Source organism: Stegodyphus dumicola, chromosome 8 (assembly GCF_044657685.1).
Source record: "Stegodyphus dumicola isolate Sdum_Otavi_A_Nest chromosome 8, ASM4465768v1".
In the NCBI taxonomy this organism is placed as follows: domain Eukaryota; kingdom Metazoa; phylum Arthropoda; class Arachnida; order Araneae; family Eresidae; genus Stegodyphus; species Stegodyphus dumicola.
This window is the reverse complement of record NC_140775.1, coordinates 14,402,300-14,546,478: the sequence shown is the minus strand read 5'-3', so window position 1 is coordinate 14,546,478 and position 144,179 is coordinate 14,402,300. Positions and strand designations below refer to the sequence as shown.

Genomic DNA, 144,179 nt, shown 5'->3' with positions numbered 1-144,179 from the left:
GTTTCCGAGTTAGCTGACCAAATGGTTTGTTCTGTTAAGCGGATCAAGATGCGTAAGGAAGGTCAGTTGATCGACACAAAACACGTGATCCGGACCTTCAAATCGCCTGATCTGCCAAAGAATATAAAGGCTGCGTATCTGAACTGTCCCGTAAGACCATATATTACCAACCCAATGCGACGCTTCCAATGCCAGCGGTTTGGTCATTCTAAAACATCCTGTCGTGGCAACCTGACGTGTGCTCGATGCGCGTCGGTTGGTCACGATAGTGAAAATTGCACTGCTGCAGCATTGTGTGTAAATTGCAAGGGCGAGTATCCAGCATCTTTATATATTCCACATGCTTGTCTAACTCTTTCCAAACCCGCTTACTAAGCGTAGACCGATACCACTGCATCATCGATCTGCACATGTTTTACCATTTCCTCTGTGAGCTCTGCAACGGATGAGAAGAGTTCCCAGTCAGCTCTATCCAGCATAAACCGAGGGGATCTCGACATGGGTTTTGCTCCTCCTCGTACGAGATATACAGAAATTGGTTTATGATCGCAGTTATAAAGATCATTCTGCACACTGAAAGTGCAAAATGGCAACAGAGATTGTGAACAGATGACCAGATCGACGGCGTGAGATGTCCTTGTAAGTTCATGGAAGTATGTGCCCTGCCCATTATTGAGCAGACAAAGGAAATGATCTTGGATCATCTGCTCAATTTGGGAGGTCCAATTCCCTGTTTGGCAAGCTTTAGATTTACTGAGAGCAGGTTGTACCTTGATTTCAGCACATCTAGACTGCTATTAAGTATTGTTTTTCTGAATTCAAATGATGGGCATACCTAATGAGGATTATGGATAGGATTATGCGAACATGGCACTCTAAGATTTCTTAAGGCAAGAGGATTTCATTGAAAATCTCATTACTTAACTTTCTTAAGCCGGCGGTACAACTGCAGTACCACAAAATTTACTTGCCCTTAAGCCGGCTATGGTACAACTGCTGTACCAAGCTTTCCGTTCCCCCTTTTAGAGTAATTGTCATCTTTAGATTCTCTGGGTGGTCTAGTTTTCTCTTCAGAGCAGCCTCTGGCTATGTAATGTTTCCCACTTCTTATCTCTTTGGCTAGGTTTTGGCGAAGACCGTAGGTTTTGGCGTAGACCGTCTCGCGCCAGTGTGCTTGAGAAAAAAACAGATGCTATCTCTCTTTCAAACATTAGAGCTTTTTCTCGTGAATTCTGTGTAACTCGCGCTCTTATTCACTTCTTTATAATGGCACCTCGTTTCAAAGTCTCAGTCAGGACGAAATTAATAAGTTGCTAAGAGATTTAGAAGAGGAAACTTTTGCTGATACAGATTCGGACTGTTCAGATACAGAAGAAATATGTTTTAATCAATCTTTTAATGAAGATAAAGTTGCCGATAACTTCAAAAGCAACGCTAATAATTTATTTGAATGGAGACAGCCAAGTGAGCATGACAAAGCAAACATATTGACCTTTACTGGTAAACATGGCATAAAAACTGAATTTTCGGAAATTCATCTTGCTGTTGATTTTTTTAAGTTATACTTTTCAGATGAATTTTTAAAAATGCTAACCATAGAAACTAATCGATATGCTTCTCAAATCTTAGAGTTGCGGCCAGATATAAGCGGAAAAAGAAAACATGAAACCGACTGGACGCCAATTACATCTGATGAGCTTCAGAAATTTTTTGGATTAGTCTTACTGATGGGACATGTTGAAAAGGACAGCATTCGAGATTATTGGTCCACGGATGATTTAATTGACACATCAATTTTTCGTAAAGTAATGTCAAGAGGCAGATTTTTAATGATTTTAAAATTTTTGCATTTTGAAAACAATAAGGAAAAACCCGATAAAATTATGAATTATGACAGATTGTGGAAAATTCGAAAAGTTTTTGATAATTTAAAAGCAGCGTATAAACAGATTTACAGCCCCGCAGAAGAACTCGCGATAGACGAAATTATTGTCAAATTTAAAGGGCGAGTAATATTTAGACAATATATCCCAAAGAAACGCAAGCAGTGGGGTATAAAATTATACAAGATCGCTGATAAGGAAGGGTGCACCTACGATATGGAAGTTTACCTTCGGAAAGATAAATCTAAGGATCCCAACTTCTCAGCGTCTTATAATGTCGTTAAAGAAATGAGTGGGACTATTAGAGACAAAGGCCATAAATTATTTATGGACAATTTTTTTTTCCTCGCCAGAACTTTTCGTTTATTTATTAAATGAAAATAAAATAAATTCATGTGGAACTATTCGTCCGAATAGGAAGCATTTCCCAAAAGATGTAAGCAAATGAAAATTAAATAGAGTAGAAACCACTGTGCGTTTCACAAATGGGATGACAGCTCTACGCTGGAAAGATAAGCGTGACGTTTTCATGCTGTCAAATATGCACAATCCAATGATTATAGCCCAGGGCTTCTTAAACTTTTGTCATTCACGACCCCATTTATGATTGCGAGTTTCTTTACGACCCCATACAAATATAAAAGAAAAATAAATTAATATTTTTTGATGATTTATTTATTAGGTAACAATATACATATACATATGAAAATATATAAGTTTAGAATTTGTTTTGAAACATACAAAAATCTAAAATTAAAAACTGCACAAAAAATTATAAAATTGTATTTATTATAGTTTCAAAAATAAAAGTGGATTCTGACCGTTTAATTCTCTCGAATATATTCAAGTAGTTGCGTGGTAAGTATTAAATTAAAGTAAACGTAAAAAATTTAATGAGATGGATGTGCCTGTTTTTTATTGCATAACAAATCAAATCTTGGTGGAATGTTTGAAACTGCTGGATGTAAGACCTCTTCAACATTTTTTAACGCTGAACGATATTGGGATTTAATATGTGTTAAAGCTGAGAAAGTAACTTCACATAAATATGTGGTGTTGAATGGCAGAAGGACATTTAACGCCATATCAGCGATTGTGGGAAATTCAGTTCTAGTTCCGATCCAGAATTCAGTCAAGGGCTTTTTTTGAAATTGTAGTTTTAAGTTTGAGTCACTCGAAAGCTCAGCAAATTCCTTTTGAGCTTTAAGTGGCAGGTGATCAATCTCACTTAAGCCAATCCAAAACGGCTTTTAAATCCAAACTATTTTTTGGAAATCAATATTTAATTTAAAATATGTCCGGAACTGTATTTCTAGCGCTTTTAAGTGATCTAGAATAATTTTTGCAATAAAAGTTTTACAATGAATTTTCTCGATTACAAAATTGTCAACACTGGAAAACATTTCGAACGAATTTTTTTTTACCCTACTTTTCCAAATGTTGATCTTTTTAAAACTTTCAATTTTATCATTTGAAGTAAATATATCGCAATATTTTCCTTGAAGAGACAAGTTGAGATCGTTTAACTTCTCAAAAATATCTGACAAATAACACAGCTTGGATAGCCATAAGTCATTTTGAAAAAAATCAGCAAGTTCACATTTTCGTTCGGTTAAAAATATTTCGATCTCGTCCTTTAATAACAATAATCTTCTTAAACTTTGACCTCTTGACAACCATCTTACTTCTGCATGTAATAACAAAGTTGTGTAGTTGGAATCCGTATCCTTAGAGATTTGAAAATAAGCGACTGTTAAGGGCGTGGCTCTTAATAAAATTTATGATCTTAACAGCATCCTGAAGCACATCGTTCAATTCTGGTGCTAATTTTTTTGCTGCAAGAGCCTCTCGGTGAATAAGGCAGTGAGTAAAAGTAATATGATCATAATGAGCAGCTTGAAAAAATGATTTAAAACCAATATTTTTGCCCGTTATCGCTCTTGCACCATCTGTGCATATTCCACAGCAATTTTTCCATTCTAAACCTTCTGCTTTTAAAAATTCGTCAACTTTACAATATATGTCTTTCCCTGTAGTATGGTCTTCCATAGGACGACAAAATAACAATTCTTCCTCCACGCTTTCTTTATAAACGTACCTGACATATACTAACAACTGAGCCAATTTAGTAATATCAGTTGTTTCGTCCAACTGAATTGAAAATTTTGGGCTTTCTTTAATTCTTGTAATAAGTGGTATTAATTGATCCTTGTTAATATCAGAAATTCTATTCGAGACAGTGTCGTTCGACAAAGGAATTTTTCGAATATCATCGCCATATTTTCTTCCATGTAGTATTTCTACCATTTTAATAGCAGCAGGTAACACAAGATCTTCTCCAATGGTGAACGGCTTTTTATTTTTAGCAATACAGTATGAAACTTCATATGACGCTAGTAAATATTTTTCATTAACAGTTATAAGTTTTTCAAAGATTTTCTTTTCTTTATTTAAAGATTTCAACAGTCTTTCAAAATATTCTTTTGGTTTATTGACATACGAAACATGCTTTGATTCAAGATGTCTTTTTAATTTTGATGGTTTCATACTCTCCGAAGCCAATAATTCATTGCAGATCAAAGAGGTTGTTCATTACCCTCACAATTTTGAAATGTAAAGCCAAATTGAAGAAAAGACTCATCATATTTTCTTTTTCGCACATTAGATGCCTGTTTTCCAATACTTTGTCCTGCCTGAGAAGAGTTTGTAGCATTATCATCTGCGTCATTACCATTCTTCTTTAAGTTCAGCCATTTATCCATGGCTAAAAATTATTTTGATCCTAAAATAAAATATATATATAAAAATAACATATTGCAGATAATAATTGATTTATTAATTACCGAATAAATAAAAAGAAAAACTAAAATCTTGATACGGGGGACACTGACAATTGACCACACTAGAAGAGCGTCAACACTCCACTAATTCACATTACAGTCAGTGTAGGCTAGTTTACACAAGCGTTTTAGTCAATGCGAGTTACGGAATGTTATGAAAATTTGCTTAAAAAGCATAAAATTCACAAATTTTTCAACGGGTTTTACAAGTATTTATGCGCGCTTTTTTATAAGAGCCCCACAGACCAGTTTGGTTAATGCGTATTTGCCAGCGCGTGTATTGAATCATTGTTTAGCTGCAGGTTCCACGTGTGTACGCGCGCGCATTCCTCCCTTGTGGGAAGTCAGCGGCGCGCGGTTTATTCAACATGTATGATACCGACAAACGCACTAACAATATATAGCCACAGTATAACAATAGCGATCATCGATCGTTTACTGCTGTCGGTGGAGATAGCTCAAAACCTTCAACAAATGCGCGTGTCTAAGCGCTGCAAGTCCACTGTATTCCGCCAACTCTAGTGATGTTATAAAATGGTATATATATATTATATATAAATATTTGACATTAAAATCTCTCGCGACCCCAAATGAGGTCGCGACCCATAGTTTAAGAAGCCCTGTTATAGCCGATGAGCAGACAAAGCCCGAGATCATAACATGTTACAACAAAAATATGGGCTATGTTGATTTAAGCGATCGCACGGCCAATAGTTATACTTTTGGCAGAAGAACTTTGAAGTGGACGAAAAAACTATTTTTTCATCTACTTGACCTAACAGTGCTAATCGCGTACATTCTAAGCAAAATAAGTAATATCCAAAAGAATCACAAAGTTTTTCGCATGAATTTGATTAGAGAGCTGATTCACTATTCTGATCTACAAGCTCATACGCTGTCTCCATCAAGTCGAAAAAAACAATGCAAGTATCTATGCTCCCATTTCCCTTTTGATACAAAGAAAAGACGAAGATGTGCTGTTTGTTCTGCAAAAGGTTTACAGCGGAGATCAACTGTCATATGTAAAGCATGTGATGTAGCACTCTGCATAAACTGTTTTGAAGCTTATCACACGTCATTTCAGAAAAACAGTTAAAAAAAACAGCAATAGTTAATTAAATGAAAGCACCTTCCTATAACAGCAAAACAAAACAAAAAATTATTAATCTTACATCAGAAAACAAAATCAGAATTTAATAGAGCATGTCTCTATTAAAGGCCTTTTTATAAAGGCCAAAAATTGGAAAAAAAAAAAAAAAGAAATTACACTCAGATGATCACAACGAACGTAACATTGAATATATAACTCTGAATTTTTCATGTGAAAACAACTCGGTTTAGATACCGGTGAATGAGCTATCTGTATGATCCTTTTCGTAGTTTTCCCGTTAAAAACGTGAACGTGAGCCAGTTCTGTCAGTCTTTCACGAAACATCACTTTTCAGCAAATTGTACTATTATACTTAATTAAATAATCCGTTTGACGTTTAAGCTTCTTCCCTTACGACAGTAAATATGGGATTTAGTTACATCGCTACACTCAGTTGTTATGTAGATAAAACTATTGACGATTTCGTTTGGTAACAGATAGTTCAATATAGGTTCAACACAAGCGAATAAACAGGCTCCATAGGATTCGCCCCCCCCCCATGTGTAACGTGTTTATAAACCGCTTTCTCTCCAAATGTTTTCGACTAAGGTTATATTAATTAATTCAGAAAAGCAACTCGAGGGCTATCTCTCTATGGGTAGAGATGTTATCGTGGAAGACTTTCTAAGGGAAACTCTCTCGCATTCAAATTATACATTAAGAAAGAATCTCTCTTGTTCGTCTGGATTTTAATCAAGGTTGAACTACCAGTGTTTAGTGATTTTACTGCTCTTTCATCTGGTGGATTCCTCCACGAAGGCATTCATATTTTGAGGCAACTTATAAGATATTTTCTCCCTCCTTTCTGCATGCCTTCGTGGTGTAACGGTTAGCAGACTTTTCGAGTATTTCGAGAGATCCAGATTCCTGTCCCGACGAAAGCATTGCACATTTTTTCATGTCTTCTGCTTCAAAAAATAACCTAATGACTCTATAGTGATGTACGAACTAAAAGGTGATGGATGGTGATTCCTCACCACCGCGATTTAGCTATTGGGTCTCCTAATCACCTGTCGCCCTTTAAAAGGCAAGTATATAAGGTATTTTCTAACTCCTTCCAGTATGCCTTCGCGGTGTAATGGTTAGCACACTCGGCGCATATTTCGAGAGGTCCGGGTTCGAGTCCCGAGGAGGGCATTGCTCATTTTTCACGTCTCCAGTATCAAAATAACCTAATGACTCTAAAAATTAATCTTAGCTTGCTTTAACAATCTCGAGTAAGCAATAAGCATTTCTTTGTTATAATAAACTCCATAAAATAAATAAAAAGGTTTTTCACTTGGCTAATAACATTTGCTAAAAATGCATATATTTTTATATTATGCTTCAAATATCAGCGATCTTGCACTCTGTTCGAGATTTAATGTTTTTAAAGCTCCTTTTACAAAGTAGGCAAAACTACTTTTTTAGTGCCTGCTTTACACTTGAGGCTTAAATCTAATAAGATGTTACTTTGGCCTTTCTTGCTGCCGAGGTCATAAAACTGTTCAGTAACGTTAACTCCGTTCGAACTTCTACTATTATGCATGCAACTTTCTCTCATTTATCCTTTTGTGATTTTCATTCATTCTTAAGTAAATAAAATGGAAAAATCCACATGTAACCAACCTGTTCTCTGGGATTTGATTTGCATTATTTGGTTCGTTCACTGGATTACACCGAAGCACTCGACAGCTATCTGCTATAGCTCAGTAACGCTGGCTTATACCGACGTTACGACAAAAACCATGAAAGCGCCCATGAAGCCTGTGATTCTCGCTGTGATTCGAACCCGAGAAAACTACCAGTGTTCAGCCACTTTAGCGCTCTCCGCAGGTGGGCCCGTAAAAAATAGACCAAGAAAAATCATTGAAATAACAGATTTAATGTTCTAACCTATGTTTATCATTCGGCAATACATAAATTAAAAATTTTAGGTGATTGTGAATAAACTATATTGCAGTTTTCTCCAATGTTTCATATTACAGTTTTACATAAATTTTTCAATGTTTCATTTTACGATTTTACATGGAATTGCAGCACTATGGAATTATTTCTCGTGCATTTATTTCGCTCCGTTCATCATTCTGATTCTTTATTCTGCCAAAGAGAAGATTTCACACTTAAAAAAAAAAAAAAAAAAAAAAAAAAGAAGAAGACACATAAGGGGATATTTGTCGGAAACAATTTTCTTAATTTTGCTTTGAAAATATTCCTGGGTAATCGTTTTGATCACTGAAAGAAATATGAAAAACATATTTCCTACACTGTAAATGTCAATACCCTGCATGCCCTTATTCTTTTGAAAGTATGAAAGATTAATCTTTTTAAATTAAATTAGAAAATTTATTATGTTTATTTATTTTGTATTTATTATTTTATTATGTATATGTATATCCATTTCATTTAAAATCAAGGAAAAATCAAGCTTTGGATATAACGATGGTTTTGAACGAAATCCTCCTACTAAAGAAAATTGACGTAGAATTCTTTATACACATTTAAAACTGTTCCGAAAAATATTTTTGATAAATTTATATTTTCTAAAATTTTAAATCATACATTAAAATTCTACTCAACACATATTAAAAAGAAGTCTAAAAGTGCTTTCTCTCTCTCTCTTTCTACGGATACCACGAAAATGCAAAGATTTAAGAAATTATCTCTTCAGACTTCACTTCACATTGCAGCTATAAAATGGATTGCATATATGGGTATTCGGAGAATTTTTTAACTGCTAACATAAACAAAATCCAGTTTTATAAAGAAAATTCTCTCTACAGATATACCTCCTTTGCCCGATAGTCCGAAGTAATATTTGTTAAAATTATATAATCAAACGCAACTAATATATCTCTGATTATCTTTTTTATACTACAGTAACGTAATTATGAAAAAAAAGTTTTAAAGCTTTATTGGTATAAGTTAATCTCAAAATCTAGTAATGAATCATATTCTAAACATCTAACAGTAATGAATATTATTAATAAATTCATTATTATTATCTCATTAAATTATTCATTACTGTTATTTTATTAATGAAAATAAATTATCAAATATCGCATTTCGACCTGCAGACATACAAAGCTAGTTCATATTTGTTTTATTTTGTCATATTCTGTTCTCTTTTCCTAATTTCTCGTAAAAACAAAGAATTCACATAAAATTCACAAATTATTACCGAGATTGATCAGAATTAGTAAATGTTATATAAACATTGTATACATTTTGCTCTTAATAAATAAATGCAGTTTAGTTTAAATTAAATCAAAATAAACCTCGAAAAAGTCGCAAATATGGTAAACTATTCCAAACTATTGTCCAGCGTGCGACAAACATGTAAATTTTACTGCTTCTATGGAGGGGACAAATGACCACCCTAATGACTTTTCTCATTAGGGAACAGTAAAGGAGGGGGAAACAGTTTTCTGGATCGCGTCGTCCTAAAGGTTATATTATGAGAATTTAAGGCCGGTTTTAGAAGGTTAAAGGCACTCGTGAGGAGTTAGATGTACAAATTAATATTCTTTCAATTGAACGAAATATGATTTTAAATAGGGAAGTTCAGGTCGCAAACGAAATATGATTCTAAATACGGAAGTTCAGGTTCCTCAATTTACGATGAGCTTGATGCATTTCTTGCAAGACTCACAGCAAAGAAAGTTTTCTTAGAAGCGAAATACTCCGTAACAATAATGCCTTGGTCCTTGGCACGGAGCGTCCCGCCCTCCACAGCCTCAAATCCCGGCTATTCATATGAGAAGCAGTAAGAACTGGAAGACCCAGGTGTCTTTTGTAAGAGAGATTGTCGCGAATCTCAAGAGCACTCTCACTAGACCTTATTTAAAAATTTTTGTACAGACAAAACTGGAGTTCATTCGCTGGATGAAGCAAGCCGGCATCCAGTTCAAAACTTTTGATCTTAAGCAGGACCGGCCAGTCAAAATTGTCAACAGAGGCCTCCCTGTTGAAATGGACGTCAAGGACGTAAGGGAGGAAATCGTATTTGTAAATATTACTATATTTGTAAATTGTACTTATGTTGAAATTAAAACAATATATATTACAATACTATTTTTGCGTTCTATGAAAATTTGTGTTGCTCCATATAGACCAAATTTTTAATCAAGAATCTCCCCCCCCCCGGATTAATGGTGCCCCCTTTACCAGTGTTAAAATCTGGTCACCTTAATATATGCATAACAAAATTTTAGAACCTCTTGAAAATTGACAGTACAAAATATTTTCAACATCACATCCATTGTTTAACGCTCCTGATCGATATCTGAAACAACTGGATTTAATTCATTAGCGACAAAATTTTAAACACTTACTTTGCACCGGCAATGAAAATAACATAGTCATTCTCTTCATGCCGTGGCAGCCAAAGAATGCAGCTTGCAAACATTTCATTCCAAAAGGTAACTGTATCTTCTATAATCGAACGCATCTGCTTCGCTGAGGACATTTCATTATTGCAAGAAAATTAAATTAAAAGTACACTTATTCGCTATTTCCATTAACGGACAGCAGTCATTGCTAAACATAATTACATCATGAAGTATAACATTAAAAAGAAACGACAACCTTAATGACACATACAAAAATCAGTATTTCATGAAAATATAACTGAACAAGAATTTAAGAAAAATATTACAAACTATTGTTAAGTGAACTAATTTCATCGAAATAATTTTGAATTTACTGCACTTTCTTCTCACTGTATAACAGTTGACTGTAGCGCAAATTCGACATTTTGTTACTATTAAAATGTAACTTGTAATTTGAAGAAACTCTTTCAGTATAGATAATTCCTTTACCCGAGAAAGGCCTAAATAGTAGCTTCTTTATCATTTAGCAATAGCAAAATCGCAACAGCCATTTTTCGTCAGAAAGCCAGCAATGGATCAAACTCCCACACGAAAGAAAAAATGACAGCCCACATTATTTGTCGCGTTTACAATATAATGTCGTTACCAATATCATGTTTATGCACACTTTTGCTGCTGTCCCGTTAATGAAATAAATATCCTTTTGCAAGTAATATAAACAGGTAAAAATAGCTCAAAAAGGTACACAAAAAAAAGTACATCGAAATTCTTTTAATGACAAAAGAACATCGCAGATAGCTCAAACGCAAACCATGACTTTCTAATAATTGAAACAGTAATAAATTTTATGGATTGGTGGACTACTGCTTACAAGAAAATAAGCAATTGAATAATTAAGGATGATAAGGAGATATTTACTGTATATAAGCACGGAATGTACGTATACGATAGTGCAGTGCCGGGTTATGTTAAGAAATAGGATTTCATCGACTAGGTTTAAAACTAGAACATTCAAAATGGTCAAAAATAAAGTGAACCAAATTTTACGGTGAACCAAGTTCACAGAGAGCCTGTTGCAATAACGCAAAAAAATTCAAGATGTCAAGTTGATGAAGTACGCGCCTGACAAAGCATTTGCATTCTACAATGGAATATCCACTTGGAAAACTACCGAGGAAAATAAAGACGTCTAATTTTGTAACATTTTGTGTTTATCGAATTTTTGAAGTTTTTTACTTGTCTCAGTGCCCCGATATCGATTTTCTCACTAAGTAATTTTTCTATAGTTTTGCTTAATATCAAAGATGTTTAATGTATTTTCATAAATATAGTTTCTATATTGTTAGGTTGGTTTCTTATCGTTAACCGTGAAAAGGGAGCGAACGTTAGTGGAAAAATAGTACACGCCCAGCAATAATTAATATTTAAAAATTTTGACAAATGTGAAAAAACAATTAGGCAAATAAGGACATTCTTATCAGTCAGGCGAATAATTTAAAAAAGATTACATTATCATAATGTCGACTGTATTTGTTATATTTGAAAACAAAAGTGTTTTACAAATATCTTCGAATGAGTTTTTTTAGAGTAGTACTGTCTTTCCAATCACCGATTCAATTGTTCACTTCTTTCCCGATTATACGGGAAGAGGCAAGTAACAATAGCTAAAATGCTTAAATCTAAGTTTCTTAAAATATAGGTTCTCTAACTCCCCCCCCGAAAAAAAAAGAGAGAGAGAACAGCAAAAAATAAATATATAAAAAAAAAATCTGAAAGCTTTCAGATTTTACATTACGCCCAAGTGGCCGATTTTTCTAACGTTTTCAGTGTTACCTTCATTTATTAAATATCAAGTTCTTCGCATTTAAAACCCTAAAATTCAATGCAACAGCAATATCGCAAAATAATTTTAAAATGGGCATATCTTTAGAATTTCCGACACACAGTCTGGCACGCTGGAGAAACATTTTTTAACAGTGTTGCCATTCCTCGCTTTGAAATCGTTAAGAATTTTAATCAAAAATTCGTTAATTTTACAAAATCTGAAATAGCTAATAAAAAAAATTCCATATTCCAAATTGGGCTACCAGATGCCCATATTCGAGTGGAAACGTCAAAATTTGATGGCTCTAGGTACCGTCGTTTTATCACAATGCGAGAAACATACATACATTTATGCAGATGCTTCATTGTTTAATTTCTTTAAATTACCTACAGGAGTGTAATATTTAGTGGCAACAGTTTGTAAAGTGAACCGACATTTAAAGTTTTCAACACAAAATGCCAGAACGAAATTAATAGCCCTTCTGGGCTAATGTACTTTGGGCTAAAAAAAGCGCACTGACAGAAACGAATTACACTTGTAACAAACAGGGTCAACAACCGCCTTTAGAGAGCAATTATGAGTGATCGATTCTAGGGCGGGCTAAGAGGACTTCCGAATTCCTAGCAGCCTCCAAATATTTCACACTTCTTCTACATTCCAGAATTACTGTTGCTTTTTTAAGATTTTTTGTGTTTGATGAACCTGCTGGCACGCCAAAAGGAATAAGCTGACTAGACAAATAAATTGTAGAGTTTGTAATGTTGGCCAACTTCTTACTTTTCATACCTGCATGTCCGGGTATCCAGCAATAAAAGATGTCGTCGCACTTCTTAATTTCACACCTAGACTTAAATGTCAATTATAGCAGGACTTTCGATAACAGGAAAAGTATAAAGCTTTTAATGCCCTAGACCAGTCAGTATATATTATAAACTTTCTCCTGCAAAGCATGTATATGAATGAATTAGCTGAATAATGTACAGCAATTAACTCACGCGAAGTCTGAGCAAGTATCATGCAGTTGTCTGCATCATGCAGTTTTCCAATCATAAATGAGTCTTGCAATCCAATAATAAATGTCCACTTGCTTTCGACCCATCTCTAAATAAGGGAGTGCATGTATTGTATTTGTGACGTTTGTATAAGTGTATGTATACTGTAAGTATTTGTATGTTGTAAGTGTTGTATTTTTGTTTACGTTAAGCATTGTATTTATGTCTGTGCTCAAGGTAAAGCTGCTAATATATGAACTGGTTAGCATGTCAGTCGCCAAGATTTGTAACACGTCAAGAGGGAAAACTAAGCATTCTTCTCAAGGTGATATTTCGAAATGCTTTACTACTTAGTTGCTCAAATATGTCATCTGATATTCTTCAATGAACGAAAGACCCAAAAAAATAAGGTACACAAAAATATTGTGCTACAAATAAACGTTTAAACATATCATGAAACAAAACCCAAAACTGCTAAAAATCAATCTGTGATAATACATTGACAAAGAGCTCTTAAATGAAGTGATGGTTCGCAATAATCAGAATACAGACTATGGAGTGCAAGATTTTCTGAAAGCTTATAAACTTTCTCCTGCATAGCCTCCAAATCCGAGAGGCAAACTATGCATGACGATAAGCAAAATCCACTTCAACAACGAGGAAGTCCACGCAAAAACTTGAAACAACTAAGTTGTTATCTATAAATAGAAAGCAAATATGAGCTCCAGAAGGAGTTAAGACAGCCAGAAGTAGCATTAACTGCTGCCATTAGTTATTACCTGACCTGAACTATTTTTAGCACTGCTCAAAGAGGAAAGAATACACTACCAAAAATCCTCCATGTGCCCTCCAGCAGCACAGACAGATGATTTGCTTAACCGTTGAAATGCCGCATATATAACGAGAAGTGGTGGTGGTGGTAGTAGAAATATGACGCAAAGCTCTACAGGCCATATGCGCCAAAAAAAGAATTCGTTTTTAAACATATTAAACTATAGATTTTTTATATAAAGAAATTAAGTCTAAAGACAACAGCACACTTTTAAAATACAGGCAAGTAAAAGGATAATAAAATGATGGGATGAAAATGCTGATTATGATTCAGATAATGAGATATAGATATAAAATCCTAAAACATTTGATTCATTAAAATTCTAACATAAAATCTCAAGACAAAAATCAAATTAAATAATAGAAACCTGTTTCTCTCAGGTAGTGAAACAAATTGATATTGAACTCTCTTCCGATTAAACGGACGAGAGGCTGGTCACAGCTATTAAAATACTTCTCACGAAGACTATTAAAATATGGATATTCAATAAAAATGTGATGCACTGAAAGACAACCATCACAATTTGCAAAAACAGGCTCGTTCTCAGCTTTTAGAAGGTAGTTATGAGTCACTCTAGTGTGACCAATTCTAAGACGAGTCAAAAGAACTTCCTCCCTGCGATTGCTAGTAGTATCCCAATGCTCTATTTTAGGCTTCACCCTTCTCAACTTGTTATGAAGTTGAATGTCCCAAAGTTGCTGCCATTTCTTTCTGATCTTCTCTTTGATGACACAACGGATATCTCTAAAAGGGATGAGGCGGCCGGAGATTTCAACAGCAGATTTCGCTGCGATGTCCGCCAGCTCATTGCCCTTTATTCCTGTATGTCCGAGGACCCAGCAGTACAGAATTTCATATCCACAACTTGTCAATTTAATACTCAACTTGAGAAAATCAACTATCACACGATTCTCAGTGCTAGATGTCGTGGTGGTAGTAGATGTATGGCGCAAAGCTCTACAGGCCATATGTGCCAAACACAGCATTTGTGTTTAAACATATCAACTAAAGTATAGGCTTTATATAAAGAAAAAAGTCTAAAGGCAACAGCACACTTAAAATCGAGGCGAGTAAAATCTCAGTGCTAGAAAAGAATTCTAAAGCTTTCAGTGCACTGTAGGATTCTGTATATACAATGAATTTTCCATGGTGCAGCGTTGAGACGTACAAAAGCGCATGATATACGGCACTCAGTTCGGAGGTTAAGTCAGAGGAAGCGTCGTGTAAACGTCTGCCTTCCATGTGGTAACCAATTATAAATGACATGGCATGCTGACTTAGATCCATCCGTATATATGGAAAAATAACTCCTGTAAGTATGCCTGTGCTCAGCAAAAATTTGTCTGTACATGATGTCATTAGTGGCTGTTTTTCCGTAACTGTGGAAAATGTCAAGAAGCTGGATTTGTGCATTTTCCCAAGGTGGGATCTCAAAATGCTGTACTGCTTGTGGGGACATATCAGACAAGGAGAATTTTTCAATAAGAGGACGAACCCTTATAGGAAAATAAGGCACACAGGATGGAAGTGCTTCAAATAAATGGTCACAGCTATCATCAAATAAACACAGTTTGTAAGGATGGTAAGGTTCAGACAATATATTAAAATACTGTAAAAGAGACAACTCCTCACGCCTCAAACGAAGTGATGGTTCGTGACAGTCAACATAAAGGCTCTGCACTGGAGATGTCCTAAAGGCTCCAGAACAAATCCGCAGAGCCTCATGATGAACATGATATAGTTTCAACAACACTGAAGACCGAGCAAATCCAAAAACAGCTGAGCCGTAGTCCAGTCTAGAGCGAATTAGAGCTCTGTAAATGCGAAGCATAGAGCAACGCTCTGCACCCCAGGTGTTCGCAGGACTTTTAAAATATTTAAAACTTTAGTACCCTTTCTTCTCAAGTTTAGGACATGAGGAAGGAAAGTCAATTTTCGGTCGAACATCACCTTTAAAACTTTTACTTCAGATGCAACTGGAATCACAGACCCATTAAGGTATAAATTAGGCTCAGGATGGAGACCTCGCTTTCTACAAAAATGCACGCACAGTCTTCTGTTTTGAAAACGCAAATTCCTTGTCTTTTTGCCCATTCCTGGATCCTGTTCAAAGCGATCTGGAGCTGCCTCTCTGCATGTCTCACATCCGCACCTCGACAGCTAATTTGTAGGTCATCAACATATAAAGAACCTGTGAAATGGTGGGAGGAAGTTGTTTTAATACAGAATGTATTTTTAGGCTGAACAGAGTTACACTAAGCACACCGCCTTGAGGCACACCCTCTTCCTCTTTCAAAACATCCGACAAAACAGAGCAAATCCATATTTGAAATGTTCTAGTGTTCAAGACATTCTGTATGAAAATTGGTAGGTTGCCGAGCAAGCTACTCTCGTGAAGATCCCGAAGTATACCGTATCTCCGTGCCTTATAAGCTTTTCGAATGAGAGAGCTATTGCCGGAACTTCTCTTTTTATTTGATACTTTTTGTTTGCCAGTTTTGGGTTTGCCTTGAATGACTGTGTTTTTTTTTTTTTTTTTTTTTTTTTTTTTTTTTTTTTTTTTTTTTACTGTATGGGTTGGGTTTTCTTTCTTCCTGTTGTTTGTAGTCTGTAGACTTTTGTTTGGTGGAGTCTCATACCAACTGAGGTTTGGGTGGCCACTGTACGAGAACTTTTAAGAGCATTGGCGTAAGATGTATTTGGTCAAGGCTGTGTATTTGGAATAATTTTCTGGCTACGGCGTATGAGATGATCCTGGTAACTTTTACAGTCGGCACTTCTTTTTCTGATTTCCATTTTGGGCACAGGCGTAAAAATGCTGGGTGCTCACCCTTGCAATTTATACACAAAGGCGCAGCGGTACAATTTTCAGAATAGTGGCCAATTTGTGAGCATCGGGCGTATGTGAGGCTGCCACGACAAGAACGTCTTAGAATGGCCGAAACGCTGCATTGGAAGCATCGCATAGGGTTTGGACTATAAGGTCTTACAGGACAATTTAAATATCCGGCCTTAATATTCTTAGGCAGATCAGGCGTGTTGTAGATAAGGATCACGTGTTTTGTATCGATCAATTTACCTTCCTTACGCATCTTGATCCGCCTAACATCACAGACATTTTGGTCAGACAGCTCGGATGCGATCTCTTCAGAAGCATACAGAAGGTCGAATTCAGAGATTACACCGCGACAATAATTCAGTGTCTTATGTGCTGTTACTGTGACATTCGCTGGTCTAAGTTTGGTTATTGTAAGTAAAGATGCAGACTGAGTTGCCCAAACGGTATTCAATAAACAGGTCTCCACAGCGGAGACGCTTTATATTTTTCGGTTCACCAATACAAGACTGGATGTTTTTATTTATTAGGAAAGGAGACATCTTATGCAGTCCGCCAGAAGGTCTAGTGATAACCAGAAAACGGGGAGTGTTGTTTAGATTTTTTTTCATATGCACCTGTACGTAATTTTTAGCAGATTTTCCAGAGCTAGTGCTTTGACCGACTTGACTAACTTCGAAGTCCTTAGTTAGAAATATTTGAGAGTTTGCCATATTGAAGAAAGAAAAAATTCGGTTCCGACGGCCCCGCCCACCACGAAGCCCAACAAGGGAACAGATTCCTGTTTTTGGGCTAGCAGGGGTGAGTGAGTGAGTGAGTGAGTGATTATGGCGCAAAAACCAGAGATGATTATGACGCGCCAAACAAAAGATGGGATGATTACAACTGATGACATTAAAATTCAATAAATAAAAACAAGTAGACAAATGTGTCAAATCCAGAGGATGAAGTCATATAAACACAAGTTAAAAGCACACATTAAAATTCAAGACACAGTCTTCAAAACAAATTACATTTCGTAATAAAAGCCAGTCTCCTTTAAATAATAAAATTAATTACAATTGACCTCTCTTCCGATTAAACAGTCGAGAGGTAAGTCACAGCCATTAAAACATTTCTGACGAAGATTATTAAAATATGGACACTCAATAAAAATATGACGGACAAATAGACAAACATTACAATTTGAACAAACAGGCTCATTCTCAGCTTTTAAAAGGTAGTTATGTGTCACTCTAGTGTGACCAATTCTGAGGCGAGTCAAAAGAACTTCCTCTTTACAATTTTTGGTAGATTCCCAATGCTCAATTCTAGGTTTTACTTGTCTTAACTTGTTTTGAAGCTGAACATCCCAAATTTGTTGCCATTTTTTTCGGACCTTTCCCTTGATGACACAGCAGATATCTCTAAAAGGGATAAGGCGACTAGACAGTTGAACAGTAGATTTGGCTGCGATAACTGCAAGCTCATTTCCCTTTATTCCAGCATGTCCAGGAACCCAGCAGTACAGGACTTCATATCCTCGAATCGTTAAGTTTATATGAATTTTGAGAACATCGAATACCACAGGATTCTGAGTGTTGGGAAAAGCTTCCAAAGATTTAAGAGCACTATACGAGTCTGTATAAACTATGAACTTTTTGTGGCAGAGCTTCGAGATGTACAAAAGACCATAATATATTGCAGTTAATTCAGATGTTATTACTGAGCAAGCATGGTGCAGGCATCTGCCCTCAATGTAATCTTCAAATACAAAAGCCATCCCGACATGATCATTTGACTTTGATACATCTGTGTAAATCGGATAATAACTGCTATATTTCTGCCTGTGCTCAGCAAAGAGTTGTCTGTAAACGATCTCGTTAGTGCTCGCCTTCACGTGATGTTTGAAAACATCAAGAAGCTGAATCCATGAATTTTCCCAAGGTGGAATTTCGAAATTCTGTACTGCTTGGGGGCCCATATCAGAGAGGGAATGTTCCTCAATGACAGGGCGAACTCTTAAAGGAAAGGTAGGAACGCAGAATGGAGGCGTTTCAAATAAAACGTTACACGCATCATCAAGTAAGCACAGCTTATTGGGATGTTCAGGTTGGGATAGAATATTAAAATATTGCAAGAGGGACATTTGCTCACGCCTCAGATAAAGTGACGGTTCGTTACAATCAACGTACAGGCTCTGGACGGGAGAGGTCCTGAAAGCTCCTGAACAAATGCGCAGAGCTTGATGGTGAACATGATCGAGTTTTAACAATACTGATGGCCGATCGGATCCATAAACAACTGAGCCATAGTTCAGTCTAGAGCGGACGAGCGCTCTGTAAATGCGAAGCATGGAGCAACGCTCTGCACCCCAGGAGGTGTTCGCCAACACTTTTAAAATATTTACTGTTTTTAGACACTTCTTTCGCAGGTTTAAAAGATGAGGAAGGAAAGTCAATTTTCGGTCGAACGTCACTCCTAGAAATTTTACTTCGGGCGTAACTGGAATAATTGTACCATTCAGATACAACTCAGGCTCAGGATGTAGACCTCGCTTCCTACAAAAGTGAACACACACAGTTTTCTGTTTGGAAAAAGTAAGTTTGTTTGACCATTCTTGGATCTTATTAAGAGCCATCTGCAATTGCCTCTATACGTATCTCATGTCTGCTCCTCGACAGCTAATCAACATATAGAGATCCCAAGATAATGGGAGGAAGTTCGTTTAGAACAGAGTTTATTTTTAAACTAAACAGGGTTACACTGAGCACACAGCCTTGTGGCACACCCTCTTCCTGTTCAAAAACATCCGAAAAAACGGAGCCAATTCTTAGTTGAAAAGTTCTAGTGTTCAAGAAAATTTGAATGAAAATTGGTAGGTTGCCGCGCAAGCCACTCTCGTGAAGATCCCGGAGTATACCGTATCTCCATGCCTTATCATAAGCTTTTTCAATGTCGAAGAATATCGAGACAAGGTGGCTTCTTCTTACAAATGCTTTTCGAATAGATGTCTCTAAGAGGAGCATGTTATCTACAGTTGTTCTTACCTTTCGAAAACCGCTCTGATACGGCGATATATCATTCGTTTCCAAGAAGTAGACTAGGCGGCTCTTTACCATCTTTTCAAACAGTTTGCATACGCAACTCGTAAGGGCAATTGGCCGATAGTTCGATGGATTCCTTGGATCTTTCCCTGGCTTAGCAATAGGAATTACAACAGCTCTCCTCCACGCACTCGGAAAAATACGCTCCTTCCACACTCTATTGTAAAGAGTGAGGAGGGCAGTCAGTTACTTATAGGACAGATGTTTTAGTATTTCGTAATTCACGCCATCAACACCCGGAGAAGACCTATGTGTCTGCAATAAAGCTCTCTTTAATTCCAGCATAGTAAATGATCTATTGTAAGGCTCAGATTTGGACGAGTTGAATGCAATGGGATTTATTTCAGAGTGCTGCTTAATAGAGAGAAATGCAGGTGAATAGTTTCTGCTGGAAGAAACGGCAGCAAATGTCTCACCGATAGTATTCGCAATTTCTTCTATGGAGCTAATCACTCGGCCATCTTTTTCCAAAAAGGAAAGTGAGTGTCTTTATATATTCCGCATGCTTTTCGAACTCTTTCCCAAACCCGCTTACTAGGCGTAGAGGATGTAATTGATGACACATAGGAAATCCAAGAATTCCTTTGGCTCTGCCTCCTTACTTTTCGTGCGTTTGCTTTGGCTCTTTTAAATGCATTGAGGTTTCGCAGAGTAGGATATCTACGAAAAATACCCCATGCTTTTTTCTGTTTTTTCAGTGCTTCATGACAATCGCGATTCCACCACGGTTTCGAATATTTCAGTATTTTTCCTGATGTTCTAGGAATGGAAAGCATAGCTGCCTCAATAATAGTATTTGTAACAGCTTCAACAGCATCATCGATATGCGCATCTTCTACCATTTCATCTGTGAGCTCTGCAATGGAAGAGAAGAGTTCCCAGTCTGCCCTGTCCAGTATAAACGGAGGGAGTCTCGACATGGGGTTTGCTCCTCTTCGTGCAAGACACAAAAATGGGATAATGATCGCTGTTGTAAAGATCATTACCGACACTAAAGGTGCAAAATGGCAACAGAGATGGTGAACAGATGGCAAGGTCGAGAGCGTGGAATGTCCTTGAAGGCTCATGGAAGTAAGTATCCTGCCCATTATTCAGGACACAAAGGCTATGATCTTCGATCATTCGCTCAATTTGTCTTCCTTGGCAATTTGAATCTTTACTACCCCAGAGCGGATTATGGCCGTTAAAATCTCCTATTATGATGAAAGGCTCAGGCAGCTGCTCTATAAGACAATTTAAATCTTCCTGATCAATGTGCTCATTAGGAGGCAAATAAAGAGAAACAACTGAAACTACAATACGAAAATTTACTTGTATAGCGACAACTTGGAGGGATGTCGTCAAAGGAAGGAAACTTGAGGGATAGTCGAGTGAGGTGAGAAGACCTACACCTCCACATGCACGTTCACCTGCAAGGTTATCTTTCCTGACGAAAGAAAACCTCCGAAGTTTTGCTGGTTGATCTGGTTTCAGATTTGTTTCATGTACAGCCAATCACACAGGGTGATGAACCTTGACTATAGTTTTGATGTCGAGAAAATTTTGGTGGAATCCGCGACAGTTCCAAGAGATCAGGGTAGCCATTATATTTCATGTTTGTTTTTTCTGTGCTGCTTTTTTGTTTTTCGTGGAAGTAAATGCTCGGGAAGATCTAGCGCCTCTTCTACTTCCATACCAGATACCATATCCTCAAATGAACTATTATTATTGCTTCTGTATTTTGTTTCTATTTTTGAAGGCTCATTTTTGGATTTGCTCTGGATTGCTATTTCTTGTTTTTGTACTACATGAGTCGGAGTTTCCTTTTTCTGGCTTGCATGCTTCTGGGTTTTATTTGGAGGAATCTGTGCATTTATCAATGTTTGAGTTGCAACAGTCCGTGTTGTTTTAACGGCACTAGTTTATGATCTATTTGGTTGAAGCTGTATGCTTTGAACCAGCCTTCTGGCTTCTGCGTAGGAGATGTTTCTAGGGACTTTTGTCGTCTGTACTTCCTTTTCTGTTTTCCATTTTGGACAAGAACGAGAAAATGCCAGATGATCGCCTTTGCAATTTACACGCAATGCCGCAGAAGTGCAATTTTCACTATCGTGACCAACCGACGAGCATCGAGCACACGTCAGGCTGCCACGACAGGATGTTTTAGAGTGACCAAACCGCTGGCATTGGAAGCATCGCATTGGGTTGGGAATATACGGTCTTACGGGGTAGTTTAGATACCCAGCCTTTATATTCTTTGGCAGATCAGGCGATTTGAAGGTCAGGATCACGTGTTTTGTGTCGATCAACTGACCTTCATTACGCATCTTGATCCGCTTAGCAGCACAAACCTTTTGGTCAGCCAACTCAGAAACCAACTCTTCTTCTGAAACAAGCATAAGGTCGATTTCCGAGATCACACCTTTACAGAAGTTAAGTGTTTTGTGTGCTGACACAGTTATAGGTACTTGTACAAAATTGGTTTGACTCAAAAGTGAAGCAGACTGGGTGGCCGAAACGGTATCTATAAGCAGGTCTCCAGAACGGAGACGCTTAATGTTCTTTGGCTCACCTATGCATGATTTAATGTATTTGCTTACTAGAAAAGGAGACATCTTTTGCAGTTCACCAGAAGGGCTAGAGACAACTAGGAAGCGCGGATTTTCAGTAGTTTCCTTTGCATTTGCATTTGCATCGGTACGGATCTTTCTGTTAATGGATTTGTCAATAATTTCTATTTCTTGTTTAGTTTCGTTTGTATCAGTTTTTTTTAATATAAAAAGTGAAGCCATGTTTGAAAGACATAAGATTCGAGTCCGACGGCCCCGCCCACCACGGAGCCCAACAAGGAAACACAGATTCCTGTGTTAGGGCTAGCCGGACCTATACGCAAACTGAAGCCCCACAGTCGGCTTTCCCGAAAGCAGGTACTCCCGAGAGCTTGACCCCAAGCCACTGACACAAAGACTAGTGACCAGCCGATTGACACCCGTAAGGACGACTAAGGTGCCTCCCGTTTAGCTGAAGCAGAGGCCAAAGTATGTTGGGGACAGTACCTCGCCCCTCAACTACCAGGACCCTCCTTTCCAGCGACACGGGTCTCCACGCACGGCAAACACTTGGGCAGTTTTCTTGCCACTCGAAAACTAGAAACAAGATCTGTTCCAGCCTCTCGTGACGAGCCCCAAACTCCGTAGAGAGAAACCACAAGGGAGAAGGGAAGGGAAAAAGTTCCAGCCAAGAGGAGACGACACGGAAAAGAGGAAAGATCACTGGGGCTGCAGGATCGTGACACCCGTCTCACCAAGAAGATGATCCCTTGAAGGGCTAGGGTACCTCGGGATTGCCACACCCGTACTCACAAAAGTGAGGCCCCTGAGGGGTTGGGCTAGTAGGACCTATACGCAAACTGAAGTCGGCTTTCCCGAAAGCAGGTACACCCGTGAGTTTCTCCCCATGCCACTGACACAAGGACTAGTGACCAGCCGATTGACACCCGTGAGGACGACTAAGGTGCCTCCCGTTTAGCTGAAGCAGAGACCAAAACAGTGTGTTGGGGACAGTACCTCGGCCCTCAACTACCAGGACCCTCCTTTTCAGCGACACGGGTGTCCACGCACGGGAAAAACGTGGGCAGTTTTCTCGCCACTCGGGAACAAGAGACAAGGGCTGTTCCAGTTTCTCGTGACGAGCCCCAACTCCGAAGAGAGAATACAGAAGAGAGAAGGGAAGTTGAAAAGTTTCAGCTAAGAGTACAGGAGACGGAAAAGAGGATAGATCACTGGGGCTCCAAGATCGTGACACCCATCTCACCAAGATGATCCTCTGAAGGGCTAGGGTACCTCGGAATTGCCACACCCGTACTCACAAAAGTGAGCCCCCCTAAGGGGTATATAACGAGAAGAAGCCATGCTTTCTGAAAAATTAGCTGATTCCGAAATCTAAGTTGTTTATGGGATCCTTCCCAAAAGCTCGCTTTTAGGGCTTCGAATAAAGACCTTCAAAAATGTTCAAGAAAATATAAGGAGGATTTCCGGCCATAATTCCGGTTTCGCATGACCTCTTCTTATAATTCACTTGATTTGAAAATAAAACCCTTATAATGCACCAGTTAGGTTTATACAAACACAATGAGTGGTTACACATTCCAGATTATAAAAAATAAATATATGATTATTACACGAAATGCACTAAATATATAAAGAAATAAAACACCAGTTCTAGGATATATAAAATACAAATAAACAAATACAAATATTTACAAAAATTATATGCCTCTGTAATTAAATTTTAGTAGAAATTATCATTAGGAACAGAACATCCATTGCACCAGTTTATTATCAGAACAGTGTGACATGTTTCGGTACAGTTATTTATACGATTTACACACCATTACAAAATTTTACTAAAACGTTAAAATTTCATAGAAGTTAATTTCTTTTAAAAAATTCACCTTTATCATTATAAATTTAATCACACAAAGCATGACTTTCTTCAGAAGTCAGAAAAATTTAAAGGGGATGCTGAAAATTGCTTACACATGTTCTCATCAATTACATATGGTACTCGACCTTTCTTCCATTTCCAATACTTCTGGAAAATTGAAAGTCCTTCTTCATTCATCTGATGTGAGGAGGAAAAGTTGAATAATTATTAAAACGTTTGGATTTCTAAATACATATCATACAAATACAAATCTAATTTTGTAACTTTAAAAATATAAACTCATACTTTTGCACACATTCGCCTTCATTCACCACATACTTCTTTGTATTTCTATTCTGTACGGAATTCAAATTACTTAAAGTTTAATTACCTTCACTGGCCTGTTTAATTACCATCACTGGCCTATAAGATCGACAGATGTGACAGCGCGCGATTCTTTTATGAGGCCATCCTGCGTTCGCTATTCATCATCACATATCGGATGAACTCAAAGCTGCGATTTACGAAGAGATTTGACCCCTTGCTGTGGACGTACTGCAGAAAGCAAGGAGAAATGTCCACTGACGAATGCAGGAATGTTATATTAGTAAGCGAGGCTATTTAGAAGTTATTTTTAAAAAGTTTACTGTTTTTGCTTGTATGTGAACGGCATACTTGTACCTCTTCATATACAGAATTACATAAAACTCCATGTAATATTACTTCGCATTTTTAAAAGTCAGTCAATCCCGCTCTGCAACCTTTGTACCTTATTTGGAAAGGCCTACAGAAAGGCAAAGGTTCATTAGAAATTTTATATTCGACTTTGCTGATCAAATTCAAAAGAGGTTTTTGAATTATAATTTCTAGACCAAGAAGTCAATTGTTGGAATATTCCTTGTGTTCCGAAAAAGTTACTGCTGGCAGATCTTAGAATAACTTTTAATTATTCGACTTTGTAAGAGCTGGTCCCACAAAAATCGAGCAATTAATAGGAAGTTATGCGCATGACAGACTTTAGACAGGAAAAATTAAACAGTTGAAGAGAGATCTTACGCAGTAGACACTAGCTTCGATTGATTGTGGTCTGGGGAAGAGATCCGGCCAAGGAGCCTTGCCAGTGCACATAGACCTTTATAAGCCACTTGGCTACTGAGGAAATGAAAATGCAAGAAAGTTTGGAAGTTGAAACTTCTGGATGGGTCCACTACAGACATTATCCAAAAAAAAAAGAGAGAGAGAGCGGGAGAATTAACTTATGAGATGTTTCTCAAAGAATTAAATCGAAAGCGGTTATAAAAGAGTAAACCTTCCTTGGATTAATAATAATAGACGGGATATTCCGTCTAATCGGCATACTGCTGAGTACTACTAAGAAACTGAAACCTTTGAACTTGCTGCATGACTAAAATAAGGTTTTTACAGAATGGGTAGAAAAGGTGTGAAATATAATGAACCAAGAGAAAGAATAGAAAAGGGCATTTACTTCCCCGTCACCTGGCAATCAAAGTAGATAGTTGTACTGATTAAAATTACACTCGTTTTTGAAGCATCTTGCAAAATAGATTAAAAACCAGTCTCTCAATATTTGTCTTTAGAGTCCACGCGTCTTAGAACACACTATCTATGCTGCTAATGTTTAGAGGAAACACTACTGAAGTTGTTTGAGATATAAGACTTTTCTGCAAACAGAACTGTAACAAGTTGACTGCTGCGCGCATTTTACGTGGTTTGCCCATGGTGCTCACATGATTTTTTTTTTACTCAATGTATATTATGTTGAAAGATAAGGTGATTTATGTAATCAGTTCTTTGAGACTTAGACTTCAAACCGATAGCGGTTCAAACTTCAAAACGATAGAGGAGGTAGTTGTTGCAATTATCAGTTGCTTCACTTCAGTTGCTTAAGGGGACCGTGGACTTTGAAAAAGCTAAAAATCGAACAAAATATTGATTTTTTTTTTCCTCTCGTTATATTCCATATACTTAAAACTGCATCGTATGTAAAAAAACCGAGTTCAAATATTCTCATTTTTAAGGAAGTTACAAGCATTTAAAATGTGTAAACAACATAAACTTTGCAATTTAATTTTTTGCAAAAATGTAAACAAATATGTTTCAACAGTTATTTGCTGATATTATAATTTAGATATTTAATATTCTTTATAAACCTGGCAACATTACGTCTTAACTGTAACTGCCATTTCACTGTTTACAGTTTAAGAGTGCTTTTTAACGCTGACTTTCTTTCGTTTTTTTTTTTTTTTTTTTTGGGGGGGGGGGGTAAAAATCTTTTGCTGTGTTTTATAACCACTACATTTTGCAGGGCTGTTTAAAACTGAGTTTTATGGACTGGAAGAAATGCAGATTAATTTATAACTTTTTCCGTAAAAGTATATATATTTTTATTGTACATTATGCATGCGATAAGTCGTCGTTACCGTAAGAATAAAGCGCGACCATCGAAGAAAAAAATTGCAGCTGTCAGCAAAATTGAAAAACCATGGGCAGCTCATTCGAAAAATGATGTGACATTGAACAGTGAAGAAGTTTCTTGCAAAAATAAACAAACAATTTTTCTGAAAGTTCTACAGTTGAAGCGAGTACTTCAGTAAGTGCCAGTGTAAAGAAACTGAATGAAAGTTTATTAGGAACGTCTGACTGTGATAACCGAAATGATGATTCATATATTTTGATGAATCGTAAAATGTGGAATCCACTGCTATGTGATATAAAGTGTGACGAGTGTTTAACTAACTCTTTAGATATTGAATATATGGATATTCTACAAAACTTGAATTAGTTTGTAAAAACTGCGATAAAATATTTAGTTCAACATTTACAAGTGAGCGGATGAAACGGAATACGAAACTTGTCGAAGCATTTTTTAAATAGGCAAAGGCCACGCCTTAGAAGTGTTTTCCATGCTTATGGGAATTCATGCTATGGACAAAAAGACAATTGCTAAATGTTTACAAAGTTTGTCTCAAGAAAATGAATCGTAAAATGTGGAATCCACTGCTATGTGATATAAAGTGGGTATTCTACAAAACTTGAATTAGTTTGCAAAAACTGCGATAAAATATTTAGTTCAACTTTTTCAAGTGAGCGGATGAAACGGAATACGAAACTTGTCGAAGCATTTTTTTAAATAGGCAAAGGCCACGCCTTAGAAGTGTTTTCCATGCTTATGGGAATTCATGCTATGGACAGAAAGACAATTGCTAAATGTTTACAAAGTTGGTCTCAAGAAAAGGGGAAACTAAAAGGTGATTTCCTTCAATTTGTTCGAAACAAGCATAAAAAGTTGAGTAACATAAATAATGATGAGTGTATACATGTCACAGTGTCGTATGATGGCACATGGCAAAAACGTCGGCATACATCACTTTACGGAATAGGTATCGTTGTAGATGTCTTGACTGGGTTAGTTATCGACTACGAAATTCTGTCAAAATATTGTCCTGAATGTGTATGCTCGAAAAGAGATATGGGTGCTAATAGAGCGGAATTTCATATATGGTTTGAAAGCCACAAATTCAGAGTGTTCCAGAAATTTTTCTGAATCGTCTAATGCTATGGAAATGAAAGCCGCAGAAATTTTATGGAAACGGTCCATCAGTACATGCAATAACCGATATGTTGGTATAATTTCTGATGAGGATGCGAAAACACAGCAACATTTATCAACTCTGAATATTTATGATAATGAAGTAAAAATTAGTAAAGAAGAATGCATCAACCATGTGGCAAAACGTTTAGGGACAGGATTGCGCAATAAAATTAAAGAGCTGCGTTCCAGAGGTATATGTATCGGTGGACGAATAGAAGGTAATCTGAAGGAAGCTACAATTTTAAAGTTAACAAACTATTATAGAAAAGCCATTAAAGATAACATACCTGATACAGAAAAAATGAAATCTGCAATTTATGCAAGCTTACTACACTGTTCATCTACTGATGTCTCACCAAAACATTCGAAATGTCTTACTGGTACTTTGTCATGGTGTTTTTATCAACGTGCACTAGCAAATGAAGAGCAGCCCAAAGCACATAAAGCCATGAAAGCTAATGTATCTGAAAGTGTTCTCAAATATTACCAATTTATCAAAGGCTAGTTAACACAGAATTGCTGTCCAGATGCATTTCTGGTAAAACACAAAATGCTAATGAAAGTATCCATAGTTTAATTTGGAACAAATGCCCTAAAGAAGTGTTTAATTTCTTAAAAAAAAAAAAGAAAGAAAAAAAGAAAGAAAGAAAGCTAGAAATGCCAGTATTATCAACTATTAATGAATTTTACTTTGGTTGTGTAAATGCTATAAGCGTAGAACAGGAAGAAGCAAACTCGTTTTCCCTACTCATAGCAAAAAAGCGTGATCAGCCTCGCTTGAAAAAAAGCAAAAAAAGAAGTGTACCTGCTTTGAAAAATAAAACAGAAATAGTAAAAAATATTGTAAAGCACTGAACGATAATGCAATTGTAGCACATGAAGGTAAGACATATGGTGCGGGTGATTTTTAAAAGTTTCATTGGATATACTGCATAATTTTTTTTTACCTATGACTTCGAATCACATAGCAATTTGTGATATATTTATTTTTGTCATACTTAATATTATGAGATTAAAAATAGTTAAATGATACAAAAATGTTATAGAATGTTTACAAATTTATATTTAAAGTTAATTTGCTGTTTCTCATGACCATGTATTAAAGAGGTAAGTTTGAAGAAAAACTTTAAATTCATTTTTCTCAAAAGAAATTATTTCGCAATTTGTGTTTTTTGAAAGTGCTCCATGCGTCACATTTTTAGTTAAAAATGGGTGATATTTGGAAGAAACTATATTGTTATATGTTACAGTAGATCTATGTATGCATTTTCGGATATGAGGTTATTAAGAAGTCTAAACTTGTGAAAACATTTAACAAAAGGTGAAATTTTTTCGAAAATTGGTTTAATTTTACAAAAATAGCCTTTAAAAATTTCTTATCCATCATATTCAATAACGGATACACAAATACTTTTGGCAAGCCTTTATAAGTAACAGAAAGCAAACATTAGGGAAAAATATTAAAAATAATTAATTAACTGTTTTAAAATTTTTTAACTTAAAATAAATTGAAATTTTGAACATATATTTTGCCCACTGATGCTATAATATGTACATGTATAAAATTACTTATTGAAAAAATGAAAACTTTGAAAAAATAATTTTTAAAGTCCACCGTCCCCTTAAGTAAATACTCTGATTTCTTACTCTTAATCAGTGCGTCCTACAAGCAGGTAAGTACGCTTGTTATATTCTGCCACTTTATTTAAGTTCTTCATATCATTCATTTTTTTAATTAGCCCTTACAAATATGGCTTCAACCGAAGATTACTGGTCAAGTTTTTCATCCGACAATGCAGTTTTACAAAGACCTTCCAAACAATGTTAATTGCTATCAAGATAGTGAGAAAGGTTTATCGAGTAGTCTGACAGACATGAGGCCGGCGCCGAAATGAGTCGGAAAGGGAAACTGAAGATGACAATAACAGTGAAAATCACATAATACAAGATTCGGCTCGAACCCGAATCAATACGTACCAATCGAAGATTTTTGCTTGTACAGAATTGCATCGTATTTATTTTAGTTAAGTCATGGATGAAGTGATCGAAATTCAAATGAACATATACGCTTGGCATAAAAAAAATTAGACCGGCGATCTTTTCGTCTAAATCAGTGGCATAAAAGAAATTCTAATGAAATAAAACGTTTTATAATCTCACTATATGGATGAGATAAAGGGGATTGCCAAAAACTGAGCTATATTGGAGTAATAATGAAGGATGTAATCTGTAATTTACACGTACAGTCATTTCAAGAAATCATTCGAATTACTTTTGTGATTCTTATTTGAATAATAATGACCAAAATAATTTTAATAAGACGTTATCTAAAATTGTTCATATTATCAATCGTCTAGAGAATAATTTTAAGAACTATGACAATCCACATGAAATATTATGCGTGGATGAGCCATTAGTGCCATTTCGAGGCCGCATAGCATGTCGCCAATATATAAAACATAAATGCAAATGATACGGTACCAAAATTTTAAAATTATGCAGTGGGCTAGGCTACACTCATTCATTATAAAGACTGAATTTCAGGGAAAAAAGCTGGAGTCTTTCTCTCACCAACGATAGAGGAAAGAGACTTGACTATAAATGGTTTGCAAAGAAAAAGGCACCGGGCCCGAATGGCCTAGACCAACGATCGTCAACCATTAGAACTTCACGGACCACTAATATGAATTTTAAAAAAAATCTTAAATCAAACTTTAAAATTCAACACATTTACCAATATTGATATTGATATTGACCAAAACCAATATTGATATTTTCAATACATGTAATTCTAATTTTAATTTGTTAATATAATTTTCGAAACATTTGGTGTTCAGCAGCATGTCTTTATGGAAACGCCCTGATTATAAGTAACAATTAAAACACTATTAATATCTCACTGATACACAATATTCCGTTAACACTGAAACATTATATGAAAAGTACGAAAATCTTACATTTTGTACAGAAAACTTCACACATCCATATCACTGAAAAGGAACTTCACGAAAAGCAAGAACAAACCGGCAAAAGCAAACCAATATCAATAAATTTAAAGTGTTATAGCGCCAATTTTTAATTATTGTAAACATAATAATCATCGCTTACTCAGCAATAGTGCCATCGATCAACAGTTAGACAAACAAAAACGGAAGCTTCCAGTGATGCAATTATAAACAACAATGCAGATAGTTCTCATAAAATCCATCAAGTTGCCTATTGACACGGAGAAAAACTGTGTTATTAACGACTACAATAGCACATGTTTGTAATTCACAAGGAAAGAGAATTCCAGTTCGCGCTATTCCTGATACCACCAGCATATCCATGGATGCAAAGCCTCACTTTCAAATGTCGCTAGATACACCTGCAAAAGTAGCTAAAAAGTCGCTAAATTCAGAAGGAATTTCGATAAAAGTAGAAGCTAAAATTTTTAAAAAAGTATAATACATATTCCATACTAGGTTTTTGTTAGTCGTCAATTTTTAAACTGAATCTTTATAAAAATATTAGTTATGTCCTAATTTTTCTGCGGACCATCAAAACGTTTTCACGGACCACCGGTTGGCGACCGCTGACCTAGACAATAAAATACTCAGGATAATGCACAAAAATGAGTTTCCAGAGCTGATCCACTCAGTCTGCAAGGTATGCTGGAAAACAGGACACTATGATACGAAGCTGGCAGAGATCGATCGCTGTGTTTCATGAAAAGGGGAAAGATATTCATCGGATCCGAACACCTATCGCCTGGTAAGTCTCCTTCGCACAATTAGCAAAGTCCTAGAAATAATCTTTCTAATGAGTCTCAATTATTTCCTGAAAAAAGTTTCAGCAATTAACAACAAACAGTATGGTATCCGTGAAGACATTTCTACGAAGCATGCAGTAGCGGATCTACAAAAAATACTGAAAAAGAACAAAGAGGAAGTGAATTGTATTACCTCTATTGATATAAACAGAACCTTCGACAATGTTTGATAGCCGTATGTAAGTGAGTGAGTGAGTGAGTGAGTGAGAGATTATGGCGTAAAACAAAGATGATCATAGCGCGCCAAACACGAGATGGGATGATTACAAATGATGAAATTAAAATACAATAATTCAAAACAAGTACACAAATGTAAGAAATCCAGAGGATGAAGTCATATAAAAACAAGTTCAAAAGCACACATTAAAATTCAAGACACAGTCTTCAAAACAAATTACATTAGATAATAAAAAACAGTCTCTTTTAAATAATAAAATAAATTAATATTGACCTCTCTTCCGATTAAACGGTCGAGAGGTAAGTCACAGCTATTAAAATATTTCTGACGAAGACTATTAAAACATGGACACTCAATTAAAATATGACGGACAGATGGACAAACATTACAATTTGAACAAACAGGCTCATTCTCAGCTTTTAAAAGGTAGTTATGTGTTACTCTAGTGTGGCCAATTCTGAGGCGAGTCAAAAGAACTTCCTCCTTACGATGTTTGGTAGATTCCCAATGCTCAATTCTAGGTTTTACTTGTCTTCATTTATTTTGAAGCTGAACATCCCAAAGTTGCTGCCATTTTTTTCGGATCTTGTTTTCACAACACAACAGATGTTTCCAAAAGGGATGAGACGACTGGACAGTTCAACAGCACATTTCGCTGTGATATCTGCCAGCTACATGCCCGGGAAACCAGCAGTCCAGGACTTCATATCCACGACCTGTTAAGTTTATATGTAACTTAAGAATATCCACTATTACTGGATTTTGAGTGTTAGAAAAAGCTTCTAATGATTTAAGCGCACTATACGAGTCTGTATAAATTATCAACTTTTTGCGGCAGAGCCTTGAGATGTACAAGAGACTATAATATATCGCAGTTAGTTCGGATGTTAAGACAGAGAAATCACGGTGCAAGCGTCTGCCCTCCATATGATCTTCAATTACAAATGCCATCCCAACATGATCTTTTGACATGGATCGATCTGTATAGACTGGAAGATAACTGCTATATTTGTGCCTGTGCTCAACGAAGAGTTGTCTGTAAATGATCTCGTTAGTGCTTGCCTTCGCATGATCCTTGAAAATATTAAGAAGCTGAATCCGTACATTTTCCCAAGGCGGGATTTCAAAATTCTGTACTGCTTGGAGGCGCATATCAGAGAGGGAAAGTTCCTCAATGACAGGGCGAACTCTTATAAGAAAGGTAGGAACACAGGATGGACGTGTTTCAAATAATGCGTTACACACATTATCAAGTAAGCACAGCTTATTGGGATCTTCAGGTTGGGATAGAATATGGTGTGTGTTGGTGTATTTAATTATGGCAAAGCACACTAGGGCTATCTGCCTAAGAGGAGGGATGCCTTCGTGGAGGACTTTCTAAGGGAAACTGGCTCGTATACACGTTACACGAAAACCACGAAAACGCCCATGCAGCCAGCCCGTTCGCGGGATTCGAACCTCGGACCGAACTACCAGTGTTCAGCGACTTTACCGCTCGGCCGCTGGTGGGCGATGAGATAGAATATGAAAATATTGCAAAAGGGACAACTGATCACGCCTCAGATAAAGTGATGGTTCGTTAGAGTCAATATATACAGGCTCTGGACAGGAGAAGTCCTAAAAGCTCCTGAACAAATCCGCAGAGCTTGATGGTGAACAGGATTTAGTTTTAACAAAACTGAAGACCGAGCGGATTCATAAACAACTCAGCCATTGTCCAGTCTAGAGCGAACAAGGATTCTGTAAATGCGAAGCATAGAGCAACGCTCTGCGCCCCAGGAGGTGTTCGCCAATACTTTTAAAATATTTAGTGTTTTTAGACACTTCTTTCGCAGGTTTAAAACATGAGAAAGGAAAGTCAATTTCGATCGAACGTAACTCCTAAAAATTTTACTTCGGGCGAAACTGGAATAATTCCACCATTCAGATATAATTCAGGCTCAGGATGGAGACCTCGCTTCCTACAAAAGTGCACGCACAAAGTCTTTTGCTTCGAAAAAGTAAATCCCTGTTTGTCTGACCATTCTTGGATCTTATTCAGAGCCATCTGCAATTGCTTTTCTACGCATCTCATGTCTGCCCCTCGACAGCTAATCTGCAGATCATCAACATATAGATATCCCAAGATGGTGGGAAGAAGTTCTTTTAGTACAGAGTTGATTTTTAGAATGAACAGAGTTACACTAAGCACACAGCCTTGAGGCACTACCTCTTCCTGTTCAAAAATATCTTACAAAACAGAGCCAATCCTTACTTAGAAAGTCCTAGTATTCAAGAAATTCTGAATGAAAATTGGTAGGTTGCCACGCAAGCCACTCTCGTAAAGATCCCGAAGTATACCGTATCTCCATGCCTTATCGTAAGCTTTCGCAATGTTAAAGAATACCGAGACAAGGTGACTCCTTCTTACAAAAGCTTTTCGAATAGATGTCTCTAAAAGAAGCATGGTCTTGTTCGAAATAAAAAGTGCAAAGTGTGTGAAGAAAAAGTAAGGTGTCAGTTACAAAGCAGGCGAATTTTAATTGTCAGAGATGCTTCTTTCACTAAGAAATTGTTTTATGAAAACTTTAAACTCGTTTTCTGAAAAAATGTTTTTTCTTTAAATATTGCCAATAGTAACAGTCATAACTCAAAATTTTATCGATAAAATTAAATAATGCTTTCTATACATGTTTCATATAATCTGATGCATGCTCTCAAGCGGAAGATTTTAGAAATATTAGTTAGAAGTTGATATGTTACTTTTTATTTTTAAATTTTGGATGCAATAATAGGAAAATGCTATAAATTTTGACATATCTCAAGAATATATGAATATTTCTTAATTATTTTGCTTCATTGCATACAAAACAAGTGTAAATATAAATACAAATTAAAAAAAACTGCATATTAATACATACATTTTTCACCGTAAAGGCAAAATTTAAAGAAAAATTATCCTTTTTTTACTTTATTTTTCAAAATTAAAACTACTCAGCCTTACGTTTTAAGCTGTTTTCATCAATTAATATGTTCATCTTCAAAGTAATATGTTTATAGTTAAAATAAAAATCATTTTTAATTAAATACAGTGTGCATTTCAACAAGACTAAAATTTCGTACTAAAACCAGGATTACCCTTTAACAAAATAGTACAACAAGCCATCTCCATCCTACAGTACCTTGCTGAGCCTCTCCTTAAGTTGTCACAGCAGGCTTCTATCTACAATGTTCATTCATTTTAACTGCAATTGACTCCAATGTTAGGCGGAGTAACCATCCTTGTCCGAGATCCTCTCACTGGGCCAACTTCTGCATGACTTCCGTACGGTAGCTCTCGTTGTAAAAATCCCTTTCAAAGGAAAACCCCTTCTCCTGATTGAAGTCTACAACCCCCTTCAGCATCCGCTTTCTGAAAATTTCCTTTGGTCTCTCACCACCATTTCCACTATCCCCATTCTAACTCAAGGTGATTTCAACGCACATTCACCCTTGTGGAGTTCCTCTAACACAAACGCTAGTGGGATATCACTTGAAAATATTCTTATCCCATCCCAATTCACCCTGAGGAACAATCCTGCTCTTACCTACTCTCATCACTCAGGCACTGCCAGCTCCCTAGACCTTTCTCTCTTTTCATCAAACTTCCCAAACCGCCTTGCCTGGCATGCACACCCGAGCTCTTACGGCAGCGACCATGTTTCCATCTAACTTCACTTTTCTTCTTCCTCTCCTCCTCATACTGTCAAGAAAAAGATTCTTGACTGCTCTGAAGTTGTCTCAAAACTTGCCAAACTATCAGACCGCACCTCCTTCTCTTCCCAATCTGACTGTGAGTCTTTATTCTCTCACCTTCAGCATGCAAACCTCGAGAGCTGATATAGAACTACAGTACCTGTCTGGACGAAAACCTCACTTCCTTCAATAGACTATGCGCTATCAAAACTCGCTTAAGGATTGCGTATAGAACTAAAGACCCAAAGGACCTAATATTCTCTCGCAGGGTCAATACAAAAATCAATCGCCAAATTAAATATCTTGCGAAAAAAATGAGTGAGTGAGAGATTATGGCGCAAAACCAAAGATGATTATAGTGCGCGAAACACGAGATGGGGTGAGTACAATTGATGAAATTAAAATACAATAAATAAAAACAAGTAGACAAATGTATCAAATCCAGAGGATGAAGTCATATAAACACAAGTTAAAACCACACATTTAAAATTTAAGATACAATCTTTAAAACAAATTACATTAGGTGATAAAAGCCAGTTTCTTTCAAATAATAAAATAAATTACAATTGACCTCTCTTCCGATTAAACGGTCGAGAGGCAAGTCACAGCTATTAAAATATTTCTGGCGAAGACTATTAAAACATGGACACTCAATTAAAATATGACGAACAGATGAACAAACATTACAATTAAAACACACAGGCTCATTCTCAGCTTTTAAAAGGTAGTTATGTGTCACTCTAGTGTGACCAATTCTGAGGCGAGTCAAAAGAACTTCCTCCTTACGATTTTTGGTAGATTCCCAATGCTCAATTCTAGGTTTTACTTGTCTTAACTTGTTTTGAAGCTGAACATCCCAAATTTGTTGCCATTTTTTTCGGACCTTTCCCTTGATGACACAGCAGATATTTCTAAAAGTGACAAGGCGACTAGACAGTTGAACAGTAGATTTGGCTGCGATATCTGGAAGCTCATTTCCCTTTATTCCAGCATGTCCAGGAACCCAGCAGTACAGGACTTCATAGCCTCGAATCGTTAAGTTTATACGAATTTTGACAACATCGACTACCACAGGATTCTGAGAGTTGGGAAAAGCTTCCAAAGATTTAAGAGCACTATTCTAGTCTGTATAAACTACGAACTTTTTGTGGCAGAGCTTCGAGATGTACAAAAGACGAAAATTTATTGCAGTTAATTCAGATGTTATGACTGAGCAAGCATGGTGCAGGCATCTGCCCTCAATGTAATCTTCAAATACAAAAGCCATCCCGACATGATCGAGTAAGCACAGCTTATTGGGATGTTCAGGTTGGGATAGAATATTAAAATATTGCAAGAGGGACATTTGCTCACGCCTCAGATAAAGTGACGGTTCGTTACAGTCAACGTACAGGCTCTGGACGGGAGAGGTCCTGAAAGCTCCTGAACAAATGCGCAGAGCTTGATGGTGAACAGGATCCAGTTTTAACAATACAGATGGACGAGCGGATTCATAAACAACTGAGCCATAGTCCAGTTTAGAGCGGACGAGCGCTCTGTAAATGCGAAGCATGGAGCAACGATCTGCACCCCAGGAGGTGTTCGCCAACACTTTTAAAATATTTAGTGTTCTTAGACACTTCTTTCTCAGGTTTAAAACATGAGAAAGGAAAGTCAATTTTCGGACGAACGTAACTCCTAAAAATTTTACTTCGGGCGTAACTGGAATAATTGTACCATTCAGAAATAACTCAGGCTCAGGATGGAGACCTCGCTTCCTACAAAAGTGAACACACACAGTTTTCTGTTTGGAAAAAGTAAATCCCTGTTTGTTTGACCATTCTTGGATCTTATTCAGAGCCATCTGCAATTGCCTCTGAACGTATCTCATGTCTGCTCCTCGACAGCTAATCTGCAGATCATCAACATATAGAGATCCCAAGATGGTGGGAGGAAGTTCTTTTAGTACAGAGTTTATTTTTAAATTAAACATGGTTACACTGAGCACACAGCCTTGAGGCACACCCTCTTCCTGTTCAAAAACATCCGAAAAAACAGCCAATTCTTACTTGAAAAGTTCTAGTGTTCAAGAAATTTTGAATGAAAATTGGTAGGTTGCCGCGCAAGCCACTCTTGTGAAGATCCCGGAGTATACCGTATCTGCATGCCTTATCATAAGCTTTTTCAATGTCGAAGAATATCGAGACAAGGTGGCTTCTTCTTACAAATGCTTTTCGAATAGATGTCTCTAAGAGGAGCATGTTATCTACAGTTGTTCTTCCCTTTCAAAAACCGCTCTGATAAGGCAATATAACATCATTCTTTTCCAAGAAGTACACTAGGCGGTTGTTTACCATCTTTTCAAACAGTTTGCATACGCAACTCGTAAGGGCAATTGGCCGATAGTTCAATGGATTCCTTGGATCTTTCCCTGGCTTAGCAATAGGAATTACAACAGAATACGCTGGAAAAATACGCTCCTTCCACACTCTATTGTAAAGAGTGAGGAGGGCAGTCAGTGACTTATAGGACAGATGTTTTAGCATTTCGTAATTCACGCCATCAAGACCCGGAGGAGACCTATGTGTCTGCAATAAAGCTCCCTTTAATTCCAGCATAGTAAATGCTCTATTGTAATGCTCAGATTTGGACGAGTTGAATGCAATGGGATTTATTTCACAGTGCTGCTTGATAGAGAGAAATGCAGGTGAATAGTTTCTGCTGGAAGAAACGGCAGCAAATGTCTCACCGATAGTATTCCCAATTTCTTCTATGGAGCTAATCACTCGGCCATCTTTTTGAAAAAAGGAAAGTGAGTGGTCTTTATATATTCCGCATGCTTTTCGAACTCTTTCCCAAACCCGCTTACTAGGCGTAGAGGATGTAATTGATGACACATAGGAAATCCAAGAATTCCTTTGGCTCTGCCTCCTTACTTTTCGTGCGTTTGCTTTGGCTCTTTTAAATGCATTGAGGTTTCGCAGAGTAGGATATCTACGAAAAATACCCCATGCTTTTTTCTGTTTTTTCAGTGCTTCATGACAATCGCGATTCCACCACGGTTTCGAATATTTCAGTATTTTTCCTGATGTTCTAGGAATGGAAAGCATAGCTGCCTCAATAATAGTATTTGTAACAGCTTCAACAGCATCATCGATATGCGCATCTTCTACCATTTCATCTGTGAGCTCTGCAATGGAAGAGAAGAGTTCCCAGTCTGCCCTATCGAGTATGAATCGAGGGGATCTCGACATGGGGTTTGCTCCTCTTCGTGCAAGAGATATAAAAATGGGATAGTGATCGCTGTTGTAAAGATCATTTCCCACACTAAAAGTGCAAAATGGCAGCAGAGATGGTGAACAGATGGGAAGGTCGAGAGCGTGGAATGTGCTTGAAGGCTCATGGAAGTAAGTATTCTGCCCATTATTCAGGAGACAAAGGCTATGATCTACGATCATCTGCTCAATTTGTCTTCCACGGCAATTTGTATCTTTACTACCCCAGAGCGAACTATGGCCGTTAAAATCTCCTATTATTATGAAAGGCTCCGGCAGCTGCTCTAAAAGATCATTTAAATCTTTCTGATCAATGTGCTCATTTGGACGCAAATACAAAGAAACAAATGAAACAACAATATCAAAATTTATTTGAGTAGCGACAACTTGGAGGGATGTCGTCAAAGAAAGAACATTTGAGGGATAATCCAGTAAGGAGAGGAGACCTACACCTCCACTGGCGCGTTCACCTGCAATGTTATCCTTCCTGACGAAGAAAACCTCCGAAATTTTGCCTGTTGTTCTGGTTTTAGATTTGTTTCCTGTATTGCGAAGCATACAGGATGATACACATTAATTGTAGATTTGATGTCTAGCAAATTTCGGTGGAAACCGCGACAGTTCCATGACATGAGGGTGGCCATTATGAATGGTTTTTGTTTTTCCTGTGCTGTTCTTTTGTTTTTCGTGGAAGTAGATGCCTGGGAACTTCCAGACCCTCTTCCACTTCCATAAAGTCTGAATCCGCAGGTTCAGATATCATCTCATCAAGAGAGCTATTGCTCCGACTTCTATTTTTATTTGATGTTTTTTATGTGGCAATTTTGGGCTTACTTTGAATAACTGTTTCTTTTTTTTGTACTATATGGGTTGCATTTTCTTTTTTCTTGTTGGATGTAGACGGTTGGGTTTTATTTGGTAGGGTCTGTGTGCCTACTGAAGTTTGGGTGGCAACTGTACGAGATGATTTAACAGCACTGGCGTATGATGTATTTGGTCGAAGCTGTGTGCTCTGGACTAGTCTTCTGGCTTCGGCGTAAAAGATGTTTCTTGTAACTTTTGTAGTCTGGATTTCTTTCTCTGATTTCCACTTTGGGCACAAGCGAGAATATGCTGGGTGCTCACCCTTGCAATTTATACACAAAGGTGCAGCGGTACAATTATCAGAATCGTGGCCAATCTGTGAGCATCGGGCGCATGTGAGGCTGCCACGACAAGACGTCTTAGAATGGCCGAAACGCTGGCATTGGAAACATCGCATAGGGTTTGGAATATAAGGTCTTACAGGAATATTTAGATATCCGGCCTTAATATTCTTAGGCAGATCAGGCGTGTTGAAGGTAAGGATCACGTGTTTCGTGTCTATCAACTTACCTTCTTTACGCATCTTGATCCGCCTTGCACCGCAGACATTTTGTTCGGATAGCTCAGAAGCGATCTCTTCTTCAGAAACATACAGAAGGCCGAATTCTGAGATTACACCCCGACAATAGTTGAGTGACTTATGTGGTATTACAGTGACATTCCCTGGCCCAAGTTTAGTGATCTGAAGTAAAGAAGCAGACTGGGTGGCTGAGGTTGTATCAATAAGCAAGTCTCCGGAGCGGATACGCTTTATATTTCTCGGCTCAACAATACAAGACTGGATATATTTGTTTATTACGAAAGGAGACATCTTATGCATTTCGCCAGAAGGACTACAGATGACTAGGAAACGGGGACTATAGTTATGATTTTTTTCATTTGTATCTGTACGTAATTTTTTCGCAGTAGACTTTTCAGAACTAGGTTGAGTGAGTGGTTTAGAAATACACGTTTCAGAAATAGGTTGAATGACTGGTTTAGCAGCAGATGTTTCAGAACTAGGTTGAGTGACTGGTTTAGGAGTAGAAATTTCAGAACTAGGTTGTGTGACAGGAGTGATTTTGAGTGACTTGAGTGACAGGAGTAACTTGAGAGACTGGAGTTACCTCGAAATCTTTTATTAAGTAGATATGAGAAGCCATAGTGAAAGAATAAAGATTCGGGTCCGACGGCCCCGCCCACCACGGAGCCCAACAAGGGAACACAGATTCCTGTGTTAGGGCTAGCCGGACCTATACGCAAACTGAAGCCCCACAGTCGGCTTTCCCGAAAGCAGGTACTCCCGAGAGCTTGACCCAAAGCCACTGACACAAGGACTAGTGACCAGCCGATTGGCACCCGTGAGGACGACTAAGGTGCCTCCCGTTTAGCTGAAGCAGAGGCCAAAGTAGTGTGTTGGGGACAGTACCTCGCCCCTCAATTACCAGGACCCTCGTTTCCAGCCACACGGGTCTCCACGCACGGCAAACACGTGGGCAGTTTTCTCCCCACTCGAAGACTAGAGACAAGGGCTTTTCTAATCTCTCGTGACGAGCCCCAAACTCCGTAGAGAGAAACCACGAGAGAGAAGAGAAGGGAAAAAGTACCAGCCAAGAGGAGAGGAGACGGAAAAGAGAATAGATCACTGGGGCTCCAGGATCGTGACACCCGTCTCACCAAGATGATCCCCTGAAGGGCCGAAAAAAAAAGGAGAACATGAAGTCTATCCTTCGATCCCAAAATCTAAAGTATGCAAAATCATTAATTCTCTCTCCTCCTCGCCCATTCCAAAACCTGCTAGGTACTCCATCCTTACTCAAGAAAACCTATACCTCAATTCTGTCTATACCCGCTTCTCTTCAGAATTTAACCCCTCAATAAATCCTATCCCATTCTTTCCTCTCCAACTCATTGAAGCCTATATCTTTCTTCATTAACCTCCCCTTACTCATGCCCTTGACTCTCCTTTTCTCCCTTCCGAATTGCGCACCGCAATTTGTACCCTCCGCGTACACTCTTCCGAGGAGACAGACGGCATCCCTAACAAAACTCTTAAATTTTTTCCAATAAAAAAAACTCAGGCTTCTTCTCTCCATCTTTAACTTCCTGTGGAATAACTCCAATTCCCCTCTTCCTGGAGACACTCTCTGATTATTCCAATCCCTCCTAAACCAGGAAAAAACCTATCATCCCCTTCTTTCTATTGTCCTACCTGCCTCAGCTCCTGTCGCGCAAAACTCGAAAAACTTGTTAAGAATAGACTCTCTTGTGCCTTCGAAAACTTCAACATTTACAGTCCATCTGTACGGCGTCTGATATAATAGATCTGCAATCCACATTGTTCTACTCCTTATCCTCGACACTCGACATCTAAGATACCTTTCATAACAAAGAAGAAATTTTTGCCATCTTCGATCTTAAAAGTGCATTCAACTCTGTAATTTACTTAAACTCGGTTTGGATACCAAAATCAGCGAATCCATCTAATTATTTCTTTCTCCCCGTGACTCCAGCATTAAACTTCGCTCACATCTTTCTAGCCCCATCTCCATGGATCACGGCACCCCACAAAGACGGGTGCTCTCTCCTCTTCTCTTCAACCTCATGCTCAATTACCTCCAATCCCTCCACAACAGCAACGTTCGCATCGCCATATTTTCCGATGATATTGCGATTTGGTCTATTTTGGCCAAATTTATTTAACATGCAATACGCAATTGACCAAGTCTGCGACTACTGCACAGAATGGGGTTTCTTCATAGCCCCAGAGAAATTCCGTCATCTATTCTTCTCCAAAAAACGCCGTCCCTGCCCTCATTACCCTCTTAATCTATGAACTCCCCATTCATGTCGCCTCTTCTGACAAATTTCCGGGAGTCACACTTGACAGCTCATCATCCTTTCTACCTCACATCAAACAGCTTACCTCTAAGACTAAGACCACATCCAACATTCTCAAATTTTGCACTGGCATTTCTATCGGCCAAAAACAAGCTCCTTCACCTCCTACACTATCTCAGCTTACAATCAGGCCTTAGCTCCTCTGCTACTTTCACCTACGCGTTCAGGCAACATCATGGAATTCCTCAAAATCAAAACTCTAAATTTCCCTTTTCGTAAAAAAACCCTGCTTCAAACTCCAACTCTCCAGTACCCACTCGATGCTACATTCCTTACCTTCCTTCAAAATCTTCTTTACCAGCATTTCTTTTCTCTTGCTTTTTATTATATAATATTGTTTTATTATATTAATGTTAAGCTAAGTTAGCGTAACTATTTGCTTCATTTAACTAGTTTTAGCCATCCTCAGATCAAGTACAAAAGTCTTCAAAAAGCGTAAAGGAATGTATCATAAATGCAAAGGTAAACAAAGCAATGAATGTGAAAAAGCTCTGGCAGAAAATTCTCCTGGTCATTCAAATGACATTAATTTGTCAACCAGTAATAAGAAATTGGATAATTTTGATGGCTCATATTCAAGTGAAACATATTTTTGGTGTAAAAATGTTATTATGGATATACATATTTTAACTTCTGTGTTCTTTGAACCTGTGAAATGTTCAAATTCTGAACAAAAAGGAGCATGAGCAAAGTGAAAATAACTATGATGAGGCTGTTCAATTTCATTTAGGATATGCTTTTTGTAAACATAAGTATACATTTTCTTCTCCAAAACGGCGTGAAAATATTTCTAACACATATGAAGTGAATTGTAGGTTGGCGTATGCTATGCGTTGTATAGGCAAAGGTGCGGAAACCGCAAGAATGTTTTCTGGTGTTATGAATCTTCCGCCACATTCAAAATTTTCTAAATAAATAAAATCCTACTGTAGGCAGGAAAAGAAACCTGTGAAGAGAGTATGAAAGACGCTGCTGTAGAAGCAGTTGAGGAAAATGAAGGCGATAACGATATTGCTGTTGCTGTGCACGGCACGTGGCAGAAAACAGGATTTTCTTCTAAGATTACTTGTTGTTACGATAACTAATGTGGATGCTGGTAAACTTCTCACGGACTCCAACCTGCAGCAGAACTTGTCTATAGTAAACGCGCGAACGAGCGTAACGCATGTTGTAATTAACCATTCATTAGTTATTTATTCATTGTAATCAATTTTGTTACATTTAAAATTCATATACATATAAAACTGAATAATTAAAAATATGATTTGTAAATTATATGCACATTTAAATAGAAATTTTAACTCCTCAATCATGCATATCACTAAATCTACTATTATATGAAAAAAAGGAAGTATTTTAAATCACTACTAATCAGAAAAAATCAGAATCCATAAATCATCCAATCCCTTACACTTTTCGCAAGATTGATTCGTATTCAAAAATATAAAGAGAAATTATTTCATTTTGCATTTTCCTTAACTCTCCAGTGCACATATCTTGCTAACACCTCTGGATTACCACCATTCCAACTTAATACAGTGTACATTTCAACAAAAGACTAAGATTTCGTATTACAACCAGGATTACCCTTTAACAAAATACTACAACAAGCCATCTCCATCCTACAGTACCTTGCTGAGCCTCTCCTAAAGCTGTCACAGCAGGCTTCTATCTACAATGTTCATTCATTTTAACTGCTATTGACTCAACGGTAGGCGGAGTCGCCATCCTTCTCCTTCGAGATGTCGCCATCCTTGTACTTCAATGCGAAGTCTCACTGGGCCACCTTCTGCATGACTCCCGTACGGAAGCTATCGTTGTAAAAATCACTTTCAAACGAAAACCCCTTCTCCTGATTGAAGTCTAGAATTCCCCTCAGCATCCGCTCTCTGAAAATTTCCTTTGGTCCCTCACTACCCTTTCCACTATCCCCAATATAATTCAAGGTGACTTGTGACCCTTGTGGAGTTCCTCTAACACAAACGCTAGTGGCGTGCCACTGCAAAAATTTCTTCTCCCATCACAATTCATCATGAGCAACAATCCTGCTTCTACCTACTTTCATCACTCCGGCACTGTCAGCACCCTACACCTTTCTCTCATTTCATCAAACTTCCCAAACCGCCTTGCCTGGGATGCACACCCCAGCTTTTAAGGCAGCGACCATGTTTCCATCTAACTTCACTTTCCTTCTTCCTCTCCTCCTCATACTGTGAAGAAAAAGATTTTTGACTGCTCTGAAGTTGTCTCTAAACTTGCCAAACTATCAGACCGCACCTCCTTCTCTTCCCTATCTGACTGTTAGTCTATTCTCTCACCTTCAGCATGCTACCCTCGAGAGCTCCCATAGAACTACAGTACCTGTTTGGAATAAAAACCTCACTTCCTTCAATAGAGTATGCGCAATCAGAACTCGCTTCAAAAGGATTGCGTATAAAACTAAAGACCCAAAGGACCTAATATTCTATCGCAGCGTCAATGCAAAAATCAATCGCCAAATTAAATATATCTTGCTAAAAAAATGAGAACATGCAAGTCTATCCTTCGATCCCAAAATCTAAAGCATGGAAAATCATTAAATCTCTCTCCTCCTCGCCCATTCGAAAACCTGCTTGGTAATCCATCCTTACTCAAGAAAACCTAGGCCTCAATTCTGTCTACACTCGCTTCTCTTCAGAATTTAAACCCCAAATAAATCCTATCCCATTCTTTCCTCTCCAACTCATTGAAGTCTATATCTTTCTTCATAAACCTCCCCTTACTCATGCCCTTGACTCTCCTTTTCTCCTTTGCGAATTGCGTACCGCAATTTGTACATTCCGCGTAAACTCTTCCGAGGAGCCAGACGGCATCCCCAACAAAACTCTAAAATTTTTCCAATAAAAAAACTCAGGCTTCTTCTCTCCATCTTTAACTTCCTGTGGAATAACTCGCAATTCCCCTCTTCCTGGAGACACTCTCTGATTATTCCAATCCCTCCTAAACCAGGAAAAAACCTATTATACCCTTTTTTCTATTGTCCTACCTGCCTCAGCTCCTGTCGCGCAAAACTCGAAAAACTTGTTAAGAATAGACTCTCTTGTGCCTTCGAAAACTTCAACATTTACAGTCCTCATCTGTACGGCGTCTGATATAATAGATCTGCAATCCACATTGTTCTACTCCTTATCCTCGACACTCGACATCTAAGATGCCTTTCATCACAAAGAAGAAATTTCTGTCATTTTCTTCGATTTTCAAAGTGCGTTCGACTCTGTAATTTACTTAAGGGGACAGTACGCCTTTAAAATTTTCAAAAATTCGATTTTTGAATTTTCTGATATTTTTATAGCTCAATCATTTCTGAGTAATTTGGTGCAATTTTTTTTCATACGTTCATTAGTTTGCGAGATATTGAAAATAATGTAAATATCGAAGCAGCTGTTTTTCTTACACCCGCAATAATCGTGGCAGCTGCTGTAGTGTTTGTTTATAGTTTTAAAAGGCCTCAGTTTGGATTTCGTGTGCTTAAAGCCAGCCATTGCTATTTTTAAATAAAAATATGCCAGTGGAAGAAGACGAGATGAAACGTTACTTCTACTTTAATTTTGATTTGATACGTTATCGCTTGCTTATCATGTTGTAGTAGAAAATGAGAGCTAAGTTTAAGAACTGTGATTTCGTTTGAAGTTTGTTGCTTTGTTTATAAGATTTTACCGTGGTTTATTGTGTGTATTTACTAATTATATTAACTAAATAGTACGCTTTAAATACTCTTTACAAGTACTTTATTAATTTAGTTATGAATATGGATTGTGAAACTCCTAAACGTTCTTCTGGCAAGCGTCAAAAGAAGCGAAAGTTTCATGGTAATCGTTTCACAACACCAGACAAGCAAAGCATTTTTGTGAGTGCTTCAGCAAGAAAACTTAATTCTAGTTGTTTTGAAAACGTAACTGCTGATTCTAAATTTAAAGGATATAGAATTTTGGATATCGAAATTTTATTCAGTAATATTTCCAAGTATCTGTGTTGCAAACAATGTGGATCAGATGTACAAGTGTGCGAAAACAACACATGGATTATCTTCAAAATTTTTTCTGCTTTGCGATACTTGTGGTGAATTGACTTTTTATTCTTCGTCTATGATGGGTGGCAAGAAAAACATTCCAGAAATAATTGAAAGATTTATGTATGGAATGAGATGTATTAGTCAAGGTCTTGCAGGTATGCGCACATTTTGTGGTGTAATGTACTTACCACCACCTATCCAAAAATCTGCATATTGTAGAAAATTAAGAAAAATGCTGTGGACAACTTCAAAAGTTGCTCAAATGTCTATGTCGTATGCTGCGGAACAAGAAATTGAAGCAACTGGCTGCTCAAACCTCACAGTTAGTGGGGATGGATCATGGAAAACGCGCGGCCATTCATCACGCGTGGGATTTGCGAGTGTAATTGGTGCAGAAACTGGTAAAATTTTAGACATTGAGGTACTTTCATCATACTGTAAAGGTTGTGAATCTTGGAAAGGGCCAAAGTATGCAGCACAATATCTTTTATGGAAAGCAAATCATGAACAAAAATGTATCAAAAATGACGAAGGATCTGCAGGTAAGATGGAAGTTGAAGGAATATGTAAAATATTCAGTCGTTCCATAGAAAAGCGCAGTGTCCAATATGTCAGCTATATTGGAGATGGTGATACGAAAATATTTTCTAAATTGCAGAAAAATCATAACTATAAAAGTGATATTGTGTTGAAAAAAATCGAATGTGTTGGCCATGTACAGAAACGAATGGGTAATAGGTTGCGACAATTAAAAATCAATATGAGAGGAAAACGATTGGCTGATCATAAGCCACTAAGTGGAAAAGGTCGATTAACAGATAAAGTTATAGATCAAATCACAACGTACTATGGTAATGCTATTAGGAGCAACAAGGGATCATGCATGGATATGCGTAAAGCTTTGTGGGCTATATTCTATCATAAACGTTCTACCGATGATGAACCTCTTCACGAATTTTGTTCGCAAGGTGAGAATTCATGGTGTGCGTTCTAAAGAGCAAAAGCTGCTGGTTCTGAGAAAGGATTCCAACACAAGAACAGCATGCCAGCGGCAGTGATGGACTGTATAAAACCTATATTTAAAGATCTTTCAGATCCCAAACTTTTGAAACGTTACCTTGGAGCAAAAACACAAAACTCCAATGAATCATTTAATTCCCTTGTGTGGAAACTATGCCCCAAAACAAGCGGATCGAGTAAACTTATCGCACAGCTTGCTGCATATGAAGCAATTATATCATTCCATGATGAGAGAATAGGTCGACTTGAATGTATGAAAAGAATGGGCTCTCGTGTAAGACAATATGCAATTGAATCAGCAAAAAAAAAGCTGATAAAAGTCGAATTTTTGATGCAGAAATTAGTAGTTCAGCTATGAGTTTAGAAAGTCGCAGAGCAAAACGCATGGCAAACTCTTTAAAATTTGAAAGTCAGAAAGAAATAGAGGGCATTCTATATGAAGTTGGAAAATTTTAAAGCTGTTTTATATTTTCTTTAATAAATTAAAATATTCTATAATACTTGTGTTATATAGATCTCTATTATATAGACTATGATCAACTTTTAATTATCACTTAAATTTTCTTCTTTTGTTTAAGTGAATTTGCAAATTTTGTATTTTTTTAAAGAATTTAGCTTTTTTCGAAGATATTTCTGGCACGTAAGTATACATAAGAAGTCATATTTTTGTCATTTTTTGATGTTTCAGTCCAAAATTTATTAATACACTGGCAAATTGTCATAGTTATATGTATAAAATGTATTTTTTCATGAAAGTTCAAAATAGACTACTTTATTCATAAATTTATACTTTAATTGCATTTATCTCAAAACGCTGTTTTTACAACTTGCGCGCAGGATATTTCCAAAACTATTTAAGTAACTCTTTTGCAAATTTGTATACACTTAACAACAATTATGATTACCCTTGTGTTCTACTGACATTGATATACATTGCAAATTAAAACTTTTATGACCTTAGTAAAAGCAAAAATTATGCAAAATTAATTTTTATATATATATTGTAATATTTAAGAATAAAAATTTTAAAATAATTAAAATATAATAGAACAAAATTAGAAACTAAATCTTTTCTTTAATTTAGCATTATATTTATTACTAAAAAATAAATATAAAATTAAATATCTTGCGCGCAGTGAAAAGTTGAATTTTCGAAAAATGAAAGCATAATTTTTAAGAATCTAAATATTAAATTTTCTTCATTAATTATTTTTTTATTTTATTATAAATAATGGATCTACATACTCTGAAAGTTTTATGCATATAACTGGAATAGTTGTTTTTTAAAAAAATGAGAAACATTGGTCAAATTTTGAACATTTTCGGATTGTTAAAGGTGTACTGTCCCCTTAAACTTGGTTTTGGTAACAAAATCAACGAATACATCAAAATATTTCTTTCTCTCCGTGACTCCAGCATTAAACTTGGCTCTCATCTTTCTAACCCCATCTCCATGGATCACGGCACCCCACAAAGAGGGGTGTTCTCTCCTCTTCTCTTCAACCTCATACTCAATGACCTCTCCTCCCTCCTCAACAACAACGTTCGCATCGCCATATTTGCCGATGATATTGCGATTTGGTCTATTTTGGCCAAATATATTAACATGCAATTGACCAAGTCTGCGACTATTGCACAGAATGGGGTTTCTCCCTAGCCCCAGAGAAATGCGGTCATCTCTTCTTCTCCAAAAAACGCTGTCCCTGCCCCCATTACCCTCTTAATCTATGAACTCCCCATTCCTCTCGCCTCTTCTCACAAATTTCTGGGACTCTCACTTGACAGCTCATCATCCTTTCTACCTCACATCAAACAGCTTACCTCTAAGACTAAGACCACATCCAACATTCTCAAATTTTGCACTGGCACCTCTATCGGCCCAAAACAAGCTCCATCATCTCCTACACAGTGTATACATCTCAGCTCACAATCAGTCCTTAGCTCCTCTGCTGCTTTCACCTCTGCGTTCAGGCAACATCATAAAATTCCTCAAAATCAAAACTCCAAATTTCCCTTGTCTTACAAAACACCCTGCTTCTCCTACCAAATCTCCAATACCCACTCGATACTACATTTCTTACCTTCCTTCAAAATATTCTTTCCCGGCATTTCTTTTCTCTTGCGTTTTATTGTATAATATTGTTTTATTATATTAACAGTTAAGCTAAGTTAGCGCAATTATTTGCTTCATTGAACTAAATTTAGCCATGCTCAGATCAAGTACTGTCTTCAAAAAGCGTAAAGGAATGTATCATAAATGCAAAGGTAAACAAAGCAGTGAATGTGAAAAAGATCCGGCAGAAAATTCTCCTGGTCATTCAAATGAAATCAATTTAACAGCCAGTGATAAGAAATTGGATAATTTTGATGGGTCATATTCAATGTGAAACATATTTTGGGTGTAAAAATGTGATTATGGATATTCATATTTTAAATTCTATGTTCTTTGAAGCTGTGAAATGTTCAAATTATGAAAAAAAAGGCGTTAGATTGTGGCAAAGTGAAAATAACTATGATGAGTCTGTTCAATTTCATTTAGAATATGCTTTTTGTAAACATAAGTATACATTTTCTTCTCCAAAACGGATTGAAAATATTTCTAAGACATATGAGGTGAATTTTAGGTTGGTGTATGTTATGCGATGTACAGGCAAAGGTGCGCAAACCGTAAGAATGTTTTCTGGAGTTATGAATCTTTCACCGCCACATTCAAAATTTTCTGAATACAATAAAGTCCTAGTGCAGGCAGGAAAAGAAACCTGTGAAGAGAGTATAAAAGACGCTGCTGTAGAAGCAGTTGAGGAAAATGAAGGCAATAACGATATTCCTGCTGCTGTCGACGGAACGTGGCAGAAGACAGGATTTTCTTCTAAGAATAGTTGTTGTTACGATAACTAGTGTGGATACCGGTAAATTTCTCAGGGACTCCAACCTGCAGCAGAACTTGTCGGTCGTCAACGCGCGAACGAGCATAACGCATATTGTAATTAACCATTCATTAATTTTTTATTAATTGTAATCAATTTTGTTACATTTAAAATCCATATACACATAAAACTGAATACTTAAAAATATGATTTGTAAATTATATGCACATTTAAATAGAAATTACTTCATTTTGCATTTTCCTTAACTCTCACTCACTCTCACTTTGCAGTTTCCTTAACTCCAACCTTCATAGTGCACATATCTTGCTAACATCTCTAGATTACCACCATTCCGACTTAATACAGTGTGCATTTCAACAAAAGACTAAGATTTTCTATTACAACCAGGATTACCCTTTAACAAAATACTACAACAAGCCATTTCCATCCTACAGTACCTTGCTGAGCCTCTCCTAAAGTTGTCACAGCGGGCTTCTATCTACAATATTCATTCATTTTAACTGCAATTGACTCAACAGTATGCGGAGTCGCCATCATTGTATTTCGAGATCTCCCTCAATGCGAAGTATCACTGGGCTACATTATGCATGACTAACGTACGGAAGCTATCCATGTAAAAATTACTTTTAAAGGAAAACCCCTCCTCCTAAATAAAGTCTACAATCCCCCTCAGCATCCGCTCTCTAAAAATTTCGTTTGGTCCCTCACCCCCCTTTCCACTATCCCCACTATAATTCAAGGTAATTTCAACGCCCATTCACCCTTGTGGAGTTCTAACACAAACGCTGGTGGGGTCTCACTTGAAAATTCTCTTCTCCCATCCCAATTCACCCTGAGGAACAATCCTGTTCCTACCTACTTTTATCACTCAGGCACTGCCAGCTCCCTAGACCTTTCTCTCTTTTCATCAAACTTCCCAAACCGCCTTGCCTGGCATGCACACCCCAGCTCTTATGGCAGCGACCATGTTTCCATCTAACTTCACTTTTCTTCTTCCTCTCCTCCTCATACTGTCAAGAAAAAGATTCTTGACTGCTCTGAAGTAGTCTCTAAACTTGCTAAACTGTCAAACCGCACCTCCTCTTTCATATCTGACTGTGAGCCTTTATACTCTAACCTTCAGCTTGCTACCCTCGAGAGCTCCCAAAGAACTACAGTACCTGTCTGGAAGAGTGAGTGAGTGATTATGGCGCAAAAACCAAAGATGATTATAACGCGCCAAACACAAGATGGGATGATTACAATTGATGACATTAAAATTCAATAAATAAAAACAAGTAGACAAATGTACCAGATCCAGAGGATGAAGTCATATAAACCCAAGTTAAAAGCACACATTAAAATTCAAGACTCAGTAATCAAAAGAAATTACATTTGGTAATAAAAGCCAGTCTCTTTTAAATAATAAAATATATTACAATTGACCTCTCTTCCGATTAAACGGTCCAGAGGTAAGTCACAGTCATTAAAATATTTCTGGCGAAGACAATTAAAACATGAACACTCAATTAAAATATGACGAACAGATAAACAAACATTACAACTAAAACAAACAGGCTCATTTTCAGCTTTGAGAAGATAGTTATGTGTCACTCTAGTGTGACCAATTCTTAAGCGAGTCAAAAGAACGTCCTCCTTACGATTTCCAGCAAAATCCCAATGCTCAATTCCAGGCTTGACGTTTCACAACTTGTTGTGATGCTGAACATCCCAAATTTGCTGCCATTTTTTCCGTATCTTCCCCTTGATGACACAGTAGATGTCTCTAAAAGGGATAAGGCGAGTAGACGGTTCAACAGCATATTTCGCTGCGATGTCTGCAAGCTCATTTCCCTTTATTCCAGCATGTCCAGGAACCCAGCAGTACAGGACTTCATATCCTCGAATCGTTAAATTTCTATGAATTTTCAGAACATCCACTACCAGAGGATTCTGAGTGTTGGGAAAAGCTTCCAAGGATTTAAGAGCACTATACGAGTCTGTAAAAACTATGAACTATTTGTGGCAGAGCTTTGAGATGTACTAAAGACCATAATATATTGCAGTTAGTTCAGATGTTAGGACTGAGCAAGCATGGTGCAGGTATCTGCCCTCAATGTAATCTTCAAATACAAAAGCCATCCCGACATGATCATTTGACTTTGATCCATCTACGTATATCGGATAATAACTGCTATATCTGCTCCAGTGCTCAGCGAAGATTTGTCTGTAAACGATCTCGTTAGTGCTCGCCTTTACGTGATGTTTGAAAACATCAAGAAGATGAATCCGTGAATTTTCCCAGGGTGGAATTTCAAAATTCTGTACTGCTTGGGGATGCATATCAAAGAGGAAAAGTTTCTCAATGACAGGGCGAAGTCTTAAAGGAAAGGTAGGAACACAGGATGGACGTATTTCAAATAAAGAGTTACATACATTATCAAGTAAGCACAGTTTATTGGGATGTTCAGGTTGTGAAAGGATATTAAAATATTGCAAAAGGAACAATTGCTCACGCCTCAGATAAAGTAATGGTTCGTTAGAGTCAACATACAGGCTCTGGACAGGACAAGTCCTGAAAGCTCCTGAACAAATCTGCAGAGCTTGATGGAGAACAGGATCGAGTTTTAACAAAACTGATGACCGAGCGGATCCATAAACAACTGAGCCATAGTCCAGTCTAGAGCGAACAACGGCTATGTAAATGCGAAGCCTAGTGGAACGTTCTGCACCCCAGGAGGTGTTTGCCAACACTTTTAAAATATTTAATGTTTTTAAACACTTCTTTCTCAGGTTTAAAACATGAGAAAGGAAAGTCAATTTCTGGTCGAACGTCACTCCTAAAAATTTTACTTCGCGTGCAACTGGAATAATTGTACCATTTAGATATAACTCAGGTTCAGGATGGAGACCTCGCTTCCTACAAAAGTGCACGCACACAGTTTTCTGTTTCGAAAAAGTAAATCCCTGTTTGTCTGACCATTCTTGGATCTTATTCAGAGCCATCTGCAATTGCCTCTCTATGTATATCATGTTTGCTCCTCGACAGCTAATCTGTAAATCATCTACATATAGTGATCCCAAGATGGTGGGAGGAAGTTCTTTTAATACAGAATTTATTTTTAAACTGAAATGCGTTACACTAAGAACACAGCCTTGAGGCACACCCTCTTCCTGTTGAAAAACATCCGAAAAAACAGAGCCAATCCTTACTTGAAAAGTTCTAGCGTTCAGGGAATTCTGAATGAAAATTGGTAGGTTGCCACGCAAGCCACTCTCGTGAAGATCGCGAAGTATACCGTATCTCCATGCCTTATCATAAGCTTTCTCTATATCGAAGAAAATTGAGACAAGGTGATTTCTTCTTACAAAAGCTTTTCGAATGGATGTCTCTAAGAGGAGCATGTTATCTACGGTTGTTCTTCCTTTTCGAAAACCACATTGATAAGGCGATATAATATTATTCTTTTCCAAGAAGTAGACTAGGCGGCTGTTTACCATCTTTTCAAACAGTTTGCATACGCAACTGGTAAGTGCATTTGGCCGATAGTTGGCAGGATTCCTTGGATCCTTCCCTGGCTTAGCAATGGGAATGACAACAGCTCTCCTCCATGCACTGGGAAAATTACGCTCCTTCCACACTCTATTGTAAAGAGTGAGAAGGGCAGTCAGTGACTTATAGGACAGATGCTTTAGCATTTCGTAATTTATGCCATCAAAACCCGGGGAAGATTTATGTGTCTGCAATAAAGCTCTCTTTAATTCCAGCATTGTAAATGCTCTATTGTAAGGCTCAGATTTGGTAGAGTTGAATGCGATGGGATTTATTTCAGAGTGCTGCTTGATAGAGAGAAATGCAGGTGAATAGTTTCTGCTGGAAGAAACGGCAGCAAATGTCTCACGAATAGTATTTGCAATTTCTTCTATGGAGCTAATCACTCGGCCATCTTTTCCCAAACAGGAAAGTGAGTGGTCTTTATATATTACGCATGCTTTTCGAACTCTTTCCCAAACCCGCTTACTAGGCGTAGAGGATGTTATTGACGACACATATGAAATCCAGGAATTTCTTTGGCTCTGCCTTCTTACTTTTCGTGCATTTGCTTTGGCTCTTTTAAAGGCTATGAGGTTTCGCAGAGTCGGATATCTACGAAAAATACCCCATGCTTTTTTCTGTTTTTTCAGTGCTTCATGACAGTCGCGATTCCACCACGGTTTCGAATATTTTAGTATTTTTCCTGATGTTCTAGGTATCGAAAGCATAGCTGCCTGAATAATAGTATTAGTAAAAGCTTCCACAGCGTCATCGATATGCACATCTACCATTTCCTCTGTGAACTCTGCGGAGGAAGAGAAGAGTTCCCAGTCTGCCCTGTCCAGGAAAAACCGAGGGACTCTCGACACGGGGTTCGACACGAGTCTCGACATGAGGTTTGCTCCTCTTCGTGCAAGAGATCGCTGTTGTACAGGTCATTTCCGACACTAAAAGTGAAAAATGGCAACAGAGACGGTGAACAGATGGCAAGATGGAGAGCGTGGAATGTCCTTAAAGGCTCATGGAAGTACGTATCCTGCCCATTATTTAGGAATCAAAGGCTATGATCTTCGATCATCTGCTCAATTTGTCTTCCTCGGCAATTTGTATATTTACTACCCCAGAGCGGACTATGACCGTTAAAATCTCCTATTATGATGAAAGACTTAGGCAGTTGCTCTAAAAGACCATTTAAATCTTGCTGATCAATATGCTGATTTGGAGGCAAATACAGAGAAACGACTGTAACAATATCTAAATTTGTTTGAGTAGCGACAACTTGGAGGGATGTCGTCAAAGAAAGAACATTTGAGGGATAATCCAGTGAGGTGAGGAGACCTACACCTCCACTGGCACGCTCACCTGCAAGGTTATCTTTCCTGACGAAGGAAAACCTCCGAAGTTCTGCCTGTTGTTCTGGTTTTAGATTTGTTTCCTGTATTGCGAAGCATACAGGATGATAAGCATTAATTATGGCTTTGATGTCGAGCAAATTTCGGTGGAAACCGCGACAGTTCCATGAGACGAGGGTGGCCATTATGACTGGTTTTTGTTGTTTCTGTTCTCTTGTTTGGTTTTTCGTGGAAGGAGATGCCTGGGAAATTCTAGACCCTCCTCTACTTCCATAGTGTCTGAATCCGCAGATTCAGAAATCATTTCATCAAAAGAGCTATTGCTGGAACTTCTATTTTTATTTGATACTTTTTAGTGGCAGTTTTGGGTTTACTTTGAATGACTGTTTCTTTATTTTGTATTAAATGAGTTGACTTTTTCGTTTTCTTGTTGGATGTGTTCGGTTGGGCTTTATTTGGTACAGTCTGCATGCCTATTGATGTTTTGGGTGGCAATGCTACGTGTTGTTTTAACGCCACTGGCATTTGATTTGTTTTGTTGGAACTGTGTGGTTTGAACTAGTTTTCTGGCTTCAGCATACGAGATGTTCCTGGTAACTTTCGCAGTCTGCACCTATTTTCGGATTTCCATTTTGGGCACAGGCGTGAAAATGCTGGGTGCTGACCTTTGCAATTTATACACGAAGGCGCAGCGGTACAATTTTCAGAATCGTGGCTAATCTGTGAGCATTGGGCGCATGTGAGGCTGCCACGACAAGACATCTTAGAATGGCCGAAACGCTGGCATTGGAAACATCGCATAGGGTTAGGAATATAAGGTCTTACAGGACAATTTTTTAAGTATCCGGCCTTAATATTCTTAGGCAGAACATCCGTGTTGAAGTTAAGGATCACGGGTTTCGTGTCAATCAACTTACCTTCTTTTCGCATCTTGATCCGCCTAGCACCACAGACATTTTGGTCAGCTAACTCGGAGACGTTCTTCTTCTGAAACACACAGAAGGTCGATCTCCGAGATCACACCTCTACAAGAATTAAGTGTTTTGTGCGCTGACACAGTTATACATATTTCTCTAAGTTTGGTTTGTCGAGAAAGAGAAGCAGACTGGGTGGCCGATTTGGTGTCAATAAGCAGGTCTCCAGAACGGAGCCGCTTTATGTTCTTTGGCTCACCTATGCATGATTGAATGTATTTGCTTACGAGAAAAGGAGACATCTTTTGCAGTTCACCAGAAGGACTAGAGACAACAAGGAAGCGAGGATTTTCAGTAGCTTCGTTGGCATTTGCATTGGTACGGACCTTCTTGCTAATCGTTTTGTCTACCATTTCAATATCTTTGTCATTTGCTTCAGTTCGGATCTTCTTGTTAAGAGATTTGTCGACAATTTCGATATCTTGGTTGGTTTCTTTCGATTCGGTTTTTTTAAGAATAAATAAAGAAGCCATGATTGAAAGAGAAAAAATTCGGCTCCGACGGCCCCGCCCACCACGGAGCCCAACAAGGGAACACAGATTCCTGTGTTAGGGCTAGCCGGACCTATACGCAAACTGAAGCCCCACATTCGGCTTTCCCGAAAGCAGGTACTCCCGAGAGCTTGACCCCAAGCCACTGACACAAGGACTAGTGACCAGCCGATTGACACCCGTGAGGACGACTAAGGTGCCTCCCGTTTCGCTGAAGCAGAGGCCAAAGCAGTGTGTTGGGGACAGTACCTCGCCCCTCAACTACCAGGACCCTCCTTTCCAGCGACACGGGTCTCCACGCACGGCAAACACGTGGGCAGTTTTCTCGCCACTCGAAAACAAGAAACAAGGTCTGTTCCAGTCTCTCGTGACGAGCCCCAAACTCCGTAGAAAGTAACCATAAGGGAGAAGGGAAGGAAAAAAGAATCAGCCAAGAGGAGAGGAGATGGGAAAGAGGATAGATCACTGGGGCTCCAGGATCGTGACACCCGTCTCATCAAGATGATCCCCTGAAGGGCTAGGGTACCTCGGGATTGCCACACCCGCACTCACAAGAGTGAGCCCCCTGAGGGGACTTGTACGAGTATTTCTGTGGAAAATTCCAGAACTTTGAAGTGTTTATGTTGATAAAATAAATTTAATTAAGCTATGATCGGATTTGAGTGCAATGACAATCATTTACGAATTATTAACAATTTAGTACAAACCTGTACACACGCAACAATATTATAATTAATTAATGCATTAAAATTGTTTTGAACGTGTTTTACAAAACAAAAACAGGTAAAGAAAAATTCTGCTTGCGTTTTATGAGTTTTTGCAATTTTTCTGGGCACATAAGTTTAAAAAAAAAGGTTTGTAATTTATGTTTATATTTACTAATTGAACAAATAGCACTAGGTTTGATTTATATACATATGTGTGTACTGAAATTCAGGAATAAAATTTTAAAGATTTGAAATGATTAAATGTCTATTTAGACAGTTTGTACTCTTTAAACTGCAAATGCAAACTGAGAAACCTTTTGCATTTTTTTCAATAAATCCTTTTACTTAAAGTCCTAAAACATATACAGGTATGGACTCAATTTTTTTATTATTTTTACTGCTTATTGAAATTATATACTTTATAGAAACAAGGATGGGTTTTGCAAAATACTGAAAGAAAAAATTATTTGAAATGAAAACAACACTGAGATCATATTTGCTTTAAAGATTTTAGATAAAAGTGTATTTTTATTTTTTTCTCAGAAACTAATCCATTAATTGCAAAATCATTCCTTGAAGTTATTAAGAACACTCTAATAAATACAATAAAAAACTGGGGGGAGACATTGAAAATTGTAGGAGAAGAAAGACATTTTAATTGTAAAAGTTTTCTTCAAAAATTTAAATTTAAAAAAAAATTACTAGCAAAAACTTTTTTTCAGCTTAAAATTATTTTGTCTCACAAAACCATTTAATAATATTCATAAAAAGTAGATGAAAATGCTTAATTAAAAAAAAATCATTCAAAAGGTACCGAATCCCTTGTCTTGTTAAAGCCGATACATGTCTTAACTTTAGTTTTAATTTGAACGACATTTCTGGAATACCTAGCATCAGATAACCTTGTCTGTATTTGTCTATAATTTTCGTATCTTGTACAGTTCAATCTAATTTTTGAGGTGATGCTATCACATCCCCAAACATCTATCAGCGCGATTGTTTCGCTGACAGTCCAGCGAGCAGTAACTAAAATTAAGTGAAGCGCACAGTATCGTACGGGAAATCTCCCCATTTGCCCTGCTCCCGAGAGGTAAGGAACATTCAACCAAGTTCTACCAATTCGGCGAGGCAGTTAATGCTTGCCCCATGTGAACGGGACACATTGGAAGAACCGGTTTTCGCTACCGGTCGAATCTGCTCTTGTGAACGGGGCTTAGCAGATTACATAAGAGTTTGAAGCGATCTCCGGCACTATGTCCGGATAGTTTTGATTTGAACCGAGATTAAATCCTCGGTAATAATAATGATTAATTTGTTAAATTTGTTAATAAAACGTAAGTTAGTTTTATTTGAAAGTCTCTATATATTTTTATCTGAACAAGATTAATGATGAGCATACCTTAATCACCTTCATACTTTACTGGCGTCCGCGACAGGATTGGATTGCTTCGATTCAAGGTAAGCTGTTTTATCATTTCAATGATAATTTATTGATTGATATTAAGTTAAAAAGTTAACTTAAAATGACGTCTGAAATTGATACTCTAATTAAACGACGTACTGGGATGAGAACCCAGACAACGAAATTATGTAATAAAATACATACCATTCTTGAAAACGAATCAATAGCATTAGATGAAAAGTTTGATCTTTTGAATATTTGCAAAGATCAGTTGAATGAGAAATATGAAATTTTAGAGAAATTAAATTTAGATATTCAAGATCTTTATACCGCTGCCGATTTCGATAAAGAAATTGAAAGTGCTGAAAATTATAGTGAGAAAATAATTGAATCACGGTACAAAATCACGAAATTTGTAAATGAACGTAACATGATTTACGAAATTACTGCTTCTCAAAATACTCAACTAAGAAATGCTTCTAGTGCTTTTGTTGTGTAGATAATTAATTGATCTGTTATAAAGAACTGGATTAATTATTTTCTTTGTTGAAAATCTTAATGTTTAGTTTAATTCTGAATTATAAAATTGAGTTTTTATTTTTGTGATTAATTCGGGTTTGTAATTCTTAATATTGGGGAAAGGCAGATGCTTCAACAAATACTTATTATTTTCATTTATTTTTGAATTTTCTCAAAATTTTGCTTCTCTGTGAAGGGTTTAAAAAAAGGACGAATTTCGCTTTGTCATGGTGCTGTTTGTCCTTCAGAATTTTCTAGAACAAACTTCTTTTGTGCGATTGACCCCTAGGACTTGTTTACGTGATGGAAAGGTTAAGGGTTGCATTTTTACCTTCGGGTAAGTCATCAGGTTGGCGAATTGCAGTGTCAGGTTCTTGGCGAAAGACGGTTGGTGTGCGCATGTGTCGTAAACATTTTTCGACATAAAATACCCGCTCCGTATCAAAATATAATGTGCGATACATACAGTATTTAGGTGATGGGAATTCGGAAGGGTGAGTGAGTGAGTGAGTGATTATGGCGCAAAAACCAAAAATGATTATACCGCGCCAAACACAAGATGGGATGATTACAATTGATGACATTAAAATTCAATAAATAAAAACAAGTAGGAAAATGTATCAAATCAAGAGGATGAAGTCATATTAACACAAGTTAAGGGTGAGTGAGTGAGTGAGAGATTATGGCGCAAAACCAAACATGATTATAGCGCGCCAAACACATGATGGGGTGAGTACAATTGATGAAATTAAAATACAATAAATAAAAACAAGTAGACAAATGTATCAAATCCAGAGGATGAAGTCATATAAACACAAGTTAAAACCACACATTTAAAATTCAAGATACAATCTTTAAAACAAATTACATTAGGTGATAAAAGCCAGTTTCTTTCAAATAATAAAATAAATTACAATTGACCTCTCTTCCGATTAAACGGTCGAGAGGTAAGTCACAGCTATTAAAATATTTCTGGCGAAGACTATTAAAACATGGACACTCAATTAAAATATGACGAACAGATAAACAAACATTACAATTAAAACAAACAGGCTCATTTTCAGCTTTGAGCAGATAGTTATGTGTGACTCTAGTGTGACCTATTCTGAGGCGAGGCAAAAGAACGTCCTCCTTACGATTTCCAGCAAAATCCCAATGTTCAATTCTAGGCTTGACGTTTCTCAACTTGTTGTGATGCTGACGATCCCAAATTTGCTGCCATTTTTTCCGCATCTTCCCCTTGATTACACAGCAGATGTCTCTAAGAGGAATACGGCGAGTGGACGGTTCAACAGCATATTTGGCTGCGATGTCTGCAAGCTCATTTCCCTTTATTCCTGCATGTCCAGGGACCCAGCAGTACAGAACTTCATATCCTCCAATTGTTAAATTTCTATGAATTTTGAGAACATCCACTACGACAGGATTCTGCGTGTTGGGGAAAGCTTCCAAGGATTTAAGAGCACTATACGAGTCTGTATAAACTATGAACTTCTTCTGGCAGAGCTTTGAGATGTACAAAAGACCGTAATATACTGCAGTTAGTTCAGATGTTAGGACTGAGAAAGCATGGTGCAGGCATCGGCCCTCAATGTAATCTTGAAATACAAAAGCCATCCCGACATGATCATTTGACTTTCATCCATCTGTGTATATCGGATGATAACTGCTATATTTGTGCCTGTGCTCAGCGAAGAGTTGTCTGTAAACGATATCGTTAGTGCTCGCCTTTACGTGATGTTTGAAAATATCGAGAAGCTGGATACGTGCATTTTCCCAAGGTGGAATTTCAAAATTCTGTACTGCTTGAGGGCACATATCAGAGAGGGAAAGTTCCTCAATGACAGGGCGAACTCTTAAAGGAAAAGTAGGAACACAGGATGGACGTGTTTCATATAATGTGTTACACTCATTATCGAGTAAGCACAGCTTATTGGGATGTTCAGGTTGGGATAGAATATTAAAATATTGCAAAAGGGACAATTGCTCACGCCTCAGATAAAATGATGGTTCGTTAGAGTCAACATATAGGCTCTGTACAGGAGAAGTCCTGAAAGCTCCTGAACAAATCCGCAGACCTTGATGGTGAACAGGATCCAGTTTTAACAAAACAGATGACCGAGCGGATCCATAAACAACTGAGCCATAGTCCAGTCTAGAGCGGATAAGCGCTCTGTAAATGCGAAGCATAGAGCAACGCTCTGCACCCCAGGAGGTGTTCGCCAACACTTTTAAAATATTTAGTGTTTTTAGACACTTCTTTCTCAGGTTTAAAACATGAGAAAGGAAGGTCAATTTTCGGTCGAACGTCACTCCTAAAAATTTCACTTCGGGCGCAACTGGAATAATTGTACCATTTAGATATAACTCAGGTTCAGGATGGAGACCTCGCTTCCTACAAAAGTGTACGCACACAGTTTTCTGTTTCGAAAAAGTAAATCCCTGTTTGTCTGACCATTCTTGGATCTTATTCAGAGCCATCTGCAATTGCCTCTCTATGTATCTCATGTCTGCTCCTCGACAGCTAATCTGTAAATCATCTACATATAGTGATCCCAAGATGGTGGGAGGAAGTTCTTTTAGTACAGAATTTATTTTTAAAGTAAACAGGGTTACACTGAGCACACAGCCTTGAGGCACACCCTCTTCCTGTTGAAAAACATCCGAAAAAGCAGAGCCAATCCTTACTTGAAAAGTTCTAGCGTTCAGGAAATTCTGAATGAAAATTGGTAGGTTGCCGCGCAAGCCACTCTCGTGAAGATCACGAAGTATACCCTATCTCCATGCTTTATCATAAGCTTTTTCAATGTCGAAGAAAATTGAGACAAGGTGATTTCTTCTTACAAAAGCTTTTCGAATGGATGTCTCTAAGAGGAGCATGTTATCTACGGTTGTTCTTCCCTTTCGAAAACCGCTTTGATAAGGCGATATAATATTATTCCTTTCCAAGAAGTAGACTAGGCGGCTGTTTACCATCTTTTCAAACAGTTTGCAAACACAGCTGGTAAGGGCAATTGGCCGATAGTTCGAGGGATTCCTCGGGTCTTTCCCTGGCTTCGCAATAGGAATGACAACAGCTCTCCTCCATGCACTCGGAAATGTACGCTCCTTCCACACTCTATTGTAAAGTGTGAGAAGGGCACTCAGTGACTTATAGGACAGATGCTTTAGCATTTCATAATACACGCCATCCAGACCCGGACAAGACCTATGTGTCTGCAACAAAGCTCTCTTTAATTCAACCATAGTAAAGTCTATTGTACGGCTCAAAGTTGGAAGAGTTGAAAGCGATGGGATTTTTCTCAGAGTGTTGCTTGATAGAAAGAAATGCAGGTGAGTAATTTCGGCTGGAAGAAACCGCAGCAAATGTCTCACCAATTGTATTTGCAATTTCTTCTATGGAGCTAATCACTCGGCCATCTTTTTCCAGAAAGGAAATAAAGTGGTCTTTATACATTCCGCATGCTTTTCGAACTCTTTCCCAAACCCGCTTACTAGGCGTAGAGGATGTTATTGAGGACACATATGAAATCCAGGAATCCCTCTGGCTCTGCCTTCTTACTTTCCGTGCATTTGCTTTGGCTCTTTTAAAAGCTATAAGGTTTCGCAGAATAGGATATCTACGAAAAATACCCCATGCATTTTTCTGTTTTTTCAGTGCTTCATGACAGTCGCGATTCCACCACGGTTTCGAATATTTTAGTATTTTTCCTGATGTTCTAGGAATCGAAAACATAGCTGCCTGAATAATAGTATTAGTAACAGCTTCAACAGCGTCATCGATATGCACACCTTCTACCATTTCCTCTGTCAGCTCTGCAACGGAAGAGAAGAGTTCCCAGTCTGCCCTGTCCAGGATAAAACGAGGGACTCTGGACACGGGGTTTGCTCCTCTTCGCGCAAGAGACACAAAAATAGGATAATGATCGCTGTTGTGCAGGTCATTTCCGACACTAAAAGTGCAAAATGGCAACAGAGATGGTGAACAGATGGCAAGATCGAGAGCGTGGAATGTCCTTGAAGGCTCATGGAAGTACGTATCTTGCCCATTATTTAGGAGACAAAGGCTATGATCTTCGATCATCTGCTCTATTTGTCTTCCTCGGCAATTTGTATCTTTACTTCCCCAGAGTGGACTATGGCCGTTAAAATCTTCTATTATGATAAAAGGCTCAGGCAGCTGCTCTATTAGATTATTTAAATCTTGCTGATAAATGTGCTCATTTGGAGGCAAATACAAAGAAACAAATGAAACAATAATATCAAAATTTATTTGAGTAGCGACAACTTGAAGCGATGTCGTCAAAGGAAGTACATTTGAGGGATAATCCAGTGAGGAGAGGAGACCTACACCTCCACTGGCACGCTCACCTGCAATGTTATCCTTCCTGACGAAAGAGAACCTCCGAAGTTTTGCTGGTTGATCTGGTTTCAGATTTGTCTCCTGTACTGCCAAGCACACAGGGTGATGAACTTTGACTATACTTTTGATGTCGAGAAAATTTTGGTGGAATCCGCGACAGTTCCAAGAGATCAGGGTAGCCATTATAATTCATGTTTGTTTTTTCTGTGCTGCTTTTTTGTTTTTCGTGGAAGTAGATGCTCGGGAAGTTCTAGCCCCTCTTCTACTTCCATAGTATCGGAATCTTTAGATTCCGATACTATGGAAGTAGAAGAGGATGTCATATCCTCAAATGAACTATTACTATTGCTTCTGTTTTTTGTTTCTATTTTTGAAGGCTCATTTTTGGATTTGCTCTGGATTGCTATTTCTTGTTTTTGTACTACATGAGTCGGAGTTTCCTTTTTCTGGCTTGCATGCTTCTGGGTTTTGTTTGGAGGAATCTGTGCATTTATCAATGTTTGAGTTGCAACGGTCCTTGTTGCTTTAATGGCACTAGCATATGATCTATTTGGTTGAAGCTGTGTGCTTTGAACCAGCTTTCTGGCTTCTGCGTAGGAGATGTTTCTAGTGACTTTTGTCGTCTGTACTTCCTTTTCTGTTTTCCATTTTGGACAAGAACGAGAAAATGCCGGATGATCGCCTTTGCAATTTACACACAATGCAGCAGCAGTGCAATTTTCACTATCGTGACCAACCGACGAGCATCGAGCACACGTCAGGCTACGACAGGATGTTTTAGAGTGACCAAACCGCTGGCATTGGAAGCATTGCATTGGGTTGGGAATATACGGTCTTACGGGGTATTTCAGATACCCAGCCTTTATATTCTTTGGCAGATCAGGCGATTTGAAGGTCAGGATCACGTGTTTTGTGTCGATCAACTGACCTTCCTTACGCATCTTGATCCGCTTAGCAGCACAAACCTTTTGGTCAGCCAACTCAGAAACCAACTCTTCTTCTGAAACAAGCATAAGGTCGATTTCCGAGATCACACCTTTACAGTAGTTAAGTGTTTTGTGTGCTGACACAGTTATAGGTACTTGTCCAAAATTGGTTTGACTCAAAAGTGAAGCAGACTGGGTGGCCGAAACGGTATCTATAAGCAGGTCTCCAGAACGGAGACGCTTAATGTTCTTTGGCTCACATATGCATGATTTAATGTATTTGCTTACTAGAAAAGGAGACATCTTTTGCAGTTCACCAGAAGGGCTAGAGACAACTAGGAAGCGCGGATTTGCAGTAGTTTCCTTTGCATTTGCATTTGCATCGGTACGGATCTTTTTGTTAATGGATTTGTCTATAATTTCTATTTCTTGTTTAGTTTCGTTTGTATCAGTTTTTTTTAATATAAAAAGTGAAGCCATGTTTGAAAGAGATAAGATTCGGGTCCGACGGCCCCGCCCACCACGGAGCCCAACAAGGGAACACAGATTCCTGTGTTAGGGCTGGCCGGACCTATACGCAAACTGAAGCCCCACAGTCGGCTTTCCCGAAAGAAGGTACTCCCGAGAGCTTGACCCCAAGCCACTGACACAAGGACTAGTGACCAGCCGATTGACACCCGTGAGGACGACTAAGGTGCCTCCCGTTTAGCTGAAGCAGAGGCCAAAGCAGTGTGTTGGGGACAGTACCTCGCCCCTCAACTACCAGGACCCTCCTTTCCAGCGACACGGGTCTCCACGCACGGCAAACACGTGGGCAGTTTTCTCGCCACTCGAGAACTAGAGACAAGGTCTGTTCCAGTCTCTCGTGACGAGCCCCAAACTCCGTAGAGGGAAACCACAAGGGAGAAGGGAAGGGGAAAAGGTTCCAGCCAAGAGGAGAGAAGACGGAAAAGAGGAAAGATCACTGGGGCTCCAGGATCGTGACACCCGTCTCACCAAGAAGATGATCCCCTGAAGGGCTAGGGTACCTCGGGATTGCCACACCCGTACTCAAAGTGAGCCCCTGAGGGCGGAATTCGGAAGGTTTCGATTCCCTAGTCGAAAATATTGTGTATGGTGACCAATGTGACCAAATTAAAATGTATTGGTCATGTAATGAAACGTATGGTTACGCGTCTTCGACGACTGAAGACGAAGATGAGAGGCCAAAAGCTTTCAGATGGAAAGTCGTTGTGTGGTGAAAAGAGGTTGACACAGGCTGAAATTGATCGTTTACAAACATACTATGGTCTAGCTATACGAAGAAATTTATCTAGTGTTCAGGATATGCGACAAGCAATTTGGGCAAATTTTCTTCACAAACTGTCAACAGATGATAACCCTCAACATGGATTTTGTCCTTGAGGTGAAGCTACATGGTGTCAGCTTAAAAAGGCAGAATTGCTTGGACAGACTTATCAGCATAAAAACAAACTGCCAGTTGCTGTTATTGAAATCATGGGACCAATTTTTAGGGATTTACCTAATCCGGAACTACTGAAGAAATGCTTGCATGGCAATACACAAAATCCAAATGAAAGTGTCAACAATGTGATTTGGTCTCGTGTTCGGAAGAAAACATTTGTCCGCATAGAACTTCTTTCTTTGGATACTTATGATGCCATATCATCATTTAAACGAGGAAATGTCACAAAACTGCAAATTTTGAAAAAATGAAATATAGAACCTGGAGACAAGACAATACAATAAACGCCATGAAACGCCTCGATCAAGAGCGTCTGTTTAGAGCTAGATACTTTAATTTGCAAAAAAAAAAAAAAAAAAAAAAAAAAAGAGGTTAGAAAGAAAAAAAGAAAGAAGACAGAAGATAACATAAAACAAAATGTTGATAACCTTGAGTACAGAACGGAATGTTTTGATAAATGAGTATTTTTACATAAAAATGCGTTGTTCTTCAAATGTGATTTTTTTTACACTATATGTACTTTTCCACAGGAACTACTGCTCACAGGTATGTAAATTTTTTATGGCTTATTTATTATATTTGTTGAAATGAGCTTTTTGTGATAAACTAAGAAACAAATTCTTCAAAAAAAAAACTTTTTCCGTGGAAAAAAGTCATCAATTTTACTATATGTAATACAATATTATATGAATTACTCTAAAACTCAAAATTTACCAAAAATCTCATTTCAGTATAATCTCATAGGTTTACTTTAATTCCACAAAAAATTTCAAACAAACTATAGTAGATTTTAAGAAAAGGTACATCGAAAATGGCCAATTTAACATTGACGGTATAGGGGGCTCCGATACCCCTTAAGATCAAAATTTCAGTTACTATGTTCAAAGTGTACATGTAAAAGAACTTTCAGAAACTCTTAATATGTTGGGTGCCGAAAAAATTATATCAGAGCTAAAAAGAAGATTTACACATGCAATGCGAACTCTTGATCAAGGGAAAGGTGCTATGCAGAAATTCTGCTGCGTTATGGATCTCCTTCCTATAATTGTACATCGTTCATATAATATGCATGTAAAACATACTCTGTCTACGACATCACAGGCTGCCAAAAGATCAATGAAGAAAGGCTGCGCAAAGAGAAGCAATTCTTTCAAATTCTTCGTTTAAATGTAACTGTAAGTGGAGACGGTACATGGACGACTCGAGGACATACATCTGCGGCAGGAATCTGTTCCGTAATAGAGTCAGAAAGCAACAAAGTAATCGATACAGAAGTACTATCTTTATATTGCAAAGGTTGTGAATCATATCAAGGAAATGGCTTAAGTGAACATAAGGACTGTCTGAAAAATCATGTTGGTTCTTCGGGAGAAGTAGAAGTGAATGGAATGATAAACATTTTTTCACGTTCCATGGAAAAAAAAAGAGGTTTAAAATACACTTCTTATATTGGTGACGGTGGCGCAAAAATTTTTGCAGGTATACGTGACGCCAAACCATATGGTTCAGTAAATATAGACAAAATTGAGTCTGTTGAGCATATTAAAACTTGAAAGGGAAAAAGTAAAATTAAATGACGGTAAACCTCTTTTTGGGAAAGGGAGACTTACAGATAAGTTAATACGAGTAAATGAAATAATTTCTTATTATGGTAATGCAATTAGAGAACATAATGTATCTGTTAGTGATATGAAAAAAGCCATTTGGGCAATTTACTATCATAAAATAGCCGATTTTGTCCTACAGACGAAACCACATGGTGCAAATACAATTAATTCTGTGCCAGTTGCTGTAATGGAGGCAATCAAACCAACTTTTATAAATTTGTCACAACCTTCGTTATTGAGACGTTGCCTTGGCGGCAAAACGCAAAATAATGATGAATCGTTTAATTCTTTAAGGGAAATCATACACCTTAAACACCACAAGATCTTCGAATATGTGACTGTTGCAAGAATTGGGATAAGTTATTTATTTTAAAAGCAATTACTTCCAACCTTTTACAGCTGACAACATAACATAGCCGATTTCTCAAACAGTAATCAGAAAACAAATATTTTTATAATTTAATCCGCTTTGTGACAATATTTTTCATCATGTTTCCACCTTGCGCGCACAGTTTAAAACATTTTGTTGCATAATTTAATTCCATATTTAATATATAGCTTTTATAACATTTGGAAACTGTTGTGAACCAATGTTCAATTTTTATTTTATTCAGAGTTGAGTTTATAAAATGTACTTTATTAAAAAAATCTCCAATGTTTTCGTGCATAAAATTTTTAATACTAAAATATTCATCAGACTTTTGGTTCAGTTAGAAAAATAGTGCCCGTATAAAGAATTCCATCAAATTTCATGTATGTACCATTAAACATTTTTTAAAATATCATGCGCGCAAGGTGGAAACTATTAAACTTTAGTACCTTTAGTATGTAAGTACCTTCAGTATGAAACCTTTAGTATGTAAGCGAGAATAATTATGAAAGTGGTTACTATAAATATATATAATTTATAGTAGGTTTTAAGTAAATAAAACTCAATCAGACATACATAAAAGTAAAGATATAATGTGGGTAAAAAAAGAGCGTTTCTGATTATAACAGCATTATCACATTTATTTCTGTTAAATCTCAGAGACATTGAAAATTGCCCCTGTCATGATAAATTAGGAAGCGGTTCTTAAGGTAGCATAATCAGTATTTTACCTGAACTCAAATATAAATTTATTCGCGTTCGTTAAAAAATATAACCAATAACTTCTATATCTCCAAGATATGGAAATGAAAAACTGTATAAAGTAGTTAAATATTTCATACAAAAATATACCTAAATCTAATAACCAAGAAAAACTTCCCATATTCATATCTAAAATGAAATAGTAACATAACAAACAACATACATGACAGCACTATTTAAGAAAAAACAATATAAATAGCAGTGTTTGAAAGTATAAATAGCAGGAGGCAGGTAACAGAATTAAAATTTCCAATTAATAAAAAATTATTTGTGTTTTCTAAATAGTAAGCAATTAAAAGTGCAAAATTATGAATTGGGGTATTAACTAGTAATCCTGATGTTTCTTAACGCCATTTCTTTCGATCATATGTTAATGTATTTATTTATTTTTAGTTTCTACATTTTAGAATAGTGGTATATTATAATGATTATTTCATGCATTTTTTATAATCAATAACTTTCTTTTTGTTACTGTAGAGAAATAATTTAAATAATATAGTATACGACAGTAAACTAAGTATGTTAGAGTAAGCTCTTCGTTAAATAGCATACGATGAAACTTTTTGTTTCCATTTATTGTGAATTTCTTTGTTATTACAAGCACATAAAAAATGAGCGAAGAAAACAGAATATACTTAAATTTAATAAAAAATAAAATCTAATTTCCAACATTTCATTTATTGAGATAATATAATAAACATACATAACGGCAATATTTAAAAAAAGCACGAATTACACAGTGTTTGGAACATACCAAACGAAAAGTAATAAAATTGCAATTTGCAATCAATAAAAAATATTAAATTATTGTTTTGAAACTCTCATCACTACCCCCACAATCGGTGGTTAATAAATTTGAAGTGATGCAAATCCAAGCTCTTTGCTTGAGTACAGGAGCTGTGAAGTCCACACCTATCGATGTTATGTTTTTGAACCTTGGTTCCCTATGAAATGATACTGCGAATGAATTACGTAGTCAAGCCTAGGAATTTAAAAACCCAATATGAATTTATTCAAAAAGTCTTGGACGTGAGGAAAAATCTTCAGATATCAGGTAATATACAACCTCTCTTGACAACCAGAAGACGTTTTAAAATGTCTCGCTTTGAAGACCATTAGGATTAGATATCCACCTATTCACTAGCTCATTCACATTTTTACTGATGGTTTCTCTGTTTGACTGTCATTTTAACGTCGGGGCTGGTGAGTTTCCAAATCTTTTCTCTTTCTACGCCTCTCCAGAATACAGTGTACATCCTTTGATAGTGAAGTAGCAGCCATCTGTACAGCTATGCAGCAATTAGAAGCTATTCATTAAAAGATTGCACAGGCAATCAATTTTTCTGATTCTTAAGCAGCCATCCAATCAATTAGCTCTGTTGAACACCCATTAACACCTGAAATTTTGCTCAAGAATTCCTGAGTACTCTCGTTTTAACTCTTCGACGACCAAACCGCGCGCAAACGGTGGAGATTGCGATTTTGTTTTCTTCCCTCACCCTAAGGTATGAATTGAGGATATTCTTTTTAACGATGGACATGGATTGTGGGCTTGCGATATTATGTTGAAATAACATTAAAGAGAAAACTGTTCAAGCCTCAAATGGAGTGATGGTTCATAACAAGCAACATAAATGCTCTGGAATGGGGACGTCTTGAATGCCCCAGAACATATCCGTAGAGCCTGATGGTGAATGGGATCTGGTTTTGGTAAAACTGAAGAGCGTGTTGATCCATTGACAACTGCACCATAGTCCAATCTTGAGCAGAGAAGTGCTCAGTAGATATGGAGCAAACTGCAACGTTCCGTGCACCAGGAGGCGTCCACCAGGACTTTCAAAATATTTAATATCTGCAAATACTTCTTCCTCAAGTACTGCACACATCAAAGGCAGGTCAGCTTTCAATCAAAAAACACCCCTAAAAATTTTACTTCAGATACAACTGGAATCAGTCACTCTTGAAGGTAAAGCTCAGGTTCAGGATGGAGACCTCGCCTTCTGCAGAAATCCATGTAAAGAGTCTTCTTCTATTTTGATAACACAAAACCATTCCTATTTGCCCATTCCTGAATCCTAGATAGAGCGATCTGCAATTGCCTCTGCACTTATCTCAAATCTGTGTATTATTTAAAGTTAACTCTTTTTTAGAGAGAAGAAATTCTTTTGTTGAATGAAAAATGTATTTTGCAAATAGTGAGAACTCGAGCCTTTGGAAACAAATTCACTTCCTCAATTTTATGTCCTGTAAATGCCCAAAATCTGACTTAACGTTTACGCGTCCTTTTTTTTACTTCCTTGTACGAAGTAAAAAGGAAGTATTGTAATCGCGAAAAGCTTCAGGCAGCATCTTTCAACGAAAATATCCACTTTGACCGCTTTCGAATGCAATTTAACGATGTTTTTGCCTGATATCTATACGGAATACGGACAGAATAAAAGACTTGTTTCCTCCAAAAAAACTAAAAAACTGCTTTAAAATGAATTCTGAAGAGAATTTTTCGTGGCGTCTGTAAGAACGTATGTACGTTCGTGCGTACGTACGTATCTCGCATAACTCAAAAACGAGTAGCCTCAGAACGTTGAAATTTTGTATATAAGACTATTATAACATGTAGATGTGCACCTCGTATTTTGGTTTCAATCGGCAGCGCCAAACGAATATAAATATATTTATAAATGTATCCACTCTGTTACCCGGCTCAGTGATCTGAGTCTCTCTACTCTTATATGTTCGTAAATTGTACATTTTTTGCTTTAAAAAATGATTGAATTATGTTGTTTTTATCTTCCGGTTAAAGTTTTTATGCCTTTCGTAATTCTGGAAGCAATATTTGTATAATTATCAACAATTTAAAAGCTGTTTAAGTGCGGTTAAGTTTTAAATAACATGGCGGACATATTTGTTTACATTTGAAACAGCAGAATTGTAGATCTGTTGCCAATCTAGAGAGACTAAGCTTTGCAACACAATAATAACGCCTTCATTTATTATTGCGAATTAAATCATGCTTAATCCTTTCTGGAATTTTTTTGAGGAAATAAGTATTTAAAATTTACTTCGTAATTTTTAATACATATATTTTGAGTTTTTATGTATTTTTGCTTTGTGTCGAAGTGAAAACGGAATTAATTGAATGAGAAATACTCAATCGTCTGTGAAAAACTGTTCCTTTTTCGTTTTGTTTGTTTAATTTCTTTTATCTTTCTAGCTTTGTTATAGTATTTGAATAGAACATCGTTCTAGCTTTGTTATAGTATTTGAATAGAACATGTGGCAACGATTAGATAATTCTTTAAATGATATAAATTTTGTGCATTCTGAGTTATAATATGAACGAAATATAATACTGTTAAGTAAACCTAGCGCCAGAGTGTCGCTATGGTAAAAAAAAAGTGAATTTTAAAGAAGGCATTTATTCTATTGTGGTTTATGCGCTGTCGGCGAAGTAGGTTTAATTCAATCTAATAAGTTAAATGAAATGCAAGAAAAAATGCGCATAATTTAATATTCCGTGCAAGGAAGTCATTTGGTGTACACATCAGATTTTTTTTATTTATTTAAAATTAATTTATATGTTTACTATATGATAAATCCTTATACATTAATAAAAGAAATCCTACTTACGTTAGCCATTCCCTTTATATCAGCAATCTTATTTTCTTCTCCAGGCTCTAGAAATATTTTAAAAACGAAGTTTATTGCTCACGAACAAATACAACATGTTTGTCTTGTCGTCTTTAATACATATACAGAATATTTCATATGTTGCAGCGTAAGGAAAAGCTGATATATCAGTGACCCTCAATGCTGAAACTAAAAATATAATAAATTCTGAGAATTTTACAGTATCTAGACCGTTTCATAGGGTAAAATACTTTGGAGTGAAGTACTTCATCATTTTGCAAGAAATTCGGGTAACTGAGAATCTTCACTCTTAGAATACTTATTTTACCTTAGTTGGTTCTGTCCTCGAATACGATTTTCAGTTTTTTCTATTAACTGAAAAGAACTGCAGAGAGTGCAGCTCAGTGCTACAAGAATCATCACGTGTCTTAGACATAGGTGCCCTAACGATGTGGTTCATTTTGAGGCGAAAATCGAGACTAATTATGCGTGGAAATGTCGTTTTATTGATTTTAACGTTGAGACATCTATATCTTTTAGTTGCGTTACCCCTGTTACATCATTTGGACATGTTGATTTCGAGGAGGAACTGTTTCCTGGCAATGTCAAGCATAGTCACCATCCGGAATCACTCGAGCAGTTGGCTTTTGAAATCATTAATGTATTCCTGAGCAGGCATTGGTAATCAATACAGAAGGAAACTGATCGGTTATGGGTAGAGATGGTAGAAGCATTTTTCGCAACACATCCGAAAGCACTATTACAAATCGGAACTTATTGCTGTAAGTGGCGCTCTCAGCCGTACTGAAGACAGTATCTGGATCCTGTTGGATAAAAGAAGTTCCATCCAATATTTAAAAAATTGGCCAACGATCATGAACAGAACAAGACAAATTACTATTTCCAAGTTGGCTAGGCTTATTCCGAGGAAACGCGTGTTTTCAATGGATATTATCACATGTGAGTGTGCCTGGAAACCAGACCGCCTCACCAAGATGATCTCCTGAAGGGCTAGGATACCTCAGGATTGCCACACCCGTACTCACAAAAGTGAGCCCCTGAAGGGGCAAACACAGGGAAACGACTAAGATGACAGTATGAATTGCTTGAGTAGCGAAAACTTGGAGGGATGTCGTCAAAGGTAGTGCATTTGATGGATAGTCCAGTGAGGTGAGGAGGCCTACATCCCCAATGGCAAGCTCAACTGCAAGGTTACCCTTCCTGACTAAAGGAAACCTCCGAAGTTTTGCTTGTTGTTCCTGTTTCAGATTTGTTTCCTGTATAGCTAAGCACGCAGGATTACAAGCATTGATTATAGAGTGAGTGAGTGAGTGAGTGAGTGATTATGGCGCAAAAACCAGAGATGATTATGACCCGCCAAACACAAGATGGGATGATTACAATTGATGTCATTAAAATTCAATAAATAAAAACAAGTAGATAAATGTACCAAATCCAGAGGATGAAGTCATATAAACACAAGTTAAAAGCACATATTAAAATTCAAGACACAATCTTAAAAATAAATTACATTAGGTAATAAAAGCCAATCTCTTTTAAATAATAAAATAAATTACAATTGACCTCTCTTCCGATTAAACGGTTGAGAAGTAAGTCACAGCTATTAAAATATTTCTGGCGAACACTATTAAAACATGGACACTCAATTAAAATACGACGAACAGATAAACAAACATTACAATTAGAACAGACAGGCTCATTTTCAGCTTTGAGAAGATAGTTATGTGTGACTCTAGTGTGACCAATTCTGACACGAGTCAAAAGAACGTCCTGCTTATAATTTCCAGCAAAATCCCAATGTTCAATTCTAGGCTTGACGTTTCTCAACTTGTTGTGATGCTGAACATCCCAAATTTGCTGCCATTTTTTCCTCATCTTGCTCTTGATTACACAGCAGATGTCTCTAAAAGGAATAAGGCGAGTGGACGGTTCAACAGCATATTTCGCTGCGATGTCTGCAAGCTCATTTCCCTTTATTCCAGCATGTCCCGGGACCCAGCAGTACAGGTCTTCATATCCTCGAATCGTTAAATTTCTATGAATTTTGAGAACATATACTACCACAGGATTCTGCGTGTTGGGGAAAGCTTCCAAGGATTTAACAGCACTATACGAGTCTGTATAAACTATGAACTTTTTGTTGCAGAGCTTTGAGATGTACAAAAGATCGTAATATATTGCAGTTAGTTCAGATGTTAGGACTGAGAAAGAATGGTGCAGGCATCGGCCCTCAATGTAATCTTCAAATACAAAAGCTACAGAGCGCTTATCCGCTCTAGACTGGACTATGGCTCAGTTGTTTATGGATCCGCTCGGTCATCTGTTTTGTTAAAACTGGATCCTGTTCACCATCAAGGTTTGAGGATATGTTCAGGAGCCTTCAGGACTTCTCCTGTCCAGAGCCTGTATGTTGACTGTAATGTACCATCACTTTATCTGAGGCGTGAACAATTGTCCCTTTTGCAATATTTTAATATACTATCCCAACCTGAACATCCCAATAAGCTGTGCTTACTTGATGATGTGAGTAACGCGTTATTTGAAACACGTCCATCTTGTGTTCCTACATTTCTTTTAAGAGTTCGCCCTGTCATTGAGGAACTTTCCCTCTCTGATATGCACCCCCAAGCAGTACAGAATTTTGAAATCCCACCTTGGGAAAATGCACGGATTCAGCTTCTTGATGTTTTTAAGTATCATGTGAAGGCAAGCACTAACGAGATTATATACAGACAACTCTTCGCTGAGCACAGGAACAAATATAGCAGTTATCTTCCAGTTTATACAGATGGGTCCAAGTCAAAAGATCATGTGGGGATGGCATATGTAATTAAAGACCACATGGAGGGCAGACGCTTGCACAATGCTTTCTCTGTCTTAACATCCGAATTAACTGCGATATATTATAGTCTTTTATACATCTCAAGGCTCTGCTACAAAAAGTTTATAATTTATACAGATTCGTATAGTGCTCTTAAATCAATAGAAGCTTTTCCTAATACTCAAAATCCAGTAATAGTGGATATTCTCAAAATACATATAAACTTAATGAATCGTGGGTATGATATCCTGTACTGCTGGGTTCCCGGGCATGTGGGAATAAAAGGGAATGAGCTGGCAGATATCACAGCAAAATGTGCTGTTGAACTGTCCAGTCGTCTCATCCCTTTTGCAGACATTTGTTGTGTTGTGAAACAAAAGATCCGAAAAAAATGGCAACAACTTTGGGATGTTCAGCTTCAAAATAAATTAAGACATGTAAAACCTAGAATTGAGCACTGGGAATTAACCAAAAATCGTAAGGAGGAAGTTCTTTTGACTCGCCTCAGAATTGGTCACACTAGAGTGACACATAACTACCTTTTAAAAGCTGAAAATGAGCCTGTTTGTTTTAACTGTAATGTTTGTTTATCTGTTCGTCATATTTTAATTGAGTGTCCATGTTTTAATAGTCTTCGCCAGAAATATTTTAATAGCTGTGACTTACCTCTCGACCGTTTAATCGGAAGAGAGGTCAATTCTAATTTATTTTATTATTTAAAAGATATTGGCTTTTATTACCAAATGTAATTTGTTTTGAAGACTGTCTCTTGAATTTTAATATGTGCTTTTAACCTGTGTTTATATGACTTCATCCTCTGGATTTGGGACATTTATCTACTTGTTTTTATTTATTGAATTTTAATGTCATCAATTGTAATCATCTTATCTTTTGTTTGGCGCGTCATAATCATCTCTGGTTTTGCGCCATAATCACTCACTCACTCACTCACTCACTCAAATACAAAAGCCATCCCGACATGATGATTTGACTTTGATCCATCTGTGTATATCGTATGATAACTGCTATATTTGTGCCTGTGCTCAGCGAAGAGTTGTCTGTAAACTATCTCGTTAGTGCTCGCCTTTACGTGATGTTTGAAAATATCGAGAAGCTGGATCCGTGCATTTTCCCAAGGTGGAATTTCAAAATTCTGTACTGCTTCCGGGCACATATCAGAGAGGGAAAGTTCCACAATGAGAGGGCGAACTCTTAAAGGAAAAGTAGGAACACAGGATGGACGTGTCTCATATAATGTGTTACACTCATTTTTGAGTAAGCACAGCTTATTGGGATGTTCAGGTTGGGATAGAATATTAAAATATTGCAAAAGGGACAATTGCTCACTTCTCAGGTAAAGTGATGGTTCGTTAGAGTCAACATACAGGCTCTGTACAGAAGTCCTGAAAGCTCCTGAACAAATCCGCAGACCTTGATGATGAACAGGACCCAGTTTTAACAGAACAGATGACCGAGCGGATCGATAAACAACTGAGCCATAGTCCAGTCTAGAGCGGATAAGCGCTCTGTAAATGCGAAGCATAGAGCAACGCTCTGCACCCCAGGAGGTGTTCGCCAACACTTTTAAAATATTTAGCGTTTTTAGACACTTCTTTCTCAGGTTTAAAACATGAGAAAGGAAAGTCAATTTTCGGTCGAACGTCACTGCTAAAAATTTTACTTCGCGTGCAACTGGAATAATTGTACCATTCAGATATAACTCAGGTTCAGGATAGAGACCACGCTTCCTACAAAAGTGCACTCACACAGTTTTTTTTTTTTTCTGAAAAAGCAAATCCCTGTTTCTCTGACCATTCTTGGATCTTATTCAGAGCCATCTGCATTTGCCTCTCTACATATCTCATGTCTGCCCCTCGACAGCTAATCTGCAGATAATCAACATGCAGAGATCTCGAGATGGTGGGAGGAAGTTCTTTTAGTACAGAGTTTATTTTTAAACTAAACAAGGTTACACTGAGCACACAGCCTTGAGGCACACCCTCTTGTTGTTCAAAAACGTCGGCCAAAACAGAGCCAATTCTTCAATAATAGTATTAGAAAAGTTCTAGTGTTCAGGAAATTCTCAATGAAAATTGGTAGGGTGCCGCACAAGCCACTCTCCTGGAGATCGCGAAGTATACCGTATTTCCATGCCTTATCATAAGCTTTCTCAATGTCAAAGAATATTGAGACAAGGTGACTTCTTTTGACAAAAGGTTTACGAATATATGTCTCTAACAGGAGCATATTATCTACGGTCGTTCTTCCCTTCCGAAAACCGCTTTGATAAGGCGATATAATATTCTTTTCCAAGAAGTAGACTAGGCGGCTGTTTACAATCTTTTCAAGCAGTTTGCATACACAACTGGTAAGGGCAATTGGCCGATATTTGGCAGGATTCCTTGCATCTTTCCCTGGCTTCGCAATAGGAATTACTACAGCTCTCCTTCATGCACTGGGAAAAATACGCTCCTTCCACACTCTATTGTAAAGAGTGAGAAGGGCAGTCAGTGACTTATAGGAGAGATGCTTTAGCATTTCGTAATTTATGCCATCAAAACCCGAAAGACCCGAGAAGACTTATGTGTCATCAAAACCCGAGAAGACTTATGTGTCTGCAATAAAGCTCTCTTTAATTCCAGCATTGTAAATGCTCTATTGTAATACTCAGATTTGGTAGAGTTGAATGCGATGGGATTTCTTTCAGAGTGCAGCTTGATAGAGAGAAATGCAGTGAATAGTTTCTGCTAAAATGAAGGTCAGAAATGCAGGTGAGTAATTTCGGCTGGAAGAAACGGCAACAAATGTCTCACCAATAGTATTCGCGATTTCTTCTATAGAGCTAATCACTCGGCCATCTTTCTCCAAAAAGGAAACTGAGTGGTCCTTATATATTCCGCATGCTTTTCGAACTCTTTCCCAAAACCCACGAATTGAAAATCTTGGATTTCCTAGTCGTCCAAGAATTCCGCTCCTGAATTGAAAGGAAAAGGTAAACTGACTGATTATTTTATGGATAAACTGCAGAATTAGGGATAGCAATTAGAAGTCATGTTTGAAACTTCTTAATTGAGATGCAGCAGGTTGTACTAACTGTTTGTTCCATTGTAGCTCTTCTTCGAAGCCAATGCCCTCCTCAATAATCAATGAAATGGTGCAACTATGAACGTGTGATTGCAGAATTCAGGAAAAAAATAAGAAAGAAAAAAAAATAGGCAAAAACCTCTGGTATATCAATATATATTTTGAATTTAATTAAACCTACATATATACACCATATTTCCAAGTTGGCTAGGCTTATTCCGAGGAAACGCGTGTTTTCAATGGATATTATCACATGTGAGTGTGCCTGGAAACCAGACCGCCTCACCAAGATGATCCCCTGAAGGGCTAGGGTACCTCAGGATTGCCACACCCGTACTCACAAAAGTGAGCCCCTGAGGGGGCAAACACAGGGAAACGACTAAGATGACAGTATGAATTGCTTGAGTAGCGAAAACTTGTAGGGATGTCGTCAAAGGTAGTGCATTTGATGGATTCAACAGCAGATTTGGCTGCGATATCTGCAATCTCATTGCCCTTTATTCCAGCATGTCCAGGAACCCAGCAGTAGAGGACTTCATAATCTCGAATCGTCAAATTTATATGAATTTTGAGAACATCCACTACCACAGGATTCTGAGTGTTGGGAAAAGATTCCAAGGATTTAAGAGCACTATACGAGTCTGTAAAAACTATGAAATTTTTTGTGGCAGAGCTTTGAGATGTACAAAAGACCATAATATATTGCAGTTAGTTCAGATGTTAGGACTGAGAAAGCATGGTGCAGGCATCTGCCCTCTATGTAATTTTCGAATACAAAAGCCGTCCCGACATGATCATTTGACTTTGATCCATCTGTGTATATCGGATAATAACTGCTATATTTCTGCCTGTGCTCAGCGAAAAGTTGTCTGTAAACGATCTCGTTAGTGCTCGCCTTTACGTGATGTTTGAAAACATCAAGAAGCTGGATCCGTGAATTTTCCCAAGATGGAATTTCAAAATTCTGTACTGCTTGGGGGTGCATATCAGAGAGGGAGAGTTCCTCAATGACAGGGCGAACTCTTAAAGGGAAAGTAGGAACACAGGATCGACGTGTTTCAAATAATGTGTTACACTCATTATCAAGTAAGCACAGCTTATTGGGATGTTAGGGTTGAGATAGAATCTTAAAATATTGCAAAAGGGACAATTGCTCACGCCTCAGATAAAGTGATGGTTCGTTAGAGTCAACATATAGGCTCTGCACAGGAGAAGTCCTGAAAGCTCCTGAACAAATCCGCAGACCTTGATGGAGAACAGGATCCAGTTTTAACAAAACAGATGACCGAGCGGATCCATAAACAACTGAGCCATAGTCCAGTCTAGAGCGAACAAGCTCTCTGTAAATGCGAAGCATAGTGGAACGTTCTGCACCTCAGGAGGTGTTCGCCAACACTTTTAAAATATTTAATGGTTTTAAACACTTCTTTCTCAGGTTTAAAACATGAGAAAGGAAAGTCAATTTCTGGTCGAACGTCACTCTTAAAAATTTTACTTCGGGCGCAACTGGAATAATTGTACCATTCAGATATAACTCAGGTTCAGGATGGAGACCTCGCTTCCTACAAAAGTGCACGCACACAGTTTTCTGTTTCGAAAAGGTAAATCCTTGTTTGTCTGACCATTCTTGGATCTTATTCAGAGCCATCTGCAATTGCCTCTCTATGCATCTCATGTCTGCTCCTCGACAGCTAATCTGTAAATCATCTACAGTGATCCCAAAGATGGTGGGAGGAAGTTCTTTTAATACAGAATTTATTATTAAACTGAAAAGCGTTACACTAAGAACACAGCCTTGAGACACACCCTCTTCCTGTTGAAAAACATCCGCAAGAACAGAGCCAATCCTTATTTGAAAAGTTCTAGCGTTCAAGAAATTCTGAATGAAAATTGGAAGTTGCCGCGCAAGCCACTCACGTGAAGATCGCGAAGTATACCGTATCTCCATGCCTTATCATAAGCTTTCTCTATATCGAAGAAAATTGAGACAAGGTGATTTCTTCTTACAAAAGCTTTTCGAATGGATGTTTCTAAGAGGAGCATGTTATCTACGGTTGTGCTCCCTTTTCGAAAACCACTTTGATAACGCGATATAATATTATTCTTTTCCAAGAAGTAGACTACGCGGCTGGTTTACCATCTTTTCAAACAGTTTGCATACGCAACTGGTAAGTGAATTGACCGATAGTTGGCAGGATTCCTTGGATCCTTCCCTGGCTTAGCAATAGGAATGACAACAGCTCTCCTCCATGCACTGGGAAAATTACGCTCCTTCCAAACTCTATTGTAAAGAGTGAGAAGGACAGATGTTTTAGAATTTCGTAATTTATGCCATCAAAACCAGGGGAAGACTTATGTGTCTGCAATAAAGCTCTCTTTAATTCCAGCATTGTAAATACTCTATTGTAAGACTCAGATTTGGTAGAGTTGAATGCGATGGGATTTATTTCAGAGTGCTGCTTGATAGAGAGAAATGCAGGTGAATAGTTTCTGCTGGAAGAAACGGCAGCAAATGTCTCACCAATAGTATTTGCAATTTCTTCTATGGAGCTAATCACTCGGCCATCTTTTTCCAAAAAGGAAAGTGAGTGGTCTTTATATATTCCGCATGCTTTTCGAACTCTTTCCCAAACCCGCTTACTAGGCGTAGAAGATGTTATTGACGACACATATGAAATACAGGAATTCCTTTGGCTCTGCCTTCTTACTTTTCGTGCATTTGCTTTGTCTCTTTTAAAGGCTATGAGGTTTCGCAGAGTAGGATATCTACGAAAAATACCCCATGCATTTTTCTGTTTTTTCAGTGCTTCATGACATTCGCGATTCCACCACGGTTTCGAATATTTTAGTATTTTTCCTGATGTTCTAGGAATCGAAAGCATAGCTGCCTGAATAATAGTATTAGTAACAGCTTGCACAGCGTCATCGATATGCACATCTTCTACCATTTCCTCTGTGAGCTCCGCGGAGGAAGAGATGAGTTCCCAGTCTGCCCTGTCCAGTATAAACCGAGGCAGTCTCGACATGGGGTTTGCTCCTCTTCGTGCAACAGATACAAAAATGGGATACTGATCGCTGCTGTACAGGTCATTTCCGACATTAAAAGTGCAAAATGGCAACAGAGATGGGGAACAGATGGCAAGGTCGAGAGCGTGGAATGTCCTTGACGGCTCATGGAAGTACGTATCCTGCCCATTATTTAGGAGACAAAGGCTATGATCTTCGAACATCTGCTCAATTTGTCTTCCTCGGCAATTTGTATCTTTACTACCCCAGAGTGGACTATGGCCGTTAAAATCTCCTAATATGATGAAAGGCTCAGGCAGCTGCTCTAAAAGACCATTTAAATCTTGCTGATCAATATGCTGATTTGGAGGCAAATACAGAGAAACGACTGTAACAACAATATCTAAATTTGTTTGAGTAGCGACAACTTGGAGGGATGTCGTCAAAGAGAGCACATTTGAGGGATAATCCAGTGAAGTGAGGAGACCTACACCTCCACTGGCACGCTCACCTGCAAGGTTATCTTTCCTGACGATGTAAAACCTCCGAAGTTTTGCCTGTTGTTCTGGTTTTAGATTTATTTCCTGTATTGCGAAGCATACAGGATGATAAGCATTAATTATGGCTTTGATGTCGAGCAAATTTCGGTGGAAACCGCGACAGTTCCATGAGACGAGGGTGGCCATTATGACTCGTTTTGTTCTTTCTGTGCTCTTGTTTGGTTTTTCGTGGAAGTAGATGCCTGGGAAATTCTAGACCCTCCTCTACTTCCATAGTGTCTGAATCCGCAGATTCAGAAATCATTTCATCAAAAGAGCTATTGCTGGAACTTCTATTTTTATTTGATACTTTTTTAGTGGCAGTTTTGGGTGTACTTTGAATGACTGTTTCTTTATTTTGTATTAAATGTGTTGACTTTTCCGTTTTCTTGCTAGATGTCTTCGGTTGGGCTTTATTTGTTACAGTCTGCATGGCTATTGATGTTTGGGTGGCAATGCTACGTGTTGTTTTAGCGGCACTGGCATATGATTTGTTTTGTTGGAACTGTGTGCTTTGATCTAGTTTTCTGGCTTCAGCATACGAGATGTTCCTGGTAACTTTCGCAGTCTGCACCTCTTTTTCGGATTTCCATTTTGGACACAGGCGTGAAAATGCTGGGTGCTGACCCTTGCAATTTATACATGAAAGCGCAGCGGTACAATTTTCAGAATCGTGGCCAATCTGTGAGCACCGGGCGCGTGTGAGGCTGCCACGACAAGACATCTTAGAATGGCCGAAACGCTGGCATTGGAAACATCGCATAGGGTTAGGAATATAAGGCCTTACAGGACAATATAAGTATCCGGCCTTAATATTCTTAGGCAGAACATCCGTGTTGAAGGTAAGGATCACGTGTTTCGTGTAAATCAACTTACCTTCCTTTCGCATCTTGATCCGCCTAGCACCACAGACATTTTGGTCAGCTAACTCGGAGACGAACTCTTCTTCTGAAACACACAGAAGGTCGATCTCCGAGATCACACCTCTACAAGAATTAAGTTTTTTGTGTGCTGACACAGTTATAGATATTTCTCCAAGTTTGGTTTGTCGAGAAAGAGAAGCAGATTGGGTGGCCGATTTCGTGTCAATAAGCAGGTCTCCAGAACGGAAGCGCTTTATGGCTCACCTATGCAATTTTAGCTCACCTATGCATGATTGAATGTATTTGCTTACGAGAAAAGGAGACATCTTTTGCAGTTCACCAGAAGGACTAGAGACAACAAGGAAGCGAGGATTTTCAGTAGCTTCGTTGGCATTTGCATTGGTACGGATCTTCTTGCTAATCGTTTTGTCTACAATTTCAATATCTTTGTCATTTGCTTCAGTTCGGATCTTCTTGTTAAGAGATTTGTCGACAATTTCGATATCTTGGTTGGTTTCATTCGATTCCGGTTTTTTAAGAATAAATAAAGAAGCCATAGCGAAAGAAAATAAGATTCGGGTCCGACGGCCCCGCCCACCACGGAGCCCAACAAGGGAACACAGATTCCTGTGTTAGGGCTAGCCGGACCTATACGCAAACTGACGCCCCACAGTTGGCTTTCCCGAAAGCAGGTACTCCCGACAGCTTGACCCCAAGCCACTGACACAAGGACTAGTGACCAGCCGATTGACACCCGTGAGGACGACTAAGGTGCCTCCCGTTTAGCTGAAGCAGAGGCCAAAGCAGTGTGTTAAGGACAGTACCTCGCCCCTCAACTACCAGGACCCTCCTTTCCAGCGACACGGGTCTCCACGCACGGCAAACACGTGGGCAGTTTTCTCGCCACTCGAAAACTAGAAACAAGGTCTGTTCCAGTCTCTCGTGACGAGCCCCAAACTCCGTAGAGAGAAACCACAAGGGAGAAGGGAAGGAAAAAAGTATCAGCCAAGAGGAGAGGAGATGGGAAAGAGGATAGATCACTGGGGCTCCAGGATCGTGACACCCGTCTCATCAAGAAGATGATCCCCTGAAGGGCTAGGGTACCTCGGGATTGCCACACCCGTACTCACAACAGTGAGCCCCCTGAGGGGCGGCTTTCCCGAAAGCAGGTACTCCCGAGAGCTTGACCCCAAGCCACTGACAAAAAGACTAGTGACCAGCCGATTGACACCCGTGAGGACGACTAAGGTGCCTCCCGTTTAGCTGAAGCAGAGGCCAAAGCAGTGTGTTTGGGGACAGTACCTCGTCTCTCAACTACCAGGCCCCTCCTTTCCATCGACACGGGTCTCCATGCACGGCAAATACGTGGGCAGTTTTCTCGCCACTCGAAAACTAGAGCCAAGGTCTGTTCCAGTCTCTCGTGACGAGCCCAAATTCCGTAGAGAGAAAACCACAAGGGGAAAGGGAAGGGAAGGGAAAAAGTTCCAGCCAAGAGGAGAGGAGACGGAAAGGAGGATAGATCCCTGGGCCTCCAGGATCGTGACACCCGTCTCATCAAGATGATCCCCTGAAGGGCTAGGGTACCTCGGGATTGCCACACCCGTACTCACAAAAGTGAGCCCCCCCTGAGGGTACCTTAGTACCTAGGTATTTTGTATCAATAGGAAAAAACTAAAGATAGGCCCCCTTATTCATAATAGTCTGCTTACTTAAAGCATTGCTAATTCTCACTGTCTTCTTCTATTAACCTAAGTCAGAATGAAAAATAGCACTCTGTAGCAGCTGCTTTAAGTTAGCGGACCATTATGAATAAGGGGGTTGATCTTAAAAGTAGGTAATTTGGCCATGGGGGTCTGAGGTAACAGTTCATTTTGGAAAAGGGGTCACTTGTCCACAATAGTTTGGGGATACCTGCTCTAGATAATCAAGCAATTGCTATCATGGATTTTGGTGATCTGACACCCTCCCAACTAGATGACGCATTTGATGATAATCTTACCTGCCCACACTTGGAAAACATTCACTCTACGCACCAATCTAACTCACCATGTAAAGACTCAGCATTCAGTATGTAAATACATTTGCTCCATTGGTCAAAAGATCTTTAAACGCTCTGATAAGCTGAATAACATATGAAGATTCATGCTAAACCGCCGAAACCCGAACCATCTAGCTCAGTTAAACGAGCAGCTCTCCCTGCCACTATGCCTGCCCCTAAACGACCACGACAGGAACGTTCACCCTGCCTTGATACGTTTGCTAAGGAAATCCATTTATCCCACTGAAGGCATCAGCAAAGACTTACAAGTATTTTTAGTGTCATCAAGAACTGAAATCGTTGGCAAAATTCAAGAAGCTGCCGCACAGCACCAAGGTATCAAATGGTACTTGAATGCTTGTGTGAAGATGATTAGAAAAGTATCGGAAACTGAGGAGGAGACATGTACCCCCTACTTTCGCTCAAAATGTAGCACAACCCTCACGGGGGAAATGCATAACATGCAAGCTGCTATTGAAAAAGTAAGGAAATTTCTTTCATGTAAATTATATATACAGTGTACAACATAAGTATTAGTGTCACTCATGAAATGTTTTATTTTACAGGTACTGGATTCCTTGGACAAATTTCTGAAAAAAGGTTCAGGGTGGGTTTTACACTCCATCCAGTACCTCGAGCTCAAGACCGCTGTTTACAAGCCTTTAGCTGCTTGCTCCTACATACCTCTACCTAGCCAGTAAAATGGCTCTTCTTAATATCCAAGACCACAAATGTCTCGTTTGGAGCGTCTTAGCGGCCCTTCATCCCGTTGAAGATCATATAGAACATGCATAAAGAGTATCTCACTATAAGCCCTATGAAGGAGAAATACATGTGGAATGCTTGTCTTTTCCCACCCCCATTTATTTATATTTCACCAGCTCGACAAATTCGAAAAGACGAACAATCTGTCGATCAACGTGTTTGACTGGGAAAGAAATGAGTTTTTACCACTTCGGATTACCAAGAAACGAACCGGTAAATTATCCTTATTTTGTAACCTTTAACAGACATGTTTTAAGTTTGAAAATTATTTTATTGAACGATATTTTTCTTTTTTTATGTGATCGCCAAATGAATCTGCTGCTCATTTCCGATGAGAAAAGACATTATTGTCTCATTAAGAACATGTCTCGTCTTCTTGCCGGACTCACGAAACATAGCAATGCAACATTTCATTGTGACTATTGTCTTCACCGATTCATGAAGGAAGAGACCCTGAATGCTCACATAAAAGACTGTCAAGTACATTGTCCCCCAAAAATTAAAATGTCTAAAGACAAATGGTTGAAATTTGACAAGTCCCAGTTTCAACTTCCAGTGCCTTACGTTATGTACGCCGACTTCGAATCCATTTTAGTGACGAAAATACATGCCTACCGGATCCTTCGAACTCATCTACCACTCCTGTAGCCGACCATGTTCCTTGTGGATAATGTTACGTGATCGTGGGACATGATGGTTCATTTTGCCGGGAACCTCAAGTCTACAAAGGGAAAGATGGCGCAAACCATTTTCTAGAGGCTTTACTGGAGGAAAAAATGGACATCTTTGAAATTTTGAAAACCCATGATTTCCACCCAAGAAAATCACTTGGCCTATGAATCTGCCCCTTTATGTCTTATGTGTGAGAAGCCATTGTTTGGAGATAAGGTAAGTATTCGAATATTATAACTTCACTCAGTAATATGGGTTTATAATAATGTGTTTTTAAAACTAATTTTTAATTTTTCTTCCCAGATGCGGGACCACTGCCATCTTACGGGAGTCTACAGAGGAGCAGCTCATAATGGATGCAACATCAATTTCAAATTTGCAAATTTTCTACCCGTGGTCTTTCATAATTTGAAGGATATGACTCTCACCTCCTGATGCAAGCGGTGGGAAAATTCAAAGACGAAGAGATTAAGTGTATTCCGCAGAATTCAGAAAAATTCATCTGTTTCTTTGGGTCGTTTACGATTTAATGACTCTGCAATTTCTGAATGCTTCCCTAGACAAGCTCACGGCTAATTTGGAGCCACAACAATTCCAACTGACAAAAATCTATTTTCGAGAAAAACAGATCTGATGCTTCGAAAAGGTAATGATAATTTCTATATTATACACGGTAGTGTATTATTACTTTTTTAAAAGGTTATTTATGTCGATATCGTTTTAATTTTTTTCCAGGAGTCTACCCCTCTGAGTATCTAGACTCGTTTGAACGATTTGATGAGCTTCACCTTCTACTTCTCACTGCCTTCTACAGCCATTTAACAGAGTATAATATCAACGATGAGAATTACCAACATGCGAACAGTCTGGGAAGAATTCGGATTACATCATCTAGGAGACTACCACGACCTCCATGTAAAAAGTGATGTTTTGCTTCTCGCTGACATCTTTCAAAACATCAGACGGTTGTGCCTAGATTTCTCTAAATTGGATCCGGCACACGTCTATACAGCCCCTGGTCTGACCTGGCAAGCTGCATTGCGCATGTCCAACATCCAACTGGAGTTACTCACCGATCCTGATATGTATCTCTTAACAGAAAAGGGTATTCGAGGTGGCATCTCTATGATTTCACATCGCTTCAGCCAAGCTAATAATAAATACACTCACGTTTGTGAAAATTGACACACCATGAAGGACTTACGCGAGTGAGCTGAAATTTTCAGGAAATGCAAAGTAGCGCATGATATGCAAATGATTAGAATTGCAAATCCGTAGCGCATGCGTATGCTGAGCAGCACCCTCTGAATGGCTGATGGATCCGAATAAATAGACGGCTGTAGCGAGGCGTGTATGGTTATCGGTGGTTATCTGCTAGTGGTAAACGTTAACTCAATCTGTACTTATGCCTCGTCGACGAAAGAGAGCGAGATTTGAACAACTTACAGAGTTTGAACGAGGGAGAATCATCGGCCTTCGTGAAGCTGGATTGTCGTATCGTGCAGTAGCCTCTCGTGTGCAGCGTAACAGCAGCACAGTGATGCGCGTTTGGAAGCAGTGGACGGACGAGTGTCGGACAACTCGGAAATCCGGGAGTGGACCCCGAAATGTGACGTCAGCTCGCGATGATAGACACCTGGTCCGCATGGCGCGGACGGACCGTACAGCTTCCTCTAGACAATTGGCAGCACTGTGGTCAATAGCTACAGGTGTTTCATTGTGTGCTTCATCAATTCGTAGACGTCTGCTGCAGTGTGGACTGCGCGCACGGACTCCTTTATACAGGATCCCCCTAACGCACGACCATCGCCGCCTGCGGCTACAATGGGCCAATCAGCATAGAGACTGGCGTGCTGATTGGCAGCATGTCGTGTTTTCTGACGAATCCCGCTTTAATTTGTGGTACCATGATGGCCGCATTCGTGTCAGACGCTATGCCGGTGAACGCCACCTTCCGGAGTGCATTATCGAACGCCACAGTGGACGAACACCCGGAGTTATGGTCTGGGGCGCCATAGCATATCATAGACGATCTCAATTGCTACGAATTGTGGGCAATCTGAACAGCAACCGGTATATCCGTGAAGTTCTACAGCCCGAAGCTGTTCCCTTCCTTCAAAGCTTGCCAGGCGCTGTATTTCAACAGGACAATGCCCGCCCTCATACTGCTCGGATTGTTAAATCCTTCTTTGCAGCGCAGCAGGTACAGCTTCTTCCTTGGCCTGCGTGTTCCCCGGATATGTCGCCAATTGAACATGTGTGGGATGTCATTGGTCGGCGTCTTGCTCGTGATCCTCGTCCTGTTGCGTCTGCAGACGAACTTTGGGTACGCGTACAAACGATATGGAATGCTCTTCCTCAGTCAGACATTCAAACTTTGTTTGACTCCATGCCACGTCGTGTAGCAGCACTTATTGCGGCGCGTGGTGGCCACACAAAATACTGATTCTGATCTCTTGTTCTTGTTTGTTTGCTTTGAACATTTAATCATTTATTTGTACCACTACCACTCAACTGTGTATTAAATTGCATTCAATTATGACGATTCCTTCTTGGTGTTGCAATTTTCACAAACGTGAGTGTATATGGAAAATTATGACCCAACGAAGCCGTCATCTTATATTACGTATTTGGATGCCAATAACCTTTACGAGTAAGTATCCTTTCAAATGTTTTTAGATATAATATTTTTTTATTATTTAGTAGCGATATTAATTATTTAGGTGGCATCTCTATGATTTCACATCGCTTCAGCCAAGCTAATAATAAATATATGGAAAATTATGACCCAACGAAGCCGTCATCTTATATTACGTATTTGGATGCCAACCTTTACGAGTAAGTATTCTTTCAAATGTTTTCAGATATAATATTTTTTTATTATTTACTTGTGATATTCATTATTTTTATTCTATCTTTTTAGATGGGCCATGACCCAAGTTTTACCAACCCATGACTTCTGGTAGCATGACGAACCTTTTAACTTCATGGAAATATATGACGATGCAGAAGAGGGATGTATCCTAGAAGTTGACCTTGACTATCCAAGGGAACTTCACGATGATCCTTCGGACTATCTTGCTCCCGAACAAATCGTCGTGACTCCTGATATGTGGTCACCTTACACTTCTGACCTTGCAACTAAATACCAAATCCCATCGAGCAACTGGTGCCAAATCTGCGACCTAAGCATCGGTACGTGGTACATTACCGAAATCTAAAGCAGTATGTTTCACCGGGGATTCAAATGACCAAGATCCATCAAGTGCTGACTTTCAAACAATCCCCTTGGCTTGTAACATACACTGAATTCAACACTAGGCAACGTAAACTGGCTAAATCTTCATTCGAAAAAGATTTATTTAAACTCTTAAATAATTCAGTTTTCAGAAAACAAACCTGCATTGATCTGGTTCATCGAGAGAAACGAGCCAAGAAGTTAATCGCTGCTCCAACATTTCACTCATCACAGAAAATCTGCCAGCCATTGAGCAACGAAAAACCAGCTTGGTTCTGAATCGTCCTATCTATGTAGGCTTCAGTAACCCGGATTTATCAAAAACGTTGATGTATCGATTTCATTACGGATATATCAAGAAAACATATGGATCAAAGGACAGTTTGTTATTCACAGACACCGCCAGTGTGTTACGAAATTGAAACTGCTGATATTTATCAAGACATGGGCAACAATCTGAACTTATTCGATGCCTCAGATTACCCAGAAAATCATCCCCTCTACAACCTTACCAATGAAAATGTGATAGGTAAAATAAAAAATGAACTATCTGGACAAATGAGATTCGTGTGCTCACCATCACAAAGATCTCGCGATAATTCGAAACCAAATAACAAGTTACCTTGTAAATAGTCTTCTCTCGAGATAAAAAATACCTTTATCTTGCTGGGATTTATTGAAATACAAGCTATCATAAGCTCGAATATAATTGTTGTTATCAAAATTTGGCTCCAGTGGATTGTAAAGCACAGGCTGTCCGTCGACGTACACTCCAATGAAATTCAGGTGACAATGTTTAAACTCAAATGGTGACTTGGCAAAATTTCCGTGAAAAGCGTCATTATCAACACATCCAATTACAATTCTTTAAGGCATCTGACGAACAAAAACATTGTTTTTATCAAGGACATGTTATTTTGGGGAATGGAATAGCCTTTACATAATACTCTATTAATAGGATACTTGGCATTACTCTTCTCTAACGTTTTGGCATGACCTAGGATAACTCCAGGGCTGACACGCACTTTTCTTACGAAAAGAGATAAATGTTCTAAAACCACTTTATGATCTGCTTTTCCTTGCAAGCAAAACTCCGGCTTACTTCTTATGAGAGTTAGTTTAACATCCACCATATTTAATAAAAGCCTTTCTTGATGAAATAAATCAAAATGAATGCCACCAATCATATCAACAGTAGAACTCAGTTTAAAAAAGGGAGATCGGTTCTCTAGACCTTTGTCATACATTTCAGCTGTTAATTTTGAAGTTTTACTATCATAGCCGTGATTGAGCAAAGTTTCGATATAAGCTCTATAGGGTATGTGTTACCAGAAGACACCAGTCTTTCGTTTAATGTGACATCCACCTGAGAAAATAAAGAATGCAGGAACAATTTTACTGGGGCGATGCTGCCATCTTCATCCAGAGGTGAACCATCCGTTTTTATTATTTTTGCTGTTACGTAGAGTTGTTTGTGACAAGGCAATATAATCCTCTCCACTGCCTTAAATATGAAATTCTACAGGACGTCCGTCAAATACATTAGATAGAGGATGAAACTGAACCCATTGACCGCTCTGAATCGCCGTTTGAGTTCCAGATAAATGAAAAAGTTCTAATTCGGATTTAACACATTCAGAGGAAACTTTCATGATAAAAGTCATTATGAATCGAAAATATCACGTCTTCTCTGCTTCACAGCTTTCGGAGAAACGAAGTGTTTTGACTGTTTTCGCTTCCTTTTATACTTGCCACTGCCAACCATGGTCTGTGCTTTACGAATAGCTTTTGGCGCTAATACTTTTCCCACTTCTTTGGCTCCTTGTTTAGCAGCAGACTTAAATGTTTTCACCCGGCAACACATCATTTGCGATGACAGCTTCTGTGCGCAAAGCTTCTTTCCCCACCGTTTTGGCTCCTTTCACAAAGGCATAACAGAGCGAAATAGACTGCGAAAAAAATCCCCCAAGACCATAGCCCTTTTGATAGGGTTGACCTTGATAAAAAGGAAGTCCCGAGCCGGTTTGATAATGATTTTCATAATTTTGAGTACAACATTCGTATGGTACGAGCATCTTGATGTCCTTTTTACAAATAAATCTGCCTTTTCTGTTGTCATATTTATAGGATTTGTCGCCTTCGGAAATGGATCAAAAGAATTAACTTACCCCTCTCAAAAGGAACGAATGTACCCGAATTGAGTCGGATTTCTACTTTGATTGCATTAAATGAATTTCTTGCTACTGGTACATAATGCGGTCTATCGTATTGTACATTTACGGTATCACCATCTTTTCCGGTAGCTGTCACGACTCTTAAGAGGGGAGCTTGCACATTACCAACAATCTGAGGAGAAATGATGTCGCAATACCCATAAAGTAATGTATAAGCAGAATGCAAATCACCCACATAATGGACTATTCCAAGTACCTTCGACAATCTGTGGTTCGAAGCCTAATAAACTTGCCAATCCCGAATCATAAAAGATTAACCGAGCTCCATTTTGCGTGACAATTTTCACTCACTTTGTTGAACGATCATACCGTAAAGAAATTTTATCTTTAAATGATGGTAAAGTAATGGCCTTTAAGAGATCTGGGACACTTTCGTAACATCCAGGTGGTATTTTTCTATTGGCAACTAACTTCCCTTACACCTAAAGAATCACCCAAATCAAAGCCAAAGAGATTGTTATCTTTGTTAATATTGTACCAGGTACGCGGGTAAATGATCTCAGAAAGACCAGCTTCCCATTCTCCGTTTAAAGATATGAGTACAGACAATTGAGTAATCAAATGAGACATAGTATTTTCTGGAAAATAATCTTGAGAGCTATCACTAGGTAACGTCATATAGAAAGTTTTCTTGCCAAATGACGATTCTTTATATGATGTAAAGCTTTTATATTACTTTCACATCGGTCACCCATGCATTAAATTTTGGTGGATAACCTAAGAATTTCACATAGCATTCCATCACACCGTTATTCTTTTTCTCGCATCATTTTTTCAAGAGGCTAATATCCTGAATCGAATCTGAAATTTTTTGCAGTTCCTATTCGTAAAAGGTTCCTTCAATGACTTCTCCAGCGAGGTCTTTAAGTCGATACACAGGTGGATTCCTAGAAAGGATTTCATGGATCGTAAATATTTCTCTTGTCCAGTTACTTTCATAGCCCTTTTACAAAAATCAGTTTTAATTTGCTAACGCGCACTGTATCTACCACTTTGAACTTAGGTTGAGGTTTAGGTAGGTCTTTATACAATTGATTCCACCTTTCACTTTGAACCCAGACCGCTGACTGGCTGACTACAGGGGATTGTGAAATCCCTGATCCCAGTACCACTGCCTTCAATCTTTCGAAAATTCAATCCCTCCACAAAGTGAATTCGACCTGGCAAAAGCCATCTATTCACGACCGTTATGCGGGAAAAAGGACCGGCCTCTCTGTGCACTGCAGATGTATTCAGATCGCCATAGCGCGAATTCATAATGGACATCATTGTATGACTTTTGTGCAGAAGAAAAGTCTTTCTCCACTTGTATTTGTTCCCTCACTGCTTCTGCCATCTCCTGGGTTATATGGCCATTTTTCCGGGAGAGTTGGTAACAAGGAAGGATTCTGCTTGTAACTCTTTTGCGGTGTGGTCATTTGGACTTTGTGTGCATTCCCGCACAAGGGGGGACTAGAAAGAACAATAAAGGAGACAATTGAAAAAAGGTGAATCTAGTCAAGAAACAGCCGAAGAACGTTATTTATCACACAAACCAGTATTCAAAGAAAATTTAACAACCAAGATTCGACGTATTTGATGAATCTGTGCTAGAAAAAAAAAATTTCAATGAAAAGGTTCAAATCTCATCAAATTTAAAACCTCTATAATAAACAGTTTTCGATACGCTTTGTTTGGGATTATTGGAGTCGTTAGAAGTTGAAACAAAGTATTTCAACACTTCATTGATTCCAATTTTCTTGGAAAGAATTCCGAAAGCACTTGTTTAAGAATTAAATTGAACATGTCCAAGATGGTGACTAGAATTTTAATGATTTATTAACTGTTCTACACAAAGAGATACGATCAGGGAAAGAACATATTTGTTTAGTAGCAAAATTGAAAATTATCATCATTTTGGCAAAGAATATAACCAAATTCTAGGAAAATTTGAAAATAAAAAGCTTAAGACTAATCGAATATATTAATGGCGAGTTATACTACAAAAGTTAAAAGAAACTGCATATTTTGTAATACAAAGAATATGAATTTTGCGAATTGGAAAGTGCCTCGGAAAGGAAAATTATATTATATAAATATAATCGATGTTTTCGCTATTTCTTAAAATTCCATTTGGCGCGGTTCTTTAAAACTAAACTTGACCCATGCAAGAATACCAGCAACTTAGATCTCCACTCCTTGGTATGCGAAAATAATAAATCAGCTGAAGTTGGAGGAGCGAAAGAAAATTCAAAAGCGGTGACTCTACGCAGCTCTTCTCATCCAAAGCTGTATGTGCAGCTTGAAGCAGCCTTGGTCTCATCGAGGAACAAATAGCAGTGGTTTATTGCAAACTTGTACCGTCGAGTTTCCTCGAACGGAAATTTTAAACTGTGCTGAGTGTTAATAGATAACGGTAGTGAGAGATCTTAGATTACAAAATCTTTGGCGGATGCCCTTAGACTTAAAACAATTCGAAAGCAAAGATTGTCGGTTTATGCTTTCGGGATCCACGAAAGCCATATATAAAACTTACACTGTAGCGAAGTTAACACCAAGGTATAGGAACGATCCTCGGATATACATTGAGATAGAAACATTAGTTTCTGAAATGATTTACTGCCGCATTCATTGCAATCCCCAGCAAACACATTCAAAACATTTTTAAGCAAAAGTGTTTAAGTTTAGGAGAGCAATAGAATTACTCAAATGAAGGTATTCACATTTTAATAGGAGCGGTAAAAAAAAATAAGTAAAACGCTACACTAAACAGTTTTGTGCCAAACATTTTTGGGCCTTACATTGCAGAGAATACAAAATAATTATGAGGGTAAAAATTGGGAAAATGTAGTATCAACAAATTTTTGCGTTGGCACCAATATGCAGATATTACGGAATTTAGAATCTTTAGGAATTAGATTCTAATAATTTGTCAGTTGATTTTGAGAATAAATTTAAGGTATCCGAGTACCGTTCTAATAATCAATTTTGAAGAAATTTTTCAAGAATTTTTTTATTACTTTATTTCAATTTTTTTATTTAATGCCTTAGTTTTGTCTCTCTATTTTGTCTCTCCTTTGTTTTGTCTCTCCATTGATTAGAAACAGAGTTATGGCTTCTTTTGTTCACATAGGAACAAGATTAATTTTGAAATTTCAGTTTCACATTTGGTACCACTTTCCTTTCATTCTTTCTGCTTGTTTTCTTAATCCTTTTTAAATCTGTGATAAAAAAAATCTATAGTTTAGTTACCGTGATAATTGGTCGGCGTGGAACTTTTCCTTCTAAAAAACGGCGATTTGCTGAAAAAAGATATAATGTGAAAGCTTTAGACTCTGGTAAAGTAAATCAGAACATTTCCTACCCATCTGGCAGTGAATCGAAACTAGGAAGCAATGAAACATTTTCTGAAAACTATAAGCAAGCGAATTTAACTGGTAATAGAATATTCGATGTTGAAATTTTAAAATCTGTATTTTCAGCGTTATCCTGTCCCATGTGCTTCGAAAATAATTTGATTTTGGAAGAGGATTCCAGTTTTGGAATAGCTTTTAACTTGTACCTTAAATTCAATAATTGTTCTTATAAAGAGTTTTCCCCTCATAAAAAAAGGTCAAAGTTATCACAAATTTCTTGCCTGTATATAGAGAATCATAGGAAAAGGTACATTTGCTGCCTAGAAACCGTGTGCAACTTTAAATATGCCTGCAATTTGAAACACGCACGTACGCACGAAAAGAAAATTCTAAGTGCTTCATCTGCACCTGCTACAGATTCTATGAACAAGGCAGCAGATGTGACTTTCACACACTAATCCCATGAGTAGTTTACGGAAAGTTTTCGTTTTTTTTTACTATACCGTGTATGTGTCTATAAGGTAAAAGAAATAAGTAAGATAAAATTGGAACTTTAATTTGGAGTAGTCCCTTAAGAACCTGTGTAATACTATAAACATTAAGACATTTGGTTGACTTATTTTATGGTAAAATTAAACCTAATTTTCTCTTTTTTTTTGGGGGGGGGCTAATGACCAAAAAAATGACACTAGTTGAAATATATATATTTTTTAGTTTATCAATAATTTTGACATATATAAGATGGATAATCTGTTTCAAACCTTTGTTTTTTTTTTTTAACTGTGATAGTATATATTCCTAATAAAAACTAAATTTATCACAAGCTCCATCACAGACTGGATCTTCATATTATAACTACAAAGATTCATTCAGCGTAGGTCTGATGGCCGTAACTGATACATAATGCAAGTTCATGATTGTTAACATTGTAGCTGCCGGGCATCAGAGCGATGGAGGAATTTTCATCAATTCCACCTTTAATAAGGCTCTTGTTGATCCGAAAGTTCTTCAGTTCGTGGATCGCATATTTTTGTTGGAGATGAAGCTTTTCCGCTTAAAAGCAATTAACCCCTTAACTGGTTTGCCCGTACAGTGTACGGGCTACTGATCATTGGGCACATCTGGTTTGCCCGTACGGTGTACGTGCATCGATATTTTCCCCTTTCTTATTTTGATTTGCCCGTATTTTTAATATATTGAAAGAGAGGCTTTAGTATTATTAGAAGATTTCAATAGATGGCGTAGCTTGTCCATACTATTTAAAATCATTCTAACCAGTTTTTTCTTTTGTTACCGGAAGTCGAAAATATTTTGCATTCTTGGTTCTTGAAAGTTTTACTACACGGTTTTTTGGTTGTGAATTCAAAGCTCTTTAGTTATGAATGATACAATAGATGATGATACTCTATTGTTAGATGCTTCTGATGATTCGGATACAAATTCAGAACTGTCTTGTAATGTTCTGGATAATTCTTCAGATGTCACGTGTAGCGAGATCAGCTCCGATGAAGACTTGACTTCTGCTAGAAATTTTATTGAAATTGATGTAGAAAACCCGCCTCTTCCGTGTCCCAGGTTCAATTTTACTGGTGTTCCAGCAATAAATATACAAATTGATGATACTTCTGGTGAACTACAATTTTATGAAGCATTTACTGATTCTTCTTTTATGAATAAAATTGTGGAAGAAACAAACAGATATCCGACCCAGTGCATCCAGTCAAGCACTGCAAAAAAATTCTCAAGAAGTAAATTTTGGGAACAAACAACTCAGGAAGAGATGCATATAATTTTTGCTCTGGTTATAGTGCAAGGAATTATAAGGAAGCCCGCAGCTGATCAGTACTGGAGTAAGAGACATTCCACGTACACGCCTTTTTTCCCCAAATAATGACTCATCGTCGATTTCACTTTTTGCAACGATACTTACATTTTTCGGATAATTCAGCATTTGATGCACAAAGTCACCAATGCCCAAAATTAGTGAAATTGTGGCCAGTTTTGAAACATCTGAATGAGAAGTTTCGCTCGACGGTGACACCACAACGTGATGTAACTATAGATGAAAGCCTTATGCTTTTCAAAGGAAGATTAGGGTGGAAGCAGTATATTCCCCTAAAAAAAGCGAGATTTGGAATAAAATGCTTCATGCTGTGCGAATCGATTTCTGGTTATGTATGCTCTGTAATAATATACACAGGCAAAAACACGATTCTGAAACCAGAGTTTTGAAATCTATGTATTTCGTCACAAGTTGTTATGACAATGATGCATCCGTTACTGCATACAGGATATTGTCTTACGACGGATAACTATTATTCGTCACCAGAATTAGCTGATAAATTAATTTCGTGTCGAACGGATACATATGGCACCCTGAATCTAAAGAGAAAAGAAGTCCCAAAGGAAATGCAAAAGAAAAAACTAAAAAAAGGAGAAATCATTGCATTTCAGAGAGGAAAAGTTACTGTTATGAAGTGGATGGACAAAAAGAATGTTTCATTACTGTCTACTATTCATAATACTGCAAAGGTAGAAATACAGGTCCGCTCTGAAACGAAACAGAAACCAAAAATTGTTATGGATTACAATAACACAATGGGAGGAGTAGACCGCAAGGACCAAAATTTAAAAAATTTTGAAGTCATTAGAAAGAGAGGAAAAAAATATTATAGAAAAATTTTTTTCCACATTTTTGATATTGCCGTATGGAACTCATATGTCGTATATTGTAAAAAAGGTGGAAAGAAAACTCAGTTACAGTTCAGACTTGATCTTGTTGACAGAATTATCGAGAAATACCATTCTGGGATGACTTGCAAATATGGACGACCTGGTTCTGAGCCTAATCCTTTGAGAATGACCGAGAGACACTTCATAGAAGTTATTGCTCCAACAGAGAAAAAAACTTAGACCTGCCAGACAATGTGTTGTATGCTGTTCCAGGAGGAAGGAAAGTGGAAAGAGAATCCGAAAGGAAACACGGTATTTCTGTCCTGATTGTGATGAAGGACTTTGTCTGACACCGTGTTTTAAATTGTATCACACAAAAAAGGACTACTCAACAATGGTATTGGAAGTATGAATTTTTAACGTATGGTAAGTTTTCTTTTAGATTCGCAGTTCGTGACATCTGTATAATAGGCTTCACTGCATAAACTCCGTGATTACAAAAAGCCAACATGTAGAGGCATTTGTGTTACAAAGTTATAAAATAAAAAAAAAATGCTTAAATTCATTATTTATCAAATTTTTTTAAAAAATTCTTTCATTTTCCTTTTATACTAAGTTAGGCCTTTAATTATATGCAATAAAAAAATATGCTTTTTTTGGAACATTTCTGGAAAAAAATTGACCAGTTAAGGGCTTAAATGCGGCCATATCCTGGTCGAGAACTGGATATAGAAAAGTATTTTCAATTACAGACTATCCACAGCAGACTGATGCATTGAGAATGCATTTGGAATCATGGCTGCCAGATTCCAAATTCTGTGAAACACAATTCTGCTCTTACGACAAGCTAGAATATTATGAAGGCACTTCTGCCTGCTCGCACAATTATTTACATGGTAGTAAAGTAGGAAGTATGCAAGCAAAAGAATGACGATATTGTCCTCTTGGTTTTGCAGATAAGGATAATGGCAGTGGCAGGCCGGTGGAGAGATGAGAACATACATTTAAATAAAGTGGCTCGTTCTGCCTCAAATATGCACAGCAGGAATGCAGCTACTGTACGTATTTCATACAGTAATTACTTTATTGGCCAAGGGGCTGTACCATGGCAGTATGATACAGTTTCAAAAAATTATATTTAAAAATTCTCTTAAATATAAATTGCCATACGGTAATTAATTTTTTCTTTGTATATATGTAAATATGAAATATTTTTCAACATCAATTACTGCACACTAAAATTTTACTTTAGAATGATATATGAGAAAGAGAATAACCAATAAAATCAAAAAATGTAGCTACATGGTATAACTAATCTGTGCATATTAGAGATATACGATCCGCTCCGGAACCCATTCAAAGAATTCATTTACTTTACTGAACGAATAATTAACGCTCTGTTGAAAACGGAAAGACAGTTCTTGACAGTTCACCGGGAGATGTTGTTGGGAAGCGTACCAAAAAATTTCATTTCCTCTTAATGCAAACACTGGCATTCTTTTCTTTATTCTTTATGGGAAACGACTATGACCTATTTTTTATGTGTGTATGTGTTATATATACAGGGTTATCCAAATTAAACTTCCCCAACTCAGAGGCTGTTCAGAGTGTTGTTATGGGTCATAATGTGATGAAATTTTAAAAATTGACACTTCAGATCATGCGCTCGAGATTTATTACACAAAAAAATTAGTACAATAAGTTGCCGATAGGTGGCGCTGTAACACTAGTAATGTGCATATTGCAGCAACGTGATTTGAGAAATAAAGCTTCTGCGCAACGTATCCAAAAGACGAGCCCTACAAAAGTGGAAGACAGGCCTTGCACAGGCAGTAGTTTCCAGCTCGCTGATGCACAGTGGCGACTTTTGAAAGACAAAGCTCTGCTAGTGAAACTTTTCTACCAGAATGACGACAACTCCTGTGCTGCAATAAGAGCATTCCGTCGGCTGAAGATCTTGACTACAGGTTGTGGAATCTATACGCGTAGACGTTCCTTTGGCGGTCGTGGACCCCACTAGCTAATCGCCACATGGAGTTATCAGTGTGCCAAATGTTTCTCGTGCTGTTGATATGCCCTATACGATCGTCTGGCGTGTGATGCGTCGAATCCTCGGTTATTTTCCTTACAAAAGCCATAGTCGTCATCAGCTGTCCGACGGGGATCCTGTAGTTCGGGAAACATTTGTGTTGCAGTTCCTTGCCAGAATGGAAGTCGATGCTGCTTGGCCGTGGAACATCCTTTGGACGGATGAGGCCCATTTTCAGCTGAATGGTCAAGTGAATACGCACAACTGCCGCATTTGGGCAAGTGAAAACCCGCGCGCAATCCATCAAGTGCCCTTGAATCCTCCAAAGGTTACTGTATGGTGCGGTTTCACTGCAACATTCGCCATTAGGCCTTATTTTTTTGAAGAGGTAACTCCAACAGGGTTCAAAACCTGCTGTCACAGGAAAACGGTATCAGGACATGTCACAACGTTTGTGATCCCTGAACTGCAACAACTTGGCCGCCTCCAGGACACTTTATTTATGCAGGATGGTGCACCTCCCCATATTCTTCGTGGCGTTCAACAGGTGTTACAGGCAACTTTTACCGATGCACGTGTGATCAGCCCGCTGTTTCCCTACAGCTTGGCCTCCCCGCTCGCCTGATCTCACGCCATGCGGCTTTTTGTTATGGGGATTCTTAAAGGATCGCGTCTACCGAGAACACCCAGTAACCTTGGCACATCTGAAAGACGCAATTATTCGACATGTTCGTGGAATTAATGTGGACTTTCTGCGTTCCGTTGTGGAACACACTGCTTTGCGAATGGAAAGAGTTGTGGAGAACAACGGAACACATATAGAACATCTGTAGAATGTCTTGTTGATCTGCAGCGCCACCTGTCGGCAACTTCTTGTACTATTTTTTTTTTGTTTAATAAATCTCGAGCGCATGATCTGAAGTGTCTGTTTTTAAAATTTCATCACATTATGACCCATACAACACTCTGCGCAGGCTTCTGAGTTGGGGAAGTTTAATTTGGATAACCCTGTATATATATATGAGGCACGTCCAGAAAGAGTAAGTTCCGTTTCAATTTATATCCGCTGCAGCTCTGCGATCGCAGTTCCGCACATGCGCAGTAGACGCTCTGTATCAAGAAGAAACGCGCGCCATTTGGAGATCGCTGTCAGTCACGTACGCTTTGTTGTCCTTGTTTACAATGTCGGTGTTGATTGAAAATCCCGCCGCTTGTGAAATCAGATCTGTGATTTGTTTTCTGAATGCGAGGAAAGTAAAACCTAGTGAAATTTATCGGCAAATTTGCGATGTTTACGGACCAAAAGCGATGAGTGATTCAATGGTGAGTAGATGGGTCCGAAAGTTCAATGACGGACGTAGTGATGTGCACGATGAAGAACGAAGTGGGTGTCCATCTTTGATTAGAGAAGAACTGGTTCACGCGATTTATGACAAGATCCATGAAAACCGAAGGTTTACAATTAGTGCTCTCGCTATGGAATTTCCCCAAATTTCACGATCACTAATGCATGAAATTGTTACCGAAAAACTGAAATTTCGTAAACTTTGCTTACGTTGGGTACCAAAGATTCTTACTGAGCAACACAAAACAAAACGGATGGGTAGCGCACTTCAGTTTTTGACCCGTTATGCTGAAAGCGGCGAAGAATTTCTGACACAGATAGTCACAGGAGATGAAACTTGGGTTTCTTACGACACCCCTGAAAGTAAGCGGCAATCAATGGAATGGAGGCACACTTCATCCCCAGCAAAGGTTAAGCCGAAGCAAATCTTGACACCTCGAAAAATGATGTGCACAGTGTTCTGGAACTGGAAAGGCATCTTACTCATTGATTTCTTACCGCGTGGTCAAACAATCAGAGCAGATGCTTATTGCGAGACACTTCGGAAATTGCGCCGCACAATACAGAATAAGCGCCGAGGATTGCTGTCAAAAGGTGTTGTTTTTCTTCACGACAACGCACGACCACACACTGCAAATGTGACGAAAAACCTCCTACAGGGATTTGGCTGGGACGTGTTTGACCATCTTCCGTACAGCCCTGACCTCGCTCCTAGCGACTTTCATCTGTTCTTACATCTTAAGTCTTTCCTTGGCGGTCAACACTTGAACAATGACGACGAGCTGAAAGAAACTGTTTCCAACTGGTTGAAAACACAGGCGGCAAATTTCTATGAAGAAGGTATACAAAAACTTGTGCCACGTTATGACACATGCCTGCAATATTTCGGCAGTTATGTGGAAAAGTAGTTTAAGAGTTGTTGAATTTTGTGCAATAAATAACTTTTCTGTATCTGTACACAATTTACTTTTATTACCAAACGGAACTTACTTTCTGGACGTACATTGTACATATATGTGTGTGTGTGTACTTTTCCTTGTGTTCCATCTAGTATTTTAAAAACAAAACATTAAATAAACCGATGCATCTCAGCGAAATTGAACCCCCCGTTTGCAAATGGATGGAGACCCCTCACCCCAATCTGGCAGTATGGTACTGTTTAAAGTACGTAGATTATAGGAACTAGTTTCTCAGATTCCCAGCTGCGAGCGCTTCGGTGCTAGTCGTACATCTGTGCCCTTCGGAGTCGTGATTTCAATCGCTCCTGCTCTATCTGCGGATCTGATTCCGACGGAAGCATTCTGTTCTACGCCCTTGCTCTAGTCACAAATCTGGCTTCTGCGGAGTCTTGATTCCCGGAGCTGTTTCTTTGAGTTTCATTTCGATTCTTTGAATACTGTATCATAATACAGCTATGTACATTACGTATTAACTTTTTATACGATATTATATTATAACATTTATGTAAAATAATAAATTCTATTTTTATTTATTTACTTATTTTACTAACGTCTTGTAGTCAAGAGCTGTGAATTTCTCCTTCGTCTTCTTTAGTTTATAAACAAACTATTTTCTTTAGAATTAGAATAAACATAAATTTTTCCAACTAATGCGTATTTTCCTAGGTTGCAACAAAATGTCAACCCTACCGCACAGAAGAACCTCGAGCGATATTTGGAATAATTTTGCCAAATTAGATAAAGCAAAGGATAATATCGGTGTTATCAGCAGCCAATTTCCCATTCTTAGGGATCTAAAAAGGCATTGCAGTTTGAACGGTCAAGATCAGACTAGATTACACGCGAAGGTAAACAAACTCAAATGCCCTTTAGGTAATTTAGATCACGTTAGTTCCTACCCTGATTGATCGGAATACCATAAGAGAATCTCAAAAATCCAAAAATCTGAGGAAAAGAAGAAAAACACCCCAAAATTCACTAAAGAAAAATTTTAGCCCTCTCCAAATTCAAGAAATTCTGAAAACCCCATATACTACTACAGTGAAATACTTAAAAAAAAAAAAATTAGAAACCTCCAAAAATGATCTTAATCGAATCACGGAAATCTTTCAAGATAAAAGTATAATGAAATTCCTTGAAAACATAATAATAATCATCTCTCAAAGAATACCAAAACGTCGGAAGGAAAATTAATTATAGGATTTAAAGCTATCGAAATGCTGATCTAGGAACTACAGGAATAACTTTCTTCGAAACACCAAGGAATAGCCGAGCGGGAAAGCATAAGATCATCGCTGACTCGAGTAGTATCCTCGATCAAGAAGAGTTACTCTGAAGAAATCTTTATTCATTTCCCAATTATATGCGATTCAATTCACCTATGGATTTCACACATTAGAAAGTAGCATTACAAAATAGAGTAGCTAAGCTTTTCTGAAATTTTTGATTTCATTCAAGGAGGTGTAAATTCTCGCTGTATTACTGAAGCAAAGAGAATTTTAAAAGCGGATAACTTAACCCTTTGGGTACATTTGACGTCTGAGACACGTCATTCTATTTTTTCCCCTAGGAGCGGATGACGTGTCTAAGACGTCAAATCAAAAATTAAACTCTTGGGTACATTTGACGTCTGAGAGACGTCATTCACTTGTTTTCCTTAAGAGCGGATAACGTGTCTAAGACGTTATTTGAGGTGAGGCACAATTCTGTTCATTTCATTGTAGCTTGTATCAGTCATAATAGAAGAGGCAATTACAGTATTTCGGTGAACATTATTTGAAATACACTGCTCCATTATGTCAAAAATAAGGAATATATTTTATGATAGTGATAGCGTAAGTGTCTTTGAGAAATCTAAAGAAGAACTGTTTAGTGATCATGAAATTGACAATTACAATGAAATATAAAGCGAAGGTGATGAAGACGATATTGAACTAGAAAATGCTGAAAATTGTAATATAATATCAAGGTTTCGAAGACGCACAAGACATTTATCGAGCAGTGATAGTTGGGAAGGAAAAAAAAAATGTAGCCGATATAAAAGGTTTTTCTGAAATATCTGGAATCCTTTGAGCCTGCGTAGACTAGGTGGTAATCCTACGCCGTTAGATGTTTTGAAAGAAGTCTTGAATGAAGATTTTTGGGACAATCAAGAAGCCAAAGATGCATATGTATTGGTCAAAAAGATATGCAATAAGTACTCCAATTTTTTTCCAGCACTATGGCACGCGATACGTTTTTTGATATTTCAAGCTTTCTACATTTTACGGGTAATGAAAAGGAAAATAAACATGAGAGAATAAGAAAGATTAGAAATATAGTGGATTACCTACCTTTATACTCCTGATAGTGAAATAGCTATTGATGAATCGCAACCAAACATTATAACCGTTCCAAATACAAATATTTTCTCAAATAAATCCGTACCCAAGGGGTTAACCATGCACGCAATTCTACTTGAAAAATCGAATTTACAAATTTTAGTTTCGTGTTTAAGGACATGTTGTTGCGAAAAGGTGACCTAACAATAAAATAAATTCTTGTTCATGTAAAAGAGGAGCTGCTGGTTTGTTCTAAGCAGTGTGTCGCTGTTTCATTGTATTACAACAGGGAGATGATTTTATTGTTTACTGATTGTAAACAAACTATTTCATATGTTTGCATGTGTTTAACCTGGAACGTCAAGAACATCTATGCAGTTAGAGGTACCCTTTCCTATAAAAATTTTACTGAACTGACATACATTAAAAACTTCTCGAATTAATTTATATTTCATAAATTACATTGAATCGGTGGAAGCATTTTCCATTTTGAAGCAAAACACAGCAGGATGAAGTCATATAAAAACAAGTTAAAACCACACAAAAGATGGATGTATCGACGAATAAACGAGTAATGATAGTGACAATGGCTAAGCATACCACAAAAACTCAAAGAGACATTGCAACAGAGGTTGGAGTAAGTTTGGTTACAGTAAATAGGATCATCAATCGCCATAAGGATTCAAGGGATATATCAGAGAAGAGGAAGGAGAAATGCGGCGCAAAAAGAAAGACAAGTAAACGAGATGACCAGCGATTACGGAATTATAGCCGAAGTGACTGCCGTAAAACTGCAGTAGACCTTGCTCGAGAATTGGCTGAAACTGGTGTCCACGTAACTCCCATGACTGTTTGTCGAAGACTCCTTGAAGCGGGAAGGTCAGCTAAGAAACATGTCAAGAAACAACTTTTTAACAATGGCAATGATAGCCAAAAGACTTGCACGGGCCAAAAAATATGAAAATTGGATGGCAGAAGGTTGGAAAACAGTCTTGTTTTCTGATGAGACTCACTTCATCGTGCAAGGCCGGCAATTTCGGTTCATTCGAAGGGGAAAGGAAAAACTGAACTCGTCACACGTCATCCAAACCACCAAACATCCTCTTAAAAAATGTTCTGTTGGTGTTTCTCATATTATGGAATAGGGCCTCTTGTTCCAGTGACAGGTATGATGAATAGTGAAAAGTACCAGTCCATATTGGTAGAAAAAATGATACCAGAATTGAAAAAACAAATGGCGAGGGAGTTTTCCAGCAGGATTTGGCTCCCTGCCATACTAGATCCCAGGACAATGTAATATGGTGATACGGTATCACCATATTAAATTGTCCTGGAAATTCACCAGACATCAACCCGATAGAGAATCTCTGGGCAATTTGCAAGAATCGATTGTCTACATCGGATTGTGCCACAGTGGAAAAATTAATAACCGCAATTATCAATATATGGTTTAGAGATGAAAGGATGCTGACAACCTGCAAAAACCTTGTGGATTCAATGTCAAAGAGGATCAAACTCTTAATTGAAGCCAAGGGCGGCCACATAAAATATTAATCGTAAAAATTTGTTTCTGTTATTGAAATGAATGATAAATAAAAGATTTTATACAAATTTTCATCTTGTTTCAATTAATCTGTTCGATACTGTATCAGTAATAAATGCCAGGATCTCATATAAAGAGGTATCATTAAAAAACGATCCCAGAGCTCAAGTTTTGAATCAAAAGCGTTTCAGAATTGAATTTACTTAGATCTGCAAAACGGGAAAAATCAGTGCGCTAAAGAGAGAAAGACCAAGCAATGAAATACAGAGGAAACTGGGAAAGACTAAGGAAAAAATGTCCCATATTTGTGATACAGCCAAAAGACTCAGCCAAAGACTTTGATGCAAGACTCAGCCATCACTGGCAAAACTGGGATGCTAAAAGAAACAGATGCAAAATATCTAGTTGCAACGGATTCACCTATGTATCATGCACAAAATGCCTTGTATTTCTATGCTTTAGCAAAGACAAAAAGTGCTACAAAAATTTCCATAAGTAACCCAACATAGTTTGGCAATTGTTATTCATATAGAATACACATTTATTAAAAAATAATCACGTATTCGTTAATAAATATCTCTGTAATGTAAATTTTTTAATTAGTAGAAAGTAAGGAGAATTGATATTGTGTGCATATTGTAACAGATATGCAACATAAGAAAAAGAGTGAGTGAGATTTTTGGCGCAAAAACCAAAAATGATTATAATAAGCCAAACACAAGGTGGGATGACATAATTTGATGAAATCAAATACTTATTAATAAAAAATTTAAAAAAGACAGATACATGTACCAAATCCAGAGAATGAACTCGTATAAAAAACCATATAAAAGCACACATTAAAATACAATACACAATCTGCAAAACAGATTACATTAAGTAATAAAAGCCAGTATCTTTTAAATAATAAAATAAATTACAATTGACCTCTTTTCCGATTAAAAGGTCGAGAGGTAAGTCACAGCTATTAAAAAATTTCTGACGAAGACTATTGAAACATGGACACTCAATTAGAATATGGCAGATACCCCCAACTGATAAGAAACGGTAACCATCAAGAGAATGCAAAGTTTGTTGTTCCAAAAGAGATGAGTGAGTGAGTGAGTGAGTGAATATGGCGCAAAAACCAAAAATGATTATACCGCGCCAAACACAAGATGGGATGATTACAATTGATGACATTAAAATTCAATAAATAAAAACAAGTAGACAAATGTACCAAATCCAGAGGATGAAGTCATATAAACACAAGTTAAAAGCACACATTAAAATTCAAGACACAGTCTTCAAAACAAATTACATTTGGTAATAAAAGCCAGTCTCTTTTAAATAATAAAATACATTACAATTGACTTCTCTTCCGGTTAAACAGTCGAGAGGTAAGTCACAGCCATTAAAACATTTCTGACGAAGATTATTAAAATATGGACACTCAATTAAAATATGACGGACAGATAGACAAACATTACAATTTGAACAAACAGGCTCATTCTCAGCTTTTAAAAGGTAGCTATGTGTCACTCTAGTGTGCCCAATTCTGAGGCGAGTCAAAAGAACTTCCTCCTTACGATTTTTGGTAGATTCCCAATGCTCAATTCTAGTGTCTTAACTTGTTTTGAACTCTTGTCTTAACTTGTTTTGAACTCTTGTCTTAACTTGTTTTGAAGCTGAACATGCCAAATTTGCTGCCATTTTTTTCGGACCTTTCCCTTGATGACACAGCAGATATCTCTAAAAGGGATAAGGCGACTAGACAGTTCAACAGTAGATTTGGCTGCGATATCTGCAAGCTCATTTCCCTTTATTCCAGCATGTCCAGGAACCCAGCAGTCAGCACTTCATATCCTCAAATCGTTAAGTTTATATGAATTTTGAGAACATCCACTACCACAGGATTCTGAGTGTTGGGAAAAGCTTCCAAAGATTTCAGAGCATTATACGAGTCTGTATAAACTATTAACTTTCTGTGGCAGAGCTTCGAGATGTACAAAAGACCATAATATATTGCAGTTCATTCAGATGTTGTGACTGAGCAAGCATGGTGCAGGCATCTGCCCTCAATGTAATCTTCAAATACAAAAGCCATCCCGACATGATCACTTGACTTTGATCCATCTGTGTATATCGGATAATAACTGCTATATTTCTGCCTGTGCTCAGCAAAGAGTTGTCTGTAAATGATCTCGTTAGTGCTCGCTTTCACGTGATGTTTGAAAACATCAAGAAGCTGAATCCGTGAATTTTCCCAAGGTGGAATTTCGAAATTCTGTACTGCTTGGGGGCGCATATCAGAGACGGAATGTTCCTCAATGACAGGGCGAACTCTTAAAGGAAAGGTAGAAACGCAGGATGGACGCATTTCAAATAAAATGTTACACGCATCATCGAGTAAGCACAGCTTATTGGGATGTTCAGGTTGGGATAGAATATTAAAATATTGCAAGAGGGATACTTGCTCACGCCTCAGATAAAGTGACGGTTCGTTACAGTCAACGTACAGGCTCTGGACGGGAAGCTGTTCAGGAGCTCCTTAAAGCTCCTGAACAAATGCGCAGAGCTTGATGGTGAACAGGATTCAGTTTTAACAATACTGATGGCCGAGCGAATCCATAAACAACTGAGCCATAGTCCAGGTTAGAGCGGACGAGCGCTCTGTAAATGCGAAGCATGGAGCAACGCTCTGCACCCCAGTAGGTGTTCGCCAACACTTTTAAAATATTTAGTGTTTTTAGACACTTCTTTCTCAGGTTTAAAACATGAGAAAGGAAAGTCAATTTTCGGTCGAACGTCACTCCTAAAAATTTTACTTCGGGCGTAACTGGAATAATTGCACCATTCAGATATAACTCAGGCTCAGAATGAAGACCTCGCTTCCTACAAAAGTGAACACACACAGTTTTCTGTTTGGAAAAAGTAAATCCCTGTTTGTTTGACCATTCTTGGATCTTATTCAGAGGCATCTGCAATTGCCTCTGTACGTACCTCATGTCTGCCCCCGACTGCTAATCTGCAGATCATCAACATATAGAGATCCCAAGATGGTGGGAGGAAGTTCTCTGAGTACAGAGTTTATTTTTAAAATAAACAGGGTTACACTGAGCACACAGCCTTGAGGCACACCCTCTTCCTGTTCAAAAACATCCGAAAAAACAGAGCCAATTCTTACTTGAAAAGTTCCAGTGTTCAAGAAGTTTTGAATGAAAATTGGTAGGTTGCCGCGCAAGGCACTATCGTGAAGATCCCGGAGTATACCGTATCACCATGCCTTATCATAAGCTTTTTCAATGTCGAAGAATATCGAGACAAGGTGGCTTCTTCTTACAAATGCTTTTCGAATAGATGTCTCTAAGAGGAGCATGTTATCTACAGTCGTTCTTCCCTTTCGAAACCCGCTCTGATAAGGCGATATAATATCATTCTTTTCCAAGAAGTAGACTAGGCGGCTGTTTACCATCTTTTCAAACAGTTTGTATACGCAACTCGTAAGGGCGATTGGCCGATAGTTCGATGGATTCCTTGGATCTTTCCCTGGCTATGCAATAGGAGTTACAACAGCTCTCCTCCACGCACTGGGAAAAATACGCTCCTTCCACACTCTATTGTAAAGAGTGAGGAGGGCAGTCAGTGACTTATAGGACAGATGTTTTAGCATTTCGTAATTCACGCCATCAAGACCAGAAGAAGACCTATGTGTCTGCAATAAAGCTCTCTTTAATTCCAGCATAGTAAATTCTCTATTGTAAGGCTCAGATTTGGACGAGTTGAATGCAATGGGATTTATTTCAGAGTGCTGCTTGATAGAGAGAAATGTAGGTGAACAGTTTCTCCTTGAAGAAACGGCAGCAAATGTCTCACCGATAGTATTTGCAATTTCTTCTATGGAGCTAATCACTCGGCCATCTTTTTCCAGAAAGGAAAGTGAGTGGTCTTTATATATTCCGCATGCTTTTCGAACTTTTTCCCAAACCCGCTTACTAGGAGTAGAGGATGTAATTGATGACACATAGGAAATCCAAGAATTCCTTTGGCTCTGCCTCCTTACTTTTCGTGCGTTTGCTTTGGCTCTTTTAAATGCAATGATGTTTCGCAGAGTAGGATATCTACGAAAAATACCCCATGCTTTTTTCTGTTTTTTCAGTGCTTCAAGACAATCGCGATTCCACCACGGTTTTGAATATTTCACTATTTTTCCTGATGTTCTAGGAACGGAAAGCATAGCTGCCTCAATAATAGTATTTGTAACAGCTTCAACAGCATCATCGATATGCGCATCTTCTACCATTTCATCTGTGAGCTCTGCAATGGAAGAGAAGAGTTCCCAGTCTGCCCTATCGAGTATGAATCGAGGGGATCTCGACATGGGGTTTGCTCCTCTTCGTGCAAGAGATATCAAAATGGGATAGTGATCGCTGTTGTAAAGATCATTTCCCACACTAAAAGTCCAAAATGGCAGCAGACATGGTGAACAGATGGCAAGGTCGAGAGCGGGGAATGTCCTTGAAGGCTCATGGAAGTAAGTATTCTGCCCATTATTCAGGAGACAAAGGCTATGATCTTCGATCATCTGCTCAATTTGTCTTCCACGGCAATTTGTATCTTTACTACCCCAGAACGGACTATGGCCGTTCAAATCTCCTATTATTATGAAAGGCTGAGGCAGCTGCTCTAAAAAATCATTTAAATCTTTCTGATCAATGTGCTCATTTGGAGGCAAATACAAAGAAACAAATGAAACAACAATATCGAAATTTATTTGAGTAGCGACAACTTGGAGGGATGTCGTCAAAGAAAGAACATTTGAGGGATAATCCAGTGAGGAGAGGAGACCTACACCTCCACTGGCGCGTTCACCTGCAAAGTTATCCTTCCTGACGAAAGAAAACCTCCGAAGTTTTGCCTGTTGTTCTGGTTTTAGATTTGTTTCCTGTATTGCGAAGCATACAGGATGATACACATTAATTATAGATTTGATGTCTAGCAAATTTCGGTGGAAACCGCGACAGTTCCATGACACGAGGGTGGCCATTATGAATGGTTTTTGTTTTTCCTGTGCTGTTCTTTTGTTTTTCATGGAACTAGATGGCTGGGAACTTCCAGACCCTCTTCCACTTCCATAAAGTCTGAATCCGCAGATTCAGAAATCATCTCATCAAGAGAGCTATTGCTGCGACTTCTATTTTTATTTGATGTTTTTTGTGTGGTAATTTTGGGCTTACTTTGAATAACTGTTTCTTTTTTTGTACTATATGGGTTGCATTTTTTTTCTTGTTGGATGTAGACGGTTGGGTTTTATTTGGTAGGGTCTGTGTGCCTATTGAAGTTGGGGTGGCAACTGTACGAGATGATTTAACAGCACTGGCGTATGATGTATTTGGTCGAAGCTGTGTGCTCTGGACTAGTCTTCTGGCTTCGGCGTAAGAGATGTTCCTTGTAACTTTTGTAGTCTGGATTTCTTTTTCCGATTTCCACTTTGGGCACAAGCGAGAAAATGCTGGGTGGTCACCCTTGCAATTTATACACAAAGGCGCAGCGGTACAATTATCAGAATCGTGGCCAATCTGTGAGCATCGGGCGCATGTGAGGCTGCCACGACAAGACGGCTTAGAATGGCCGAAACGCTGGCATTGGAAACATCGCATAGAGTTTGGAATATAAGGTCTTACAGGAATATTTAGATATCCGGCCTTAATATTCTTAGGCAGATCAGGCGTGTTGAAGGTAAGAATCACGTGTTTCGTGTCTATCAAGTTACCTTGTTTACGCATCTTGATCCGCCTTACACCGCAGACATTTTGTTCGGATAGCTCAGAAGCTATCTCTTCTTCAGAAGCATACAGAAGGTCGAATTCTGAGATTACACAACGACAATAGTTCAGTGCCTTATCGGGTGTTACAGTGACATTCGCTTGCCCAAGTTTAGTTATCTGAAGTAAAGAAGCAGACTGGGTGGCTGAGTTTGTATCAATAAGCAAGTCTCCGGAGCGGAGACGCTTTATATTTCTCGGCTCACCAATACAAGACTGGATGTATTTGTTTATTACGAAAGGAGACATCTTATGCATTTCGCCAGAAGGACTAGAGGTGACTAGGAAACGGGGACTATTGTTATGATTTTTTTCATTTGTATCTGTACGTAATTTTTTTGCAGTAGACTTTTCAGAACTAGGCTGAGTGACTGGTTTAGCAGTAGACGTTTCAGAAATAGGTGGAAGGACTGGTTTTGCAGTAGACGTTTCAGAAGTAGGTTGAGTGACTGGAGTGACTTGATTGACTGGAGTAACTTGAGTGACCTCGAAATGTTTAATCAGGTATATATGTGAAGAAGCCATAGTGAAAGAAAAAATGATTCGAGTCCGACGGCCCCGCCCACCACGGAGCCCAACAAAGGAACACAGATTCCTGTGTTAGGGCTAGCCGGACCTATACGCAAACTGAAGCCCCACAGTCGGCTTTCCCGAAAGCAGGTAATCTCGAGAGCTTGACCCCAAGCCACTGACACAAGGACTAGTGACCAGCCGATTGACACCCGTGAGGACGACTAAGGTGCCTCCCGTTTAGCTGAAGCAGAGGCCAAAATAGTGTGTTGGGGACAGTACCTCGCCCCTCAACTACCAGGACCCTCCTTTCCAGCGACACGGGTCTCCACGCACGGCAAACACGTGGGCAGTTTTCTCGCCACTCGAGAACTAGAGACAAGGTCTGTTCCAGTCTCTCGTGACGAGCCCCAAACTCCGTAGAGAGAAACCACGAGGGAGAGGGGAAGGGAAAAAGTACCAGCCAAGAGGAGAGGAGACGGAAAAGAGAATAGATCACTGGGGCTCCAGGATCGTGACACCCGTCTCACCAAGAAGATGATCCCCTGAAGGGCTAGGGTACCTCGGGATTGCCACACCCGTACTCACAAAAGTGAGCCCCCTGAGGGACCAAAAGAGATGAAAACAATAAGAGATGTAGGAAGGAAACTCGGTACTAGTGTCCAGATTGTGACTTATGCCTTTGCATCTCATGCTTTGAAATTTATCACACAAGAAAAAATTACTAAGCTTTGCTTATATTATGCGTAACTTTAATAAAATTCTCTTTTAATGTTTAAAACGCATATTTCTGAAATTTTCCTGGCTTACTGGAAAACCACCCTTCCGTCAAAATAAACCTGAATGTTGGCTTTTCCTAAAAAATTATATTTTTTAAAGTGAATTTTAAAGTGATATTATATATTTTAATTTCAAGCTAAAAAAAAATCCAGAAATTGAAAATGAATGCATATATTGCACATACATTTTATTTGTATGCAATTTTCTTCAATAAAAAATAGGCACTTTCATGACCGTTTTCTTGAAAATTATCCGATCGTTAAGGGGTTAAATAGCATTATTCTGTCATAATATCCCATTGTTTAAAAAATTCGAATACATAAAATAGGCTTTGAATTACTTTCTTTAGGATTAGAAGAGAAAAACTATTTATTCCTCTAATGAAAAAAAAATTTTTAAATAACTCTCTTGGTTTAGAAACTACTTATCCAGTATCGAATTTCTTTGTTTCCTATTAGAAATAATTAAGAGAAATTACCTTTATTCTCCATCTGTAAGATATCCATGTTTGGAGCAGCCATTATGCACCTTATCAGTAAAGCCAAATGCAGAGGACTCTTCGAAAAGAAAAGCAAATTTCAGTAAAATTTGTAATAGAATCCTCAGACGATTAAAAAAAAGAAAAGAAAATTTGAAAGATTTCGGATTTTAACGTCACGCAAGAGGGTTTAAGACATTTTATGCTCTCGCTGAATTCGCAATTTATAAATCTGCTCTTCACTCGCTCTTGCTGACAGAAATGCTTTTGGCTTTATTATTTTTAAAAAAATCCGTTTCTTCGCATTTACATCACATAAAATTCATCTGTAAAAATCACAAAAATTTTTAAAGCAACATATCGTTAGAACTCGATAATTGTATTAATCTCGGCGATAAGTGTATTAATCTCAAACCTCACTTTCAGGGCGAATCCGTTTCCCCGTTTCACTTTTCAAATAAGCAGCAGCTGGCGTGGCAACCGCCATATAAAATGGTTACAATAAAAAGGGTCCGCAATCTGTCAACTGAAACATCTCTGTTGGCACTCAGAAGATTTGTCGCACGAAGAGGTTTGCGCTCAGTAATCTTCACAGATTCAAAGACGTTCAAGCGAGCTGAAATCCATCTCAGAAACATGTGGAGAATAATCAATCAATCACCCAGATGTTAAAAATGTTATGCCTTACCTGGAATCATGTGGAGGTACATTGTTGAAAAGGCAGCATGGTGGGCGGCTTTTACCAGACTCATACGCTCTGCCAAAACTGCTTAAAGAAAGGCTTTAGGCAAAATTTTTCTCAATCTGGAAAAATTAGACACATTGCTCGTGGCAACAGCTGTTCTATCCATTGACCCTAGGTCTATTCACCTCAGAAAACCGTCCTCTCAACTTACCTGCAATTAAATTATCGGGAGAAGTACATAAAAGTACCGGGGAAACAATTGCAAAAAGATTCTCTTCGTTATACGCGAATGGCAATCATACACTCCACAACCATTAACGCAGATTTATAAAAACATCTGGTGGAACACCGCCGATGACTATTTATAGAATTGCGACGGATCCTTTTCACGTTGCGCCCGTTGGCCAGAAATACTACAAAAGCAAGCTTTGGAAATTAAAAATGATTATGCAACCAAATATGACTGAGAAGATTGATAAACAATTGTTTTGCTAAAATATCTTAAAATTTATCCAAACACAGCAGAGCAAGTACTACGTAGGGGAGTCAACTGAAAACCATAAAAGTAGAAATAAAACACCGCATATGGCGCCAGTGAGCTGTACGTTGGCATGCCTATTTGCGATAGTATGCCGGATGACTCCTAGGTGGCAGCAGCCGGCAGATACACAAACACCGGCGCAACAACAGTTCCAAAATGGCAGCCCCACTAGCCACATGCACCAGCGAGGAGCAGCGGTCTGTGATTCGGTTTTTGTGAAACCGATTGACATATTTAGGCGAATGAAGGCTCAGTATGGAGATGCGTGTTTGTCACAGCCACAAACCTATGAATGGTGCCGGAAATTTGCAAATGGTGTTACGTCCGTGGCCGGGCGTAGTGACTCCAGAGACCATTTCAGCCGTTGAAGCCACCGTTTTGGAAAACCGCCGTGTGACAATAGACGAAATTGCAGCATGTGTACACATGAGTCATAGATCGGCACATGATATTGTGCATGATGTTCTCTAGTTTCATAAGGTGTCTGCAAGATGGGTGCCCCGACAACTCACGCCTTAACTGAAACAGCGACGTGTTGATGCGTGCGAAGACCTTTTGTGGCGTGCTGAACGTGACGATAATGCCTTCTTGTCACGAATTGTCACTGGTGACGAAACATGGGTGCATTACCATCAGCCTGAAACAAAGCGAGCGAGCAAGGAGTGGCGCCACTCCTCATCACCGAAAGTCTGCCGGGAAGGTTATGCTGACCCTCTTTTGAGACGAAAAGGGCATCATCTTGGAACACTACACGCCACGAGGAACCTCTGTGACGAGTGCTACGTACTCGGAAATCATAATCATAACAAAATGACGTAAAGAATCATCTCCGGCCTGCCATCAAAACGAAACGATGTGGATTGCTGTCAGCCGGTGTGCTGCTGCAACACGACAATGCACGACCCCATACGGCGCGTGCAACGGTTGCGACCATCACATATCTGAAATTTGAATACCTCCCACATCCCCCTTACTCGCCCGACCTCGCACCGAGCGATTTCCATCTGTTTGGTCCGCTCAAAGAAGCAATGGGCGGCAGGAAGTTTCACTCCGATGAAGAGGTATGCAACGCGGTGCACGAGTTGTTGCGCCGTCGCCCAATACTTTTTTTCTGCAGGTATTCAGGCTCTTCCGAAGCGCTGGCGGACTTGCATTAATTGAGGAGGGGACTATGTTGAAAAGTGATTTACTTCTGTACCCTGTGTGACCAATAAATAATATTTAAAAAAATAATTATGGTTTTCATTTGACTCGCTCTCGTACAACTGTACTTACTCTTTACAAGCACTTATTTGTGCGAAATAGTATTTTCAGGAGTTGTAGCAATAAAAACGAAATGTAGTAGCAAACACGATATCGCTAGCGATTTACGTTGCGCAATGTCTTCCATTACCTTCATCAATTATGTTTTTTGTTTTACTACCCTTATAGGTAGATAATATCGTTATTATGGAAGGGGCTCGCGAAGTTTTAATTTTGACAGTAAGGAGCAGTGAACACAAAAAAACTTTGGGAAATGAAAATTAATTAATGTCTAATTAAAATGTTGATTAATGTTATATAACACCCATTTTTCTTCAATCGTTATGGGCCCAGAATCATTTTAACTGTCTACGTAGCAAAGCATTTAATTTAAAACAGATTTTTCACATTTCGAGACTCGATCTCTATAATCTACTCCGGTACAATAACAGTTAAGCCTAAATGAAGGTAAGAACTTATCAGCGGTCTGTTAAGCCTTTTTTTAATCACTCAGTCTTGTTTCGGCTATGAGAGACTGTAATACACTGTCACATTTGACTGCTACAGAAACGGTCAAAAGGTCGGAAAAGTCAATTTTCATAGCTCGAAGCTATAAATAAAAACTGCATTGATTAAAAATGGTCACTGACATTAGCTGACCGATAAATAAATGAAACCTGCTGAAGAAACCGAATGCGAAATGAAATGGCTCCAAGCTGATCGAAACGCTCTCGCAGACATAATTTTCAGTTAATCTAACGGAACAGTGTCACTGTGTGACATTAAGTGCTGTGTGGAACGAACTCAAAGCTGTGTAGCAATCGACGGGATTGGCGATGAAGTGAGTGAGTGAGTGAGTGAGAATTTATTGGCGCAAAACCAAAGATGATTAAAATGCGCCGAACACCGGATGGGATGACTACAAATGATGAAATTAAAATACAATAAATAAGAACAAGTAGACAAATGTACCAAATCCAGAGAATGAAGTCATATAAATGCAAGGTAAAAAGCACACATTAAAATCCAAAACACAATCCTCAATACAAATTAAATTAGGTAGTACCACAGAAGGAATCACATTTAGCCATCTGGCCACTTCTGTTTGACTTTATGCTGCCTCTAGTCTCCCAATGGCGCTCCATCCTAGTTCTGCAGGCAAATGATGCCTGCAGGTCATTATTATGAATTGTCTATCTCAGATTTCTGATATCACTATCACAGTGAAATATGTGGGCTTGCTCTCAAACATGGACTTTTATTCTCCTCGCATATGACATATTCCGAAAGCAGCGCCACTAATTTGCATATTGCAGTTTTACTCAGCTACGCTTACTTGGCAACATATTCAAATTTTACACGGTTTGGCTTATTTTTGAGGGAGTTATCGCTATTTTTGTGATTTTTTCTTAATTTATGATAACTAATGTAGTTGATAAGCGTAAAGAAATGGAAATAAACTTATCTGATGATTTATAATCGATTCTTCTGCTCTACAGTGTACCAGGAAACTTTAGATGTGCCATCGATCCTAAAGATAAATTACCTAGTCTCGAATCTGTGAAAATAAAAATGGTAGACGAATGGAAAGACAGAAAAGGGAAAATGTCTCAAGATTCACAAAATGCGTAGTATACTGAATTAAAAAGGAAGAATCTAGAAGAGATGAAAAAGTGAAAAAATTGAGGCTGAATTCAAAGAAAAATTTCCCTTATCGAGACTTGAAGTAATCGAAAATTGGGCACAAGGCATATGAATGTAGGAAAAAAACAGCCGACAGAAAATATGCACAATACAACAGAGGAAATCAAAATTCTACGATGGTTACTGTGCAGGCAAGTCTCCACATTATTCAAGCGTCATGTTTATTAATCGCAACCGCAGGATGACAACGCCTAAAGGAATGAAACAACCGGTTTCTCCCTTTTTTTTCTGCTGCTGGAGTTCGGAGGTGTAGAACGGCTTTCTGGCTGTTCCTCTCCTGCCGACGTGACGTGCCATTTTTTTTCCTCTTCCTTGAATGCTACCTGATAATATCATGCGAACTTTGGTGAGAGGAATTCAACTCCATGGTAAAACGCAAGAAAAGTGATTCTCCACATTCGTATAAGATTACTGCTGTTGATAATTTTCTGTCTAGCAACATTTACTCTTAAAGATGCCTTCGCCTCGTGGGTAATCTCCGCGTGCACATGTCTCCTCTTCTTTCGAAAAAAAAATACGACCGCTTAGAGAATATGCCTGTCGTCTACCCTAATTTTTAAGGGGTCATACCTCCCTTAAAGCATCAAAAAGTTACGATTTTTTGAAAAAAAATATATTTTATAGCATGACTTTTTCTGCGCAGTTTATAAAAAAACCGGAGCAAAAATTCCACTATTTCATGAGTTATGAAGGGAAATGTATACTAATAAAAACAAGATTTAACGGTTCGACCAAGAAGCGTTAGCAATTTCAACTCGAAGTCTTATGTGGCAAGCCTAATAATTTATTTTTTAACGATCTCTTTATGAAGTTATATCTCAACTCTTTGGTAGTTTGTTTACATTCTTGACCGTTCCTGCGTTTTATTTTATGGCTCTATTTTGCTTTCGTCTGATTATATTTTAATAGTAATTTATATCACCCCAGTTGTTATTTTCATCAGTGATGATCATTCAATTGTCATTTTAGTATAGTTTGTAAGTGGTTTTAAATATAATTGGAAGTTTTTACTGCATTTTATTGCCTTACTCTGCACTCGTCGGTAAAATCATTTTGGATCGTCAGCCAAAATGGAAGCTGACGGAATGGTTAAAATTTTTCAGGTCTCAGAGTGCAAGGGGTGTGAGATACATCAATTATACTGGTGATGGCGATTCGAAAACATTTCTTTCCATAACAGAAAGCAAACCGTACAAAGGTGTGATTATATCAAAACTACAGTGTGTAGGGCGCATCCAAAAGAGGATGGGCACTCGCTTACGTAAATTGAAAGCTGATTATAAGGCACGAAAGCTTTCAGACAACAAAAGTTTACCTGGAAAGGGTCGCCTTAAAGATAGTGCGATCAGTCGACTGTCATTGCATTACGGAAGTGCAATTCGCCAGCATGCAGATTCAATAAATGATATGCGAACTGTTATCTGGGCTTTATACTTTCATACTCGATCTACAGACAGTGAACCACTGCATAATTTTTGTCCAACTGGTGAATCCTCATGGTGCAAATACCAAATTGCTTCTACAAAAGGTGTTGTGAAGGATTTACGCCATAAAGAAACCTTACCACTGGCAGTCATGGATGTGGTCAAACCAATTTTTAACTCACTGCCACATTCAGACCTCCTAAAACGCTGCCGTGGAGCTCATACTCAAAATCCAAATGAGTCACTCAACTCCATGATTTGGCAAATCTGTCCAAAGACATCTGATAGTGGTCGAATAATTTCGGAAATAAGTAGTACATGAAGTAGTTACTCTTTTTAATAATGGTAGAAAGTGTAGATTATCTACTCTAAAATATCTGAATATACACCCTGGAATTAATTGTATTACTACTGCACAAGTCAGGAGTAACTATAGACGTGTAACGAAAGAAACGAGCAATAGCTCGTACGGACTGTCTGTTGACTCCCATCCCATGTTGGTTCGAGTTACTTTTGTTATCTTCACGGAAGATAAATCACGTTGCGTCGAAGTTAATTTTCTTAAAACTAAAGACGAAGTGTAAAATATTTTCATTAAATATAAAGCTGGGTTCGAAAACCGTCTAGGAAAGAAAATAAAACTCCTTCGTACTGATAATGGTCTCGAATATCGCGGAGAAGAATTTAATAAATATCTTCAAGAATACGAAATTAAACGAGAGTTCTCCCCAACAAAATTCGAGACCTGAACGCATGAATGATCCTCCAACTGAACTAGACCGAGTGTTCGTTTTGAGTTGAAGCCTCAAATTGTGCTGTTTATATACGTAATCTCTGCCCGACTCGAAGGCGAGTATAGACAAAACACCATATGAGCTATTCTTTGGCATCAAGCAGAATATATCTTACTTTAAAGTATTCGGATAAAAATGTTTCATACTTAATAAAAGATCTAAACGAAAATTCTATCCTATTCCAGAAAAATCGTATAAGTCGAGATGTTAGATTTATTGATGGATTTGAAAACTGTAGAAACCATAACAAAGATTTAAAAGTTTTATTTCTTGAAAATATTTCTGATAAAAAGAAGGAAGATCCATCGAATGTAAAGGAAATATCCGCTGATGTTGTAAGGATCTTAAGTTTTACTAACGTTTATTTTATTTTAAATCTTTACTATCACTTCTTATTTTCTACTTCCGGCCAGAATTATAAGCGTGAAGGAGTTTATGCAAAGTTGTCTGGCGAACGCCAAGTATTTAAGTGTGGCCTTTTTGCCAAGCAGAAGAGAGGAAGCCGTGAGTTCGAAGCAGGCCGCTTACCTTAGAAGTTACGCAGTTGCTACTTGGCCTTCCAGGCCAGAGGTTTTAATCCTCTTGATAAATTAAACGTATTGTAGTGTTCACAGTCTCTGTGCTACATACGCTTTCTGTTATTATAAGGCCAATCTTATTCTAAAGTTAAATTAGAGTTTAGTTTTATTTTGATATCTTTTAAGTTAGACCCCGAGTGGAGGGTCATTGTATTCCGAAGTACGGAAGTCATTGTATATAAAGAAAAAAATAAAGGGTTTTGTATACCCTTCGTCTGTATCCTGTCCACTTACTACAATTAGTGAACATAGCTTTAGTAAGCTCTCTGTTCTAGTCAGGTCATTGTATGTTTCCGAAGAAAGTTAGAAGAAACATTGAACCTGATAGTGGCGCCCGACGAAGAATAACCATGGCCGAGTTTCAAGAAGAACCTGTGCTGCCTGCAGAAACAGCTCAGAATCCAGAAATGCCAGCTGCCGCCCTGGAAGGATTTGGGTATATTGTCCAGACCATGCGCGCTTCGATGAAACCGGAAGCAACGTTTAATGGAAACTCACAGGTAACCAGTTTTTTGGAAAAATTGGATGACCACTTCATGCTCTACCCCGTGCACGAGTTTCAAAAAGTTACCTTAGCTACCAGCGCTTTGAGGGGCCAAGCGCTTAACTGGTTCAAATGTATCGGCAGAAGTCTCTTGGGTCAAGCAGGAAGTCCCACCTATACCTACGAAAATTTCAAGACTGCCCTACTAAAAGCCTTCCCTGTTGTAAGGGATCGTGCGAAATTAGAAACAGAACTTTTCAGTATATATCAACAAAGAATGGAAAACCTCTCCAGGTTTATTTTAAGAAAAATTCACGTTTTCAAGCTCTTGTATGGAAACCGTCCGGATCCTGAAATAATTCAAGTGATTTTGCCGAGGTTACTACCCCAAGTGCAAGACTTTATTGAATTGAGAAATCCGACTACACTGGAAAAATTATTTGAGCTAGCAATCCAGTTTGAAAGTAGAAGAACGGCGGACGTCGAAAGAAGACGCCAATATCAACAGCGAAACCAATTTGGTACGCCAAGACTACAGCAAACTCAAGCACATGGCTACGGAGAAAAAGCGAATCAGTGGGCAAGGAAACCCGAGCATTCAAAAACAGCCGGCGAACGTCGACAGTTCAATAGCAACCCAGGAAAAAAGTCTCAAGGCCAGTGGAGAAAGAAGGAAAGCACCGAAAGGAAAAATAATTTAAACTAAAACGGATTTCTGCTGACGAGAGGGTGCGGAAATCCGAAGGCCACGAAAACCCCTCTTCCTACAAGTTAAATACAGTAATGGTGAAAAATTTAACTCTTCCGAAGATTGAAGTCTTGGTAAATAATATCCCGGCCACCGCACTCCTGGATACCGGCGCGCAGTGTTCCTGTGTGGCAGAAGTCTTTTTTAGAAAGTATTTTCGCAAATACCGCATATATAATGCGGATAATACAACAGTATTAGCGGCGCAAGGAGAACAATGTAAGTGCGTAGGTAAAGTACCTTTGTACATCCGTATCAAGGACGAACAAGTAAAGGTGATGTTTTTTATAGTAAAGAATTTGCAAGCACACTTAATACTAGGAATAGACTTTCTTTCAGACGCACAAGCTACACTGGATTTTAATGAAGCGTCTCTTAAACTGACGATGAAACCAGTGCGTGTAGAAAAGGTTGAACCGCCAAGGGTAAATCTCGACCACCTGCCTAATGACGAGCAAGATAGAATCCGACAAGTGGTAAGTGAATTTGCTTCCTTATTTAGTGATATTCCAGGATTTACCCAGGTTACTAACCATAGTATTGACACCGGAGATGCATTGCCGGTTCGTCAAAAACCATACCGGTATGATAAGAATAAGGAAAAAATTATAGAATGGCATATTACCGATATGCTACGTAAAAAGATCGTAACGCCTATCTCAAGTAGTTATGCTAGTCCGGTGGTTTTATGTAAGAAAAATAATGATTATCCTTTGGAGCATCCAAAAAGGTGGAGATTCGCTATTGATTACCGTAAATTAAATTCCATAACGAAATATCCGGTATATCCGTTACCGATTATAGAAGAAATTTTAAGGAACATAAAATCAACCAAATTTATGACAACTTTAGACTTAACGAATGGTTATTTTCAAATAGGGATCAGGCCTGAGGACGTGCCTAAGACTGCTTTTATAACCAAGTCTGGCACTTATGCATTTTTGCGAATGCCGTTTGGCCTTTCAGGCGCCCCAGCAACATTTCAGCGATGCATGGACATTGTGTTAAGACCTGTTCTCGGAAAGTCCACATTTATCTATTTAGACGATATCATTATTACTAGTGATAATCTAGACCAACATGTACAGGATTTAAGACAGGTGTTTTCTTTATTAAATGAGGCCGGTCTAAAAGTTAATGTCGAAAAATGCAAATTTGCAGCCCCTGAATTAAAATATTTAGGTTACAAAATATCGCAAAAAGGGATCGAGACAGATGAATCAAAAATAATCGCGGTACAAAAGTATCCCACTCCAAACACGGCAAAGAAGCTCTCTTCTTTTCTAGGACTTTGTTCATATTATAGGTCCTTTATAAAAGATTTTGCGGCTATCGCTGAGCCATTGTTAAAATTAAAAAGGAAAAAGGCAAGATTCTCGTGGACGGCCGAAGCCAATAGTGCTTTCGAAAAATTAAAACAAGCATTAACGCAAGCCCCTGTGTTGAAATTTCCTGAAAAGGATGAAAATTTAGAAATTTCAGCGGATGCTTCGGATTATGCGGTAGGAGCGGTACTTTCGCAAAATCAGCAGCCAGTAGCATTTTTTAGCCGAACTTTAAATCAAACACAAAGAAACTATTCCGCGACCGAGAGAGAGGCACTTGCAGTTCTGTTAGCAGTGCAAAAGTTCCGAGTCTATTTTGGAAAGGCGCCGATAACAGTATATTCTGATCATGCGGCGGTAACTAGATTGTACTCTGGAAAAAATTTATCCCCAAGGTTAATAAGATGGGCACTCAAGCTGCAAGAATATAATCTGGTAATCAAGCATACCCCCGGAAAGGAAAATATCGTAGCAGATGCCCTGTCACGAATTAAATTAGACGAACAGGGTAATACCGTAAAAGTTGCAATGCTGACAGCGTGTACAATAAATTCCCGAGAAACTGTAATAACCGAACTGGGTAAGGATCCTGAGTTTGGAAGTATTTATGAGTATTTGAAGGATCCTGAAAATTTTAGCCACCAAGATATTGTGGCGATAAGAAATAGGGCGGCCCATTACGAACTAATAGATGGTCTATTATTTTATACAAAAACTACGAATTCCAACAACGAATTTCGACCTGTTATCCCAGCTAGTCTTAGATTAAATATCCTGCAAGAGCTCCATGACAGCCCTTTAGCTTCTCATGCTGGTATTCGAAAAACTACTCAACGCGTACGCGAGGCAGTCTACTTTCCTGAACTGCAAAAGTTAACAAGGGCGTATGTCCAGTCCTGCCCAACATGTCAAGCCGTTAATTATATTAATTTCCGCCCGGCCGGGTTTCTAAATAGTATTAAATCCGAATTTCCAAATGAAATAATCGGCATCGATTTATTGGGCCCTTTCCCAAAAAGTCAGTTAAACAAAAGTCGCTATCTCCTTGTTATAGTTGATCATTTTAGTAAATGGACCGAAATTGTTCCCTTAAAACGAGCCTCCGCGAAATTAGTTACCGATTCTATTTTAAATAAATATATTTTAAAATACGGGGCGCCCCTAAAAGTTATATCGGATAATGGTCCTCAATTTGTAAGTAATATATTTGAAGACATGTGCCAAAAACTGGGCATACGTCATTTAAAATGGTCCCGTATCGGCCGCAATCAAATATAGCGGAACTGGTCAACAGAAATATAGTGAAAATTATCCGTAGTTATGTTAAAAATTTTCATAAAAGCTGGGATAACTATGTCAATGAATTTGCTTTCGCCCTTAGGACCGCAAAACATGATACAACGGGAAAAACTCCTGCTGAGTTATTTCTAGGCAGAAAGATTATAACACCGTTAGATAAACTATTTTATGTGCAACAAAGAGCCCCAGAATTTAAAATGGGTGATATAGAAAAACTAATAAAAGAAGCAAAAAAGAATACAGAAGTAGCACAAAGAAAACAAAAATTGTATTATGACTTGAAACGACGGGGAGTAACTTATAAAGTAGGGGATGAAGTACTAAAAATTAAGCATTCACTTTCTTCAGCACCAGAAGATAAAACTGCCAAATTTTTCCCACGCTTTGAAGGACCATATGTTATAGAAAAAATAACTCACGCTGTTGTAGTATTAAAGGCAAGAAATGGTGAAACCTGTTCCGCAAACATTGACCAGATAAAACCATTCTATGACCGTAATAAAATGCAAATCTTTTCAGATCTTTTGCAGGATCCGGTACGGCAGACACCGCAGGTACAAGTTCCAGAGGTGGGAAAACGACAAGTACAAGGGCAAGCCAATGAGAGACAGAAGCAAGTAAAAAGAAAATTGCCCCGCGGAAAAATTGAAGGTACAAAGAAAAAGAAGCCGTTCCACCGTCCAAAAAACAGAGTTCACGAACACCCCCAGAATGAAGAAGGGAGAAGGACGACGTATGTGGAAAAGACCGGGAGAAAGGACGGCAACTATAACCCGGCTGTGAAACGGAAGATTGACTCATCCGACAGAACTCTCCGCAGCAAAAGTCGCCGAACTGCGGAAGGGCCATCAGCGGCGGAGGAAAAAGTACAAGAAAAATTTGAACGGCCAACAACGAGGTCCAAGCAGGATCACGACAGAAGTTTCCCGGTTCCACCAAGACCAGCTGCCTTCAAGCGGCCAAGACCACAAGCAGAGGACAGAAGGAAGATGTTCAAGGGTGGCCGTAGTGGTGAAAAACGGAAGCTTCCAGAGGAAAGCACTGAAGGGCGAGCCCGTACAAGAAGGAGGATCAACCAAGCAACGGTCTGCAGCACCTTTAAAGACTGGGCCCAGAAAAGGATGTCTGAATATTACAAAGATAAGTAAAATTTTGTGTTACTTTACAAACTTAAGTTAATCTTTCATTCTTACTGCAAGTGGCAGATTTGAAGAAGTTTTACCTCATGCGAGGTCTACCTTTATCGCCAAAAGGGCGAGAAATGAGTTGTGACCGATTTTCTTATTATGTTTTTCAATTACTCGCGCGTAAAACTAAAGTTGATGTATAATAGCGTTGTATAAAGACTTAAATATTGTAAAAAGTTATTGTATAAATTTTATTTAAAACATTCTAACAAGAAAGAAGTTTTAGTCTGAAAGACTTTTTGAAATGTAGTATTATTTCAATGTAGAAAGAATTGGCACTTGCTTTGAAAAGAATAGAAGTTAACAATGTACTACTAATGTATGTTTTCAAATGTGTAAAATTAACGGCATCTTCATATGTTCTTGTATACATGTGAACTGTTATTTTGAATGTTTAGAAATACCGTGATATGGTAAAAGTGAAAGTAATGTTAAAAAATTTTGTTATTCGTGTGACTGTAAAGATTAAATCATGCTGAATATGTGTTAAAGGTTGAATGATGTAGTTAGGCTCTCTGACGCTACACTTTAGAGTTAGCCACTTTCAGAATAGTACCTCAGGGTCTAGAGTTGAAATTAGGGTGTGTTAAGAGGTCTCGTATGTTGAATTTTAACACGTTAGTGTTTTGATTGTAGGAGGAAGTGTTGAACACATAGACAGAAACACATTCGTGTTTGGTGTTTTTACAACACATGTCAGAGAGCACGGGGAGAGATAATTAAAATAGTCATGAATGAAATAAGAATGTTAAGAAAAGTATATTCTATATGTTATTTGCAATGTCATTCTGTAACATTTCATTAAACTAGTTTTCCTTCCAGATCTCTGGAAGGAACCAGAATTGAATAAAGCTCCTGTTTTGATGCAGTACAGATGAAAAAGAAAAAAGATTGTTGTATATTCCGGGAGCTGCTATTGTAACAAATTTCTTTCTTTTAAAATTTTCTAGTTTCTAGCTAAGTTATGTTTGTAAAAGTTTGGCCTCGCGTTAGTTTCTAGAGCTAAAAGTTTTCAACAAGGTCGTTTTAGACCTCAGTTTCAAACTAATTAACTCTGGCGGGAAGTATGTAAGGATCTTAAGTTTTACTAACGTTTATTTTATTTTAAATCTTTACTATCACTTCTTATTTTCTACTTCCGGCCAGAATTATAAGCGTGAAGGAGTTTATGCAAAGTTGTCTGGCGAACGCCAAGTATTTAAGTGTGGCCTTTTTGCCAAGCAGAAGAGAGGAAGCCGTGAGTTCGAAGCAGGCCGCTTACCTTAGAAGTTACGCAGTTGCTACTTGGCCTTCCAGGCCAGAGGTTTTAATCCTCTTGATAAATTAAACGTATTGTAGTGTTCACAGTCTCTGTGCTACATACGCTTTCTGTTATTATAAGGCCAATCTTATTCTAAAGTTAAATTAGAGTTTAGTTTTATTTTGATATCTTTTAAGTTAGACCCCGAGTGGAGGGTCATTGTATTCCGAAGTACGGAAGTCATTGTATATAAAGAAAAAAATAAAGGGTTTTGTATACCCTTCGTCTGTATCCTGTCCACTTACTACAATTAGTGAACATAGCTTTAGTAAGCTCTCTGTTCTAGTCAGGTCATTGTATGTTTCCGAAGAAAGTTAGAAGAAACATTGAACCTGATAATGTAACAGAAGACCCTTCGAATACCGCAGAAGTATCTACTGAATCCTCTGATAATGAAGATCCTGATTCCGAAGCAATACCTGAAAGGGGTCAAAGAAAATTAAGACTGGGAATTCAGGATGACCAAAAAAGTAGATCGCAATATAAACACAAAAAGGAAAGAAGCACAAAATTGTTGAAGTAGTAGAGTAGTAGATTTTCTGACGCAAAACCTTAACGGTTATAAGCGCCGAAGACGTCACACATACTCATAGTAAGTCATATACACACAGACAAAATTAGCAAAAAAGATTAAAACAATAAAAATGTATAAAATCCAAAGAATCTGATACAATGAACTAAGATGAAGATTCTTATAATTCGCATAATGATATCACGTGTGAACAGGTGTAAAATACTAAAACATGAAATATATTAAAATACATATTATTCAAACACCAAGATACAACAACAAAACATAAACAAATTAAGTAATAAATACATGTCTCTGGTATTGAAACAAATTGGCATTCACCTCTTTCGCGATTAAAAAGTCATAAGGTAAGTCGCATCATTAATATATTTCAACTTTGCGTCACGATATAGGAGATTAGTATTATCATGAAATTTACTCAAAAATTTTAATACATAAGAAAGGACAGAATGAAAAAGAAAAAATATATATATATATATATATATATATATTTACCATGATCAAAAATTAGATGTATTTTTTCGTTAACAACTGTACTGCACATATCTCGGAAAGCAATGAATTAAATAAATCAAAGTATTCTTACCATGACAGTTCCAGTATTTTACTTATCTTAAAAGCAACTGTCTTACGAGCCTGAAAAATTTTCTAAACTGCAGAATAATTCGCAAAAGCTCAGCGAGGAGCTCTCCAAACACGTGATACGCTTTTAATAAAGCATATTTGAACACCTGTTTCTGCAAGAATTACTAAGCAGTTACCTTAATTGGCCTTAGAACAAGACATAATAAGTTCCAGAACAAAATTCTGTTCTCTCGTTACAGCTTTTGAAAGAAAAGTTACGAAACCTTGATTACACATCTCGAACCACAGCTGTCTGATAGTCACTAAATGCACTACTAAACGAACTATGTTAGCAAAATTTCTAGGCAATATTTTTTATTTAATTCGCATATTTTTATTAATTTAGAAATCTTATATTCTACATAAAAATTTGATCATTCAATAAAATATGTTAATCAGATTAGTTATCAGAATTTCTTTAAAAAAGTAAAATTTATAGAAATAAATAAAATGTACTTTCTACTGTAACTGGGTCACTGTATATATTTAGTGTAGTAAATAACGAATTTAATGAAAAGTTAGAGCCCAACCTACCCGTAACCATCCTGTGACCAAATTTCCGATAAACAATCAGAAGTGGTATTCGAACCCACGCCCAGCATCTTTGCAGGAACAGATTTTCAGAAGGAGCACAAGATGTTCCTCGAAAATGAATTAGATGCACTGGAATTTATCCACACATACAAGGAGATACGCCTTAAACAAGGCTCCTCCACGGTGGTCCCCCATCAGGACACTTCTTCTCGTGAAGAGGAAAAACAACAGGAAGGGGAAGAAGAAATATTAATGGAGTGCTCAAAGGAAGAACCTTCCTAGCAGTGAAGAGCAAAAAGCACGGAACGAGGCCCAGGAAATTATGCACGGGCTTTTGAAATGTGCAATGAAATGGAGACTCAATTAGAGTCCCTTATCAAAACAAGCACAGAAGTACGGATTTAGTAATGGAAATTACTGATGACAATTTCTAGAAGAAACAAGAAAAACGAACTTTTGAGGTGAACCAAATAATTAGGAATTACATGTTTAAAAATAATAGACTGTTTAAAAAGATGACTGAAAACCATAGGGGATGGAAGTGAGAGACTACGAAGCGTGAGGAAGAGATGTCGTACACCAATATTTGAACAAGGAACAAATCGTTGTGACGAGATGCGTTCCTAAAGCTACAGGTTCCAAAGCTATTCGTAAATACTGTATATACAGTGGCTCCCAAAAGTGTTCGTACACTTATGATTTTCATTGAAATAGGGCCTCTATCCATTAATTAAAAGTAAACTTTCTAAATGAGATTTTAATAATATGATGATCTATAATCTATTCGTAACAAAATCACATGAAATATTTTTTAAATATAGCGAAACTTTATTTTTAAGAAATTAATAATCAAGAAATGATAAATATTTTTGGATAAACTGAAATATTTTTGGATAAAATCAAAATTGGAATTACAGTTTGCCGCTTTTTTTAATTTTTGCTTTATGGTGGCATTTACAAAATCGTTTGCTTTAATTTTTTGTTTACTTCATAATATTCTATTTAATATTGAAAAATGCGTCGCAGTCAACAGCATTACAAACAGCATTCGAAAATTGATAATTTTTCACCACAGTAGTGTTAAATCAATTCGAAATATCGCTAAATTAGTTAATGTATCCCATTTGCAGTGCAGTATGTGATAAAACGCTTTAAAGAAGAAAATCGGATTAGAAACAAGGTAAGAAAAGGTCGACCGAGAAACTAAACTAAACATGATGAGAGATTTAGAAATATTATTATATTTAGTTATTATTAGTTATATTTAGAAGTTATATTTAGAAAATTCGTGAAAAACACACATTTCAGTGCTGTAAAAGTTTCAGCAGAATTTAATGCAAAGTTTTCTACTTCAATTTCACCTTAAACTGTGCGACGAGTTCTCAGAGAAGCTGGATTACATGGGCGTCCTCCCCGTAAAAAAAAAAAAAAAAAAAAAAAAAAAAAAAAACGTCCACCCTGTGTTCCTATCTTTCCTTTAAGAGTTCGCCCTGTTATTGAAGAACTTTCCCTCTGACATGCGGCCCCAAGCATTGCAGAATTTTGAAATCCCACCTTGGGAAAATGTACGGATTCAGCTTCTTGACGCTTTCAAGCATCACGTAAAGGCAAGCAATAACGAGATAGTTTACAGACAACTCTTCGCTGAGCACAGGCACAAATATAGCAGGTATTATCCGATATATAGTGAGTGAGTGAGTGAGAGATTATGGCGCAAAACCAAAGTTGATTATAGTGCGCCAAACGCAAGATGGGGTGACTACAATTGATGAAATTAAAATACAATAAATAAAAAGTAGACAAATGTATCAAATCCAGAGGATGAAGTCATATAAAAACAAGTTAAAACCACACATTTAAAATTCAAGACACAAATTTCAAAACAAATTACATTAGGTGATAAAAGCCAGTTTCTTTCAACTAATAAAATAAATTACAATTCACCTCTCTTCCGATTAAACGGTCGAGAGGTAAGTCACAGATATTAAAATATTTCTGGCGAAGACTATTAAAACATGGACACTCAATTAAAATATGACGGACAGATAAACAAACATTACAATTAAAACAAACAGGCTCATTTTCAGCTTTGAGAAGATAGTTATGTGTGACTCTAGTGTGACCAATTCTGAGTCGAGTCAAAAGAACGTCCTCTTTACGGTTTCCAGCATAATCCCAATGCTCAATTCTAGGCTTGACGTTTCTCAACTTGTTGTGATGCTGAATATCCCAAATTTGCTGCCATTTTTTCCGGACCTTTCCCTTGATGACACAGCAGATGTCTCTAAAAGGGATAAGGTGACTGGACGGTTCAATAGCAGGTTTGGCTACGATGTCTGCAAGCTCATTTCCCTTTATTCCAGCATGTCCAGGAACCCAGCAGTACAGGACTTCATATCCTCGAATCGTTGAATTTATATGAATTTTTAGAACATCCACAACCACAGGATTCTGAGAGGTGGGAAAAGCTTCCAAGGATTTAAGGGCACTATACGAGTCTGTATAAACTATGAATTTTCTGTGGCAGAGCTTTGATATGTACAAAAGACCATAATATATTGCACTTTGTTCAGATGTTGTGACTGAGCAAGCATGGTGCAGGTATCTGCCCTCAATGTAATCTTCAAATACAAAAGCCATCCGACATGATCATTTGACTTAGATCCACCTGTGTATATCGGATAATAACTGCTATATTTCTGCCTGTGCTCAGCAAAAAGTTGTCTGTAAACGATCTCGTTAGTGCTTGCCTTCACGTGATGTTTGAAAACATCAAGAAGCTGGATCCGTGAATTTTCCCAAGGTGGAATTTCGAAAATCTGTACTGCTTGGGGGCGCATATCAGAGAGGGAATGTTCCTCAATGACAGGGCGAACTCTTAAGGGAAAGGTAGGAACGCAGGATGGACGCGTTTCAAATAAAACGTTACACGCATCATCGAGTAAGCACAGCTTATTGGGGGGTTCAGGTTGGAATAGAATATTAAAATATTGCAAAAGGGACAATTGCTCACGCCTCAGATAAAGTGATGGTTCGTTAGAGTCAACATACAGGCTCTGGACAGGAGAAGTCCTGAAAGCACCTGAACAAATCCAAAGAGCTTGATGGTGAACAGGATCCAGTTTTAACAAAACTGATGACCGAGCGGATCCAAACAACTGAGCCATAGTCCAGTCTAAATGCGAAGCGTAGTGGAACGTTCTGCACCCCAGGAGGTGTTCGCCAACACTTTTAAAATATTTAATGTTTTTAAACACTTCTTTCTCAGGTTTAAAACATGAGGAAGGAAACTCAATTTCTGGTCGAACGTCACTCCTAAAAATTTTACTTCGGGCGCAACTGGAATAATTTTACCATTTAGATATAACTCTGGTTCAGGATGGAGACCTCGCTTCCTACAAAAGTGCACGCACACAGTTTTTTGTTTGGAAAAAGTAAATCCCTGTTTGTTTGACCATTCCTGGATCTTATTGAGAGCCATCTGCAGTTGCCTCTCTACATATCTCATGTCTGCCCCTCAACAGCTAATCTGCAGATCATCAACATATAGAGATCCCAAGATGGTGAGAGGAAGTTCTTTTAATACAGAGTTTACTTTTAAACTAAACAGGGTTACACTAAACACACAGCCTTGAGGCACACCCTCTTCCTGTACAAAAACATCTGGGAAAACTGAGCCAATTCTTACTTGAAAAGTTCTAGCGTTCAGGAAATTCTGAATGAAAATTGGTAGGTTGCCGCGCAAGCCACTCTCGTGAAGATCGCGAAGTATACCGTATCTCCATGCCTTATCATAAGCTTTCTCTATATCGAAGAAAATTGAGACAAGGTGATTTCTTCTTACAAAAGCTTTTCGAATGGATGTCTCTAAGAGGAGCATGTTATCTACGGTTCTCCCTTTTCGAAAACCACTTTGGTAAGGCGATATAATATTATCCTTTTCCAAGAAGTAGACTAGGCGGCTGTTTACCATCTTTTCAAACAGTTTGCATACGCAACTGTTCAGTGCAATTGGCCGATAGTTGGCAGGGTTCCTTGGATCTTTCCCTGGCTTAGCAATAGGAATGACAACAGCTCTCCTCCATGCACTGGGAAAAATACGCTCCTTCCACACTCTAGTGTAAAGAGTGAGAAGGGCAGTCAGTGACTTATAGGACAGATGCTTTAGCATTTCGTAATTTATGCCATCAAAACCCGGAGATGACTTATGTGTCTGCAATAAAGCTCTCTTTAATTCCAGCATAGTAAATGCTCTACTGTAAGGTAGTGGTAGTGGTAGATTTATGGCGCAAAGCTCTATAGGCCATATGCGCCAAACGCAGGATTCGTATTTCAGCATAAAATGATAGTGAAATGGTGGGATGAAAATGTTGGTTATGATTCAGATAATGACATATGCAATACAGATATAAAATCTTAAAATACCTGATTCATTAAAATTCTAACATAAAATCTCAAGACAAAAATCAAATTAAATAATAGAAACCTGTTTATTTCAGGTACTCAAACAAATTGGTATTGACCTCTCTTCTGATTAAACGGTCGAGAGGCAGGTCGCAGCTATTAAAATACTTCTCACGAAGATTATTAAAATATGGACATTCAATTAAAATGTGATATACTGAGAGACAAACATCACAGTTTGCACAAACAGGCTCGTTTTCAGCTTTCAAAAGGTAGTTATGTGTTACTCTAGTGTGACAAATGCTAAGGCGAGTTAAAAGAACTTGTTCCTTACGATTGCAAGTAGTGTGCCAATGCTCTATTTTAGCCTTCACCCTTCTCAACTTGTTATGTATCTGAATGTCCCAAAGTTGTTGCCATTTATATCTGATCTTCCCTTTGATGACACAACAGATATCTCTAAAAGGGATGAGGTGGCCACACGTTTCAACAGCAGATTTTGCTGTGATGTCTGCCAGCTCGTTGCCTTTTATACCTGTGTGTCAGGGGACCCAGCAGTACAGAATTTTATATCCACGACTTCTTAATTTAATATTTAACTTCAGTACATCCACGATCACAGGATTCTCGGTGCCTGAAAAGGATTCTAATGCTTTCAGTGCACTGTAGGAGTCTGTATATATTATGAAATATCTATAACATAGCGTTGACATGTACAAAAGCGCATAATAGATAGCAGTCAGTTCAGTGGTTAAGACCGAGGAGGCGTCGTGTAAACGTCTGCCCTCCAAGTGGTCATCAATTATACAGGACATCCCAGTGTGCCAAGTTGACTTAGATCCATCCGTATATACGAGAAGATAACTGCTGTAATTACGCCTGTGCTCAGCAAAAATTTGTCTGTATATGATGTCATTAGTCGTTGTTTTTCCGTAACTGTGGAAGATGTCAAGAAGCTGGATTTGTGCATATTACCAAGGTGGGATCTGAAAATGCTGTACTGCTTGTGGGGACATATCAGATAAGGAGAATTCTTCAATTAGAGGACGAATCCTGGTAGGAAAATAAGGCACACAAGATGGACGTGCTTCAAATAAAAGGACACAGCTGTCATCAAATAAACACAGTTTGTAAGGATGGTCAGGTTGAGACAATATATTAAAATACTGTAAAAGAGACAACTCCTCACGCCTCAAACAGAGTGATGGCTCGTGACAGTCAACATAAAGGCTCTGCACAAGAGATCTCCTGAAGGCTCCAGAACAAATCCGCAGAGCCTGATGACGAACAGGATCAAGTTTTAACAACACTGAAGACCGGGCTCTATTGTAAGGCTCAGATTTGGTAGAGTTGAATGCGATGGGATATATTTCAGAGTGCTGCTTGATAGAGAGAAATCCAGGTGAATAGTTTCTGCTAGAAGAAACCGCAGCAAATGTCTCACCAATAGTATTTGCAATTTCTCCTACGGAGCTAATCACTCGGCCATCTTTTTCCAAAAAGGAAAGTGAGTGGTCTTTATATATTCTGCATGCTTTTCGAACTCTTTCCCAAACCCGCTTACTAGGCGTAGAGGATGTTATTGACGACACATATGAAATCCAAGAATTCCTTTGGCTCTGCCTTCTTACATTGCGTGCATTTGCTTTGGCTCTTTTAAAGGCTATGAGTTTTCGCAAACTAGGATATCTACGAAAAATACCCCATGCTTTTTTCTGTTTTTTCAGTGCTTGATGACAGTCGCGATTCCACCACGGTTTCGAATATTTTAGTATTTTTCCTGATGTTCTAGGAATCGAATGCATAGCTGCCTGAATAATAGTATTAGTAACAGCTTCAACAGCGTCATCGATATGCACACCTTCTACCATTTCCTCTGTCAGGTCTGCAACGGAAGAGAAGAGTTCCCAGTCTGCCCTGTCCAGTATAAACCGAGGGAGTCTCGAGTTTGCTCCTCTTCGTGCAAGAGATACAAAAATGGGATAATGATCGCTGTTGTACAGGTCATTTCCGACACTAAAAGTGCAAAATGGCAACAGAGATGGTGAACACATGGCAAGGTCGAGAGCGTGGAATGTCCTTGAAGGCTCATGGAAGTACGTATCCTGCCGATTATTTAGGAGAAAAAGATGATCTTCGATCATCTGCTCAATTTGTATTCCTCGGCAATTTGTATCTTTACTACCCCAGAGTGGACTATGGCCGTTAAAATCTCCTATTATGATAAAAGGCTCAGGCAGCTGCTCTATTAGATTATTGAAATCTTCCTGATAAATGTGCTCATTTGGAGGCAAATACAAGGAAACAAATGAAACAATATCAAAATTTGAGTAGCGACAACTTGGAGGGATGTCGTCAAAGAAAGTACATTTCAGGGATAATCCAGTGAGGAGAGGAGACCTACACCTCCACTGGCACGCTCACCTGCAAGGTTATCCTTTCTGACGATAGAAAACCTCCGAAGTTTTGCATGTTGTTCTGGTTTCAGATTTGTTTCCTGTATAACTAAGCACACAGGATGATACGCATTTATTATAGATTTGATGTCAAGCAAATTTCGGTGGAAACCGCGACAGTTCCATGAGATGAGGGTGGCCATTATGAATGGTTTTTGTTTTTTCTGTGCTCTTGTTTTGTTTTTGGTGGGAGTAGATGCTTGGGAACTTCCAGACCCTCTTCTTCTTCCACACCGTCTGAATGCGCAGATTCAGAAACTATTCCATCAAGAGAGCTATTGCTGGAACTTCTGTTTTTATTTGTTTCTTTTTGTGTGGTAGCTTTGGGTTTGCTTTGTATTACTATTTCTTTATTTTGTACTGTATGGGTTGGGTTTTCTTACTTCCTGTTGTTTGTAGTCTGTTGAGTTTTGTTTGGTGGAGTCTGCATACTAACTGATGCTTGGGTAGCAACTGTGCGAGATCTTTTAAGAGCACTGGCGTAAGATGTATTTGGTCGAAGCTGTGTGCTTTGGATTAATCTTCTGGCTTCGGCATATGAGAATTTCCTCTTAACCTTTGCAGTCTGCACTTCTTTTTAGAATTTCCATTTTGGGCAGAGGCTTGAAAATGCTGGGTGCTCAACCTTGCAATTTATACAAAGAGGCGCAGCGGTACAATTTTCAGAAACGTGGCCAATCTGTGAGCATCGGGCGCATGTGAGGCTGCCACGACAAGACGTCTTAGAATGGCCAAAACGCTGGCATTGGAAACATCGCATAGGGTTTGGAATATAAGGTCTTACAGGAATTTTTAGATATCCGGCCTTAATATTCTTAGGCAGATCAGGCGTGCTGAAGGTAAGGATCACGTGTTTCGTGTCTATCAACTTACCTTCTTTACGCATCTTGATCCGCCTTACACCGCAGACATTTTGTTCGGATAGCTCAGAAGCGATCTCTTCTTCAGAAACATACAGAAGGTCGAATTCTGAGATTACACCACGACAATAGTTCAGTGACTTATGTGCTGTTACAGTGACATTCGCTTGCCCATGTTTAGTTATCTGAAGTAAAGAAGCAGACTGGGTGGCTGAGGTTGTATCAATAAGCAAGTCTCCGGAGCGGAGACGCTTTATATTTCTCGCATCACCAATAAGGGTCTGTATGTATTTGTTTATCACGAAAGGAGACATCTTATGCATTTCACCAGAAGGACTAGAGACGACTAGGAAACGGGGACTATTGTTATGATTTTTTTCATTTGCATCTGTACGTAACTTTTTTGCAGAATTTTCAGAACTAGGTTGAGTGACAGGTTGAGTGACTGATTTAGTAGTAGACGTTTCAGAATTCGGTTGAATGACTGGTTTATTAGTAGATGTTTCAGAACCAGGTTGAGTGACTGGTTTAGTAGTAGACGTTTCAGAATTAGGTTGAGAGACTGGAGTGACTTCAAAACCTTTTATTAAAAAAATATGTGAATTTGAAATATTAAAAATAGAAAAGATTCGGGTCCGACGGCCCCGCCCACCACGGAGCCCAACAAGAGAACACAGATTCCTGTGTTAGGGCTAGCCGGACCTATACGCAAACTGAAGCCCCACAGTCGGCTTTCCCGAAAGCAGGTACTCCCGAGAGCTTGACCCCAAGCCACTGACACAAGGACTAGTGACCAGCCGATTGACACCCGTGAGGACGACTAAGGTGCCTCCCGTTTAGCTGAAGCAGAGGCAAAAGCAGTGAGTTGAGGACAGTACCTCGCCCCTCAACTAACAGGACCCTCCTTTCCAGCGACACGGATCTCCACGCACGGCAAACACGTGCGCAGTTTTCTCGCCACTCGAGAACTAGAGACAAGGGCTGTTCCAGTTTCTTGTGACGAGCCCCAAACTCCGTAGAGAGAAACCACGAGGGAGAAGGGAAGGGAAAAGTACCGGCCAAGAGGAGAGGAGACGGAAAAGAGGATAGATCACTGGGGCTCCAGGATCGTGACACCCGTCTCACCAAGAAGATGATCCCATGAAGTGCTAGGGTACCTCGGGATTGCCACACCCGTACTCACAAAAGTGAGCCCCTTGAGAGCGACAGCATCATCGATATGCGCATCTTCTACCATTTCATCTGTGATCTGCAATGGAAGACAAGATTTCCCAGTCTGCCCTATCTAGTATAAACCGAGGGAGTCTAGACATGGGGTTTGCGAAACTTCGTGCAAGAGACACAAAAATGGGATAATGATCGCTATTGTAGAGATCACTTCCGACACTAAAAGTGCAAAATGGCAACAGAGATGGTGAACAGATGGCAAGGTCGAGAGCGTGGAATGTCCTTGAAGGCTCATGGAAGTACGTATCCTGCCCATTATTCAGCAGACAAAGGCTATGATCTTCGATCATCTGCTCAATTTGTCTTCCTCGGCAATTTGTATCTTGACTTCCCCACAGCGGATTATGGCCATTAAAATCTTCTATTATGATGAAAGGCTCAGGCAGCTGCTCTAAAAGACCATTTAAATCTTGCTGATCAATGTGCTCATTAGGAGCTAAATAAATAGAAACGACTCAAACTACAACATGAAAATTTACTTGTACAGCGACAACTTGGAGGGATGTTGTCAAAGTAAGGGAACTTGAGGGAAAGTCTAGTGAGGTGAGGAGACCTACACCTCCACAAGCACGTTCACCTGCAAGGTTGTCCTTCCTGACGAAACAAAACCTCCGAAGTTTTCCATGTTGATCTGGTTTCAGATTTGTTTCCTGTACTGCCAAGCACACAGGCTGGTAAGCATTGATCATAGCTTTGATGTCAGGGAAATTTCGATGGATTCCGCGACAGTTCCATGAGGCGGAGGTGGCCATTATGTTTGATGTTTGTTCTTTCTGCGTTCCTTTTTAATTTTGCGCGGAAGCAGATGTTCGGGAATTTCCATGCCCTCTTCCACTTCCATGCTATCTTAATCTCCCGATTCAGAAATCATTTCATCAACAGAACTAATGCTGGGACTCTTATTTTTCTTAATTGATTTTTCAGGGACATTTATTGGTTTGCTTTGAATAACTACTTTATTTTGTACTATTTTGTTGGATTTTCCTCTTTTTTGCTTGCAGGTTGATGGGTTTTATTCTGTGCTGTCTGTGTACTTATTGAGGTTTGGCTGGCAATGGAACGTATTGATTTAAAGGCGCTGGCATATGACTTGTTTGATTGAGGCTGTATGCTTTGCACTAGTTTTCTGGCTTCCGCATGAGATGTTTCTAATGACTTTTAACGTCTGTACTTCCTTTTCTGTTTCCCATTTTGGGCATGATCGGGAAAATGCTGGATGGTCACCCTTGCAATTAATACACAGTGCTGCAGCGGTGCAATTATCACTGTCGTGGCCAACCGACGACCATCGAGCGCACGTCAGGGTCCCACGACAGGAAATCTTGGAATGACCGAAACTCTGGCACTGGAAGCATCGCATATGATTTGGAATATACGGTTTCACGGGGCAATTCAGATATCCAGCCTTGATATTCTTCGGCAGATCAGGTGACTTGAAGGTCAGGATGACGCGTTTTGTGTCAATCAACTGACCTTCCTTACGCATCTTGATCCACTTTGCAGCACAAACCTTTTGACCAGCTAACTCGGAAACGAACTCTTCTTCAGGAACAGACAGAAGGTCGACTTCCGAGATTAAGCCGCGAGAATAATTCAATGCCTTATGCCCTGTTACAGTGACAGTTGCATTACCAAGTTTGGTTATTTGAAGTAAGGAAGCAGACTGGGTGGCCGAAGTTGTATCAATCAGGAAGTCTCTAGAGCGGTGACGCTTAATGTTTTTGGGCTCACAAATGCAAGAATGGATATATTTATTTATAACAAAAGGAGACATCTTTTGAAGCTCGCCAGAAGGACTAGAGACAACAAGGAAACGGGGACTATTAGGATTATTAGCAGTTGCATCTGTACATACTTTTTTAGCAGTTTTTTCTCAACTCGAGCTTAGAGTGACGGGACTGACTTTAATTAAGAAGTCTTTAATTAAGAAGATTTTAGAATTAGCCATATTTAAGAAGAAAAGATTCGAGTCCGACGGCCCCGCCTACCACGGAGCCCAACAAGGGAACAGATTCCTGTGTTAGGGCTAGCCGGACCTATACGCAAACTGAAGCCCCACAGTCGGCTTTCCCGAAAGCAGGTACTCCCGAGAGCTTGAAACCAAGCCACTGACCACAAGGACAAGTGACCAGCCGATTGACACCCGTGAGGACAACTAAGGTGCCTCCCGTTGAGCTGAAGCAGAGGCCAAAGCAGTGTGTTGGGGACAGCACCTCACCCCTCAACTACCAGAACCCTCCTTTCCAGCGACACGGGTCTCCACGCACGGCAAATACGTGGGCAGTTTTCTCGCCGTTTGAAAACTAGAGGCAAGGGCTGTTCCAGTTTCTCGTGACGAGCCCCAAACTCCGAAGAGAGAAACCACGAGGGAGAAGGGAAGGGAAAAACTTCCAGCCAAGAGGAGAGGAGACGGAAAAGAGGATAGATCACTGGGGCTCCAGGATCGTGACACCCGTCTCACCAAGATGATCCCCTGAAGGGCTAGGGTACCTCAGGATTGCCACACCCGTACTTACAAAAGTGAGCCCCTGAGGGAGGTCATAGTGTTGAAGGTCAGTGGGTTTTTAGTGGTGTTGAAAGGGGATCAGGTAAGGTTTTTTTTACTTGCTGTGCATGATAGGTGTCAGGAGACGTTGTTGTCGGTAATTAAGGAATGGATTAAACCAGGTACGTCTGTTTATTCTGATTGTTGCAAAAGTTATACCTGTTTGACGGATGAGGGTTTTGAGCATTTAAAGGTAAATCATTCTTTAACATTTGTAGACCCTGATTCCGGGTGTCATACAAATATAATTGAAATACGTGGAGGCATGTTAAAGCTTCTTTGCCTACGTACAATCGCAAGGCAGATTATAAATTTTACCTTGCGATGTACATGTTTCGTAAATCATGTTTAGCGGCTAATGTTCATTGTTTCAATTAATGTATTGAAATTGCTGCTGGGGTAATCTGGGAAGAATTCAAAATTTCTGTATAAATAATGCTTCTGATTCAGATATTTATTTATTAAACTATGCGAAAAACGAATCTGAATTTCTGAAGGAGAAAAAAGCTTTAGAACCTGTTCTCATACCAGAAGTTTCTGATCTATCTCTACAGAATCTCACCCTTAGTGAGGAAAATAATGTCTGTTATATTGCAGAAGCTGCAATAAATTCTGTACTGAAAAATGCTTTTTATTCATGCTCACAGTTTCTCTTAATTTGTGAGCTTCCACTGATGAAAATAAGCAGTCTATAATTAATTTTGACAATTTAGGTGAGCTTAAATGTCCTTCTGAAATTTTTAAATTGTGCCTTTTGTGTGAAAAAATAATTCAAAATTTTCGAGACGAAATAATATGTGGAAATGTAACTATGGATGAGGAATTTATTAATATGATTTGTTAGAAAGCAGATAAGGTAAATATTCCCTCCTGTTGCAATATCAAAACAAAAGATAATAAAATATTATGTGGCTGCCCATGGAATTGGTCTCAAGAAGCTTCTTCAAAATAAAAAACAGTAGGGGCATTGTTTTCCATCTCCTGCTTTTAAAAGGAAGAAAGTAAATTAGAATCCAATCAACAGTTTAAGAAGTTTTTACTGTTCAGTTCTGTGTGTAAAAAAGTTATTTATTTATCTTTATTTTCACTTTATGTGTTTGTCATATGTTATTTACTAGAGGACTTATTTTATAGATTTGAAGCTAAATAATATTTTTATGTTTTTACTTATGCAAATTAAATAATAAAAAAAACTGTGATTTAGGTAGTCTTTGCTGTGATATAGATTGAATCTTATTATGTTATGGAATTATCATTTAAATATTCAGATACATATAATATTAAGAGCATATATATGTAAATTCTTATAAATTTACATTATTTTTTCAAGTATAATAAAAAGTAACCATCAACAGCAAATAAACTTATTAGTAAATAGTACCTGTAAATTCTATACAGTTAGTCAATAAAGTCTGCGTACATCAAGAAAAGTAATATCAAATCCAAATTTTAAGGTGCGAAAAGGGTAGTTTCTTAAAGTTTTATTTTTTAAATATTTAGTTTCAATAAGGGACTTTGAAATTATTTAACTGTAATATTTTCATATCTAATAATTTATGCACACTAATTTTTAAAACATAAGTTGCCAGAAATCAAAGCCAATAAAGTTTGCGTACAACGCGAAGGAGGCTGGAGATTTCTTATCTAACTTTTAAACTTCAAACTTGAGAATGCAAAGAAGGTTACACTTTCAAGGTCATTGACTTCCGAAGCAAATTTCTCGTTGATTGGAAGTTGCTATTTCTATTTTCTTTCACGAAAATGACAACCAATAAAGAAATTCCTTTAGTTACGAGACAACTAATTATCAAATTGAGAGATAAAAGTGAGTGAAACTCTTCGTTATATTGGTAAAACCATTGGAAAACCATTTTCTAGTGTGCAAAGTGTTATTCAAAACTATCCTGACACTGGTAGTCTTACTGTAAAACCAAGATGTGGGAAACCGAAGAAGCTAAGGCAGAGAAAAGAAAGAAAAATTCTTTTACGAATTAAACAAAATCCTAAACTTTCTGCTGCAAGCATTGCAAAAGACATTTTTTTAACTAGCAACAAGGAAATTTCTCCTGAAACTGTACGAAAAGTGCTGCAAAAGTCCGATTATCATGGACGCAAACCTAGGTCTAAGCCATACATTTCCGAGACAAATAGAAAGAAAAGAATTGCTTTTGCCAAAACATATTTAAACTCTTCGCAGGACTTCTGGAACAATATAATTTGGTCAGATAAAAGTAAATTTACAATATTTAAAGTTAATGGCCACCCTATTGTATGGAGAAAACCAGGAACAGAACTGAATCTGAGAAATTTAAATCCAACTGTCAAACATGGAGTTGGCGGTGTGATGGTATGGGGGTGTATGTCGTCGAAAGGAGTTGGAAATTTTCACATTATTGATAAAATCATAGATAAGTATGTTTATCTCGATATTCTGAAGAAAAATCTACGAGACAGTGCCCGAAATTTAATCCTTTCTAATACCTTTATTTTCCAACAAGACAACGACCCGAAACATACAGCTAAAATTGTGAAGGAATATCTCCTCTATCACACTCCAAGACAGTTGCGTACTCCTCCACAGTCACCAGACCTCAATCCAATCGAACATTTGGGGGCAAACTTGGAGAAACGAATTCGAGAACACAATATTACGTCGCAAAATAAGCTAATTAGTTAATTGAAGGAAGAATGGGCGAAATTTAAGTCGGATGACACTGAAAAACTAGTTCAGTCAATGACCAGACGTCTGCAAGCTGTTTTGAAGAAATGTAAAAAACTTACATTTTGCTTTTATTTTTGAAAGTGTACGCAGACTTATTGGAGGGAATTTCTGAGTTTTTTTTTTTTTTTTTTTTTTTTTTTTTTTTTGACAAAATATATTTTTGAAAAAATGTAAAAAGTATTACACTGATATTATTTACTCTTTATTTAAGCTTACAATTTTAGCTAATAGAAGAAAAAAAAATGCAATGATTAATATACATTTTTCTATGCTTTAAGTGTTTTTTTTAATTTAAAATTTAGTCTGTACACAGACTTTTGTGACTAACTGTATGTAAAGGGATTTTTATTTTTATTTATTTGTGTATATTTTTTTAATATTGTTTTCAGCTAAATAAAGAACAATAAAAAAAATTTTAATAGAATTCACAAGGCCTGAAAGAATTTTTAAATTAAAGCATAATTTGTTAAATTTTCACAAAACATCTGCATATATTTAAATATTTTCTTCGTGGTTTTCAATAATGAATGCTAAAACACCAAACAAGGGGATTACACTCTTTTGATGACTTCCGTAAACCGTTAGTATAGAATGAATCAGACAAGTAGTTTGTATTTTCAAATAATTTTCATGCTTGGTTGATAAAATGGAAAAATATGAAGAGTAATACAAGTAGGTTGACAAAAGACACACTTTCTGCTCTTATATTAACAACAACATGTATTGTCTAGGTGAACTCAACATGTCCTATTTTTTGCCTGGTAAAACCCAGACAGACGAATTAGAGCATCATTTTAGTTTATATCGCTGGATGACTGAAACACATTATCATACATCACTTCAACAGGTTTTTGAAGTAGAAAACAAATTACATGGATCTTCTGTATTAAATCTAACTATGTTATTTAAAAGTAAAGAGACAATTGTTATGGATGATTTTTCTAACTCTTTTGATCTGTTTAATGATACTTTTCATGAAATTATTGTAAAATATTTCCATAATTTCAAGCATATTAAGGTCACAAAGGCTGATCTTGAAACTATGGTTGATAAATTGCCTTTAATTGCTTACTTGGCTGGATATTGTTGCCACTCAGTTATGAATAGGCTATTCGTATTGAAAAACCACTAATAATTCCTTCCAATTTCAAACATATTCACAATTGTCATAGAGGTGGATTAAAGTACCCGTCCGCTGATGTTATTAATGTAATACTGAATATTTTACTGTCGTACAGAAGCTCATAAGCCCTAAATATGAAAAGAGTTTCCTACAAGTATCTAACCATTGTAATTTAATATCCGCTATGACATTAGAAATTCTTATGTGTAAGGAAATTAAAATTATTTCCTGTAAAAACATTTATCTGGTAAAATTATGCAATTGCTTACATAC

General features: G+C 38.1%; 1 protein-coding gene and 1 long non-coding RNA gene across 2 annotated transcripts; both read right to left on the bottom strand.

Annotated features, from left to right (window-relative positions):
- Nucleotides 1-3,611: 3,611 nt before the first annotated feature.
- Nucleotides 3,612-4,645, bottom strand: LOC146995673 (protein FAM200A-like). The gene is made up of 2 exons (XM_085822970.1): nucleotides 4,567-4,645; nucleotides 3,612-4,276 (listed from the first exon to the last, which is right to left on the bottom strand). The coding sequence occupies exons 1-2, from the start codon at nucleotides 4,643-4,645 to the stop codon at nucleotides 3,612-3,614; spliced, it is 744 nt and encodes a 247-aa protein (XP_085679096.1).
- A 19,423-nt stretch (nucleotides 4,646-24,068) lies between these two features.
- LOC146995672 (uncharacterized) lies at nucleotides 24,069-128,080 on the bottom strand. The gene is made up of 4 exons (XR_015042831.1): nucleotides 127,998-128,080; nucleotides 113,569-113,647; nucleotides 72,511-72,557; nucleotides 24,069-24,356 (listed from the first exon to the last, which is right to left on the bottom strand). It is a non-coding gene; the product is annotated as an uncharacterized LOC146995672 (long non-coding RNA).
- Nucleotides 128,081-144,179: the final 16,099 nt, after the last annotated feature.

What these genes read in the sequence shown, in the direction of transcription:
- LOC146995673 (XM_085822970.1), bottom strand. Translation starts at nt 4,645, where the DNA reads ATGGATAAATGGCTGAACTTAAAGAAGAATGGTAATGACGCAGATGAT. An exon ending in CTCTTCTCAGGCAGGACAAA is followed by an intron (nt 4,277 to 4,566) that starts GTATTGGAAAAC and finishes AATATTTACTAG; the next exon opens with CGTCATATGAAGTTTCATAC.